The sequence below is a fragment of the Ruditapes philippinarum genome, unplaced genomic scaffold (assembly GCF_026571515.1).
Source record: "Ruditapes philippinarum isolate M1 unplaced genomic scaffold, ASM2657151v2 ctg683_1_1_1_1, whole genome shotgun sequence".
NCBI lineage: Eukaryota > Metazoa > Mollusca > Bivalvia > Venerida > Veneridae > Ruditapes > Ruditapes philippinarum.
This window is the reverse complement of record NW_026861864.1, coordinates 301,569-445,747: the sequence shown is the minus strand read 5'-3', so window position 1 is coordinate 445,747 and position 144,179 is coordinate 301,569. Positions and strand designations below refer to the sequence as shown.

General features: G+C 32.6%; 5 protein-coding genes across 17 annotated transcripts in view; 3 read left to right on the top strand and 2 right to left on the bottom strand.

Moving 5' to 3' along the window:
* The window catches only part of LOC132717150 (L-fucose kinase-like), a 46,186-nt gene extending 15,800 nt beyond the window's left edge, over nucleotides 1-30,386 (top strand). Inside the window, exons 11-30 of the mRNA XM_060700557.1 lie at nucleotides 1,504-1,640; nucleotides 2,586-2,744; nucleotides 3,558-3,734; nucleotides 8,107-8,114; nucleotides 9,334-10,059; nucleotides 10,660-10,997; nucleotides 11,097-11,386; nucleotides 17,199-17,332; nucleotides 18,194-18,271; nucleotides 18,892-19,028; nucleotides 20,607-20,764; nucleotides 20,962-21,108; nucleotides 21,918-22,079; nucleotides 24,054-24,189; nucleotides 24,554-24,691; nucleotides 24,995-25,089; nucleotides 25,401-25,619; nucleotides 26,228-26,327; nucleotides 28,906-29,129; nucleotides 29,843-30,386. Coding sequence (XP_060556540.1) covers nucleotides 1,504-1,640; nucleotides 2,586-2,744; nucleotides 3,558-3,734; nucleotides 8,107-8,114; nucleotides 9,334-10,059; nucleotides 10,660-10,997; nucleotides 11,097-11,386; nucleotides 17,199-17,332; nucleotides 18,194-18,271; nucleotides 18,892-19,028; nucleotides 20,607-20,764; nucleotides 20,962-21,108; nucleotides 21,918-22,079; nucleotides 24,054-24,189; nucleotides 24,554-24,691; nucleotides 24,995-25,089; nucleotides 25,401-25,619; nucleotides 26,228-26,327; nucleotides 28,906-29,129; nucleotides 29,843-30,349 — 4,070 coding nt within the window. The 3' untranslated portion in view covers nucleotides 30,350-30,386. The remainder of the gene's footprint in view (nucleotides 1-1,503; nucleotides 1,641-2,585; nucleotides 2,745-3,557; nucleotides 3,735-8,106; nucleotides 8,115-9,333; nucleotides 10,060-10,659; nucleotides 10,998-11,096; nucleotides 11,387-17,198; nucleotides 17,333-18,193; nucleotides 18,272-18,891; nucleotides 19,029-20,606; nucleotides 20,765-20,961; nucleotides 21,109-21,917; nucleotides 22,080-24,053; nucleotides 24,190-24,553; nucleotides 24,692-24,994; nucleotides 25,090-25,400; nucleotides 25,620-26,227; nucleotides 26,328-28,905; nucleotides 29,130-29,842) is intronic.
* Nucleotides 7,982-12,315, top strand: LOC132717170 (uncharacterized). The gene is made up of 2 exons (XM_060700594.1): nucleotides 7,982-8,725; nucleotides 9,334-12,315. The coding sequence occupies exon 2, from the start codon at nucleotides 9,335-9,337 to the stop codon at nucleotides 11,438-11,440; it is 2,106 nt and encodes a 701-aa protein (XP_060556577.1). The 5' UTR covers nucleotides 7,982-8,725; nucleotide 9,334; the 3' UTR covers nucleotides 11,441-12,315.
* A 10,741-nt stretch (nucleotides 30,387-41,127) lies between the features above and the next one.
* On the bottom strand, nucleotides 41,128-61,050 carry LOC132717169 (palmitoyltransferase ZDHHC1-like). Its single transcript, XM_060700593.1, has 11 exons — nucleotides 60,832-61,050; nucleotides 59,677-59,853; nucleotides 57,196-57,365; nucleotides 56,601-56,702; nucleotides 55,696-55,820; nucleotides 54,357-54,515; nucleotides 53,731-53,846; nucleotides 53,154-53,233; nucleotides 52,086-52,215; nucleotides 50,830-50,947; nucleotides 41,128-50,311 (listed from the first exon to the last, which is right to left on the bottom strand). Exons 2-11 carry the CDS (start codon nucleotides 59,851-59,853, stop codon nucleotides 49,689-49,691), a joined length of 1,800 nt encoding a protein of 599 aa, XP_060556576.1. The 5' UTR covers nucleotides 60,832-61,050; the 3' UTR covers nucleotides 41,128-49,688.
* Nucleotides 61,051-66,299: 5,249 nt separating this feature from the next.
* Nucleotides 66,300-142,943, bottom strand: LOC132717166 (uncharacterized). Of its 13 annotated transcripts, none has more exons than XM_060700586.1 (3): nucleotides 142,845-142,943; nucleotides 120,923-121,061; nucleotides 66,300-76,021 (listed from the first exon to the last, which is right to left on the bottom strand). In XM_060700586.1, exon 3 carries the CDS (start codon nucleotides 75,987-75,989, stop codon nucleotides 67,794-67,796), a length of 8,196 nt encoding a protein of 2,731 aa, XP_060556569.1. In that variant the 5' UTR covers nucleotides 75,990-76,021; nucleotides 120,923-121,061; nucleotides 142,845-142,943; the 3' UTR covers nucleotides 66,300-67,793. The 13 variants fall into 13 exon arrangements, with proteins under 13 accessions (XP_060556569.1, XP_060556563.1, XP_060556560.1 ...); XM_060700580.1 differs by lacking the exon at nucleotides 142,845-142,943 and adding an exon at nucleotides 124,274-124,354; XM_060700577.1 differs by lacking the exons at nucleotides 120,923-121,061; nucleotides 142,845-142,943 and adding an exon at nucleotides 117,245-117,551.
* On the top strand, nucleotides 128,886-132,094 carry LOC132717149 (uncharacterized). Its single transcript, XM_060700556.1, has 2 exons — nucleotides 128,886-130,187; nucleotides 131,957-132,094. Exon 1 carries the CDS (start codon nucleotides 128,886-128,888, stop codon nucleotides 130,176-130,178), a length of 1,293 nt encoding a protein of 430 aa, XP_060556539.1. The 3' UTR covers nucleotides 130,179-130,187; nucleotides 131,957-132,094.
* Nucleotides 142,944-144,179: the final 1,236 nt, after the last annotated feature.

Genomic DNA, 144,179 nt, shown 5'->3' with positions numbered 1-144,179 from the left:
AGTGACTGTCGCAGTACAATATTTTACCACCAGTTACTGTCACAATACAATACTTTTACCACCAGTTACTGCCACAATACAATATTTTACCACCAGTTACTGTCACAATACAATATTTTACCACCAGTGTCTGTCACAATACAATATTTTACCACCAGTGACTGCCACAGTACAATACTTTACCACCAGTGACTGCCACAATAAATACTACTTTACCACCAGTGACTGTCACAATACAATATTTTACCACCAGTGACTGCCACAATACAATACTTTACCACCAGTTACTGTCACAATACAATACTTTACCACCAGTGACTGCCACAATACAATATTTTACCAGAAGTTACTGCCACAATACAATATTTTACCACCAGTGACTGCCACAATACAATACTTTACCACCAGTTACTGTCACAATACAATATTTTACCACCAGTGACTGCCACAATACAATATTTTACCACCAGTGTCTGCCACAATACAATATTTTACCACCAGTGACTGCCACAATACAATATTTTACCACCAGTGACTGCCACAATACAATATTTTACCACCAGTACTGCCACAATACAATATTTTACCACCAGTGACTGCCACAATACAATATTTTACCACCAATGACTGCCACAATACAATATTTTACCACCAGTTACTGTCACAATACAATATTTTACCACCAGTGACTTCCACAATACAATATTTTACCACCAGTTACTGTCACAATACAATATTTTACCACCAGTGTCTGCCACAATACAATATTTTACCACCAGTGACTGCCACAATACAATACTTTACCACCAGTTACTGTCACAATACAATAATTTACCACCAGTGACTGCCACAATACAATACTTTACCACCAGTTACTGTCACAATACAATACTTTACCACCAGTTACTGTCACAACACAATATTTTACCACCAGTGACTGCCACAATACAATACTTTACCACCAGTTACTGCCACAATACAATATTTTACCACCAGTGACTGCCACAATACAATACTTTACCACCAGTGACTGTCACAATACAATATTTTACCACCAGTTACTGTCACAATACAATATTTTACCACCAGTGACTTCCACAATACAATATTTTACCACCAGTTACTGTCACAATACAATATTTTACCACCAGTGTCTGCCACAATACAATATTTTACCACCAGTGACTGCCACAATACAATATTTTACCACCAATGACTGCCACAATACAATACTTTACCACCTACAACATTTTACACTAGTAACTGATACAGTACAAAATTTTAACACCTACCATATTTACCACCAAAGACTGGCACAGTACAACACTTAATCTGCTTCTTTACATATTTACCTCTTCTGTTTAGGAGAAGTTCTTGAATACAATTAAACGATTTATAAAACTTCAGAATTCTCAAAGTTACATATTTAGAATATATTACTACTTCTGTACTATTTTGTATGTACATAGAATATAATTGATTTAAATTATGAGATGATTTTAGGTATGATAGAAGATGGAACCTGTATCTTTCCTCATACAATACAAGAACACAAGAAAAACATTCAGGATAGATTTATGGAGCAGTGTTTTCCTGAGGGAACTTTTAGATGGCAAAACTGGACACATTCTCATATACAGGTAAACTATCTACCAGTAAATTACACAACTGTCGGATACTACTAAATGGCTATACATGTACTGCAGCATTGATTCTATTTGTAAAAGCATTTATGCTAAAAATAGAATTGCAGCATTAGAAATATTGAACTTCTTTTAATGTTATAGCAAATATCAAGTGAATTTATTGTACACTTGTTTAAAGTCAGTCTGTTTTTATGAATTTACTGTATGATAACCATGTAAGGTGCACTCTTAGTTAATTCTATAGCCAATTCCATTCAGTTCATCCGCCGTAAAGGAACTCCCCTGAGGTCCAAAAGCCTTAAAACATGAAATTTGAAAATCTTACATGGATTAATAGGGACACCTAAAAACAGAAAAAAATGCAAAATTTGTCTTTTGAAGAGAAAGTTGAGCTATTACAATTGCTGCGGTATTGTTGTCATCATGCAAAAACTTGAATGTATAGCCAACTATTCAACATTTTAAAAGTTTAATGAATCTTGGAATATGCTAGCTTATTTTGACAAGGTGCAGTTGTAAGACAAGGGGCATAATTCTGAAAGCTATATTTTTGAGTTATGTCCCTTTTTAACTTAGACTTTTTTTAAGATTGGTTGCACTTAATAGACAAGCATTGACTATGCATGTGGCTCTCTGGTTTCCCTTTCCCTTATGCTACTATAAGAATAAGTGCTAAATAAAAATATTAGTTTTTGTAATTTCTTTCCGAAATATCATTGATTTGTTACATGCAAGAAAAAGAATCAAACATCGACTGTCGTCACAGACAGGAATAGCTAGCTCTAGGGGTAACCGTTTAGTAGAAACTTGGCAGAGCCTTGTTTCCGCCATAAACAGTTACCCTCGAGCTAGATATTCTGGTCTGTACTGGCAGCTGGTGTTAGATTTTTAAACTCTCTTTTTTTTTTACCTTACAAATAATATTATGTTTATTTTAAGAATACAGATCAAGTTGATGAATCTACTACAGTGATAAATAGTGTTGTAGGAGAGAATGTTATAGTTGGTCCCAAGTGTATCATTACACACTGTAATTTACAAGGTCATGTAACCATAGGTAAAGATTCCTTCATATCTGGCCTCGTCACAGATCCACAGGTATGTTTTAAAATTATATGTATTGTTAAATAAAATCTTCAAATTATTTTGTTATTTTGAATGATTATATAATTATATAATGTATGAATCAGTGAACAGCTTTTAAAAGATTTGTGGTAACTGTAGTGAGGAAACTACAGGGCAGCAAAATCAATTGTCTATATTGCCCAGGTTGGCAGACACAAGTGGGAATTTTTTAAAGAATTTACTCTATAAATAACATACGGATAAGTTAAGAAATGCTTCAGACAAAAATGAACCAAGAATTCAAAATCAGATTTCGCCAGCCCTGAATAACATGCTGTTTCTATAACAAACAAATGTTAATATATTTAAGCTTATCTATAAAGGAAATGTGGTTGTGAAATAACAGCTGTACAATTTTTAACTCATTAGCATTTTCTGAAGAAAACTAGCATGTAAGGTATTTTGTGAACTTGGCATATGTTTGCTATCCAGCTAGCTTACGGAACGTAGGTGGTTCTACTTAGGTGCCCATTCAAACCTGAAATGATATACTGGTAGACCTTCTCTAGTCTAGCCGCCTTATTGCTTTTACTCTGTTGGTGCGATGTATAACCCAACCAAAGAAAAAAGAAACTGGATGAAAAGGAAGAATACAAAGAAACCACATGTCAACACTGGAAAAATGTGAACAAAATTTTAATACAGATCTACCGGTTTCAAACCTATCTGGTTCTTCATCAGGATGAAAGAAAAAAGAAGTACAGATCAGTCTCTGAAACTATTTTATTTCAAACTGTTGTATGTAGTTATAATATAATTAGTAAAAATAATTTGTTTATATTTTAGTCAACAGAGAGGTTATCATTTGCTGACTCTATTATTGTACAGTGTAATACCATCTTTGTCCCAATGCTGGGAAAATCTATCCACGTTACTACAACACATGGCCGCTTTGACAACATAGAGGTAAGTTTAAGGAGAGATACCTGTCTAATTTTAGTAAAACGTTTAGTTTCAAGTTCTTAAAGCATGACTTATCGAACAAGCATCGGACTATTGTTAATAGGCTTCTGCTATAAAGAAGAGTTCCCTGCCTAATTTTAGTAAAACATTAAGTTTCAAGTACTTAAAGCATGACTTGTTGAACAATAATAGAGCTTATCTACACACTTGGGCTTCTGCGAAACACTTTCATCTTCAAAAATATATGTCATTGATGCATTCCGGTTGATATTTATAGGAAATTTCCGAGGGTCACTTGGATTATTGATTACTTTTGCAAAGTAAAATATAATATTGATATATATATATAATTTGGTGGCTTTATCGTTAAAGCACATGTTTATAGGAAGTTTGCGCATTGTTTTTCTTTTTCCAAAATTGTTAAAGACTTCTAAAAAAGGACAGTCTTTTTCCCTGTGTCTGGAGCATTATAGTAATGAGACGTTATGTGTCATGCACACTTTCACTCACCGTTAGGAGGAGGGGCCATTTCATTGGCATCTTTGGTATTGCATTGAGGTAAATTATCACCACTTTGTGTTTCAAAATTAACTCTTTAAGGGAATGACTGGTGACATGTTCAGGGTCTGTACTCGACAGCGAAAGCAACATTTTGTGTCCTTACAAGTGGATAGTACGCATAGGCTATAGATAGACAGATATTGGTAACAACAGAAAACTGAGATCTGCAGTTAGAACATGAGGTGTAATGTGTTTTTCATAAATGGTTTTAAGGCAATTCAACAAAAAAGTATATTGACCTGCCAATAAATCAATTAACAATAGTTTTTTATGCTCCCCGAAAAATTTCGTCCGTACGACCCAAATTCGTGTCCGGCCGATAACTTTGTTATTTGAAGTCGGATTTTAAAACTATTTCACAGAAATGATCACCATATTGAGACGACGTGTCGCGCGCAACATTTGGGTCGCTACCTTAAAGGTCAAGGTCACAGCATGACCTTGCAGCAAAATTGTGTCTGGCCCATAACTTCGTTACTGGAAGTCGGATTTAACAACTATTTCAATGAGGTGATCACCATATTGAGACGATGTGTTGCATGCAACATTTGGGTCGCTACCTTGAAGGTTAAGGTCACGGCATGACCTTGCAGCAAAATCGTGTCCAGCCCATAACTTCGTTACTGGAAGTCGGATTTAACAACTATTTCACAGAGATGATCACCATATTGAGACGATGTGTGTTGCATGCAACATTTGGGTCGCTACCTTGAAGGTCAAGGTCACAGCATGACCTTGCAGCAAAATCATGTACGGCGCATAACTTCGTTATTTGAAGTCGGACTTTACAACTATTTCACATAAATGATCACCATATTGAGACAATGTGTCGTGCACAACATTTGGGTTGTTTTTACACTTTGAACTTTGTCTGTGACATAACTCTGACACAACAAGAGGTATACCTTCCTGCGTTTCAGAAAATTATTCCCATTTCATTACTCTTCGCTGACTTTGACTTCGAATATTTATGAAAGCTAAATATTTCTTGAAAAAATACATATCTACAAAGCTTATTCAAAATTGAATCAACCTAAGTAAAAATTGATCAGGAAGTTATATCTTCTTTTTTTACCACCAACACTCGACCAACTTATGGTAGTTTATCGATAGTTTTAAACCTCACTAGCTTGAAATATGTACTGCGGAAAATCTGTTGTTAACAGGGTTTGCGATTAATACGTAGGGTTATCTCTGTTGACCATTTCCCTCAAATAGATGAGAACATCAAAGTGTCAGTGCTATAAATGGTGTTATAAATAGCGTGTTTTGGAAGTTTTTGTTGAAAACAAAACAAAACAAAAACAACAACACTTTTTCTGCGGTAATTGTTCAAGTGTTGTAAAATGAATACGAAATTCCACTTGTGCCGCCGATTATTTTTAGAACACAAACATATAAGTTTTTTTATTTTATTGATTCAAATTAACATTAATCACTTCAGCGGGCGCAAATATCGTTTTCAAATTAAAGTTTCATAAAATATGTTGATGAATTCCCGATGCTCGACTGTAAGTCATTCGTATATACATGCGTTTTACTTTTTTTTTTTTTTTAAAAAAGCTTATTATTCTTAAATATTTTTTTTATGTATCTGTATTGAAAATTTGAATTTTATTACACATGGACTATCAAATTATGATGCGTTGTCCTAGAATTGAATAAACTTTCTAATTACACAATACGGGGTCATTCATTTGATTGAAGACTGATATTTGCGTCTTTCTCTGAAATAATTATTTCCTTGTTAAAACATATTTGACCACATATTTCTGTCATTTAACTGTTCACTATACTTCCGATTTTTTTGTTGTACCGAAACACATGTTTTTATTTGTGTTTTCTAATCAATTCGAATCTATAATCAGTTTAATGAGATCACCACCGGGTAAACGACTACTAGGTTCTTTGGTCATGTTTTTTACCCCAAATATTTGAATGTTTCTATTGGGATAAAACTGAGCGTAATTAACTAAACAAGTGGTTGTATAGATCTCTGACCTGTCTAATTCTAATTATGAGATTAGTGGATACATTAAGACTTTAACCTCAACATATTCCTAAACAAAAGAGCACATGTTTAAATTTATTCTTATTCAAATAAAAGGTCAGAATAGGGATCTATCAATTGCCAGACATATTTTTAAAAGATACTTTTATATTAAAAGTTTGATTGATGAATTATGTGAGATGAAAATATAAGTATTGTTTATTATTTATTTTGCCAAATGTAAAATGTATTCTTGTGCTGAAATTTTGTCGGAGGGTCCTTACGGGTTTTGTAGTTAAATAGTGTTTTTTTTTCGGCGATAATGGTTCAAGAATATAATGTTTTCAAACTATATGTTAATCACCATCAGTGAATTCTTAGTTAAATGTATGCAAAATATTTACTAACAGCTATATGATATAGCGGTTTATGAGCGTTTTCCGCGTACAGCCTCCTAGGGTGTACTAATAAGTTAGTTTTCCTTAGTTATCACGCAAGCATGATCCATGTCTCTGATGTAAGTGACAGTTTACCATTATTTGTCTTTTTTAAAAAAATTTAAGGACTATTAATGGTTTATAACAACAAAAGAACATGCATGATATTGAGACTACGGTGTTGCAACGTTCTAGTTAATGACCCGTCATAAACAGTTAGTCGCTGCGTATTAATTGGAAAATTGTTTTCAAAAATAAAAACAATGTTTTGCCAAATAATTCAAACATTTATTCATTACTTTACAATAATGCGTTTTGTTTTTAATATTCCCAATAAAGTAGTTAAAAGTATAAGAGTTTAAATATAAGAACTATTTATGACCGATGTAAATGACCGATTTACCGCCACACCACTCACATTTTTTAAAATTTAGAAAACTTTTAAACAAAGCGCTTCTCTAAGAATTATGAACTTTACAAACAGCAAGTATGATGGTTAAGAACAAAAACATGTTTTAACTGTAAATAACGGTGATAAGTGATGAGTCAGCTTTAAAATATCACGGTGCTAGTTTTTTTGACCTGATTACCGCTGCAGTAAGATTTGATGAACGATCTTAACATTGGGGAGGCATAGCCTCCCCAAAAATTGCAAATTTTTACGAAGTCAGGGGCAATAACTTTGACAAAACAGAATAAATCCACAAGCGAAACCCAAGGTGCTTAACTTCACATGCTGAGCAACATTCCTAGGTCAAATACTTTTTGAGCTATGTGTGACACCAAAAGAGAACAGACTGAGGGATGGACAGACATGCCCCCCCCCATAGTTGGGGCACAATAATCATAAACCCAGGTGCTAACCTTATAAAACTAATCACATAATATGATGTAAGTGTTAATAATGAATATATATTTAATAATTTGAAGTAAATCCATGAAGAAATAATTAAGATTAATTGAATAAAAAAAAGAAAATAAAAGTTAACAGGGAAGATTATTCTGGAAATGTAACCTTGTCATATCATAATGATCTGGGAATTTGAAGTTTGAAGTAAATCCTGTTAGAAATGAGGAAAAAAAATAATTTATAGAAAAAAATCTAAGTTCAAGGGGGATGGGGGGGGGGAGGAGGAGAATAATGCTGGAAATAGTCAAGCTAGATATTGAATCTTCCCACACATGATTTGAGTCATAATAAGGAACATATACATGTACTTGAAGTTTGAAGTAGACATCTTAAGAAAATTTAAATAAAAAAGTTATAGAAAACTACATTTTTTTTCATGGAATTTCCTGAGTTCAAGGATGATTAAGTGATAGAAATATGAACCTATTGCCACATATGATGTGGGTGATGATAAAAAAACATATATTAAAAGTTTGAAGTAGATACATTAAGAAATTAAGAAGTTATACAAATACAACAATTTTTTTTTAAGAGATGGGAAGGTAAATCTAATAATTTTGGTGCTAGAGTTGTGAACCTTGTTGTGCATAATCTCCATATCTATCCATATTTCAAGTTTTTTTAAGATATTTTCAGTATTTGTTGATTTATCACAAATACATGTCTTGTTTTATTTGCCGTATTGTACGACATTTATATCAAAGTTAGCATGATGAAAACTCTGTCAGTTATTTAAATAATGTGCATTTCTTTCTAAATTTATTGTGTTTTCAATAATCTCAAAAACTTGATTGGACATGTCTGTAAAACATTTTTTTATATACCGATAAAAATACAGTTATTTATCTCGTACATGCAATATTCTTGAAATCATTGTTATCTTAATAATTTCTTTATTGCTTAAATAGAAAACACTTTATATTTAAGTACTTATAGTCCTTATAGTTTCATGTATATTGTTGTTGTGTTTTTTTTCAACAGAGGAAACAATCAAATTTTCTTATAAAACAATAGGATGGAAAAATGAGTTATTTTCCTCTTCACATCATCAGAGGAAGTAAAAGTAGCAAAATTTCTTTAAATCTTGCGAAACAGAATCAATACAATTCCTTTGATTTGTTTCTGCGACATAGTACGAAATCATCTTTTCAAAGTAAGTTTATGATTTATTTTGTACACATAATATTTTAACAAAGTATTTCATTGAAAATTTAATTATGTAAGAGTTTAATGCCAGTTAATAATGTTTATATTAAATTCAAGTATCCTTTTCTTAGCTTCTGCTTCAAGTTACAATTTAATATAATGTAATTTTTATACAAAATTTAATCAAATTTATAACTATGTATTAATTAAAAAAATATTATAAATGTAACTCTGGAAATGAAAAATGTTTCGCTACTTTAAAGGACTAGTTCAATTTACTATTGATAAAATATAATTTGTCAGGATTAACTTTAACATTCAGTATTAAGAAATTAGAAATCACACATCCCATCAATTATTAATATACTGACATCAAAATGTTCATGTAATAAAAATAGGAAAATATTGAAACAAATAGATAAAAGGAAAAAAAAATCTATAAAATATTAAATATTAATTGATATCTACCTAAAATTATGTAAACTTTCCAAATTGGCTATCCTGTACTGTTCTGTTCTATGACATCAAGGTCAGTTAATTAACATGAAGAAGTATGTGACAAAATAAACTTGGTTGCTGACTGAAACATTTTTCCTTTTTACTAATATATTACAGAATGTTTCAAGAACCTGACTACAGAGAAAACCTATCATTGGCACTATCAGAGGTTTTAGATGACATTGGTGTCAATGAAAGAATGGTGATGAGAAGGAGAAGACATTTAATGCTGAGAGAAACTATGGGTAATATCATGTTCAGGTTAACTGATATAAACGTGACTAATTATCATCTAGGGAGTCAGAGTGAAGGTACAACTACTAGAGGACTTCATTCAGACATTGATATACTAGTCTGTTTGCATAGGTACAATATAATACAAGACTGGTCACAGTGGGAACATGGCAAGTTTAACTACCTCATGATACAGGATGAGAACACTACTCCCGGGTATTGTTTCTTACAACTGCTCCATCCTTATGCTCCATATCTTCCTGTCACTGTCATTCCTGATGAACACCATATAAATGATAGAAGTGGAAGAATATTATTAAAAAACACAAGGTATAATGGTTTAATTCCGGGTGCTATAGATCATGGACCATCAAATGCTTTACAAGGACAGCATGGATACTATGATATGGACAGTGTGATAGCTTTTCATTGTAAATCATGGCCTCAATCAGCATCAAGTTGGTTAGATAGACAAGGTATTGGTAGATGGCCAACACAAGAGATGAAAAGATATGCAGTCAGAACTGGGTGTTTTGTTGTTGCAACTGGAAGTAAGGTCAGTGAATATCCTGAACTTGAATGGAGAATATCTACATCCCTGACAGAAAGGTGCCTTATGTTAAACCTAAATATAACACAAATAAGGTGCTATGTACTATTGAAAATGATTCTTAAATCCTTCCTTAATCCTCAGGGGACAATTAATATATCAAGTTTCATGTGTAAAACAGTTCTTTTACACTGTATAGAAAACACAGAGTCAAGTATATGGAAAGAGAACAATTTATTTATATGCTTAACATACTGCTTATCAGAACTACATAGCTGTGTACAGAATGACCGTTGTTCACATTTCATTATCCGAGAAAACAATTTGATGGCAGGGCAATTTACAGCTGAAAAAAAACATGAACTTTCAAAAAATATAAGCGATTTTTTACAGAATGACAGACAAATGTTACTTATAATTGATATTGATGATCTTGGCTATAGATTGCAAGTTAAACTGAACATGCTACCACACGGAGCATATTATCATCAATCTTCTCATGCAATACATGAATTTTATATGACCGAAGAATATTTAAACACAGCATTCACTGTAAGGGGGTCTCAACTGAGACTTTTACAACATTTACACACAAAAAACATTAGAACGATGAAGCATTGTATAGGTAAACTAATTACTTTCAATGTTAATGGAAATAGATTAGAACAGGCTGCATTCAAGTTTCTAGCACCTTTTCTTTTTACCACATATGGATCTATCCTGGCATCATCCAGCATTGGTGAAAATAATCAAGTGTCACCTCAAGCATTGGTTTGGTTATTAGATGGATTAAACTCAGATATCTGGAATAGCAGACTTAAATTGGCTTCAGTGTTCTACAGTACAGGAGATATGGAGAAAGCTGAACTAATACTGACACACACTGAACAACAATATTACTCTTATCCTGTTTTTCCTATCTGTAGATGCGAGGATATGCCTCCACCAGCAGTAACAGCAGAATTCAAGAGGGTATGTGGTGAACAAAGTGAGGACTGTATTAAACATATAACAGCATTTTGTGTCACATTCATACAGAAAGAGATCAACTGTGTTCCTCATGAACTACAATATGAAATGTTTAGATCTACACAAGATGACATGATACACAGAGATGAGGATGAAGACTATTGGATGGACTGGGCTGTAGTTGATTCTCTACCTTTCCTATACTTCCTGCAATACAAGATCTACAGTCATCTACAAAGACATGAAGATAAACAACAAGCACTAAGTAAACTTATAAGAACCATAGAAACTGATAAAAACCTCAGACATAGAGAAACAGCTCTCAACATTTTAGGACAATGTATGGAACAAGAAAACAGACCTCAACAGGCATTAAATTACTACCTGCTTTCTCTTCAACAAAGGCAAAGAAACAATGTAGCAATCATCCATATATGTAAGCTCCTTTCTGGCTTATTGGCAGCACAATAATAAGGGTTCAAAATACAGTGACAGTATTACAACTGAAGTTTTCAATGATTATATACTGATTGTGTGTATTAAACTGACTCAGATGTTAAAATATATACATGTATATGCCTTTCATCATTCTTTCTGTTACATTTTAGTCTCAAATAAAACAATCAGAGTGAATTAACAACTACTATGTGATATGATTTTGTATATATAATCTTATACTGTTATAAAATATGAAATAAACAAAATAACTAGAACTCCACGAGTTTGCTCTGTGTCACCTTGTAAACAGTTGAGCTGTCACTTAAATTAGGCATTTTCTTCTTAAATATTGGTTATTTATAAACACTGCTCTTACAATGTACATGTACCTTTAACTTAAGTGGTTTTTGAACTGATTGTAACAATGTAACATCAGGATTAATAAAACTGTAACATTATCAAAAATAAAAATACCATGGAAAAGTTTTACACTGACAGATCAAATTGAGGACTCTGTGATTGATCCTTAAGCATTGCACTTCAGGTCAATGAAAAAAGCTTACAAACCAAATTTGGAGTCAATCAAACTTAAGCCTCGGTCTCACTTACTCCCGGCAGAGCCCAGGACCATCCCAGTAAGTTACTGGATGGTCCGGGATGAAATTATTGTTGCGGTCACACTTACCCCGGCAGCACTACGGTAGTTCCCTACTAACCACCCAGGATGCGCTCTGGATCATCCAGGCAGAGCCCAGGTGAAGCTACAGTTCATGCCGGTGCTTCCCCGGTTGTTCCCGGATGACGCCGGAAGAGCCCCGGTTGACCCAGGCAGAGCCCCGATCGATCCAGGCAGAGCCCCGGCAGAGCCCAGGACAATCCAGGCAGAGCCCCGGTAGAACCCCGGTGGATTGAAAACTCCTGAAAATGATAACATTGATACATAATTTTTATTTACTATTGTTAATATCATGATGATTTTCTGAAAATGCCATACTGGATAGAAGGGAAATGGAAAGGCTTTTAATACAAACAAGTGCAATCATCGCAAATTGTTGTTATTCTTTTGAAATGATCCGGGCTTTGCCGGGGCTCTACCGGGATCAACCATAGCTCTACCTTTATCCTCCGGGGCTCTGCCTGTAGTTACCGGGGCTCTGCCGGCATATACCGGGGCTCTACCGTAACTCTACCGGCTATATCATACCCCGGATCATCCCCGGTTTGTGCCGGCAGAGCTACGGTGCTTTCCCGGTATAACCCTGGTCGTTCCCCGCAGAGCTAAGGATGAAGCCGGCAAAGCTATACCTTCCCGGATCATCCCGGACCACCCCGGTGATATTAAATATTTTATTCCATCCGGGGTCGAATGCCGGATGTTCCCGTATCATCCAGGACGTTGCCGGCAGAATTACGGATGTACCCCAGTTGTTCCCGGTTGTACCCTGGTCGTTCCCGGATCACCCCGGACGTCTACAGGGGCTCTGCCGGGATGTAAGTGAGACTGTAGCTTTATTGTGACCAAGTTATGCTCTGGACAAGCCTACTTACTAAGAAAATAAATAAAGGGCAGTAACTCATAAATCATGCAGTACAGAGTACTAATTCTTGTGCATTGCACTTCTTCTTCATGAGATCTATCATCCTATGAAGTTTCAAATCTATAGCTTTTAAAGTGTAGGAGCATTGGCCCGGACAAAAGTAAAGTATTATAATTTACAAAGGGCAATATCTCTAAAATCATGAAGTACAGAGTACTGGTTCTTGTGCACTGCACTTCTTCTCAATGAGATCTATCAAACTATGAAGATTCAAGTCCATAGCTTTTATAGTTTAGGTGAAATGGCTGGGATAAAAATAATGTAACAAAATAAACAAAGAGAAAAAAATAAAAAATCATGGAGTACCGGTTTTTCATGCACTGCATTTCATCTCAATGAGATCAATCATCCTATGAAGTTTTCAAAGCTTTTATATTTTAGAAGAAATGGCCCAGACAAAAATAAAGTGAGAAAATTAACAAAGCACAAAAACTCAAAAATCATCGAGTGATCACACATTGCAAAATGCAAAGTTATTTTGATTTTTAGCTCGACTATTCGCAGAATAATCAAGCTAATGCAGTTACCCATTTGTCGGCGTCGGCGTCCCTGTGGTTAAGTTTTTGCGTGCAAGCTGGTATCTCCATAACTACTGAAGGGAATGGCTTGAAACTTCACACACTTGTTCTCTGTGATTATCTAACATGATTGGCACAAATCCCATAACTCTGATTTGCTCTTTTGCATAATTATGCCCCTTTTTCGACTTAGAAATTCTTGGTTAAATTTTTGCGTGCAAGCTGGTATCTCCATAACTAGTGAAGGGAATGGCTTGAAATTCACACACCTGTTCTCTGTGATTATCTAACATGATTGGCACAAGTCCCATAACTCTGATTTGCTTTTTTGCATAATTATGCCCCTGTTTCGACATAGAAATTCTTGGTTAAGTTTTTGCGTGCAAGCTGGTATCTCCATAACTACTGAAGGGAATGGCTTGAAACTTCACACACTTGTTTTCTGTGATTATCTAACATGATTGGCACAAGTCCCATAACTCTGATTTGCTCTTTTGCATAATTATGCCCCTTTTTCGACTTAGAAATTCTTGGTTAAATTTTTGCGTGCAAGCTGGTATCTCCATAACTAGTGAAGGGAATGGCTTGAAATTCACACACCTGTTCTCTGTGATTATCTAACATGATTGGCACAAGTCCCATAACTCTGATTTGCTTTTTTGCATAATTATGCCCCTGTTTCGACATAGAAATTCTTGGTTAAGTTTTTGCGTGCAAGCTGGTATCTCCAAAACAACTGAAGGGAATGGCTTGAAACTTCACACACTTGTTTTCTGTGATTATCTAACATGATTGGCACAAGTCCCATAACTCTGATTTGCTCTTTTGCATAATTGTGCCCCTTTTTCGACTTAAAAATTCTTGTTTAAAATTTTGCGTGCAAGCTTGTATCTCCATAACTACTGAAGGGAATGGCTTTAAACTTCACACACTTGTTCTCTGTGATTATCTAACATGATTGGCATAAGTCCAATAACTCTTATGTGCTTTTGTACATAAGTATGCCCCTTTTTGGACTTAAAATTCTTGGTTATGTTTTTGCGTGCAAGCTGGTATTTCCATAACTTTTGAAGAGAATGGCTTGAAACTTCACACACTTGTTCTCTGTGATTATCTAACATGATTGGCACAAGTCCCATAACTCTGATTTGCTTTTTTGCATAATTATGCCCCTTTTTCTTCTTAGAAATTCTTGGTGAAGCAAATATCTCCAAAACTACTGAAGGGTTTGTGCCTTTTTAGCTCACCTGTCACAAAGTGACAGGGTGAGCTTTTGTGATCGCTTTTCGTCCTTCGTCCGTCTGTCCGTCGTCCGTAAACTTTTACTTTAAATGACATCTCCTCATAAACCAATAAGCCAATTTCATTCAAACTTTACATGAATGTTCCTTTGGTGGTCACCTTTGAAAATTGTTCAAAGAATTTAATTCCATGCAGAACTCTGGTTGCCATGGCAACCAAAAGAAAAAACTTAAAAAATCTTCTTCTAAAAAATCCAAAGAGCTAGAGCTTAGATATTTGGCATGAAACATCTTCTAGAGAGTGTCTACCAAGTTTGTTCAAATAAAAGCCCTGGGGTCAAAATTGGCCCCGCCCCAGGGGGTCATTGATTTTTCCTATATGCATATAGTAGGCTAAAACCTTAAAAAATCTTCTTTAAAAGAACCCAAAGACCTATAGCTAAGATATTTAGCATGAAACATCCTCTAATGGGTTTCTACCAAGTTTGTTCAAATAAGAGCCCTGGGGTCAAAATTGGCCCCACCCCAGGGGGTCATTGATTTTCTCTATATGCATATAGTAAAAACTTAAAAAAATCTTCTTGTAAAGAACCCAAAGACCTAGAGCTAAGATATTTAGCATGAAACATGTTCTAATGGATGTCTACAAAGTTTGTTCAAATAAAAGCCCTGGGGTCAAAATTGGTCCCGCCCGGGGGGTCATTCCCTATATGCATATAGTAAAAACTTAAAAAATCTTCTTTTAAAGAACCCAAAGACCTAGAGCTAAGATATTTAGCATGAAACATCCTCCAATGGGAGTCTACCAAGTTTGTTCAAATAAAAGCCCTGGGGTGAAAATTGGCCCCGTCCCAGGGGGTCATTGATTTTCCCTATATGCATATAGTAAAAACTAAAAAAACTTCTTTTAAAGAACCCAAAGAGCTAGAGCTAAGATATTTAACATGAAACATCTTCTAGTGACCGTCTACCAAGTTTGATGTAATAAAAGCCCTGGGGTCGAAATTGACCCGCTCAGGGGGGTCATTCATTTTCCTTATATGTGTATAACAAAAACTTTAAAAATCTTTTTTGAAAAAACTCAAACAGCTAGAGTTTAGATATTAAGCACGAAGCATCTTCTAGCGAGTGTCTACAAAGTTTGTTCAAATAAAAGCCCTGGGGTCAAAATTGGCCCGCCCCGGTGACATTGATTTTCCTTATATGTGTATAGCAAAAACTTAAAAATCTTTTTTGAAAAAACCTAGAGTTTAGATATTAAGCATAAAACATTTTCTAGTAAGTGTCTACAAATATTGTTCAAATAAAAGCCCTTGGGGCAAAACTGGCCCTGCCCCAGGTGTGTCATTGTTTTTAAGTATAGACCTTAGATGTTTAGCATGAAACATCTTCTAATGGGTGTCTACCAAGTTTGTTCAAATAAAAGCCCTGGGGTTTAAACTGGCCCCGCTCCGGGGGCCTATATACAGGTGAGCGACTTCAGGGCCATCATGGCCCTCTTGTTTGAACAATTTATAATAATAAAGCAGTGATTAACTCGATAAAACATCTTAATAACAAGCCTTTGTATCTTTTCGGACAATTTTATTCATATAGGTAAGCATTATTATAAACCAAAGAAACCCTTGTGAAAACTTTTCGAAAGTTTCCCGCTTAATCCCCCGGCATTTTTTGTTACCTATGTAATAACCTTTAAAACTTTTAAAAGGGCTAATTTTGCTATAAAAATTTCCTGCCAAAATATTTTCAGGGTCCCAAAGTGAAGAGTGTGAAGTAGTTTTTGGCCAATTTCCCTGGGGGATAATGATGAACCCGGGTGGATTTTAAAGGAAAAACCTGTGGGGACAGGAAAATGGTATGTTTTAAATAGGGTACTATATTTTACAAAAATAAAGTTTTGTTTCATGATGATTTTTAAATTTAATTTGGGATTTTGCTGGGACAATTTTTCCAGGGGCTTTTTAGTTTCCCAAAACTGACAATGTCATAATTTTATCCCTTTTGTATTTTGAAAACAGTTTTTAAAAAATAAGAAAAAGGAATATGATTATTTTTATATTATAAACATCACATTGCTGATGTTTTTGATATACTGAACTATTTCTCACAGTATTCAAACTTACATCCTATACTTTTTGTAATTAACTATGTGTATTCAATCAATGATTCCACAAATTTATGATTTTATATATATGTTACCCTTATCTGACTAGCCAACAGAAAATGCATGTATCCTGCAATCAAATTTCCTAGCCTTTAGACAGTTTGCAATTATATCTATGTTAAGACTGAAACACATACATTTTACTTCAATTAAAATTTGATAAATATAGATCTATGACCCCATGACTACACCATTTAGTTTATAATTAATATTATTATATGTAAAATAATTTGTTCAGACATATGTTATTATAAAATATTTGTTATGCAGGAAGCAGATGATCAGAACATATTTACAGCTCAATTATTTCCTGTGTTTCATGCCAAGGACACTGTAGGGTTACAGGAGATATTGTGGTTACAGGGAGCTGTCACTGATAATGATGATAGAGATATTCTCCGCAGGTCAGTCTACCAATTATTCATTGATCATTCTTGTACTATTACTCTGTTGTTGTGGTTATGTGGTTTAAAAAAGAATTTGAAGACACATGGCGGATAATGCATTTACACTGCTGTAAAAAACTTGAGCATATTGAAATATCATCATGAGTATTTGGGCCTGTTGAGATGCAAGAATGATGCTTAAATATTTTATTATTTTGTTTTGCAAAAATGAAGATGATTGGTTCTGTTCAGGAATCCAGAGGCATTTTTAATTCAGATGTACCTGTCTAACCTGAGGTTATTGATTATCAAATGTATTTTATTTTAATACAAGGGAGTTAATTTTTTTTCAATTGTAAAGAAATATATATTACCTGCTTAATTAAGATTCCCAAGTGGTTAAGGAAAATCTACACTAAAGGGAGAGAATTATAATAATATTATTCTGTCATACTTTGATTGTGAAAAGGAAAAGGTAAACATTTGTATCATGTATTTTATTAAATTTTATTTATAATATTCATGTAGATCTATGTTGGTTTTGTCAGTGTGTACAGCCTAACCTATTCGTAAGACTACCGCGTAATACAGAAAAACCTGCAAATAACGACCACTTTTTGATAACCTTATATTGATAAAATTGGAACAAAGTAACCTCCAAATAAAGACCACTTGTCTGTTAAGAGTTAAAGACCATGATTTATCTCACTCTTGGTTTGCCTTTGTTCCTGTGTTTGACTGTATATATGATTTCATGCAGTAACATCTAGCTTGAATTATTAAAATGACTATTATCTTTAAAAAAAAAAGTCATTAAAAATGCATTGTTGTCTTTGATAAATAATGTTTTACTGATTTATTCAACCATAAACATTTCAGATGGAGAAGTTCATGGCGTCTGAGTATGAAGGACATTCATTCATTAACAGATCTGAAAGGAGAGCTGGAATCTAGAAAGTAAATCTGTTATTCTTTAACCCTGCTGAATTTCTTAAATGGACTTGCCTAGCCTCATTTTTGGAACCATCCACTCTCAATTTTAGGGATATCAAGATGTTAATTTGAAGTTAGTCAGCTATCAGTATAAAGAAATGGTCAAGTTTCAAGTTTTATTTACAAATTCTCTGTTTGCATATATACAAATACAAGAGTCAATCTGCACAGATGTGTAGGCTGGTCTGGCTCTGTTATTTTGGCAAAGGTTAATTTTTTTTGTTTGGTTAAAAATAGTTTGTATTATTTCCTATATTGTTAGGTTTAACATGCTACTTTTATTGTGTCCTTACCAGTATTAATTTGCATGCACTGTAAATAAAGTATATAGCATGAATTATAGACTTTAGATTGAATTAAATGGATTTGGTAAAGGAGAAACAAATGTGCAAATGAAGGACTGATTTTACCAAATAAGCATGATATCCATTGAAACCCCATTGCTATAAACAAAAATTGGCACATTCGTATCAGGAATTTTCTGTTTTATATACACGGGCATGCCATTCTGTGTTTTTGGAGTCTTAAAAGGCAACTCTCATGTGTGAAATAATGTTATAAAATGTATATATATGTATTTTCAGGTTGTTGTTTTATACAGTAGGTCAGCATGATATTACAAAGGCATTGCTACAACAGGAGAATAAAGGTTTCCGTGTACTATATAACAGTGCTGTCATTGATGGATATACACAGTTACTACTTAATACACTCGACACAGGTATAGATGTATTTTCACATAGCAATTATTCCTCCGCTTGCTACCATTTTGAGGATAATTTCCAATATATCATATGCTTAAGATAAGATAAAAAAATCTCTCATAATTATATCATCTTCTTGAAAACTGATAAAAATCTTTTACATATTGGTGCTAAAATAATATATAAGACTTTGAAAGTTACTATGAGAGTTTACCAGTTTCTGTACGAAAGTGGTAACGCATTACAGTAACCATTTTAGGCTTGACTATTCAAAGAATAGGGAAAGCTATTGTACTCACCCATAATTGAAACTTCAATCATACTCGGAGGTCACTGACCAAGGCCAATAACTCTAACATGGATTTTGACAGAGACATGCCCCTTTTTGAACTTGTTTTACTATTAAACACTGAGAATTGTCAGTATGCTGTCCTACCAACAGCTCATGTTATGTTACTTGGGACCACTGCCATGAAAGAAAAAAATGCAAATAGTGCTGAACATTTTATGTACCATATAAGAGAGGCATACTTATATCCAGCAATAAAATCTTCATCTCTAATTAGTTGTGCAGGTATTTCATAAGAATATAGAACAGTTTCACATAAGCTGTCAAGCTCTGTATAAATATATTTTATATAGCTGTAATTGTATTGATATATATGTGTACTAGTTTGGGCATCTTGCATGAAGAATAGAGGTATATTTTATAAGATACCTGGAATTTGTATTCCATACATCCTGAACCCCAAAATATTAAAATGTGTATTTTTAATACTTTTGTCTACATTCTCCTTCCTTTTCTATATTGATATTTTTTAATACACTCTTCCTTTATTCCTCTTTTTTAACAGATTAATTAATATAAATGTCAAATATGTTTAATGGGATTAGCTGAGATCACATTGTTTTTGGTGTGTGTGTTGTTTTTTTTCACAGTATTTTATTATATAATACAAGTATGATGCCCTGATATTTTATTGACTTGTGTTGATTGAATATAATTAAGTAATGTCTTTGTTGATCATTCTTATATTATAAGGAAAATAATTGTTTTGAATAAATAAAACAACAATCTTTAATCAAAAGATACTATTGATTTAAGCTTATATAGAAAAATCATGTTAGAAGGTCAGTGTTGCAAAAATTCTATTTAGTTTTAACATATTTGTTTGAGCTTGATTGCAATGCTGGCGAACAATAAGTGATCCTAGTGTGACTTAAACCAGCAACCCATAGGTCATAAGGTAGACACTGGAATCAGGAGACCATCCACTTAAAAGATAGTGCTTAACATTGAACTAATCTTCTTAAAACTACTAAAGCTTAGTGTTAGAATAGACTAAATATTACATAGTATTGTAATAGAATTATTTAAAAGGAGATGAATTACTTAAACCTAGTGTTAGAATAGATATTGAACTAACTGCATTATTATGAAATAATATCTATGATAAATACATTGTCTCAGCAAATTAATCATTATAATTAATATTATATATACATGTATACTTTACTGATTTAAGAAGGAATATTTCCAAGTGTATTTGTTTCGAATATAAACAATGCAAATAAAGTACACACTTGTGTTACAGTTGGTGAAGGCAGTGACAGTGAGCTTCAAGCTGGTATGGCTGCCAGGACTCTCGCCAACATTGCTGATGTCCTAGGTTGTATGGCAGGACCCAAAGGTGGACTTAGAAGTGGTCCGGCTGCTAATACAGCTTGGGCAAAAGCCTTTCAGCTGCTTGAGGTAAAGTTGTCAACTCCTAATTTTACTACTGTGCATTAATGAATTGCTTAAGTTAGAAGTTAGATATGAATAATTGATGATAAAAAAAAAAAAAATCATTTATTCATACATGTATATGTATTTTACATCAATTTATTTGGATTTGAGACTTTGTTCTCCTGTTAGTTGTTACATAGGAATAAATTGATAAATTTTAGAAAAGGAATATCAAAGGGGGTATAGAGGCCCTTGCTAAAGAACGGAGTAAGTGGCTGGACAGACCTGACACCCTGATCCGTGCAGCGCGGCACTACGAGGGGGCAGCCCAGATACTTATAAGACATGCAGTGATGACAGCCAAACAGGTGATGAGTTTAATCCTTTCTGTGTAGCTGGTTTCCTGGCTAGAAATGAGGTTTGAGGAGATCATTTAAATAGATATAATACATATTTTGCAAAGGAAAAGACTAAGCATGGAACTCTGTGTTATTGACGTACTTATAGTTTCCTAGTATGTCTGCATTAAATTTCATAATTTATTAATTAGTATTTTGTTGGAAACAGAACAAACTCGACTAATGATTGCATTTTTAATTGAATGAATTCAAAGATTTTTAACTTCACGGTAAATATGACCGCACATGACAAATTACTGAGAGTACGTCAGTTATAGAGTTGCGTCAATAATACAGAGTTTGAGTATAAATATATTATCATCTGTTGTATGCAAAAAATTATTGGTATAAGGTTATTTTTGTTAGAATAATTTAAACAATTGTGCTCTCCTTTCCTTTTTTCACTGATCCTTAGAAGTATTGTTTTGAAACTTAAAATACTTGATTATGAATATCACCTCAATTTGTAGGCATTGGAATATAATTCTGTCATTGACTTTAACAAAATTATGCTCAGATAAGTTATTTATCAGCAAAGATATTCTTGTTATTTTCCAGTATTCATTTAAAAAATTAATTGATAATAAAAAAATCTATTATTAAGATGCAAGAGGAGACCAAAAAAGAACTTTTTACATATCATCTATGAGATATTTAAGATGCAGGTTAAAGTTGAATATTAGTATTAAAATAGCGCTAAAATGTTATGATTATAAATCAAAGCTTATATTTAGTTTAATATTTCATTGTTCTTATTTAAATATGTAAATGTTTTACAGTTTTTCAAGTTACAAGATGAGACCCCTGTAAGTCATGGAAGCTGGGTGCTTGCTGAGTGTCCAGCTAGAATAGATATAGCAGGTGGGTGGTCAGATACCCCACCTATAACATATGAACATGGCGGGGCTGTGACCACTGTCGGGCTTCTTATTGAGGGAAAGGTAAGACTCACTGTCTGTCTTAAACTTGTCAGGTAAAAAAGCTTGTTTGCATGATTGCTATGCTCCCCGAAAAATTTCGGGGGAGCATATAGTCGTCGAGTTGTCCGTCCGTCAGTCTGTCCGTCCGTCTCGAATTCGTGTCCGGCCCATAACTTTGTTATTTGAAGTCAGATTTTAAAACTATTTCACAGAAATGATCACCATATTGAGACGACGTGTCGCGCGCAACATTTGAGTCGCTACCTTGAAGGTCAAGGTCACAGCATGACCTTGCAGCAAAATCGTGTCCGGTCCATAACTTCCTTATTTGAAGTTGGATTTTAAAAATATTTCACAGAAATGATCACCATATTGAGACGACGTGTCGCGCGCAACATTTGGGTCGCTACCTTGAAGGTCAAGGTCACAGCATGACCTTGCAGCAAAATCATGTCCGGCCCATTACTTTGTTATTTGAAGTCGGATTTTAAAACTTTTTCACAGAAATGATCATCATATTGAGACGATGTGTCACGCGTAATATTTGGGTTGCTACATTGAAGGTCAAGGTCACAGCATGACCTTGCAGCAAAATCGTGTCCGGTCCATAACTTTGTTATTTGAAGTCGGATTTTAAAATTATTTCACAGAAATGATCACCATATTGAGACGATGTGTCACGCATAACAAGTCGGTCGCTTCCTTAAAGGTCAAGGTCACAGCATGACCTTGCAGCAAAGTCGTGTCTAGCCCTTAACTTCGCTATTTGAAGTCGGATTTAAAAAGTATTTCACAGAAATGATTATCATATTAAGATGACGTGTCACGTGCAACATTTGGGTCGCTACCTTGAAGGTCAAGGTCACAGTATGACCATTCAGCAAAATCGTGTCCAGCCCATAACTTCCTTATTTGAAGTCGGATTTTTAAACTATTTCACAAAAGTGATCACCATATTGAGATGACGTGTGGCGCGCAACATTTGGGTCACTACCTTGAAGGTCAAGGTCACAGCATGACCTTGCAGCAAAATTGTGTCCGACACATAACTTCATTATTTGAAGTCGGATTTTACATCGCTACCTTGAAGGTCAAGGTCACGGCATGACCTTGCAGCAAAATCGTGTCCGGCCCATAACTTCGTTACTGGAAGTCGGATTTAACAACTATTTCACAGAGATGATCACCATATTGAATCGACGTGTCGCATGCAACATTTGGGTCGCTACCATGAAGGTCAAGGTCACAGCATGACCTTGCAGCAAAATCATGTCCGGCGCATAACTTTGTTATTTGAAGTCGGATTTTACAACTATTTCACAAAAATGATCATCATATTGAGACAATGTGTCGTGCACAACATTTGGGTTGTTTTTACACTTTGAACTTTGTCTGTGACATAACTCTGACACAACAAGAGGTATACCTTCCTGTGTCCAAAACCTATTCGGGGAGCATCACCCGGTTCAACCGGCTCTTGTTTTTTATGCCTCCACTTGTGGGAAAGGGGGATATAGATTTGCCCTTGTCTATCCTGAAGACTGACAGACCAGTTGTATGTGGGGAAATGGGTGTCTTTGGAAACTCTTCTAGTTTTTTTTCTCATGATTATCATATTCACACTTTTATGTAACATTGAAATAAACATATAAGAAGCCATAAGAAAAATTGTGTTTAGTTAGAAATAAAGTCAAATTACTATTGTAGTTCTTTTACAAAATGATTTTAAAATTTGCAGGAAGCAAATTATTTTTGAACATCTACATATGGACCATAATTGTATCGCAGTGATTTTAAAAACTGACTAAAATCTTAAGTTTTTATGTAAAGTATCTTTCGAATTGTTTCTTGTACTTATCTCATCAGTTACTGTATATAATACAACATATTGTCACCTTAGTGCAGTAACAGGTAAATTCCTTATATAACTTAATAGGAGTTAACCTGTTACTGCACTAATGTGCTGATACATTTAATGTTTGTTATTGACTATAGAGACCAATAGGGGCAAAGACGAGAAGAATTGATGAGCCAAATCTGGTGCTAGTTTTACACGGTTCATCTGAACAGAAACAAGTAGTGTGTAAAGAAATATCTGATCTAGCTGATTATTATAACCCACATACACCAGGTAATGTTATCTAACTGTCTCTAGTATATTGTCTTATAGCATAATGATCTTTTCTAAATGATTGATATTATTTTCATATATCAGGTAATATAGTTTGGCTATTTAGTTGTTTGTATTGTAAGGTTGTAAGTTAAACTAACACTGTAAAACTGACAATGGGTCTTTAAGGGAGGGTGCTTAAGGTCACTGATTTAAATTCAACTACTATTAACACATAGAGTTCAAATCCTGTCAGTGACTGAATTCTTTCATTTGAGGAAGCTATTCAGCTAACTAGCAGGTCCTACTTTTATATTAGTTACTTTTTGTAGATATTTAAAAATAGTAATTATTTATACATATATGTATACATATTATACTTCAGGTGCTCTATTGAAAGCAGCATTTGTGTGTGCAGAAATTATTGACCTGAAATCCAGTCAGACATTGAAGGAGCAGTTAGAAACCAAGTATCAGGGTGGCTTTGAGTTACACAGCTGGACAAACCTGCCACATGGCTCAGGTAAAATGATACTGGTAGTCCCATAGTTTTATCAATCTTTTATTTAAAGCATAAGAATTTATCCCAGGGTTTTCGAAAGAGGTGACTTAATGACTTCTAATAACTGGAGTCTATGCATCTCTTAGCTCCAGCAGGTGAACCCTGGTTTTGCTTTTAAGTTTGTAACACTTGAGGTTGGTCAAAATTGTCTTTCCGGTTTTGGCACCTTATGACATATACTGTGTTGGTGTACTGTAAAACCAAACAAACTGTGTGTAATGAATTCATTTTTCTATATAAATATGTATTATTTTGTGTATATAGGTTTAGGTACAAGCAGTATTCTAGCTGGTGTTGTCATGGCATCATTACTGAAGGCTGCTGGGAAATCATGTGACACCACCTCTCTCCTTCATGCTGTAAGTAGTCACTCATTTCATATCAAGGGTACATCTTTCTTGATTTGATCAAGTTTGACTTTTGTAGCCAAGTGGTTCGTGTTACTAAACTAAAGTCTCTTGCTGAAGATAGAAGAATTGGCACTTGTTCTACTATCAAGCAAGGAGAATAGTCAAGCAAGCTGTCCTACCAAGATTTGTAAAATTGTTTCATTTAGTTTAAAACAAGCATCATTAAGTTATTTAAATTTGTATTTTTCATTTATTACTGTTTGATCACTGTTTTGATGATGAATTTATATTCATAAATTACTATATCCTACCACTTGCAGGTTTTATACCTGGAACAGCTGTTGACAACAGGTGGAGGCTGGCAGGACCAGATAGGGGGTCTTACTGGTGGTGTTAAACTAGGACTGTCAGAGGCCAAGCTGCCATTATTTGTGGAAGTTGTAGATCTCAAGATAAAACCTGAGATCATTCAGGCATTTAATGAAAGAATTGTGTTGATTTACACAGGAAAGACAAGGCTGGCGAGGAACTTACTCCAGGTAAAGATTGGTTGAGATCATGTATCCACAACACAACATATGTGCTATAAGATACTGAAGAGATCTGAAACATGTACTTGGAAGTTATAACATAATAGTGTTCTCAAATAACCCAAATGTTTCTTCCTATAAAGCTAGTACTGGTTTATTTTGCAACCATTTAATATTTTTATCACAGTCACCAAATTTTATTATGCAACATTAAAGATAAAGTTTTTACAACCCAACATTCCTGAGTTTACCCAGTAAAATACAGTTAACCCTGCCAAAACCCACTGGATTGGTGTTTTACTCTTTAATACCTTGGTTTTTGTTGTTGTTTTTTTTACCTTGATTAGGGGCATTTGTGGTTGGTTGGTTGAGGTAGTTGACTTTAAACCACTTGCCCTTTCATGGCTGTAGGTTCAAAGCCCACCAGGGAATTTGAATTCTCTCATGTGGGAAAGGTTACAGAATGGTGTTGGTTCTACTCGGGTGCCCACTTGTGCCTGAAATAACGCAAAGAAAGAACCATGATTATGTCTCCTTACTATTAATCTGTATTAATAAACTACATATTATAAAGAATACTTAATGGACATTTTAGTGTACTTGTCTTTGTGTTGTAGGATGTTTTAAGAAATTGGTATGCAAGGAATCCCCAGATTGTTGAAACAGAAGATAAATTGGTTCAACTAGCGAAGGATTGTGCTAAATTTTTTCAAGAAGGTATGACAATAGTTTATGCAGTGTTAACATGATTTTTGATCATTAGCAGTCTGGTTAGGATTAGTTATCTAATATCACAGGGGCAATTGTAGGCGAATGGTAAATGTCTTTAACCTCTCACTGGTGGGTTTAAATCCCACCAGGGACTTTGAATTCCTTTAGGCAGTTAACAGCTAGCTACTAGAATGCTATTGGTTCTACTCGAGTGCCTTGTTGAGCCTGCAATAATACACATAGTGGTACCTGAGGTCTTCATCCATTCATTAGTAAAGCTGGAAAGTGGCCATTACAGTTTTGGTATGATCACAAACAAACCTAAAATCACTTTGTCTCATTAATTTGGTTTTCACATCCTTCAAAAAATGCTGCATTGTTTCATTTGAGGAAGATGTCCAGGTAATTATACCCCCAAAAACGAAGTTTGGGGGGGTATATAGGAGTCACCCGGTGGTCGGTCGGTTGGTCGGTCGGTCCAGACGTCCGTTGCATTTTCCTTGTCCGGAGCATAACTTGATAACTAATGGTTGGAATTCAATATAACTACATACAATGGTCAAGCACATTGAGAGGAAGTGCAGTGCACAAGAACCATAACTCTATCTTGACTAATTACAGAGTTATTGCCCTTTGTTACTTTTCCTTGTCCGGGGCATAACTTGAAAACTACTGTTTGGAATTCAAAACAACTTCATACAATTGTCAAACACAATAAAGGGAAGTGCAGTGCACAAGAACCATAACTCTATCTAAAGTAATTACAGAGTTATTGCCCTTTGTTGCTTTTCCATTGCTTTTTTTTTGTCCGTTGCATTTTCCTTGTCCGGAGCATAACTTGAAGACTAATTGTTGGAATTCAATATAACTACATACAATATTCAAGCACATTGAGAGGAAGTGCAGTGCATAAGAAACATAACTCTATCTTGACTAATTACAGAGTTATTGCCCTTTGTTACTTTTCCTTGTCCGTGGCATAACTTGAAAACTACTGGTTTGAATTCAAAACAACTTCATACAATTGTCAAACACAATAAGGGGAAGTGCAGTGCACAAGAACCATAACTCTATCCAAAGTAATTACAGAGTTATTGCCCTTTGTTGCTTTTCCATTGCCTTCTTTTTTTTGTCCAGACCATAACTTGAAGACTAATGGTTGGAATTCAATATAACTACATACAATGGTCAAGCACATTGAGAGGAAGTGCAGTGCATAAGAACCATAATTCTATCTAAAGTATTTACAGAGTTATTGCCCTTTATTACTTTTCCATTGCTTTCTTTTGTCCGGACCATAACTTTAAGACTAATTGTTGGAATTCATTATAACTTCATACAATGGTCCAGCACATTGAGAGGAAGTGCAGTGCACAAGAACCATAACTCCATCTTGACTTATTACAGAGTTACTGCCCTTTGTTTCTTTTCCATGTCCAGAGCATAACTTTAAAACTACTGGTTGGAATTCAAAACAACTGCATACAATGGTCAAGCACAATAAGGGGAAGTGCAGTGCACAAGAACCATAACTCCATCTTGACTAATTACAGAGTTATTGCCCTTTGTTTCTTTTCCATTGCTTTCTTTTGTCCGGACCATAACTTGAAGACTTATTGTTGGAATTCATTATAACTTCATACAATGGTCAAGCACATTGAGAGGAAGTGCTGTGCATAAGAACCATAACTCCATCTTGACTTATTACAGAGTTACTGCCCTTTGTTACTTTTCCTTGTCCACAGCATGACTTGAAAACTACTGGTTGGAATTCAAAACAACTTCATACAATGGTCAAGCACAATAAGGGAAGTGCAGTGCACAAGAACCATAACTCCATCTTGACTAATTACAGAGTTATTGCCCTTTGTTACTTTTCCTTGTCCAGAGCATAACTTGAAAACTACTGTTTGGAATTCAGTACAACTTCATACAGTTGTCAAGGACATTAAAAGGAAGTGCAGTGCACAAGAGCCATAACTCCATTTTGACAAAATACAGAGTTACTGCCCTTTGATACTTTTCCTTGTCCGGAGCATAACTTAAAACGTACTGGTTGGAATTCAAAAAACTTCATACAATGGTCAAGCACAATAAGAGGAAGTGCAGTGCACAAGAACTATAACTCTATCTTCAGTATTTATAGAGTTATTGCCCTTTGTTCTTTTTCTTTGTCTTTCTGAACTTATTACAGAGTAATTCAATTAAACTTCATCAATGGCCAACCACATTCAAAGGAAATGCAACATACATGAACAACAATTATCTTTAATTGCCCACAACCATAACTCTATGTTTCAATTCTTTTACAAGGTATTCTGTTACTAGTAACATCCTCATTTCCAAAGCAGACTTGTGGGGGTATTAATCACATTTAGTGATAGTTCTAGTTTATGTAAGGTTGGTAACTATATCTAGGATGCATTCTCTTACTAGAAATAATGTACAGAGGACACAAAGCTAGAGTCTTGCAGTGCAACTTAACCTTGGTATAATTCTTGTAATCTAGATTTACTGCATTATTTTAGATTTCTGATAATGCAGAGACATAACATATAATATGGAAGATAAATGTAAATTATAGGTGCTTTGGAGAAAGTGGGTGAATGTATGGACAAGTACTGGCAGATGAAGAAGACAATGGCGCCTGGATGTGAACCAGAATTTGTCTCTAAGATCATGTCAGCTGTACGCCCTCATGCCCTCGGTATGTGTATGGCAGGAGCCGGTGGAGGGGGTTTCATGTACGTGCTCGCACGAGACCATGAGAGTCAGAAGAACATCAGAAATTTAATAGACAGCATGGAGGTATGTACATGTTTTAATGTGTTCCTTTGATAATTCTGTTCTCAATTCTTTTTGTTCAGGGGTCTTGCTGAAATTTGATGTCAACAGTATTTGCTCAAATCTATCAAATATGATGTACATGTATTGTGGTAATATCCATAAGCTAATGTGAAACCTTAACCTCTTATTATGTGTGTAATGGACTACTTAAATTTAGAATTTCCATTGTTCATGGCATTTCTAGTGCAGAATTAGTATTCAGCAGACAATATGGCATGTACTAGTCATAGTCATGATCATGGCAAGTGCTCAGGGTGTTAAATGTGAACAAACAAATAAGATTAAACCCAGCCTTAAAACATTTTCAATTTTATCATTTTGGTTGTTATACAGGTTTCCATTTTTCTGTTTTTGAGAAAAATGTTTATCTTAAACTTTTCTAAATCCTCATGTTGTTTTTTATTGAAATCTGTCAAATAAAGTTGTTTCTTTGTATAACACTAGTGTGACAAATAAATGAAATTTCAATTTTTTCATGCTAAGTTTACATTTACAAACTCCTGACATTTTTTCATAAAATATTAAGCATATAGATTTGAAGTTACGTGTATTTAGTAAATGTTTATAAGAAAATGTAATGGTTTATGATTATGTACTGTATCAAAATTCCCATATTTTGTTTTATTTGTACTACTTGGACAGGACATAATGATACTATTGATATTATATTACAGAGTAGTGATGGAACGAAGGTATATGATACATGTATAGATGAAGAGGGACTCAATATAACTGTGATCGAGGAGGACGACGGCTCACTTACTGTGTCCGAGGTCGACGAGGATATGCATGACTACTATAATCAACCTGAAACTCTGTTAGAAGATATACCGGAAACCACAGAACCTGTGCCGGTTGTGGTCGGCATTCCCCTCATTGACGCTGATGGCATATCCATGGCAACAGGTGGCGCTCCACTTGGAGCAACAGAGGAGATAAGTGATGCTAAAGTGCCGGAGGTATCCGGTATAACTGGATCAGGTGACGGTGATGGTGTAACCATGACAACTGATGATGTGACAGCATCAGGGACAAGCGAATTACCAACTGCGGGACTTTCAGCTAATACTCTAGCTGCATTAGATAAAGCCAAAGATATGCAGAAACAATTAGATGAATTCTTCAAACAAGGTCGAGAGCAAAAATGTCAAGAAGAAACAGTTGAAGATGAAAGTTCATGAGAATTTTTTATGGATGATATTATTAAACACCATATCTTGAATCTACAAAAGGATTTTACAAATTTTCACATTTTCAATTTTGTTATTCAATTTTAACTTTTCATTTCAGAATATGAATAAGGTTTTTATCTAACTGAAATAATCTAAAAAGTACCTGTTTGCCAACTTTTTAGAAACTTTAAAGATTATTTTATCCTTGATAAGGTTGTGTTTAGAAATATTTTGTGCTGTACATTTGATATAAGAGATCTATTTTGTTAGGGGAAAATATTGTAAGGGGTCAAGGGTAAAGGGGTCTAGGGTAGTTGTAAGGGTACTTTTTGATAATTTTTAATGATAATCTTTATGTTGTTTTATAATGATAGAAAGGCAAAAAAATATTTAATTTTGAAAAAATAAATGTTTCTTACAAAATATTAAAAAATGCATTAGCTTTCTTCAAATATTAATAAATTTGTTAATTCTACATGAAAGTGCCAAAAAAAAAAGGAAAAGAAGAGAGAATGTGGTGTTAGTTGTGGTGTTAGTTGGATATTATTTGTTGATTTCCAAACAAGCACTTTTCATTATTCAGTCAAAATGTCTGCAGCGTATTTTTGTGTAACTTGATGCATATTTACAGCATTATAAGTGACTTAAGATTATTTTTTTATTAATGTTTTTAAAAGTTGTTTTTTTTTCATTTAAGATGTACTAACACAAAACCTATGCAAGTTGTGCCTTAAAATATTTGATATAAGATGTGTGTTTTTCCCTTTGTTCATGATTTACAATAAGTTGTTTTTATTATGCAATACGTTTGTAGTTTGTTTACTTGCGTTTGGTATAACTTTATTTGCTCATCTGTTTCAAAGAAAAAATTGAGCTATTATGATTGCATTATTGCAGCAACCTTGTCGTCATCTTTGTTGCCATGCAAAAACTTTATTGTAGCCCTTTATTCAAACATTTTAAAAAATAACTTTAAATTGTTATACAAGGGACATAATTCTGAAAACAATATTTTTGGAGTATTGCCCCTTTTTAACTTAGAATTTTTAACAGTTTAACATATATGCATTGCTCCACTAACATCAAGTATTTATGCATCTGTGGTTTTTACATACAAGTATTTCAGCACTTTTCATATACTGTAACAAATGATTTTGGTTAATCATACTGACACGATTCAAGGATTAACTCCCCTTTCACACTTGTCGGCTAATGTCTAACTATAATAGTTAATGATTTAGTATATTTGATATACATGTATTTTAAAGGGACTCGTCTTTAAATTTTTGACATGACAGGACTGGAAATAATTTTTCGAGGTTAATATTCTAGGTGATGTAGGTCTCGACAAATTACTGTGTGCAAAATTTCAGATCGGTATCTACATGAAACTTGGAAAACTTGCTTATCATGACCATTTCAATGCTTTTCAATTAATTTGGGCTAAAAATAACACAGAAATGACTTTAAGTTAATTTCTGAGTACATTTCTTAGTTTTCTATGGCATATCTTTCTGTTTTAATACCTCAGCTGATCTTTGTAAGAAATTCAAATTTTTGTACTTTTTGAGTTTTGGACTTCAGTGGTGTTCCTTTAATACAAGTTGCTCTTCTAAATTTATCTATGGAAGAAATGTGATGACATGCATGCTATATTTTTGTATCACATGTACTTATACTTTGGAATGTTTGTTGTTTATCACAATCATCATTGTTTATCACAATCATCATTGTTTATCACTGCCTTGCCTGCTTATTTGTCCCCTAACGGTTTAATTGGATGGGACTTTAGGTTTACCCTCCTTCCGTCCGTCAATCTGTTCATTCATGTCTTCCACAATGGCATAATTGAATGGCCACGGCTTTTCAGAATGCTACTTATGTTCTAACCGGTAGTAGTACAGTCCCTGAGGACCTTTTGTGTGCAAAAAAGGTCCATAGATAAATGTTGTACTAATGTAAAGCTATACGTTTGAAGTTTACAAAAAATTTGGGTAGACATGTCAAATCATGGTACGTTTTGAGAAATCCAAGATGGCCGCCAAGATGGCCGCCAAATTATTGAAAAATGGCTAATAAGCAATTTATATGATAAAATTAGTTCTTTTTTGTATTTATTTTGGTACAGGTGATGTTAAAACTTCACATCCTATTGGAACAATATGAAAATGGAGGCATTTCCATTATTTTTTTCATATTCTCTGAATTTCATAGATAAATTTGCTAAAAAATGCATGAAAAAATTATCAAAAATTGATATGGGGCTGACATTTTTTCCTACCAGCTAAGGCATAGCGGTTTAAATGAATTTTTTTACTATATACTACAAAGACTTGAACAAGATCATACTAATATCACCCTTATTTTTTATCTTTATTGTAAAAGAATGTGGATTCTGATATTCTTAAAGTGGGTGGGGTAACGAAAACTAAGTCTCAGTATTTTGTTTACTGGTTTGTTATGATAATTAAAACTATGAATAGTCAACATGTATTGCACTTTGGCATGTACCTAAAGTTATAAATAATTAAAAAACTTAGACTGATATTTTGTTTATCAATATTCAACATGTTCTGTTGCCATGGCAACGGAGAAGTAAAATGAAAGACACACCTGAAACGTGACACTTTCAACTTTTAGCATTTTAAGCATGTTGTTAAGAATTACACAAACTTATAGATAAATAATCTGTGCACAATGCCATGGTAACAAATTGAAAAAAAGTGTAACATTAAAAGAAGTCACATTTATTTCTAGCAAATTATCAACACAGATAACAGCCGATATTTTGAAATTAGATGAATATATTTATTTCAAGAATGTGCATCATGCATTTGCTTTTTTCAAACTGCTATACATAGAAAAAGGTCATGTCAAATGTGAATGTTGTTATGTTTGGAAAGGATAATTAATGGTGATAATAATAAGTAAAAGGCAGTCTTAAGGTAGAAATGTATATAAACATTATCAAAGGGTAAAAATTTAAGACTTTGCAGCTAAAACGAGAAATAAATAGGTCACTGTTTCAAATTCTAGGTCAACCAATATCAAATTTTAATGACAATCGAATTTATAGTTGAGTTCAAACTTTTTGGTTGTAGCTTGTATTATGAAATTCTAACTTGCATTAGATAAAATTCTAGGTCAACTGATCTCAGTGTATAATTCTGCATCTGAAATTTTACAATCAAAATACAAAGAGATCATTAGAACAGATTAAGGTCAGCTAGCATGTCATATTGTATCTGTTATCCAAATATCTTTAGCTTCAAAAACAAGAAAGTAAGTCACGAGGTCTTAAAATATGATAAACGAGATCAACAAGGAAAGGCGGCGTTCAATGAACGCAACCCCCATAAATTCTAGGTCACCTTATACCAGTGGGGCCATGATTTAAACAATCAAAGAGGAACACAAGACAATTCTTCCAACCAAATGGTCTTACATTGTGGTTTCTGACATAAAGAGTTTTTTATGTAAAAATCGACATCTAGGCAGAGCCATTTTTATGCTCCACGAAAAATTATGGGGGAGCATATAGTCGCCGGGCGTGTGTCCAAAACCTAGTCGGGGAGCATCACCTGGTTCAACCGGCTCTTGTTTTAATCCAGACTCATGATCATTGTTTGATGCCTACAAACTTAGCACTTTTCGGAGAGTGTCGGATGTGAAGTCCAGGCATCTCTTGTTCCACAGACAACAATTGATCTCGGACATTGAGTTTTACGGTCATTTGTCTGTCAAAAAAGTTAGTACCGTAGCTAAGTTGAAATTGGTCATTACTCTACTGGTTATTTATCCATGAAAGTCAGATAGTTTAACCAACCTTCAAGCTATCAACAAAGAAGTGTTGAAATTGGCGTATAACCCAGACCCGGCCCTTTCATGATTTGTAGAAACATGGTAAAAGTCTTCTAGAAATTGTTTCACATGCTCTAAACAATGGGGTTAAAGGGGTGATTTTATAAAGGATTTCATATATATGTGTATTATTACTATTATATGATTTATATCGTGACATAAATTGATATGGTAATAGAATGAATGCTTCATACTTAAATATCAAAGCAATTTATTTATGGAGAAGAAAGTTTTCAAAGCCTTTTCTTTATAACAGAAAGTAAAATGACTCCTGGGGTTATGTCAACTTTGATCAGATTGTCAAGATTTGAAAAATAAATTAAGTTTTTTTTGACAATGCTTTTAACCCAAAATCTAAGATCTGGGCATTTGGTTTTGGAAAAAAATATGATTTTAAAAAGTTTTCCAATGTGTCTCCATATGAAATAAGTTGACCCTAGGGGTGGGTTAAATTTTCATTTGAATAAATTTTGTACTGGTCTATACAAGGCTACAACAGAAATAATTAGCTATAGGCATCGGTTTGGGAGAAGTTATTTTTTTAGCTTTTCCTATATGTAAATTGAAGTGACCCCTGGCATAAATGAATTTGACCACAAGGTCGTGATTTAAGCAAATTTAATAGTATTATATCCTGCAGTTATGGAGAAGAAAATTTTCATGTTTTCCTATATTTACACTGTGTAAAGAAAGTTTACTCCGGGGCTTCGCAAGAAACATGAATGTGTACTTCTTGACCTTTTACCAACCAAGACCTTGATGTTGTGTCATGCATATCATAAGCACATAGTCTCACGATGGCGATTATTTGTGCCAAGTTATTTAAAATCTTCCATAAAGTCAAAAGTTATGGATTACATATAACCTTGACCTTGGTTGCAGCGACCTGGATGTTGAGGTCTGTAGATTGTGTCGTGGTGGGGATCATTTGTGCTAAGTATTTTAAGTATTTTTAAAACCTTTAAATTGTCAATAAGTTATAGAGCGGACATGAAAAAAAAGTTTTTACATTGGACCGTTGAGTGTGACCCTGACCTTCAGGGTTGGGACTTGCTTATTGTGCTCTGCCAATGGTGTCATAATGTTGATCACTTCTGCCAGTTTATCTCAAATACATTTCAGAGGTTTAAAAGTTAGAGACAGACGCGAAATGTAGACTTTCTAACATATAAACTGTAAGTGTGACCCTGACCTTTGGGGTAGCAATTCAATTATTGCGATCTGCACATCGTCTCATAATGTTGATCAATTGTGCCATGCTATTTAAACAAAATTTCATAGGTTGAAAAGTTATGGAGGGGACACGAAATGTAGATTTTTATACATTTGACCTTTAAGTGTGACCTTGACCTTGGGGGTAGCAATTCAATTATTGCGAACTGTACATCATCTCATAATGATGATCAATTGTGCCAAGCTATTTAAACACAATTTCATAGGTTTAAAAGTTATGGAGGGGACACGAAATGTAGATTTTTATACATTTGACCTTGACCTTTAGTGTAGCAACCCAATGTTTGCGTTCTGCACATGTTCTTATACTGGTTATCAATTGTGCCAGGATAAATTTTTTTTAAATTTCAGCGGTTAAAATGTTGGAGCGGATACGAAATGTAGACTTTTTAACATTTGACCTTAAAGTGTGACCTTGACCTTTTGTGTAGCAACCCAATTATTGCGCACTGCACGTCGTGTTATAATGGTGATCCGTTGTGCCAAGTTATTTCAAAACTACAGCGTTAAAAAAGTTATGGAGCGGACACGAAATGTAGACTTTTTATTATTAAATGAAGACTCTTAACATTTGACCTTGAAGTGTGACCTTGACCTTGGGAGTAGCGACCAAATTATTGTGCTCTGCATATTGTCTCGTTATTGTGATCACTTGTGCCAAGTTATTTAAAAAAAATCAGGGGTTAAAACGTTATGGAGCGGACTTGAAAGTGTTACGGACGGACAGACTGACAGACGGGGTCCATTCCTATAATCCCCTTTCCGCTACGCGGAAGGCGATTAACAATGTTGGTTTAGTCCCATCTGAAAAAGCCATACATATAAAAGCTCAAGATCTTTTTATTTATTTCTGGGAATATTTGAAAACATTACGCATTGTCAGTTCTATTTTTAACTTCTGTGACTAAGATATACAATAATCCGATTTGTGCAAAAAACAACAACAAAACAAAATTTCTGTCAAATTTTATCAAATATAATAGCCTATTTTTACGTCACATCAACACTTTAAAAGGCTTTGTGGCGATTTTCCTGCTTTACTGAGGAAGACTTTAATATGTTTCCCTCCGTGCATTATTTCATAATATTGACACCTTCTGGTCATCTTTTAAGGCAAATCAGAATTACAAAGTCTATAAGAAAGTGAAATTTGGCTTATTCAAATAAAGAAAACATTAAAATTGTTTGTAAAATAAAGAAATCAAAGTCATATGTTCATCCTGATTCCAAATTCAAAAACCTCCTGAACTTGATCTTAATTTGGAACACACTAGTGTTCATGTGCATTACATGCTACCGGACAATTTGAGAAATGCTGTTTTTCCTCATCTCCAATTACATTCAAACTATGGTTTTAAGACTGCACTTTTATAACGACTTATTTAAAACAGAAAGGTTATATGAATTTTGGATACGTTCAGCCGCGGTTTATTCCACATGATTTATTGATATTTATTGATGATGAGAAAATAACAAAACTGTAACAGTTGATATGATTACCAATCATATGAATGTCTTTGAGATTTTATTTGAATGCTTACCTGTATATCATTATAGCTTATTACTACGTGACGACAATTTACATACTTTTTTTGTGTGAGTGGAACAAAATCGCTCCCAAAGTTTTACAAACACGTATTTTTCTTATATAACTGGTAAAAAACGGTTTAAAACAAAATCAAAATCTATCATTACACCAAATTTATTAAGTGCCTTTCTGATATATATAACATGTTTAAATGCGTTAAAATCAACAAATTTATATCACAGTTATAAATATTAAAAAAGAATACTCGACATTAAATTAAATTTCAACAATTATACAAATCTAGATATGACTATGTAAAACTATTTGCATATAAACATACTCTTAAAGTGACATTATGCCCATCCAAGGGTATCAAAATAAGTTTTCATTTTGCCATAATTCCTTTTAATTTAATAATTTACTTCCCATAAACAATAAATAATGCACAGATCCAAATAAAATTTCTGTAAATATCTATTAGAATTTACCTCTAACGCTCAGTTTATAAAAAGAGTGGGTCAGTCTTTTTATATTATAGGCTGATTTATAATTTTATCCTGAACGTTTTCAAATATCAACTGTTGTTCAAACACCATTTTAACAGTCAATATTTTGAAATATAAAGTCAATTCAGCTCAACTTGACTATGAAAATATGAGCATAATGTCACTTTAAATTCTTTTCAACGTGATTTATAATAATATTATGAAACAGACCGCCATCTTCTTAAATAGTCACATATTTCTAAAGAACGAATTGAGACTGCAGTAACAAAACTCATATTGTTTACATATCGGAATTACTTATATTGTATAATTAATTTGAGACTTTTAAGTTTAAGTTTTGTGTACATGTTTTGTGTACATTCTTCTGTAGCTCGTTCTTAATGTATACTGGAGTTTGTCCCTACTGTATCCGATTTTCAATAGGTAAAACAATGGAAATTCTATACAACGTTTTAGGGATTCTGTTTTTCTCTATTTTAATGTGTTTAAATGGAGGGGTCGTTTTTGGTAATAAGACAAGATGCCATTTGATGAACAGTCCGGAGTTTGTTGATGATCATTTAAGACATACTGACCGTATAACAAAGCATTAGGTGGTCTGACCTGTAGGTCACAAAATAATTTATAAAGAATTTTGAGGCTGGAATATGGCCTGAAATGATAAAACTGACCTGTAGGTCACAAAAAATTTATAAAGAATTTTGAGGCTGTAATATGGCCTGAAATGATAAAACTGAAAGCCTCATATGTTTCCGGGTTTCTATCATTTTACCACTTTGTTGCCATGGCAACTGAACCAATTAATGTTGTTGGTAGAATGAAAATCTACCTTTTAAAAAATTATAGACTTAAGAACATTTTAAAATGTAATCTTGTTGGTTATTCTTAGTCTTAATAATCGTTATATATCAGTTCACTAGAAATTGGGACTCAATTTTCGTGTACCCCACCCACTTTAGGAATTTCAGAATTCACATTCTTACACAATAAAAATAAGAATAAGGGTACAATTAGTAAGTTGTTGATCAGGTCTTCCCCTGTATAATATGGTAAAAATATTAGTTTTCATCACTATGCCTCGACTGATAGGACAAAATGCCAGCCCCATGTCGATTTTTGATACTTTTTCATGCTTTTTTAGCAAAATTTCTCTATGAAAACAAAAGTATATGTATAAGAAAAAGGAAAATGACCCTTTTTCATATTGTTCCAATAGGATGTGAAGTTTTAACATCACCTGTACCAAAATAAATACAAAAAAGAACTAATTTTATCATATAAATTGCTTATTAGCCATTTTTCAATAACTTGGCGGCCATCTTGGATTTCTCAAAACGTACCATGATTTGACATGTCTACCCAAAATTTTTGTTAACTTCAAACATTTAGCTTTACATTAGTATAACATTTATCCATGGACGTTTTTTGCACACAAAAGGTCCCCAGGGACTGTACTATAGGGGACTTTTGTATTGCTTGCAATACCGGTACTTTGATAATTGCTTGTTATTTATATATTTTCTTAGATGTATGTTTTTTAGATTATTATTTTGATATGATTGTTTTATTTTATGCTCAAAAGAGATAAGCATTTAGTGATCACAGTTTTTCTTTTCTGTAAAAATTTATTGCCTTTTATTGCAATGTTTGGGATTTTTTCATTAGAACTTCAGAGAAGAAAGGTTGAATTCTGTCTTGTTGAAACCATGTACAATGTACCTGGTTTACAAATGGGCAATGGTTTTACAAACATGTTTTCTTCACATAGTTTTATATGGGAACTTTATTGATACCTGGTTTATAGAAAGTCAATGGTTTTACGAATGTGTTTTCTTCCCATGGTTTTTATGGGAACTTGGGAACTTCATTAATTGTGTGATACACATTATTATTTATTTTAAGCAGTGTGCCAATTTATTTCTATGTATTTTGCTATTCACTTGTCATCCTTTACCAATTGTTGCACCTGATCAGGTTATGTTCAAGTTTTATATGAATATGCAGATAATAAAAGTATGGAGAGGTACGTAAAGTCTTCCTCCACCAGTTAAAGATTGATATTCACCATATGACCTTACAGTCTCTGTGTTCCAGTAAAAAAAAATATTTCAATAAAAATAAGTTTATTTAAGGGACTGGTAAGTATGTACACTTTAAATGTAATGGTAATGCTTTTAAAGATATATATAATCAGCAAATTATTGAGGGGTATTTTTCTGGGAATTAAATATATACATCATGCATCATGAGAGAGAGTGAATCAGAACATGCTTATCTACATGTTTTGAGCTTAAACTAAATTAACCTGTTTATTTGTCCATGACTATTACCCATTTCTTATTTACTGCAGAAAAAAATAGGATCTCAATCATGTCATAAAATTTAAAAGTATTGTGTATAATTAAATGTGTGATAAAACAATATGGTAATGGTATACAGTCAAACCTGTGTTAAAAACACCTCCAAATATAGACCACCCTGTAAAATAAGGCCTTTTTTGACAACCTTCCCTTGATTAGATAGAACAAGGTAACCTTCAAATATAGACTAATTGTCCATTTAGGTCATGTTCAGCCTCTCCTTTGAATGGCCCTTGTCCACAGGTTTGACTTACATGTAGTTGTCATACTGTTCTTGTGTTAGAAAACCATTTGATATTTGTGTTGCTTTTTATATTTTGTAGAACATGACCAAGATCTTCTAAGTGTACAAACACAGTATTAACTTTGTGGTTCAATTAATACACAGGTGCTCCTTGTCAATGGTTAGTTTATACATTAAGATGAGTTTTGTCACTTGTTTTCGTTTTTGAATACTGCATGTTTTTGTTGTTTTTTTGTTCTTTTTTTTCCATTTCCTAATATATCTGAGTAAATAAACTTAAAAGATGTTATATTCCTATTATTCCTATCCAATCTATGTGTGTGTTGAATTGTGCAATACCATTTTTGTTATAATCATATATATTCTATACCCTTAGTTCATGAGGTGCCATTATTAAAATGAAGAGAAAAGTTATTTGTTTTGTTTATATTTTTTCATTGCCATTTGTCATGCATAAAATATGCATGTACATATTATGTATACCCAAGAAAACTACTCAGCTCACATACATGATTTTGGGGCACAGGAGCAGAAAGGTTTCCATGGCGATTTGGTGTACAGTAATAGTTCTTGATGTCAGTTTTTCCACTCTGGTTTCAAATGATTTCTATTAAAACATTTACTGTAACCTGTTGAACAATTGGTTGCTAGTAGTTCTGGCAGAGAATGCAGGAAAACATGTTCTTTTTATATACAATGTAGTGTGGTTTCACTTAATTTCGTGGGCATGAAATTTTGTAGTTTTGTCATACATTTTCCTGGGTTTTTAAATTTGTGAATTGTCTTATTTCTGCAAAAATTAGAATGCAAAAATGTTATGCAAAATAATCATACAGCAGAAGAAATTAAATTTTGTTGCATCTTCAATCTGTGGATTGACCTATTCACAGAAATCATGAAAATTAGTGGCCCAGCAAATGATTTTGCAGTGTAAGACTGAAACACATTTTGTTTTCTTTGAGCTGGCAGGAAAACAAAGAATTGTTGTTAGGGAAAGTCAGATTATTGCAATATACAACATAAAACATATAAAATAAAATAAAAAGCAACACAAATTAAAGTTTTCAATCCTTTAATGCCATCTACCTGTTTCTCCATTTTGCATAACAGAATAATTATTACATGGTTTTATAAATATGACAAAGATTTTACAACAGTTAATGAAATATTTCAAAGTTTGGTATGTAATTTCCATTATATTCTTTAACACGGCAAAACTGGGAACAAAAGCATTAGAAAAGGTGGGGTTTTAAAAAAGTAAAGAAGTTACTTATAGCAGCAAGGGGGTTTGATTTTTATAGCAGTAAAGGATTTACTTACAGCAGCAGACGGGTGTGCTTTAGAACAGAAAAAAGGTAATTTCTAGAAGTAATGGATGTGGTTTGTAGCAACAAATGAGTAATCTATAAAAAGTGTGGTTTAAATGGCCATCAAGATGGTTTTTTTACAAAAGAATGTTGACATAGGCAGGGACCAGTCTGTGGTACAAAAATTTGGTTCTGGTAAAACCATAACCAAGATGAAAACAAACTTGGCTTTAACATGCAGACAAATACAAAAATATCAATTACAGTTCAATTACAGTTCAATAAAAGATATAAATCATTTGAATATGATATTAAAAAGTTCACTCTTAAAATTATGCAATAAGGTTAAGTTTGGTAATGAAATCGATGATATTAAATGGTAAACAAAATGGGCTATTTTTTTGTTTTTGTTAGTTTTCATGTAATATAAGAAACTTTTAGGAATAGAATGGTACTAAAAATTGTTGGAGTTTTTTTTTATATTAAATTACAGTTAAATTATAATTACCACACCACTTTCTTTTAATTGCTGCCCATGTAATCAACGTAAAACTATTTCAGGTGTTCCCATTCTACTAACTTACAGTATCATAATCTAGAGAATACAAGCTTGAATACAATACTTCATTAATTTCATTTGTACATAAAGAATAATGATAATAGGTTTGGATCAAGGTAATAAAACTTAATAAGGAAACAAATCTAAAAATAATATCCGCAATATGATTGGTCAAATGGTATATAAGATTAACCAATGGGAATTCATTATTTTCAGACTGGTTCCCAGCATCCAGTTTTAATGACCTTTGAGCTCTGTGTATTCTGTGCAAAGAGAAACTATCACAATTTTGTGCAAACTAATAAAGCACTTAACATGTCTGTAAAAAAATATACAAAAAATAATATACAAATAATAATATACAAATAAATATTAAGCAAATAAAAACAAAAAGGAAAAAATCACAGGAGAAAAAAAATGTACAAAATAAATATACAAATATTTATAGACTAGGAATGCATGTATATAACATATGTAAATAAAAATGGACGGAAAACACTAGGTCCTGATTTAGGAATGTTTGATACTTTAATATAAATCTACTGCTTAATCATCGTTGGTGTAAAATGCAAAAAAAAGTTTTTAAAAAATGTTTGACTATTATTTTCATTTTAAACATTGAATTTCCATGTAAAATTGATTTCCATGTAAAAATGCCTGGAAATAAATCAATTATATTATTTTGTCTAATCAATCTGTTGATACTTTGGTGAAAAAAATATTATAATCATCATAGAGATAAATAATAAGCCCTACTCTTAAATCATTAAACAAGAGGGCCATGATGGCCCTGAGGTCGCTCACCTGTATATAGGCCCCCCCCCCCCCCCCCCCCCAACGTTGCAGGGCCAATTTAACCCAAGGGCTTTTATTTGCACAAACTTGGTAGACACCCATAAGAAGATGTTTCATGCTAAATATCTAAGCTCTAGCTCATCAATGGCTTTTTAAAAGAAGATTTTTTTAAAGTTTTTACTATACACATATAGTTAAAAACAATGACACCCCTGGGGCCGGGCCAGTTTTGACCCCAGGGCTTTTATTTGAACAAACTTTGTAGAAACTTACTAGAAGATGTTTCATGCTTAATATCTAAACTCTAGCTATTTGGGTTTTTTCAAAGAAGATTTTAAGTTTTTGCTATACACATATAAAGAAAATCAATGACCCCCGGGGCGGGGCCAATTTTGACCCCAGGTCTTTTATTTGAACAAACTTTGTAGACACTCGCTAAAAGATGTTTCATGCTTAATATCTTAACTCTAGCTATTTGGGTTATTCAAAGAAGATTTTTTTAAGTTTTTGCTATACACATATAAGGAAAATCAATGACCCCCGGGGCGGTGCCAATTTTTACCCCAGGGCTTTTATTTGAACAAACTTGGTAGACACCTATTAGAAAATGTTTGATGCTAAATATCTTAGCCATAGCTCTTTGAGTTCTTTAAAAGAAGATTTTTTAAGTTTTTACTATATGCATATAGGGAAAATCAATGACCCCCCGGGGCGGGGCCAATTTTGACCCCAGGGCTTTTATTTGAACAAACTTGGTAGACACCTATTAGAACATGTTTGATGCTAAATATCTTAGCCATAGCTCTTTGAGTTCTTTAAAAGAAGATTTTTTAAGTTTTTACTATATGCATATAGGGAAAATCAATGACCCCCCGGGGCGGGGGCCAATTTTGACCCCAGGGCTTTTATTTGAACAAACTTGGTAGACACTTATTAGAACATGTTTCATGCTAAATATCTTAGCTCTAACTCTTTTGGTTCCTTAAAAGAAGATAATTTTTAAGTTTTTACTATATGCATATAGGGGAAAATCAATGACCCCCTGGGGCGGGGCCAATTTTGACCCCAGGGCTTTTATTTGAACAAACTTGGTAGACACCTATTAGAACATGTTTGATGCTCAATATCTTAGCCATAGCTCTTTGAGTTCTTTAAAAGAAGATTTTTTAAGTTTTTACTATATGCATATAGGGAAAATCAATGACCCCCGAGGCGGGGCCAATTTTGACCCCAGGGCTTTTAATTGAACAAACTTGGTAGACACCAATTAGAACATGTTTCATGCTAAATATCCTAGCTCTAGCTCTTTGGGTTCTTTAAAAGAAGATTTTTTAAGTTTTTACTATATGCATATAGGGAAAATCAATGACCACCCGGGGCAGGGGCCAATTTTGACCCCAGGGCTTTTATTTGAACAAACTTGGTAGACACTCACTAGACGATGTTTCATGCCAAATATCTAAGCTCCAGCTCTTATGGTTTTTTAAAAGAAGATATTTAAAGTTTTTTCTTTCGGTTGCCATGGCAACCAGAGTTCTGCATGGAATTAAATTCTTTGAAAAATTTTTAAAGGTGACCACCAAAGGAATATTCCTGTGAAGTTTGGATGAAATTGGCTTAGTGGTTTATGAGGAGATGTCATTTAAAGTAAAAGTTTACGGACGGCCGGACGAAAAGCGATCACAAAAGCTCACCCTGTCACTTTGTGACAGGTGAGCTAAAAAAGCTTGCATAACACTTACCTGAAACAAATTTTGCAATGTAAAATAATTTACAAGACTGGCTAAAAGCTCAGCACTTTTTCAAATTGACTTTTCTCACACCTTGTTTAAAGGCCATATTAAAGTCATTTATGATTAATGTGCTGTTTATAATTATCTGTTAATCTGCGCGATTAATATATTGAAATTGTATGTAAATAAGCTTATATCATTGCCTTGTATGAGGCAAATTAATTGTAAATTTTATTCAGAGAGTTTACTAATTGATTTACATGAAAACCTTTGAATCAAGTAGTCAATCATAATTAAATCGAAGGTAAGACATGGTAAAAAAATGATAAAGTAACACAGTTTTTGTTGACAAGTCTAAAATGTGCAGAACTACTGGTACAAACAAAATAAGTAAAGGTAACTGTTAAGAATTCAAATCTTCGATATATTTTGAATGTATGTGTAATTGATTACTAATGTAAAGCTATGTAAAGCTTGTCATGATTACATGTAGCACTTAAATACTTCAAGATATACTATGCTCATCTTTGAGTAAAATATTTTTGTTGCTGAAATTTTTTGAATCTTTTATTGAATTTCTGAATATTTTTTTATGAATATATATTTAAACTGTGTCCACATATTGTGTGTAGAGTTTAAAACAGAACATATCTACTTTGTGTGACCAAAACAATTTATATTTACAAAGAAACTGTGCAACAATTTTCAATATTTTAAAATATCAAATTGGCACATAGTATATCTTTAAAATACTTCAATTATGAACTTATATTCACATACTGATGTATCTTTTATTTCTCCCTTCTATATACATGTAAGTGTTGTTTTTTTCTTGTTTTCTAAAACACCCTTCTCACTTTGTATTATGTTGCTGGTGAAAACCATAATGTAAACAAGTAACAAAAAACATAACAATTTTAACCGCTGTTTGCATTTGTAAAATAAATTCATCATGAAAAATCAGAACATGAATTCTTCCTTATTCTAACTTAGACAATAAAACCTCTGTTTGTTTTATCTTACAATTAATCATGAGCCTACATGCTGTAAACATTAATACTATATCTATCTATATCACAGAATAATTGCTTTGTGTACACACAATCATCTAATAGTATGTAATTAATTTGGGTCCGTGTTTGCATTTTGTACGAGGGAAACTCTAATACAACTCTAGAGACAGGACATATGTGACATAGTGTTTTACCTCACTATGCCATTTTCTGATACTCATTTTACACTTCATAACACACAAACAAATGCAATAAATCTATCATTAAATTCATTACATAAAATCTAATGATAATCTTGTTGATGATTTCATTTCAAAACAAGTCCCACATGTCATCCTATAAGCATTAAGCCCTGTAACCTGTCTTAAGAAGCACCTTCAATTCTTTTTATATATATGAATATTTTTATCTAAAATCTTTGAAAACAATTTTCATGTAAGTAATCTGACAATCTCAATGCCCTTAACTCCTCAGTACAAATTACAAATAAAGACCCCTTAAAGATTTAAGCACAATACAGTCAAACCTGTGATCAAAAGCCACCTGAACGAGAGAGAGACCAAAACATGGCCTTTCTATACAAGTGGTCTTTATTCGGAGGTTAATTTATTCTATTGATGTGTTGTCAAATAAAGGCCTTAAATTACAGGGTGATCTTTATTCACATGTGGTCTTTTACACATGTTTGACTGTATTAATAAAATATACATAACAGTATAACAACAAAGATAAACAATGTCATATTAGCTCAAACCATTAGTCACATTACACAATAATGCTGTTATGAAGTACATTTGTACATGTATATCTGAAAATATCTTTATAAAACAAAAACCCCTATGTCATTAACAAGTCTTTTCTGAAATTCAATCAGTTAACAAATAAAAAATTAACATCACTATGGCATATAAATATAATCTTTTCATCAAATTCAAGTTTTAATTCATGCATTTGTGGTAATGTCATTACCCTAGGCCTGAAATTACTGTTACGTAACATTTTTAGTTTTCAAAACGACAAGAGTCTGCTACAGAAAGAAGTAAATCTTAATGTTTTTATTATAAAGCACCTGTAACACAAACATACATGTATTTATAAAACAATCTTTAAATCAACAAATGAAAGAAATATGGTCATTATACTGCATACACTCTTTTAAAGTATGTAAATATAGTACTTCAAATGTTAAAATTCTTTTTTTTTTTTTTTTGCTTGAATTAATGTTGTTCCAACACCGTATATGTTGTATGGCTACCTTCCAGCTTTACTGGAATAGGAAAACCTCGGGCGTCCCTCCGTGCATTATGAACGGGCAACTGAGTAGGACCAGCGACGTTCCGTAAAGCTGGAAAGCTTTCTCACATGTAGAATCTGAAAGAAGCTGCCGCAGCTCAAACATACAGCGGTAAGAGGCAGGTGGTTTGATGTCAACAACCTTTACCGCTCAGCCATGTTAAAAAACATTTGTTTCGGACCACAATTCTCTCCAATTTTGAAAGACCAGATATCTGCCACAAATTAAATGATACCATACCCCTAAAATGTCTTTATCTTTTGACATCACAAAGAAAAATACATGTATATACAAGTTATATGCCCTCAAAGTGACATTTAATAACAATGTATCAATTAATGAGAACAGCAAGTCTAGTGAAATAATGTTTGGTATTACACATAAAATAAACATTTGCACATATTTTAATGAAAATTACTTCATTTCTACAAAAATGAAAAAGTGAAGAAAAAAAAAACAACATGTTTTTATGTTGAATTTGTATAGTAGATAAAATAAAAAGAAAGATTTCCCTGTAACAAATGACACTGTATGAGTCTTTGTTTTAATATAAAAAAACAACAACAAAAATACCACCCTATTTTGGTCATTTTTTGAGATTCTATATACCTGTACAAAAGTATCAAAATATGATGGAAATATATTGTAAAGAGCATATGGCACAATGTTAAATAGCTGTGTTTTCTTGTTATCCATCAAGATAAATGGCAGCTTAATTTTGATCATCATCTGGATTTTGATATATGAAATATTAAATTAATCTCTTGCATATTTTGCCATTTTTCATTTGATCTAGACAAGAATTTCAAATTTGATGTTTTTATGCTTTTGGAAAACTCAGTGGAGTTGCTTTAACATGAATGCTACAGTGCCAAATGTCAAAATTGGTCCTTATTGTCTAATTACTTGAGGTAGTACTAAGTTAAACATAAAATTGAGAAAATCAGAAAAAAATGGAATAAAATAAGTCATGGAGAGAGTGTGCAGTAGATCTAACAAGAAAATACCTGATGTATTACAAAATATTTTAACATTTTATAGGGTATAAAACTATATGTAATGAGATATTTTTTTAAATATTATTCATTAACTATAAAATCATATTGTTTCAATAATCGTATGGTCGATTCTCAAAACAATTAATAGGTCTCTGGGAACAGAATAAAACGTTCTGGAACAAAATGTCATGTGGCTATTTCAGAGACTTATAATACAGAAGGATAGGAAGCTCTAAAAATAGAACATTTTCCTGTCCATACCCACAATCCCTTTGCGCGAGATTCATTAATTGGCCTTTTAAGTTGTTTGATTGCCGCCATCTTGTTTTATGTAACCAAATGTGTTTACGTTTTCATCCATAATACTTTTGAGTGTATTTCATATATCACAAGGAAGGACATTTGATTGTTTATTTGGTGAATTCATTGTCACCTTTGGTGGGTTTTTTTTTAAACAAATAATACCATTATTTCATTAGTGAGGGTCTCCTACAAAAATGTGTAAGACTCCCAAATAGCTTTTTTTATGAAAAACACAACAAAACAAAAAAAAAACAATATTTTTTCTAATCATATGATCTATTAATAGCATCTAAATCACCGCAGCTTTCTAGGCAAGAAGTTATATAAATATTAACAACTAACATACAATATAGAAAACATTAACAATGCTATACTGAAACGGTTTTCATATTCAACTATATACAACTATTATACAGTTTTTTTTTTCTTTTGTGAAAAAAAAAGATAACATATTCTAAAATATAGACATTAAACAATAAATATCACGGTTTTTGGCCATTAACATGGGTAACTGACAAAATAAAAACCCTATAATAATTTCTGTTTCAAAATGTATAATACAGACGCAAAGTATTCAGGTTCTAATTCCAACAAGATAAAACATCATTTCTGTCTCATATTTATACTGATAATATGACTATAATATTTGCAAGTCTCAAAAATTTTGGTGCCTATGACAATTTAAGCTTGTAATTATAGTTTCTATTCAATTGCCAAATTCTTCCAGAAAATAACCCATTTTTAACAGATAGCAAAAGGTAATAGTAAAATGTTGCCTATTTATTTGTTTCGGTTTCAAGGTATTTCATCAGTATTTCAGTTCTGTCTATATACAGCTTCATACACCTAATCAGGGTTTCTGTACCAGACTGGTCTGTTTCTTCCCACAAAACAATTTTTTTTAAAAAAAGAAACCAGTCAATTAAGAAGTGCACAACAACTGGTGTTCAAAAAATTACTTTTCAACTTATCAATAAAAGTCCTGGAACTACAAACATCCCTGGTCTTGATGTAGTATGCATCACCACCCTGAAACTTACATATTTGTGATATATAACCCTGAAACTTCCATTTCTGTGATATATAACCATGAAACTTTCATGTCTGGGACATATAAACCTAAAACTTTTATATCTGTGACACATAACCCAAAAAACTTCATTTCTGTGACATATAACCCTGAAACTTTCATTTCTGTGACATATAACCCTTAAACTTTCATATCTGTGACATAAAACCCTGATTTTTATATCTGACATATAACCTTTATGCTTTTATATCTGTGACATATAACCCTGAAACTTCATATCTGTGACATATAACCCTAACTATCTCCCCATAGTAACCTTACTATAACTTATTAAGCCTGTTATTACTCATTTGTGTAAAAATAAATCATTCCTTAACATCAGATTTATAATCTAGTACCTGTCTATCTTTTTTCTGTGAGACACTCTACCTGTACAATTATATTTTAATTCCAATTAAGAAAATGTAAGTAAAACATCTAGCCATTAATGTATCACTAAGTGATAGGACGTACAATCTAAACATCTTAATCTAAAATATAAATATCCTACAAACTCTTAGAAAGAGAACACAACATTAAAATAATCACACTTCCGTATCAGCCACAGGTTTCAAGGTACTTTTAATCCTTTCTTCCCGCAGCGTCGGTAAAAGTCTGTCCGTAGCAACTGTATCTGTCGACCGCATCGTGGCCGTGTATGGCTGAAAAGAAACACTTTCGTGACTTCCCCTTAGCCCAGTAAAATCCAGAGGTGGTATATCCTTAATCACAGGTTTGTCTTTCTGAGCGTGAGCTTTTCTCAGGTTAGTTGGTGTTAGCGGAAGATTCTGAAATCCATCTGTGTAATCTAAACTTCCATCTGGATTTAATCTAGCTGAGTCATTCAAAGTAAATATCGTCCTGCTATTTAACTCATCATCACTTTGACTTTCAAACTCTTTTTTCTTCTTTTTTACCTTTGGCTTCTTTTTCGTATGTTTGTGTTCTTTATTTATAGCACTATCACTTCCTTTCATACTGAAGCTTAAAGATTTGTCAGTAGGCACTTCCAGCAGGGAATCAGCTGAATCCGAGTGATATTCCCCCGCTTGACCTATGCCCCGAGGGGTTACTATCGGAGGAGGCATGATCCTCACAGGGTTAGCAATAGGTGGAATATCCACATGAGATATTGTATACCCTTTGTTCTGGTACATCTTTGGATTATCTGAAATATAAAAACCATTGTACAACTATGATCACCAGTAACTACAGAAAAATGCAGTAAGAAATAGAAAAGGAACAGTTTAACATAGGTTAACACTTTTTGCTCATAAACAGGTAACTTTTATGGAAATAAACCTTTTTACTGACATTTCTGTTTTCACTTCTAATGGGTTTTTATAGGTCCTCTGTTTCAAAGAAAAAGTCAAGGTATTATGATTGTTGTGTAGCCCATAACCCAAACAATTTTAAGGGATATCAATATGAAATTTGAAATATTTGCTTGTCCTGACAAGAGGCAGTTGAAAGACTAGGGGCATAATTCTGAAAGCTATTTTTGGAGTTATGCCCCTTTTTAACTAAAATTTTTTAGCAAAAGGGTTAAATACGACTTTTGGTGATCTTGTTATTTTTTTTCTTTTTCAGTTTAAAAGATTGTTTGAAGTAATTTTGACCTTTATTTCATAGACAAAATAACGGGGAAAGAAGAGATTAGTTTTTAACAATTAAAAGATGCCTTACCCACTGTAGAAATTGCACTATTGGTTGTGTCCTCATTTGAGGACTTTTTCTTTTTCTTTCTCCGTAACTTCTTTACAGCTGTAAGTTGTTCCGCATAAAGTTCACCCTGAGTTTCCATCTATAATATCATATAGTGTATGCATTATGTGCTAAGAAAATGGTACATGAAAAATTTACAAAATTCAATCCAAAAACTCATTCTATGTCCAACAGTTGTCAGTTTTGCATCCAATAATAAAATTGTCTATATCAAATACAATAAGTTTGGTGCCATCAACATCTATTTTAGTTTTACCTCCATTTATTTAACATACATTTTTTTAATTACAATATTATTTTTAAGAAATAGAAGTTAATTTTGCGTGCATCATCATATAATATTGCAAGTATCTAGTTCAGATGCCCAGTAAAACACCATAAAGGCCATAGAACTGTAAAATAATTACAACAATAAATTACAGACCATATAAATGATAAAACCTGTAATATTATAATCATGATTAATTACAACAATAAATTACAGACCATATAAATGATAAAACATGTAATATCATAATCATGATTAATTACAACAATAAATTACAGACCATATAAATGATAAAACATGTAATATCATAATCATGATTAATTACAACAATAAATTACAGACCATATAAATGATAAAACATGTAATATCATAATCATGATTAATTACAACAATAAATTACAGACCATATAAATGATAAAACATGTAATATCATAATCATGAATTAATTACAACAATAAATTACAGACCATATAAATGATAAAACATGTAATATCATAATCATGATTAATTACAACAATAAATTACAGACCATATAAATGATAAAACATGTAATATCATAATCATGATTAATTACAACAATAAATTACAGACCATATAAATGATAAAACATGTAATATTATAATCATGATTAATTACAACAATAAATTACAGACCATATAAATGATAAAACATGTAATATTATAATCATGATTAATTACAACAATAAATTACAGACCATATAAATGATAAAACATGTAATATTATAATCATGATTAATTACAACAATAAATTACAGACCATATAAATGATAAAACATATAATATTATAATCATGATTAAAAATCAATGGAAATTTGTTTATTACATTAAGCCATGAAATAATATATGTGATGTCATTTCTGACATAATATTAATTGAAGTGACACAGGGCATATTCCGAAGCAGTAAAAAATAAAGCAGTTAAAGCTTACCAATTTACAATTGTTATTTGTTTCATGCATGGGTATCGGACTGGCAGATGGGGGCGGAGTCTCTCCGGGTGACCGATGATTCTCAGCTTCTGCATCTTCAAGAATACGCTGATAATCCTTTGAACTTGACCTAGATATGAGACAAAGTATTCTAGATTGAAAAGTATCAATAATTACTTTCAATAAACATTGTAAATCGCACAGAGATGAATTTTTTATTGCAGAATTCAAAATTGTTTTAAGACATTTTCGGGAGTTTTCATATAGACATATAGGCAAAATTAAAACTGTTCGACATATAGGCAAAATTAAAACTGTTCAATAGAATTTCTTTAAACTTGGCATGTTGTTAGAATATGATAACAGAAACATTTTAAGCGAAAAAAAAATTGGGGTCATCGTTCTCGTTTTTGAGTTATCTGCCCTTGAATTGGACTTTTTTGTTAAATTCAAGGGCAGATAATTTACAATGAAGGGAACTAATACAATTTTTCTTTCTTTTTTTCATGAAGCTTACCTTCGTTTTAGTTGATATGCAAAATTTCAAGGACAAATTTAGTGTGGGTAGTTTTTATTCCCATTTCTTCTTTTAACCTGTGCATTTTTTCTTTAAAAAATGGCCTATTTTTTATGATTTTAAAGTACCTTTATTTTCATTGAAAAAAAATTAACAGAAACAATGTAAAGAATTGCATATTATTATGTATTGAAATCAACAATAAAAAGAAAAACATAATCCAGAAGTAGAAACAAGAATTCATTTAAGTATGTATAAGTTATCTGCCTTTGAAATGACCTCAAATAAGTAGAAAAGTCTGATTCAGGGGAATAGATAACTCAAAAACGAGAACGGTGACCCCAATTTTTTTTCGCTTAAAATGTTTCTGTTATCATAACCAACAACATGCCAAGTTTAAAGAAATTCTATTGAACAGCTTTAATTTTGCCTATTTGTCGAACAGTTTTAATTTTGCCTATTTGTCTATATGAAAACTCCCGAAAAAGTCCTTAAGTTTAAATTTTTTATTAATGAATACAAATAAAAATTAAACAAAAAATTTATATTACCGTAAGCCAGATTTGACATTATCCCTTGACAGCTTTCTTTTATCACTTGAACTCAAGTCTGTTGAAGGCATGATTCGATTCTGGAAATAAAAAATCATACAAATATGATAATCTTATAGACTTATGAATACTGTTTAGGAAGTCTCTTATATAGTTAATACGTCTGTATCAATTTGCTATTATAATTCGTATCAGATTGTTGACAAATGGCAGTATATAACGGCTGCATGTAACCTCTGCCAGCGACGTTATATAAAAACTTTATGCATTACCTGCCTATGTTTTCTTTTATCTACATTTCAAGAACATCAGCATCACCTGCCTGTACTATGGGACAATGAATACACAAAATTCTTATGCATACCTGATATGTGCTAAAAAATAAATCAGTGGATTTTCAGTCATTTTACAATATAGAAAAATCATTTGTTAGGTCAAAGTATCACTTATCTGACTTTGGATTATATCATTTTTTACTAGTATTAAACATATAATAACAAGTAAAAAATGCTACATAAATGATATGTAATAAGTATTTTTATATAATAATTGGTGATGATAAGAACGTGAGACATACCCTCTTGCTACGTTTCGTGCTACTGGCAATACTTAGTTCATCATCCTCATCATCTACATGTTTTTCTTTGTCCCGTTGCCTTACTATGTAATCATATGTACTCAACTTGTTGTGAACTACAATTACATATATACATATAATATTATATTATATGTTGTCATAAATACTCATCCAGGGATGAACTACAATTATATACATTTAATATTATATGTAATCATATGTACTCAACTTGTTTTGAACTACAATAACATATACATAATATTATATGTAATCATATGTTCTCTAAGAGAGAAGATTTTAAGATAGTTTTCGTTATAAAGAAAGCATATTTTCCAAACAGACTTGAATAATACTATATTTAGCATTTTCATTACAAAACAATTGCAATGGAGTGCTTTCAGTTTTGGAAAAGAATTATAATCATAATCGAAAAATACCATGTAGCATTTACCAGGATTAATTTTCATCCTTTCACCAGAGGCTGTCAGGCTGAAACAAGGACCTATTTCCAATCCAAAATAGCTTCTTTTTTTCCCAACTTTACGTTAGAGGCCTTTTCCCAAAATAGTTGGGAAAGGCCCCAGTAAAATTAATTCCCCCTGCAGGCTAGGGTGAGATATACTTACTGAGATAAAGATGGAATCCAAACAAATGTACCAGCAGTCCTATAGCAATTATACCAAGAATAAAGTAGACACCAAGCATGGCCAGCCATCCATTGTGAGCTACCGGTTGGTAAAATATTGTCAATTCTGCTTCTGTATAATCTAAACTTGAATTCAAATCTGAAAATAATAAATACAACTTTTTATCACATACCAGTGCCTATTTTTCGACTCCATAAAACATAAAAATGGTATTGCACGGTCGTGCATATATTTTGACAAGACATCATCTGCGTTATATAAACATAGTGTAATGTTAGCGTCATTCTATACATGTTTCAATGAAAAATGGTTCTCTTTCACTTCAAACGGTCTTTATAATTGGTAGGTGATAGAATTAAAGAGTGTAAGTTTAATACTAAATATATTGCACTTGTTGAATAAAATAATATTATGCTCGCCAGAGGCTTGCATAATATAATTTTATTCAACTTGTTCTATAACTTCAGTATTAAACTTACACTCATTCAATATCCTCTATTTCTTTATTCAAAGGGGAACAACTTATCTGGGCTTGTCTGTAACATTGAATTGTTTCTCAACATGAACTATGTCTAAAATAATCATCATTTTCAAACAATTTAAAACACAAAAATAAAATGAGATTTAATAAAAAAAAATCAAAAGAAATCAATGTAAGTCATACATTTATTAAAAACATGTCTCCTATGTTACACAAACATGTTTACTGTATTTTATTTGTTTTTATTTTCACTACTTTTCATATTTCTAGCAAATGCAAATAATGAATATTGAAAATAAATCAACATTAAGAATCTTGCTATATTAAGAGATACGCATCTAGAATTCATGACCCTTTTAGCCAAATAAATCATCATCATTAGATATGGACCAATAACTCAGAGCAAAATTTCAAATTAGTTTTGCTTGTGCAAAATGACCCAAAAAAGGAAAGTGTTTAAACACTGCTTACTTTACGCTAGAAATTGTGCAAAATAAGATTATATATTTAATTCAGAGTGTATCTTTTTTTTGTATTCTTATTTCTGTTTTAAATGCCTCAGTTGATCTACATGTATATAAAAACTTAAAGTTTTTTGATTTGAGCCTTCTGGACCTCGGGGTTATTACAATATCTCCTTAAATTAATATAGTCGATATACACCCATAAATAGGAATTTATAATCTTTAAGGTAGTATTAAGCAAGTGTTTGTTTAGAAACAACATCTTCTTTAGTAATCTTAAATGCATAATCTTAAGATTCCTTCCTACTCTAACATTACAGGTATATCAAGATTGTAAGCAAAAACAAAAACATGTGTCTGTAAATAAACATACCCCTGTAAGGTTGAAGAATCGCCCTATTTGTCTGGTCAGTGTAGTAGGCAATGAATTCCACTAAAGCAACAACCACAGTGAAAAATAATGCTATAATTGCTGTAACAAGTGTTGCCAGAAACCATCTGTTAAATAAAACATAAAACAATTAAATATGCTATTCCAGTATTACTCATTTTAGTGATTTTACTAATAGAAAAGGTAAGTATCTCTTTTTCTAAAATGTATAAATCAAAATTAATCTTAACAATAATACTGTTGTCATGAAAACATAAAATCTCCTTTAAAAAATATACTGTTGATTTACAATGAATTATTATCTTAAACTTGAGTTGTCTCCCTTCCACCATGATTTTCAAGCAATTAACTAATACAACTGTGAAATTGTATTTAATAAATGGTTATTTTTAAGTCTATGTCAATTCATATAAAAATAATAATTTTTTTTATAGCAATGAAAAGGAGATTCACTTTGTCAAAATGTAACAGCCCAAAAAATAAAAACTCTTGCAAGAATTTTATCCACTAGAATGCATACTATATTATAAACAAAAATTTCAAATTGATCACAAAAATACAATTCCATCTGGAAAAATAAATAACCAATCAGGAATTCAAACTCATGACCACAGATTTACATGCAAACAAACATCCATACAATAGATCATTGATCTAAACAATCATTGCAATTGTCACAGGTTGTTCTATTTATAGAAATTGTGGTAAATATATAGAACCACTATATTCACATTCAGTAAGCTAGCTGGATAGCTTCCTCACATGAAATAATCCAGAATCCCTGACAGATTTGAACCCACAGCAGTGAGGTGCAAGTGGTTTGAGGTCAAGAACCCTAACCACTCAACCACAGACGCCCCATATAAAAAGGTATATATTTGACTTACCTATAATTCCTACCACCAATACAGTTATTTAACCATTTACAATGATGGTCAAATTCACTCACACACTTGTTACATATACTACAATGCTTGGACTTGGATTCTCTGAAAACAAAAACAAAACACCTCCAATGTCAAGACACCATTACTATACAATTAATCTTAATACTGCATGTTTGTAACATCGCTTTTTTGGATAATCCTGATATTTATATAGTTATATATACATGTATACACGACTGCTATCAATTTATGAAGAAATCTCTTTTCCTTTTTCTCTAAAAAAATCCTTGCTGTATAATCAATTTGTTATAATGTATTCTATAAAACTTAAAATAGCTTTAAATACATGTATGAATATTAAATATAAATGATAAACCTATATAATGAATGCTAAGTCAATCAAATCTTTGTAAACTATGCAATTTCTTTGCAATTTTCAGTTAAAATTTAACCAGTAATAAACTCAACAAAATAAACTGGAACAATAAAAAAACAACATTTTATAAATAAACCGATGCCGTTAAACTAGTTCTATAGATTGTTTATTGCAGTTATTTCTTCTGTAGCGGAAAATGATGATATTTTTCATACTTACACATCAACTTGGCAGATGTAACAATGACAGTTTTCTATGACATGTTTGTGCTGGGATCTATCAAATTTTTTCTTCGGGTATTTTTTCTTCAGAACAGAGGGATCAGCCGGGTCTATTGTACAACCAATTACATGGCATACCAGGTGAGCTAACAGACTTACACCTGCAACCTAGTACACTGTTAAGGCTTAATATAGCATGAATTTGTAAATAAAATGTATTTAGGGTTCACTATTTAATAGAAAAAAAGAAGAAGAAGTAGAAAAAGGAGAAGAAAAAAAAGAAGAAGAAAACAAAGAAGAAAAAATAGGAGAAAAGAAGGAAGAGAAATCGAAGAAGAAAAAAAGGAGAAAAAAGAGAGCAAGAAAAGAAAGCAGGTGATGAAGAAGATAAAGAGGAAGAAAGAGAAGAAAATCGTTTATAATGATTGCAATACATGTATACAGGACAAAGTATTCTTATTTAAAACAAATACAAAACAGTCACCCGCCCAAATGGATCTATAATTCAATTTATCCATAAAATTGTGTTGTAGAATTAATGAGCTTCAACATCAATAATTTACCCCATTTTAATAGCAAAATTCTTACATTGAGCAGACAATAATTTTGAATATTGTCATACTGAATACTGGTGACACAGCCTGTCATTGAAGTTTTATTTATATTCTGTTATAAAGTAAAACACTGGTTTATTTCCAATAATATTGCAGAAATACTATGATCAAGTATATATGTTAAAAGCCTTCAGAGGATGCTAATTTTCTACCTCCGTTTATTTTCAGAAGAGACTTTTCTTCAGATGACGCTAACTTTCTACTTCCATTTACATTCAGGGGGGATTAATAATTTAGTTACACTTTGTCTTTAATCAAATATAAAAGACAGCACTTGTCTTGGGGAGGTTTCTACTTCTGTATCGAACTGCTAGACATTTCCAGAATAAATCAATGCTTTTAGTCTCAAATAAAATAAACTTGAAGAGATAATTCAATGAACTTCAATGAAATTTATCCCTTATGCTTATTTAACAAATGCTGAAATGTATTGCATATATAAGCATGTCAGATAGGAAGTTACATGTCATGTAAATCAGTAGAAAGTATGATAATAATATCATGTTTGCAAGTCTTATTCATGTCTTTTTTCCCTTGTGATTTAAATGAAGACAATATATGAGCCGCGTCAGTACAAAATCAACATAATGGGTTTGCGACCAGCATGGATCCAGACCAGCCAGCGCATCCACGCAGTCTGATCAGGATCCATGCTGTTCGCTTACAAACCCTATAACAAGTAGAGAAACTGATAGCGAACAGCATGGATCCTGATCAGGTGCGTCTCATATGACTAAAAGAAACTGTCCTCCGTTTTGTGTTTTATGAAAAGCAGCTTGACATTTATTTGTGCAGAAAAAAACAACAGGTAAGTAATGTGGTTCAGCCCCAATGTACATTTTTGGGGGAAACAGTCTGCTTTAATATGATTAATATTAAATAAAAAGTATAAACCTATATCTGATTACATATTTTATACAAATCTAAGTAAATCAGAAAATTATTTTGTTTTCTTAATCTTTAGATCATATCTTGAAATTTTTGTAACATAGAATTTATATTTAATCATATATACATGAATATTGTATGTAAACAGAATAAGGTGTTTCAGAACAAATCATTCTGTTGCTACTTTAGTAGGTTTGATGATGATTTCATGCATGCTTCACTCTTTCAATAAAATATACTGACAACTTTCCTTAATTCTAGAAATTCAATAATCATATTAATCATAATAAAAAACAATAATTTTACAATTTACAGACCGCAAATATATAGAGAATATTGAATGAGTGTAGATTTAATGCTTAAATTGAACAAAATAAATAAAATCATATTATGCAAGACTCTAGCCAGCATTATATTGTTCCAATTCAATGAGTTCAATAAATTGGGTATTGAATCTACATGCATATAATATTCTATTTATCACCTATCCAAACAAGAACGGTTTCCAGTTAAAGAAAGAATCTATTTTCATTGACGCGCCTATAGTGTAACGCTAACATTAGCACGCTTTACGTAAAAACTTACGAAATTTGTACTTACGCATTTTTTTAGTGAAACGCCTTTACGTAAAAAAATTGTACGTAAGTAAAAACTTACGCAAATCTTAGGCGTAAGTATGTTAGTAAATTGCTGCCCTGCAACTTGGTTTATATGATAGATTAAGCTTTATACACTTATACACCAACATTCCGTAAGTTATCTGGATAGCTTTCTCATATGAAATAATCCAAAGTCCCTGTCGGGATTCGAACCTACAGCGGTGAGGGACAAGTAGTTTGCAGTCAACGACCTTAACCACTCGGCCACATATGCCCCTGTTTTATATGATAGATTAAGCTTTATACACTTTACATACTATTAAAACTTGGCACCTAAATCTAAAGATGCTATTCCATAATAATAATTATAAAGGATACAATATATCCTGCTGGCTGCCATGATTTGTGGAGTGCCGGAACAAAACACACAAAGTAAAACACAGCAAATACTATGAGGACAATCCAGGCTGCTATCTGTAGAGGGTGTGGGGGTAATGTCCAACCATTGTCACGACTTTTCTCCTCCTTGTACGACTCTACATCTTTTACACCCATCTGAAAAAATAATAAAAATTTGTTCATTCTATAGAGTTCTGAATATTGTTTTATTTGGAACATTATGCTAAAATATTATATATTTCATTATTTGCTATGTTTTAATTATCAACAGTCATTCACTCATGACTACATGTATTTCATGTTCTTGGGATTTTTTTGTCGTTGTTTTTTATAATAGAGCATACACATATTGATAATATTATTATGTCATGGTTCAGAACTGTTCACTATTTAGGGGAGAAAATGTGTAAGCGGCCAGATAGCTCAGTTGGTAGAGCCGCGGTGTGGTATTCCAAGGTCCCAGGTTTGAGCCCTGGTCAGGCTGCACATTATTTTCACCCTGTGACAGTTATAAAAAATTCAATTCAACATTAATGATATGATCAGCCTCATCATGAGTTAGTTATTGCCTGTCCTGTTCCAATTGCATTCTGCCTTGTTTAAAGATATCCTTATATTACAGAATTTGGCTTTATCCTTGGGTTCAAAATAAGGTTCTTTCCATTTCCTCATTTGATATGAATGTTGCGTTAGCTTAATAGGTAGAGCGTTGGACTGTCTTCAAATGGAGCAAACCAGATTTGATTCCGTGACAGACTGTACAGGTTACTTTCATCGTGATTGATCATGAAATCCTTCCTACTGCCATTTGGAGAAGTAAATGGGAAGACACATAATAAGTACTGGTAAACTACTTGGATGGAAAGATATCTAGCTGGTGGCTGTCTTTACTGTGGTAAATTCAAAGTGGCTTACTGTCGAGATCCTGAGGGTAAACTACCACCACCATTACTTCCCGAGTTTATTATATAGCATAAATACTTCTTAAAATATATCCAGGAGATTTCCAAGAATCTAAATTTAAATTCAAGCTCCTGCTGTGATGAACGATCAGACAGACTAAAATTGACGAATAAATATGTTTATAACATGTCACTAGATCTAATACCGTAATATTACACTTGTATTTCTTACTTTTTAGACCGGGGTTTGTACACGAGCTCTTGCAGAAGTATTAATTCTCAACGAAAATGCCGAAAAACATCCATTTTCCTACTATCTGTCAAACACTATGCGCCATTTTGAATCCAAGGTGATTATGTCAATAATCAATATTGTATAAATACGCGTGTTTACATGTACTTTAAACAAAAGTAAAACCGGCAAATAATGTCTTGTAATACAAATATTAATATATTACGGATGTTAATGGTCTATTACATATTTTACTTGACGAGATTAAGTTGCAATAAGCAAGTATATAAGAACTATTTTCATTCTGAACATCAGATAACAATATTAATCTAATACGTGCACCTGCTCTAAAAATCCTGTACCGTACTATATCCAATAAAGGAACATAGCTTAAGCTATTTAACAAGTACTTCAAGTTTAGTCAAATATTTTTAGATAAAATTTTGAGAGAAAATGTACAAATGCTCTAAGAAAAATAAAAGATTTAAGAATCCAGTTATAATTAACATATTGTGTGCAGTGAATGACTGATTTTGCAGAATTTATCACAATATTGCTAATCCATGACTAACGCTGGAAGGGCTATTTTGCCTATTTGACCTGTTTTTGGTAAATTACATAGATTTTAAGTGCCATTTGCAATATGTTAATACTTTATTAAATATTTTGAATTTTTAAGTGGCATACCTCGATCTAGATTAATACTAATTTTCATTAAAAAAAATTAAAAATGTATTTAAAATTTAAATATTGTCAAGTGAACCTGGGACCAAAAATATGCATGTTACAAAAACCATACTGTATATGTTATTTTTTGTCCCAGATTGAAGAAAGAAAGTAATTTACACATTGCAAACAGCAGTGAGCAATTAAATTCCACAAAAATTATTCAAAATTGGACAGATATGCTAAATTAGCCCTAATTGCATTAATGAATTGTGAAAGTTTTTACTTTTCCCTGAGACAAAAAGTATAAAGTATATTTCTGGTTCCAGTTTTTTTTTCTAAAATCTTACTATACTTTTCTCAAAGTAGATTTTCTTGAAATGATTTCGGCTCATCTGGGGCATCCAGCTTTAAGTGCATTTTCAAGATTTTCATGAAAATAAGCATGAATTTGGAGGCTAGCAGCTTTAACATTGCAGATGACAAAATTGAACAAAATCCAAAGTTAAAGATATGTATAAAATATGTGCCGAACACCTCTATATATAATCAGCAAATAAGAACTCCTTACCACTAGGCAGATGTCTAAAGACAGACTATTTCGGTTTCTTTTTAAATAATCCTAAAATATAAGTGCAAATGATGTGCTAGAGACCACAATCCTGTCAACAAAGACCAATTTTACCTACTTTTCAATACTTGTCTATAATAGTTTACAAATGGTGTCTGACTGTCCAAATAAGTATTCAATTGTTCTTAAAAGAAACTTTCAATGGTCAAGTTTTATGCAAAAAAAAAAAGTTTCATGCAGTTATAAAAATTGAGCTCATTAGTCTTTATTTATAACTTAAGTTACCTCCCTTGATACTATATTTTCTGATATAAATATTATTATGTTAATCTAGCTAAGCTAACTGTTGACAAAGTATCATAGATAGGTCAATCTATTGGACTTTATCCAGATCACAAAGAATTATGTCAAGCTGTTTATCAGTAGAGTACACCTAACTGTTGGGCACTGCCATAATATTACTATTTCTAGGTTACTTGTTCTTATATTTAGACAAAATGAATGCAGTTTGCTTCTGAGGGCTTACTTTTTTCCAGATATTTATACATGTACATCACTTCAGCAGGTATCATGCTCGTACTTCACTTCAGTGTCCTTATTTTCTGGTCTTTCTGAATCATTGATTCCAGCACTTTTAAGTGTTGAAAATTGAGTAATGCTCAAGCTGGTGCTAGGGGCCATTTTTCCAGATATTAGTTAATAGTTGTAGTTTTAAAGTAGGTTAATTCATTATCCAGAAACCTAAAATTTAAATAGCATTTCATCCGGCTCCAAATATGACATCATGAGGGGAATGGTGGCCTAGTGGTAAAGGTGTCTTGCCACTCAACCCAGGGATCATGGGTTCGAGCCCAAATTGGGTCACAACCATGTTTCTTAATATGACAGTACTGGTTGGTTCCAGGAAGCAGACTCAAGAGTGATTAATATAAGTTGAAAGAACTTGTTTCGCAATTGAGCTTAAAGAAATATGTTTAAACCAATATGAACAAACTTGATATAAAACTAAATATCTTAGCTACAGGCCATGAGGTGTAGGAACATATTTTGCCCCTGTGACTGGAAAATTCAATAAACCAGAAATATTTGGAAAACTTTCGTAGAGCTTCATGCAAGAAGTATAATAGACAAGTTTTCTTTCAATTTAGCTCAATGTTAGAGGTAAAACTGAATGGGAAGTTGACAACCCTCACTATTTGTCACTATTAGCACTTTGTGCTTGTAGTATGTTTTCCATATCTTAGAACATACTATAGCTAGTCTATAATGTAACCTATCTGGAATTATCTGTCAGTAGTTGACAAGCTACACTTGTTGATCAAATAATTCTATTACTAGCCTTGTAAATAAACTGTATATATATATAATTATGTATATCGAACTTTGCTATTACACTTGACATTATTATATAGTTACAACAATACAACAGTGCTCAGGTGAGTTTAAAATGTCCGGTTTATAGGGCGATCTGGAGTAGATAGGGACTGGTTAGATCTGGAGTAGATAGGGACTGGTTAGATCTGGAGTAGATAGGGACTGGTTAAGGTCTTTACCCATCAAGGGATGTCACTATGGACGCCTATAGAGGCCACAAAGTACTCTTTAAGTGGCGGCATGGCTGAGTGGTTAACATTTTGGACTAGTAATCTAATGATTGCTAGCGGCATGGTTCATGACCCATCAGGGGCAAGTTCTTGTTTCCTTGAGAAAGAAACTTAACACTCATTGCTCAGTACTGGCTGGTTCCAGGAACAGATTGGAAAGTGTGTCTTCTTACGCAATCAAACCAAAATAAATTCTTTATAAACCGAAGTACACATTGCAAAAGAAAAACAAAACAAAAAGTTCATAGATTGAAATAGATTTATTATGGACAAATTTATTGCATAGATATAATTAAGTGATCGCAAATCAATATTGAAAGATTAATTTCAATTTCAGACTTGCATAATATATATAATATATAAAAGAACATAGTTATAGTTAGAACAAAAAAGACAAAAATAAGGGAAAAAAAGACTAGCATAAACTAACTAGAAAATACAAATAAAGTATAATGTGACATTTACTCTAAGCCAGAAATGGGTAAAAGCATTTTCATTTATAGAATAAACTAAAAATAAAAGAAAAACTTAAATGAAAAGCTCTTCGGATTTGTTCATTTTTTTTTTTGCCTTTATTTTGTTCAACTTCCAAAAATCAATTTCTTATTTTCTGCAATGTGCCATATACCAAGATGCTGATTTAATTTTTAAACTGCTATTTTTATTTTTTAAAAAACAACAAAAAAAACCACTCTTAAATAAAAGCAGGAACAAAAACCCAAACAAACTCAGAATAGAAATTAGTTAAACAAAGCAGGATATATTTAAATATTTAAGAAGCAAATTAAGATTAAAATATTACAAGCAACTCAAAATCGTAAACAAAACAAACTTTTTGTCCAATTATTATTAAGTCAAAAATTGGAATGATCATTGTTTAAATTAAGGTTCAAAATAAGATAACAATTGATTGATAAATCTATTTGACAATTCAACAGGCTAGTATTTATCACAAAACTTAGATAATTAAAGGCACTTGGCCAAATTTGTAAAGTTTAATTCAGGTACAATTATATAGATTTGAGTTGTCTCCCTTTAACCAGCATTACACTTATTACACCTAAAAAATGAAAACACAGTAAAGGAAACATTTAACCAACTTGCATCAGGTAAATAGATTTAAACATAATAAAATTTCAACTTCCAGAGCACAAATAACATACAAATAAAATTTGTTCCCACCAATTAAACTGAAAGAGAACTTTTTCTAAGGCACTGCCTTCGTTCACAATCATTATCAACATTGTCATGTGAAAAAGAATGGTTCCTTCTTTTTATTATCTTTTAATAACACGTTGTTTCAATGATATTAACCCTTAGAGAATATCATACTTTACTTCAATAAATTATTTCTTATATACATTGCATTTATATAATGAAGTATTTCCCGTCGTTCTAAACATTTTTAAAACCCTGTATTTACGCAGGAACCATCATATCTTTATATTTACGCTGGAATCATGATATCTTTAAATTTACGCTGGACAAATTTTCTTTAAAAGAGGTTCATTTTCACATGACAAGTTATATTAAACAAATATACATCATATTAATATCAGAACAAAGATTTAACTACCATATATAATTTTTCTACCATGTGGAATGTTCATGTATGCATAAAATGGCAAAAAAGCCATGTAAAGTTTTAAAAAAACACATTATATATGTATTTCTAACTTGCATCATATTTACAATCATATAATATATATATATATATAAATATATAAACAAACATAACTATATATCCATCCCATCTGGCATCAGCACCATTATATTTTTTTCTTTTCCCTAAAGTTACGAAATAGCCAACAAAGTTTTTTTTAATTTTTACAACATTCAATATTTCCCTGCAAAATCCCCTACCGTTAAATTTGCATCTAACAAAATTCCCTTTATATCAAGAAAATACTAAAATTACAAGTCATTAATTTTTGCCAAAAGATTATTTCAAGAGATTGTTTGTTGTTTTTGTTGTTGTTTTACAACTAATTATATAAAAAATATAATTATCGCCAAATAAAAAAAAAAAATAAAAAAAAAATAATACAAAATCAGTAAACCATATTACAAAATGTTACTTCGAATAATTTGACTCCATCTTTTTAATCTTAATTTAAGATCACAAAAATTCTGTTTTCTCATTATTCAAATTTCTGTCAACAAATTAAAAAGATATATCTAGGTACATAAACACAACATTTATGTTTGACTGAGTGACTTATGCCTAGCAACAAATATTACTGCCTACAGCATATTTGCTGTCTATACTTGAATGGTAAATATAAACAATGTTTTTATATCAAATTTGCATAAAAGCCTAAGGCACATGTCGCAGTAGTTAGAAAATCAACAGAAATATTATTATTACATCAATAAGGAAGAGCTTTCTAAATAATCAAAAACTTCAGAAAGAATGATCTTGTCAAATAATGAAAATGTCTTCGATGTGTCATAAAAATATCCATCTAATATAAAAATCTTTCTTGGAAGACAGTATTTTTTCTCTGGCAAAAATTGCACACAACAACATACAACATCTAAACTATACTGCAAATTTCTTTTCAATTCTTAATGGTAGTTTAATATAAACTTTAGAACCATATTAATGACTTTGTTCAAGATTTACATCTTCTTATATTTGGTTATCAACGATTTATATTACAATATATCTTCATCTAAGTGCAGTAACTGGTCAACTCCTTCTATATTTAATAGGAGTTAACCAGTTATTGCACTAAGGTGACAAATTATACATTTCCATACTGATATAGGTCTCTCAAAAAAAAAGACCAGTTTCCGTCGCATTTATCTACTTTACTACCTGATTACTTTATTTACAAAACAGTAACATATAAATCTGTACATTATTGGAAGACAATGATTTGTTTGTTTTTTTCGTGCTACAGATTATAATTTGTATAATCCCTCTATATTACATAATATATTACAGACCCTTCTACATTGATAGTAGCTAATTAAGAAAAAATTAATACACATTTTTGTAATTAACTATTATTTTTATTTACATGAAAATAAGCTATTTAACATAATTCTACAATAATTGCACTTTTCAGAAATGATAATGAAAAGCAATGGTTCAAATGTTAAATTTTTTTTATAATAAATGCAAAAAAAACAAAAACAAAAAATGGCAGAAAATGAAAATGTTACATATACATGAAAAACACCTAATGGCGAAATCCACTTTTTAATGAAATACAATTATAGAACAATGTTAGAAAGTGATACATAACAACAAATGATGAAAGTTCGTGTTTGTTAACAAAGCACCTTATTGTCATTGAAAAATTGCACTTTTATATTATGATATAGTTATACATGTCAACAGTAGTGTGCAAATGCAGCAAAATCTAAAGTTGCAATAAATTTAAACATTATCTTAATTTTATCATCAGTAAAATTCAATTCTGAAAACTTGGTTTAATTTCACGATGATTTAACAATTTAAGCAAAGCCTTATTGGATTACAAAATTTATATATACATAAAATTACAAGTATTACTATGTTTTCAAATAACAGATTATAATGTAAACATTTTTGCACTATTTTCAATTCTTTATACAAAGGCACTAATATTGGCTTGGATTTTTGTCATTTACAAAAATTTTCTAAAAAATATAACAATTTATGTACACGAATATAAAATTTATAGGAAAAAAAATAATTGGGGAAGACCTTCTTGGACCCTGAAATTTACATATCAATTTATAAATCAATTGAATAAATGCTGGAATGATATAACATGTAAAGAAAATAAACATTGATCAACAATGTTGTTCTGGAAGATTTGTTCCCGTCCCATCCTGGAAGACTGGTACCGATAAAACTGGTCCCTTCAATACATCTCACTTGGTCCCGCTTTTTTTCAACTCACAACATTGTAACAACTTTTGGCAGGAAATTTAACAGAAATGTTAATTTGAAAAAAGAAGTCCTTTTCACTATAAAAGAGTTCCTGGCATCTTTTCCTTACACACTTTTTAAAAAAAATGTCTTTGTTCAATATTTAACACATTAAAAATACCTCATTCCAATGATTCACTGAATTAAAAAGTTCATAAATGTCATCACTTGATATGTACCATACAGTTCAATTTTTTTAATATAAATGTTGTTTTTCATGTTGAATCATTGTGGACTTACAGTCAAACTCTCGTTCACAGAACTGGCAAACATACACCTTAGTTTTTTCTGTTTCTTTCACTGCATCTTGTTTTTGAGGATTAGGTTCCTCTGATTCAGAGCTCTCCTTCTTTGGAGTCTCATTCACAGTAGAGTCTGGTTCCCCTGCTGTTTGGTTCTCTGCAGCATCGCCACTATCTTCATTAAATGCTTTAACAATGTTGCGTTTATGAGTATTGCTTTGTCGGCGTAGGGATCTTAACATTTCCCTGTCAACGGGTGTACCAGGAAAATGAACTTGAACATGATTAACAAGATCGTCCTCCTTACTGCAACTGTAGGAACAGTACATGCATCTACTTTTGCCTGGTGTCTCGTGTTGCTGAAGATGATTTCCAAGTTCATCTTTTGAAGGTGTGCTGAACGGGCATTTCTCACATTTATGATCAGTATCATTACCGTCACTGCTGTCACTGTCAAGGTCATTTGTACTTGATGATGTAAGAAATATCTGTGGTCCAATCACATCAGAACTTCTCTTCATTAACATTTCCATCTCTTCTAGTGAATCACTATCAGAGTAACTGTCGTTGTGGACTTTCAAGTGAAGCTGCAGCAATGCTTGACGGTCACTGCTGTAATCACATTTCGTACATGCATACTCACGACCTGATGAGTGCATTGATGTGTGGGCAACGAGTAGATTCTTGTTTGGACTGCTATATGGACATTTAGGACATCTGTGCTTTACTCCGCTGCTACGTTCTGTCAATGATAGTCGGATCATCTCCTTTTCTTTCTTGTGTAGTTTGATATGTTCGTTTAATGAGGTAATATTGTTGATACTGTATGAACATTCAGAGCAGCTGTAACGAGCTTGAATACAATGAAGCTTCTTGTGGTACGAGTATGTGTTCACATTGTCAGACCTGAATGGACACATCTTGCATGAGTATATTTTCTCACCTTTCTTATTTTTCCTCGGTGGTGATGAAGATTTTTGTTCTTCAGAGGCAAGTGGGCTTTCAGGGAAATCAATAGCAGGTACACTATTTACACTGTCAACATTATTCTGTCCATCCAACACATATTCCCTATTGAGGAATACTATATCACCAGGAGTAGGATTGTAATCCTTCTCGTGCACATGGACTCGACGATGCTGGCAAATCAGGTTAAGCCTGTCTGTGCTCCAGTCACAATAATCACATTTGTATTTGCGATTCAGACCATGCATCTGTAAATGACATTTGTAACTTTTCAACGCTTGACATTTGTATGGACACTTGTTGCATGAGTAGCGTACCTTTTCCTCAGAACTTGCAGCCTTCTGTGATATTAGAAGTTCCACATTTTCATCAATGGTTTTAGCTGAACCCTCAGAAGGTGGATATGCAATCTCTTTACCAACTTTCATCAGCATAAGATCGTAATCCTCATGATTCTTATTGAGCAAGTTTGACGTCAATGGGGCAGATTCAAAGTCTTTTTCTTGGAAATGAAGTCTGCGATGCTGGGAGATAAGGTTTACCCTGTCAAGACTGTAGCTACAGAAGTCACATTTAAACTTGTACTCTGAACCATGGAGACGGCAATGCTTCTTAAATTCAGCATGACTGTTACTGCTATAAGGGCAATCCTGGCACTTAAAATTCCTGAACTGAATTTCGCTGTCAAAGGCACCTTCTTCATTCAAATTCCTTTCAGCTATTCTCTCAAGACCTATTTCACCAATAGTATCTCTCAACTCTTCTTCCATCATGGCAGCTTCCTCATCATCTTCAACATCAGGAACATCTTCATCCATTTTTTCATAACCATCATATTCAGTGTCAACTTTGTCTGTATCCATGAAATTCTCTGTTTCCATTGGTTCATTATCATCAGGGAACTTCTCTATTACTCTATACATTTCACTAAATGGATCAAGAGTGATATCAACAACTTGGTCTCTGGCTGGAGGTTTTGACTGATGAAAGTGGACATGTTCTTCTAGTTCACTTGTAGCTTTAGTGCTGAATGTACAAAGCTGGCAAGCGTAAGGACTGCGATTGATATGGTTCAAACGGTGATTCAAAATTCTTGTCTTGCTTGATGTGTAGAATGGACAAACTGAACATCTGAAGCAAATATTATCCTTTGTCAGTTTATGTTGTACTCTGTCTGTCTCATTTGCTCTGTTGGCAAATCTATTGGCATATTCGTGATCTTCAAAAGACTCTTCTGCTGTAGAATCATCTTCAACACCAGATGAAGATCCCATGGGCATGTAGCGTGTGTTGTGTAGTTTAGCATGAAAACGTAGGAAATTGTACTGATCAACACTGTAATCGCATAGCTGACATTCGTATTTCCCATTATAACTATGTTTTTCCACATGAATATTCAATTTTTCTTTCAGCGATGTTTTGTATGGGCATTTTGAACAAGAGAATGTTGGAATATTCTTCATGCTGTTATTACTAGTGTTTCCTGACTCTCTGCTGTTGTTAATCTCTGCTGGAAAGTCATCAATAAGAACAGATGTTCTCGGAGAATTGATGAGGATGAAGTTTGGCTCCTTGGGATGAATGTTTTCTAGATGATTTTGGATATGTTTGAAATTGTCTACACTGTAATCACACTGATGACAATTGTATTTATTGTTCTGTCCATGTTGCAGACTATGGTTTGCTGTATTGGCTGCATGAACACTGATATACAAGCATTTCAAGCACTTATAATGTTTCCTTCCGTCTAGACTGCATACTTGTATAGGTGTACCTTTAAAGATTACCTCTTCTTGTAACATTAATATTGGTTTCTCTCCTCTAGCAGAGAACTCTGACAATGCTCCGGTTTCGAGCAAACTACGGCCCTCAAATTCTTGTTCTACATAATTGCCCTGGATATTATTGTTAACTGAATCACCTGCAACATTATCTTCTCCCATTTCAAAATCATCAATAATGTTGTTATTGTTGTCCTCACTGTGTGAGCTTAGAGTAATCTTCTCTTCAAGAGTACCTTGCCATTTTGTAGGATGTGTTCCCTTCATGTGTTGGTAAAGGAGATTCAGCCTATCAATGCTGTAGTCACAATATCTGCATGTGTGTTTACAATTGCTGCCATGGTGTTCGATATGTCTTAAATACGTCACAGCATTTGGTGCAGTGAATGAACATTTTGTGCATTGAAAAGATCTAGACTTTTTCTGAATTCCTGTACCAGCACTAGCACTCTTTCTTGCCCTCATTACAGCTAGCTGATGAGGAGACAGTTGTCCTTGGTTACTGAAATCCTGACTGTTGCTTGAAATAGACAGTTGACTTGGAGAAGTTTGTGTATGACTTGTCTCAGGTTTTGGTGCTAAAGGGATGTACTTTCTTACCAAACTTTGAGAAGCAGCAGCTTGAGCCTGGAGTTGAGTCTGGATCTGTTGCTGTATCTGTGGCTGCTGGCGAGCCATGAACTGATGATACACTTGGTATTCTCTCTGTCTCTCTCGAACTATTTGTTCAAGCTGGGACCCTTTTGATGGAGCTTGCCTAGCAGCAATATCGCCTGCTTCCTGTGCTTTCAGCTGGTTTGGATGCAGAGACTGAGAATGTTGGTATAGTGCTACAACGTTTGGAAATGTTGCCGAACACCACTCACAAGGAAGGTTCATACCTCCAATATCTGCTGCTTTGTTGTTATTGTTGTTTACAATGTTGTTGTTGTTATTGGATGCAATTTGGCCCTTTCTTTCTAATTGGCTTGTTGGAGTTGATGAGCGCCCATTCATTGAAGCAGGTAACTTTGAAAAGTCCATAGCACTATCTGTATTCTCAAATCCACTTTCGTAACCATCAACATTGTTGTTCTCTTCAGCACCAGACACACTCTTAGAGTCATCTCCATTAATTTCTCTTTCTTCAAGCTCTTCCATTTCCATCAGTTCTGTGGCAGTGACATTGCCGTCTGCTTCCGAGCATTCAGCAGGATTATAATCTGGATGAAGCCTCATATGCTGAAGCAGGAGAGTTTTACTGAACACATTGTAGTCACAGAACATGCACTGGTAGGTATCTGAACCACGTGGTATATGCATTGCAGCATGAACATCAAGGCCATTCTTTGTGAAACATACAAATGGACACCTGTCACAACGGAACTGCTTGACTGGTTTTCTACGATTTTTCAAGTGAACTGTTCTTGTTGACACTTCACCAGGAACTGGTGTAGAGGTACGGGAATTACTCTGCGACTCTTCAGCATTATGCGAACGTTTATGATGCAAGAAGGAAGACAAATCATTTCCATGGTATCTACATTTGGAACACTTGTACTTTGCACTTTCATTCTTTGGTGACGAAATTGCACTATCTTCTGATTCTTCCATCATGCTACCATGAATACGTAGATGAAGGTCAAAGGCATTCTTTTTGTAGGAGTTATAAGGACACTGCGGACACATGTACAGTGTAGACTTATTCTCATCATCACTATCATCTCCAATTTCCATAACTTGATCATTACTATTGTCAGCTTCTTCTCCACTGTCCAAGCTATCTGTGTTGAAATGCCCATAAGTTTTCATATGCTTCTTCAAGTCACACTTCCATCTAGTGCTGTAGCCACACATGGTGCAAGAGAATGGTTTGTTTTCAGAGTGTAGAACAGAATGTCTGCGAAGCTCTGCCTGGTTGCTACCAATAAATGGGCATTCCAAGCAATGATGCATGCCCTGATTAACAAGACTGCGGAAAACTGGTTGTTTTGCTGCATTCAATTGAGCCTGTAACTCGGCTGCTGAGCCCTGGATGAGATCAAGTCCCTCCGGATGATCTTGCCCACCAAAAGCCATGGTAAAATTAGGAGTTGAAGTCTTACTACTGCTACTACTGTTTGAGGAATTTCCAGCATGCATGCTTGGACTTATCATTGCAGGACTAAGGGAGTTAGAACGTTGTTGCCCAGGGAACACAGGTTGGTTTGGACTAGATTTCTGGAGATGAAGAGGTGATTGCTGTTGTTGCTGGCTACCTGGAAGAACTGTTACATTTGGAGGAGCCATTTTCTTCAATTTTGTGGTATCAATGACATCATGGACTGTTCCACCTCCACATCTTCGAAGATGTTTAACAACATCCCATTTCCATTTACTCTTGTAGCTGCATCGTGGGCAATGGAATGGCTTTTCGTTTGAATGGTTTTTCATATGCTGTGATATTTCAGACGGCCATCTTGCACGATACTCGCATACTGAACACTTGTATGGTAACAAAACATCAGACTTTCCACATTTACCATTTGGATCAACTGGTCTTTGTGGAGTGGTTTCTTCCTCTAGTGGTTTGCCATAGTGCAACCTTTGTTTAAGAGCTTCATTTACATTTTTCTTTGGAGTTTGATTTTCAACATTTTCCATATTTGAAAGGTATGATTCCTCCATGGCATTTCTTTCTCTCTTCATCTCACTTACTTTCAATAGAGGCTCTGAAAAGGCAGCTCTATTTTGGACTGGTATCTTCAGATTTGGTGGGGTCTCAAGTTGGCTCATCTCTCGTCTCTGACGCACCTGTCTCTCCAAAAGTTCACGGTAGAAATCTTCTGTTTCTTGTAACTCAGAATCAGAAAGACGCCTCTTCTTCAAAGGTGGTGCTTCTTCATCAAGGATATAATTTGTAACAGACAAACTAGCTTCAAGTAAGGCAGCAGAGTTCTTAAGAGCATCCAATGGTGTGGAAGTCCCAAGTGTGGTAGATGTGGATGGGAGAACACCGCCCCCTTCACGTCGTTTATATGGGTTTGGAAGAGAACTATGACTTTTCTCAAAATGTTTCACAAGGTCCCATTTCCATTTGTAGGTTGATGCACAGACCATGCATACGAATGGTCGCTCCTCTGAATGTGAAACTGCATGCTTCTGAAGTTCTGCAGGCCACTTAGCAACAAAGTTACACATACTGCATTTAAGCTGTTTTGGTTCATTTGATAGCAACTCTTGTGAAGACAGTCCAGATATAGAATCAAGTGGCATTTTAAGCAAGTGGTATGTCTGCTGCAATCCATGTGGAATCTTCTGAATAGCTTCCTTGTGTTCTTGAATCTTCTCTGAATGACAATCAAGAAAATGTTTGTTCAAGTCATCAACACCATTGAAGTGTGCCTGGCATTCTGCACACTTAAAAGCCCTCTTGTTCATGTGAAGGGACATGTGTGCACTGAAGTCCACCAAACTTTTTGCAACAAAACTGCATTTATTACAACGGAGAATTGATGAACCATCCATATCAGCTTGCATTTCTTGGCCCTGTTTCATTGCTGCAGCAATCTGATTATTTGCCTGAGAAACCATCATTGCTAGAGGCATGTCTTGAAGACTGTCACTTTCACTATTTGTATCAGTTTGCCAAGAAGGTTCTGCTTTAATATCAATTTTCTTAGGCATCCAAGATGGAGATGATCTGGACTCCTGTTTCTTGGAGAAATCCAGAGGCTTAGAAAAGTCTAATGGTTCAGACTGCTGGTTTTGCTGGAACAATGCTTTGTCTAACATTCTATTCTTTTCTGCCTTTTGGTTTTGTTTTAAAGAATCAATCATCTGTCTTATTTCGTGGTGGCTTTCTGGTGTACGTGTTCTTTGACCTAGATGATTAGACATGGATGGAGATGGGCTGTCATACATTCCAGAATTTCCATTTGTTCCACCAATAAATGGCCCTATCTGTCTTGGCATTACAACGTTTGAAAGGGATGGTGATGGCGAAGGTGATAATTTTTCAGATGATACTGAATGAACACTTGTTGGTGTGCTTCGATTCTTCAGCTGGTTAGCTGGTGGGGCTTGCGCTGGACCGTAGACAACATTAGGAGCAGCTGGTGGAGGAGGCTGACCACCATATTTAGCCTTGAATCTAGAGAACAGGGTATAATTCTGCAATGTGGCTGGAGGTTTAGTAAGATCAGGTATTTCACCATAATGTTTCTCCTTCCAATGTTTATTGAGAGACTTTCTCCACTTATACACATTACCACATTTCGAACATGCATATTTTACGCCAACATCGTCAACAACTTCATAGTATTTCAATGGGTCAACTTCTTGTCTAATTCTTTTCTTCTTTTCAACTGGTGCTCCTGTAGTATTTACTGTCCCATCAGGAGCAGACGACAGAGTTACCATATCGTCTTCATCTTCTTCATCAACAAAACCGTCATCGTCCACATCATCCTCACCATTTGCATGTTCATTTGTTGAGCTACCCTCCCTATTACTCATGTTATCTCTCATTTCTCTAAGTTCTCTTTCGGTTAAACTACTGTCCAAGTCTGATTCACCTTCTTTACCACTAAAATGAAGTTTGCGGTGGCGAGGAAGCTTCTGTTTATATTTAGTAGCATAATCACAAATGTCACATTCATATATCATCATATCTGGGTGGTGATGATCTTTCTGGTGCTGTAAATACTCCTTTGCATTGCTTGAGCTATAATCACATTCAGCACATACATATGTTCTGTTCTGAATATTTCCACTTCGGCAAAGTGAGGTTACATCCGATCCACTTGTATCAAGTAAATCACTAACTTCATTATCTTCTGCTATGACAAGGCGATTTTCATCGTCTTGTTCATCATCTTTGTTCACAAGAACTATTTCTTCTTTATGCCCATTCACTTTCTCCAGAACTAAATTTTCAGTAGATGGTCTTCTTTTACCCTTACCAGAACTAGTCTGTCCATTATCAGAATCTGTTGATGGCTTTCTAGGAGCTAAAGCCAAACTACTTAATAGCTCGTGTGAAATTTGTTCACCTTCCATATTCTGTCCTTCTGTACTTTCTCTTTCAACACTATTGTTTTGTAAAATATTATCACCTTCACTTTTTTTAATACTCTCTTCTGTTTCACTTGCAGTTTTCAACTCTGTTGAATCTTTATCAGTATTTTCCAAATTCTGATCCTTTGATTTTTGATCTTCTGCTGAATTTCCTGTAGCAGACGACTTCCTGCGTAGGCTATTTTTTCGTGTTACAGCTTTATCTTCACTATTTTCCTCAGCATGAGCATGTAAACGATGGTTCGAGAATTCACGTACATCTGTTGTAGTAAATCGGCACTGTTTACAGATTCTGGCACGACCAGCACGCTTTATGCCACTGTCATTTGGAGACCCATCCTCATCTTGTTTAACACCATCAGACATTGTGTTGCTATACTAACACAGCTAGATATCTCCTGAAAATACACACAAAAAAGAACATTTTGAATAATGTGAAATGAAACTTAAATCACTGAAATTCATAAAAACAGCAAAAGGAATACAATTTCATTAAAGGGAAGTAACTCATTTAAGCTTATCACTGACAGTAAACAATGGTAAATTTCATTACCTCCCTTTAAACATCAACTAATATGTTCCTTCATTAAAGAAAGTTTTATCAATGAAATATTACATAATAAAAAAAAGACAACAAAAAAACATTAGTTGTGAAATGAAGTGTAGCATTGAAATAAGAAAGAATCAGACATAATTATAAACAAATTTACTGAACAAATATTTTAAGAAATAAGATAGCCCACTTCCTGTTTACTTAACATCTTCTACAAATATTTTGTTGTCAAATAGAAGAATTCATTACTAGGAGATATATCTTGATAACTAACTATTCATGCCAGTAGTTTAAAGGAAGTGATCCTCATAATGGCCAATGAAGAAGCAGTCACGAGAACAATATGTCAATTGCTGTTATTTTGTTTGCATTTTCAAACCGATTTCATATACATGTATAAGAATTAAAGAATATTTCATAAACTGCTTATTCATTATTTAAAAAAAAATAAAAAAAAGATAAAAATCTGAAAATTACAAGGCACACAACTATTTCACAATATTTTAATTTTTCATTTCACAATATTTCAATTTTTCATTTAATTCCAATCTTACATAATATTCTTCCACCATTCAAAAGAACAACAAAAAGCCAGAAAAAGAGAACAATTCTGTTTCTAAAAACCTTACCATTCTTTAAAATTTAATCATCCATTTATTTAATATTCAGCTGTAAATTAACTAATTATAAAATTTCCAATATCTCCAATTATTCAATTCAATTGTCATATCATCACATCAATTTGTAAATAATCAAAGTTCAATTAAAACTTTTTTTCAATTAATCATCATCATAATTGCTGAATCAAATTCACTTTATTTTTTTTTTAATTCATAATCTGTGTACAAATTTTATTCCCCAAAAGTATTCCGTCATAAACAATAAACAAACTCAATAAAAGTGATGTTAAAAGTTCTAGAAGTTAAACCAGCCTTTTTCAGCAGACGATTTATTCAAGCTGTTTTCAAGTAGCCAATCAGGTTTAAGGTTTGTGCCACAGAGGCCCTTTTCTAAGTTTGTCAGACGAATCACGTTAATTGATTTCACCTGTTGTCACATCCCATACCTAGGTAACGTAAGCTTTCTGTCAAACGTAAAAAACAGGAGTGTTTATATGTTTTTTATCTTTCTTAGTCACATAGCCGGCAATCACTGCCTGTCATAAATCAACGTCTCTACAAAATTGGTTCTTAATTTTCGTATATGTAAGATCGGTGGACCATAAAAGAATCCTGTGTGCGTATAACAATTTTTGTCAACATTAATTATTCATGCAAAACAGTATGCCAGTATCACAGTAATCTAAAAGGATATCCCTACATGCCCATGCCTAAATTTAGGAATTAATGACATTTTCGTAGAAAGTAATTATTTCAGTTTAAATTTTCCATATGGAGATGACATCTGTAAAAAGAAATGCTCCATTAATTAAAATCATACAAGTGGATAATCCCCAACCAATAAAATCCGAGCCTGATAATGAACAGCCAAAAAAAAAGAGTATAAATCAACAGCAAGCATCTTTTAAGGAAATTGAAAATCGCATAAAAAGTTTAATAAACTTTCAAAACCAACCTTGACACAGCATGAAAGCTGTAAGCTGGAGAGAATCATCTCCTAGCAACTAATCAACTATGTAAGGAATTATCTGATTAAATCTGCACAAAAATCAACAGATTATTTTCCGTGTGACTGTTAAAAACACACCTGAGCTAGACAACAAGAAATCCCATCCTATTTCTCTCACGCCCTATTCCTTCACACTAACAACTGTCACAAAATCTGTCTGTTACTTTCCTAGAGAGTCTATTTGGCAAGAAGAATGTCCCCTGAAGCTATTAGGTACTCTGTTAAAGTCACAATATTTCTTTTATTCGATAGGCAAGTCATGCTTTGTGTACCATGAAATACAATCTTTCAAGCCATATATCTGACACGGCTTTAGAAACCGTGGGATGTTATTCCAAAAGTAAAGATGATAATGTATACAATACATACACAAAAAGAGACAGCCACGATATAGAAATTACTTTTACGCTTATGCTTTTCAGGAAGAATAATTTAACAGATCGTTTGAAAAAAACACATATGCCAATGCCTTTTAAAATTGAAATTGTATTTTTTTTGCAGTATAAGGAAGGAAAATCAGACTTTTAACTAAAGTATTAAGTTTTGATATATCAGGACATCTCCGTCTTTAAAATTCTATGTGAAATGAAAGGAAGCACAAACAACTTAATCCTGTCATCTGTTACAAATGATGCTATTATGTAAAAAGAAACTATATACTGTAAGATGATAAACGATTTTTTTTTTTTACAAAAACATAACTACATTGCTAAAGAAGAAAACATTAAAAATCAAAAGATTGAAGTTTCCTACTCGGTAAGTTATTTTACATTCCTAAGATCAAACCGCGGTAATTGGCGACTGAAAGTCACCTATATTGTAGAATCATAACCATCAATTTAAGAACATTAAGTTGCTATTAGATGAAGGCAACGATTGTAAAACATGACTCGCCTAAGGCCATATCCGTGTTCAGGAATCAGTAAATACACTGCCAAATTGTTCGTTTTATCAACGTCTTGTGAACTCAGGCATGGAAATAACATCAGAATATAAAATATACCTGATCGAGAGGTGACTGTCACAACTTTCCCAAATATGGAAATTTGATACACTCGAGTTTACATAATGTGAAAAAAAAACAATGTTTCATTAAAATATATAAAAAACTCAGTAAAAGTAGAATTATAACGAGACTTCAACTGATTAAAAAAAAAATTCCTTATAAAATATTTTACAATATCATTTACTAAAATAAGCGAACAGGAATTTAAAATCTTTTAACTTTTTAAAAATTCTTTATTACAATGCGGCAGTTGGAGTGGTAGTTTGATACCTGCGTAATAATATATTCTTAATGCCACAGCTTTTATCTGCAGATCAATTCCTTCGCCTTTAAAACTGTTGAGATTTTCTTCTTATCAACACTGCCAAGAGACATTTTCCCACTGATGACTTGTGATTCATTTTGTACTTAAGACAGTATAGCAGGAAGGAAACCCTTTCAGCCCATAAATTCCAATAATGCTTGAGTACCCAGGTAATTCTAAACAAACAAAATAATCTGTGAACAGTTCTTCAACCGCGATATGGCTACATCGCTGTAGAACCAGTCAACCCTTTTGTGTGCAACAAATGAAATATAATCAGGGAACCATTCCAAATTGGGAAATCTTGCTCCTAGTCACGAGAAGCTTTTCATTTTTTTAATAAATACCTCTACTGTGTACCAGTCTGAATTTTGGCACTTTAATCTGTGTCACTAAGCGTCCCCCAGCTATTCATCTCCGAATTAAGTCCTCGCCCTATTGTAAGCATGAATTATTCCACTCGAATTCCGACCGGGCAGAAATACAATACATCTTTTGAAAAATGGAGACCATTTATGTTTGCACTGGTTAGGTTTTCGAGTTTAACATTTCAAGCCTCAAAGACCACAGAGGTATCAAATCTTAAATGTGGAATTTATGATCGGAATTGAAATGAAATATAATGTACAGTCATGAAAGCACGAATTTAATTTCAGCAAAAAAAAAAAATCAGGTAACTGCACCTACTTGTAAAGCTAAATATGGAAAGTGATCTCTTATAAAAACTGGGTACTTCTTAAAATACAGTATTAAATCAAAACAACTTAGGATATAGAAAAGATTAGAACCCTCTGTAATAGAGAACTCCTTAAGCATGCTGATTTTAAATTAGAGGAAGATTTTTAAGACCACCAGATAAACTATCTACTATAATGCAATGACCCTTAATTACCGACATATTTCAATCTGTCAGTCTTTTAAACATCAGGGAAAAAAAACATCAGAGAAAATCTTAAATAAAGAAATAACCACAAAAGGACAGGAGACTATTTTAAGTACAAAGGTCATCCTTGGCGCACCAACATAAAAATGTTATAACAATGAAGAACTAGCATCGCCCTACGGCAAATTTACAATTTTTGCTCCGTCACTTCTTTGAATAACTGAGCACTCGACTTCCAAAAATTCTTAATTACTATGCCTGGTCGCCAAAAAAAGAAGAACTCTTCAAAAATGCTTCATTGTCACTGAAAAATACCTGGTTGCCATGTTTAAAGTGTGACTAGAAGTCATGCAAATTCACTGCGTTCTACAATAGTTATCTGTCACTGTAAATCTAAACGCCCTGACTGAGATTCCATTATACTGTCAAAAGGTGACAACAATAAATAGTACAACGCAGTATCACTGCCAAATACGGAGAGGCCCCGCCATTTGACATCCCAACAAATAATGCTTCCCATTTATGTTGTAAAAGATGTAAAAATAATTTATTTTAATTATAATACAAAATGCGAGCGGAAGTGTAATAACTGAAGTCTCAATATAAGCAAGACATAATTATATATATTTGACATATTAGTTCATTCTCAGACACCATAAAAATAGTTTTTAAATCTTTTTTTTTTTTGCAATTTCTTAGAAATTGGTACAAATAGGTTCAACAAAATCTACATGAATTATGCGGCAGATTTCCTACCATAAAAAAAGTAATTATATTTTACATTAATTAGAACTCAGTGCAGAAAAGTTAACTGTACACCTTATTAGACAAGCATGTGCAATAGAAAAAAAAAATATTGATTTCTAAAGTCAATATATTTAAATCACATACATACATGTTTACAATTAGCTAAAACATGCTTTTTACCCAACTGACAGACATGTATAAATTTAATTCTGCCTTGAATTATTTAACTATTTAACAGACATAAAAAAACCCTCATAATTATATTCACACCAGAGTGACATTTTTTACTTTTATCATTATTCATTATAATTTCGATCATTCCACAATTAACTGACTACAGACGAGACATCATCATAGACCCCCCTTCCAGAACCTAAGACCACAGATGAGAGAACCCAGGACCACAGACAAGACCATCATATTACCCCCCTTCCAGAACCTCAAACTCTTATGTTGATTACTAAGGTGACATGAAGATCTAAAGAGCTTGTACAATGGCCCCCAGGTAGTATCATGTCTCGGACTTTATGGGAAAGGTAAACTTTTGGTAGTACGACTGACAGCGGAAAGATCTAAAAGTATAATAACCTGCAAGAATAATTGGTCATGTCTAACAACAAGTGCCTGCGGGGCATTTAATATGGAGAAATCAACAAGACAACAGTCAGGCACATCTTCATGACAGAAATACACACCTGGGTTTCTTCATAAAATATTCTTAATGACAGTAATTAACATATTCCCAGAAACAATATACTTATAAATTGTAATAGTCTAAATGAGATATTATTCTATATAATAAAGAGAGGAAAATTATGAAGAGAGAAAAAAAAAACAACCAATGAAGAATCTGTCCATCTGTTGCTATGCCGGTGTAACAGATAATCATACTGTCTATTAGAAATTCATTGCAAATTTTCTACAAGTTAAAGATTTTTCAGTTTTTTGCTTATTATTGTAGGCAATTAGAATTCACCTTGATCAGCAAACAGCTGACAGGTTCTATATTAGCATATTTTATACAGTTTTATACAATATTCCTACAATAAAATATGATCTTATATGATCAATAGGTTTCATTATAATGTTGCTATCATAATTTATAAGCTTTTCCTAGAGAATGATAATAACTAATTTATCATCAGAATTTCAAAACTTGGGTTATTTTTGTTGTTGTTTCCATGAACCTGTAGAAGAGTTTACAATAAAAACAATATGTAATCCCTTTTGAGTAAATGCTACTTACGCTTTTTGGTAATTAATGATTTTGTTTGATTTTTTTTTTACCTGATAATTGCAAATATTGAAGAAGTGTTCTTATTTTCCTAACCCTAAACCGACTGGAACCAAAAGTGTTAAGCCTTTGCCGTGCAGTCTGAACATGCTCTACACTGTTGGCAGCGCAATTTTTAAAAAAAAAATTTTTTGATATTGAAATCCCTTGAACTTTGAATGGACTGTTCCAAATTAAAAGCTGGACAGATCCATGATAGAAATATAGCAGGTTAAGTGTTAAAAGAGAGGCAGAGTGATTAAATATTCTTTCTCAGCTAACACAATGCTATGAGATGACAGTCATGTCTTCTCCATCGAAAAAAAAAAAATAGAGACAAAAAAACAAAAGCGACATGAATGTTGGGAAACGTTCCAATACTGTCTATATATAGCCTGGTAGAAAAATGTGGCCATAGACATGCCTTATTTGCCATATCAGGTAAACTGTTTGATACACCTGTAATTAACTTTGCCGTGACAGGCACAGCTATCGCGATGATCAATCAAAAACCTCTATTCCATTCCACATCGCCTATGTCACTGGCTAAGATCTTGCCGTATAAAGTTGCCTGGAGGGAAATTCTATTAATCTTTCGAACATTAAAGTGGCATGACAACTCTTTACCTGTAGAGTTCAGTACTACATTACTCAGGTAAAGGTCACTGTCATTTGACTGGTTTTGGACATTTTTATATTCCCCCACCAACCACATGAACCAGACTGGTCTTTTGATTTTTAGATCTTTTGATTTTTTTTCTCCCCTCAGTTATAAGCAGGGGAAAGAAGAAATCTAGAAATGTTCAGTATGGTATGGAAAAAGTACTATAACTGTTATGCATAACATTTTGACACATTTCACAAGATAAAAATCTTGAAATAGCTACAGGCTATTAGATGTTCCATCTAAATGGGTTTGGGAATGATCTGTCAATATAAAATCAGATGTCATCTGGTAATGGACAAAAACTTCCTATTCAGTTATTATTCATACCAAAAAAAAAAAATGTTCTACCTGTTTCGGCAAAGAAATGTACCTGTCTTGAAATATTAAAGGGCAATACTAGTGTCTATGTTAAAATATCTTCTCCTATTTCTTTTTTACCATGAGTCAGAAAAGTAAAACATATCTGAAGGGCACCAAAATTTTATTTTGTTTGCAAGTTAAATGTTTCATTAGTTAAATATGTAATAACTAGCACTTCAAAAAATGAAAATTATTAATACAATGAAAAAAACCCTCAGCTTTTCAAGATGTGTTAAATAACTCAGACTGTATCACAAATTTCCTTATAACAATAATGGCATAAAAATAAAAATGTCTAGAACCAACCAACCTGTTGAAAAGGCATCCTGTATTTGAATATATGCAAATTACATGGAATTATAAATCTATCCTTCCAAATTTGTGCGTCTGCTCCCATACAAAGCAACACTAATGCATTCAAATGAAGACACTAGAAGAATTAGGCACTCACAAAATATGTGACTTGAATAAATTATTCCTTCATTTAAATAATATTCCACAGTTCCAATGTTTTGAGCAGGAGATTAAAGTGCTACATCTACCTGTCTCAACTTGGTTATGTGACAAACAGGTAGATTTTTGGAGATTTTATACTCTTAAGAAAATAATTACAGGAAATGAAGTGTCTTGAGGAAATGTCAGGCAGTAATTATGAAAACAATTATATCAATATATGAAAATCAGATAATCAAGGTGGTCAATTAAAGTCTTAATTAAGAGAAGTTTGAAATTATCTTATCACCAGGCACCAATCATCAGACCACTGTAGGGGTTTTATGGGAAACAATAAAAAGTTTATCTTGATTTAAAGATTTTATGATGATTCTCTTTTCTTTTATTTATCAGAATCATTATAAATCAGGGGAAATGAGTAATTTATCTAATTTTATCAAAACTATATTTTGAAAGTTTTAATACACTGACTGTAAAATTTCATTAGCCTTAAAATACACCAAAAAGACAACATTTGGTTTTTTTTATATTTGTGATGATAAAAAAGGTACATTGCAAAATTTCATTCATTATTTTGTAAACATTTACTTAAACAAACAAAAAATAAACAATACAGTTTTTTTGTTTATTTTCATTTTGTCATTATTATACTTTAAAGTGATGTTGATAATGACTTATTTATTTCCTCATTATGTTGGAAAATGGAGGGGGAACTAAATGACAGCCTGGTGGGTTTTTTTTAATAATATTTACAACATTTAGTAGTTAGCATTTTTCTTTTCAAAATGATTTATTAGAATCTCATAATTTTGAAATGAAGATTTATATGAATTAATGTAAAACTCCATTAATTTATGATTATAATATAGTAAGAGTAAGTCAGGGTAGAAATATAGTGGTAAAATTATAAACTTATCTATATTCAGCATGAATTATGCTTAGTACGGAAACGTATAGCGACCACCCCTATATGTTAGTTAAAACAGAATTTTTGACAATTTATTTAATACATACTATATACCTAACCAATTTTTATAAACTTACTTGATCTGAAATATTTATCTAGTAATATCTAAGCCCGTGCATGTTGGTAAAAACAGAATTTAAAACAATTTATTTAACACACGATATATACATTGTATTTGACCAATATTTACATTGTTATTTGATCTTGAATATATATCATTTAGTACTCAATCTGCTGTTAATATTGCTGGATTCAAATTTATGTGACATTTTTCTGTTCATTTATATGTATTAGTTATATATATTGAGGTTTTTAATTGGCATACCTCATTATAAAATATAATATAACATATTTTACAATTTATATTTGATAATGAGGACCGAAAAATCTCGCACAATAGAAAGCTTTTTTAAAGATTATATATGAAACATTTGATTGAGGCTTTTTGTATTCCAAAGATTAAGGAATGTTTAAATAATTGTGCTTCAGATAGTGTTACAAGATAAAGATTATATAAAAAGACAAACTCCGTTAGTTGTTAATAAGCATAAAATAAGCTAGTGAAGTAGTACTTGATGTAAATTAGTTATCATAGAAACCATTATATTTTTGTAGGATATATAATACATAGAGCTTAAAACGATAACTTCCGACAAATTTACCATTTCAAATGTATGTACAGAGGATGTTACATAATAAATATTATATAAAAAGGCATATTCGACCAGTTGATGTTATTATAGGAACATAGATCCAAAAGCTTTAGCGATATTTCATCTTATATGATGTGTGACACGAGAAAAAGTCAAGACATTTGTATTTGATAAAGGAAACAATTTAATCAAGTTATATTGTAAATCATATATAATACGTATTGTTTTGTAATCTATCGTACGTTACTTAAGAAATAATATATCTCAAACAGTGATTTTATCGCTCAATAACATCACTGTTTGGAGTTCGGATGCGAGGAATTATATCACGAGGGCGTAGCCCGAGTGATATAATGATGCGCATCCGAACGACAAACAGTGATGTTATCAAGCGATAAAATCACTGATTTGGATATATTATTTCGATTCTAACACGACATCAACAAATAAATGTTTCCGTACTTGATAGTTAAGCAAAATTGCGCCTGATTTGTTTCAGTACTTATTTTCAGCGCGTCGGATTTTTAATGGTTACGTCACGTGTATAATGATTCTGTCACATGTCTAAATATAGAACGTCAAACTGTGCATCTGTTGTATAATAACACACACTTTCTGTTCTTCTATGTTCAATAGGGAAAAATGCGGGTCGTGTTAGAATATCTTATAATGCAAGATAAACTACTTTTAACCTTTTGATAAAACACTTACATCTTTTTAAATATGTAATTCTTTCCTCAAATCATATTTGCATATAACAAACATACTATAAAACTGGAAAAAAAGTCATTTTATATGTATCATTTAGGGATGGTCGCTATACGTTTCCGTAGCTTAGAGTGTCACAATTGGATTGTCAGTACATGTATCTATGCATTTTCTTTATCTTTTAAGTAATTTTTCATCAGTTGGGTTAATATTTAACTTAAAAAAAAAGAAAAGAAGACCTGTTGACTGGTCCACAGTTATGCAGCTTTAAGTGATAAATTATGCCATTGTTATAATTCACACTTATATATGATTTATGATAACTACTGAAAGTGTAAATTCAATTTGGCAATATCTTATATTGCAGAAAGGTATGTGCACACTTGGATATATATCTGACACTTAAGTCACAGTAAATCTAGGCCAAAAAGACTTTTCTTATAATAAAACTGAATCAAACAATTGATAACATTTAATTAAAGGTATTTCCGAAATAAGACATGTGAAAGGAAGTACAACATTGTGACGGTATTTTATGATTCCAGACCACATAAGGAAATAAAGTGATGCTAATATTCATTGATGCCCTGGAGAAGATACTCCCTGACTTTATTACAGTTTAAGTATTCCTCTACAGCCGTTATAAAGCAGATGACATATTGGCGACAATGTTATGGCCGGAGATTTTTATGGCCCTGACACTGAGAGTTTTAGTACTGGACGACTAATGGCATTTTTTGACATGTGCAATGAATAAAAAGCTCTGCAAAAATACTATTTATGACAAATAGTTTCATAATTGCCTATGCAAATGTTGTTATTTTTTTGTAAGCTATATCGAAACAATCTAAAATGGATAAATTTACACTCTTTTTTTTTTGCAATATCCTTTAAATTTGCGAGATCAAAAAGATTTTTTTCCTTCAAATTCATAGTCAACATATTTATTTAAGTGGTAGGAAAAAAGTATATGTACAGAATTTCTACTTGATATAAGCATTTTTCACTACCAAAACTTAGACTTTAAATCAGTAAAATTATTGGAGAAAATTTTTTTTTGTCAGATTAAGTTATACAATGTACTGGCACTGTAAAATGTCATATAGCGACTGGTGGAGAAAAATCTCAGGTAACACTTCCTGTATTATTTCAGGCAGGAGAGAACCCAGAGTAGAACCGCTGACCTTCAGTAAGCTGGGTCAACAGCTTCCTCCAAAGTCCCTGGCTGGATTCCAAGGCGGGATTCCAACCCACAGCAATGACAGGCAAGTAATTTGAAGAGTCAGTGACCATATAAACCTTCAGTCAGAGAGGCATATACAACTATTAAAACCTAATCTAAGTGTACTCTACTCATCAACATAACATATATGAAAATTACAACACAAGCCATTTTAAAATATATACAGTGCAGTGCTATTAATCTGATATCATGAAAATGTCATGAAAATATTGATTATAAATTTCTAAAATTACACAAAATGCATGAATTTACCAATCTGTATACATTGTATATCTAGTTTAGACAAATCATTAACTGGAACATATAAACTTACTGAAGTTTATCCAAAAATGGAAAGAATAAATGCAAAAATGGAAGACAGAGTGAACAAATGCATGAATTTATCAATCTGTATATTTATATTTAAGACAAATAATTAACTGGAACATATAAACTTATTTAAAATAATAAGTTTTCAAAAAATGAAAAGAATGAATGCAACAAAAGACAAGTGTGAACAGAGGAAACTACCCCACCTCCCCCTCCCCCAATAAACAATAAGCAAGAAAAGAAAATATAAAAAAATGATTTAGCACACATCAAAAATCCCTATAAAAACACTATCCAATCAACAATATAATTTTCATTACCTCAAATACAAAAAATAACAACAAAAAAAACATAAAAACCATAATTAAAATCTATTACCTTAATAAATGCCATGATGATCAGATTAAACTTGGGGAGAGAAAATACAAATTGCCTTCAACTATGCAAAGTCTCCTATAATCAGTGATGCATCCTCATTCCTCAAGTGTACAAAAATCTAAAAATTTCATCTATCAACGCAAGTCAATAAATATACCTGTACACGAAATTGTCAAAACTGCTAAAGAAAATTGCCACAAGCAAAATCATCAAAGTACATACCTTCACACAAAAATCTCTAGCTATTCAATGTCAACAGGTAATTTTCTGCAATTCCACAAGCTTTTGCCCATATATTGGCAGTGTTTTCTATAGATCTACCTGTCTGATTATCCCCTCCATTTAACCAATGCAAAAACGTTTTATCTTATGTTAAATCCAAAATCTCACAATACCCTGATTTACCTATTTAGTACACTTTACCTGCAAACCTGAAGTGTCTACAACTTATTTACACAGGTAGAACAAATTTTTGGAACAGCTTAAAGCCTGTAATTGGCATTCTTAGACATGATTACCTAAAAGCTTTATATGGGGTACAATAAATTTGGAACAAGTCTGACAATAAACCTGCAAGTACCCCTACAGTGGTATAGACTGGTTTCTTATAGTGTCATTCATTCCATTGTAAACACCTAAACAAATATGCCAGAGATAAGGTTTTATGAGAAAGTTTGGATTATTTTGGATGACAATTTTTATTGTAGTGAGACGAGAATTTTTGGCATTATAATTTTACCAGGGAAGACTTTCATGTGCAATTTTCCTTATTATCTCCCAAAGTATAGCATTTATTGAAATCTTTAAATTGGTGGTGGACTGAAATATGGTTATATAAATCTCTGCTTAAATAATAATTCTGAACGAAGAAAGGTTATGCTTAACTCGGCCCATTTTCATAATGATCTTTTCTTTTTATATCTCATGATTTTCTTTAAATATCTAGCTTTTTGCTAGAGTCCTCATTTCTGTTACTCATGCACAAAAAGAAACCATGCAAGAAAAACCCATTGGCATGTCTGTTAGAAGCTTGTGAATATCTATTTAAACAAAATCAACATAACTATGTATGCATGAAAAAAAACCCCCAAAAAAACAAGCAGTCAAAAGAAATGAGAGGAGCTGTGTGGCCTATAGTGGTTAAGGTGTCTGCCTTTCAACCAAGGGATTGTGGGTACGAGACCTACTCTGGCAACGACCGTGTTTCTACCCAACTGACACCAGTAATGATTAGTGTGAAAGACATTCATATAAGCTTGAAGCTTTTTAATCACAAATGGGCTAAAATAAATATGTTAAAACTGAATGTAAACCTATGAAATAAAAAAAAATGAACAAAAAAAGCAATTAAATCTCTGACATAATTCAGACATAACCAATAATTATTGAAAAACAACAAGACAAATAAACAATTGCTAGCACTGCCTGATCAAAGAGTTGATAAAGAAATAAGTATTTGATAAAAGAAGAAAATGTCTATAGTTTTTGCCTGAAGCATTTATCATAAGAGATAAATTAATTTCATATTGCCAATTTCAATTTAATATTGCCAATGTTAAATGTTATACATCAAGAGTCCTGCAAATTTTATATGAATTAAAATAAATAAAATAATTTATGTTCCTGATATAGAAATTATGACATATTCGTGACTTCTTGGTTCATATGAATAAAGATACAAAACATCTATTGCCGAAACCACACCCAAGAACGTTTAAACAACCACAAGTTTTAGAGCAATATTTCTGAATAAGGATGTGTAGCATATAATCACTGAAAGTTCTGTTTTTGTTGAAAACAGATACGATAAAAAGAAACAAATTGTTCCAAAAATTGCTGTCATGAACAATGAAGTGGCGTTAATCTTTATTCAAAAAGAAACTTTTATTACACTTTCAGGACAGATCCTGAATGTTCACAAATTTTTCTGTAAAAACAAAACGAAAGAAGGATTTTCCTTTTTACGACACTGAACAAAAACAGAATTGTCATTTCGAAATTCCTGTAAACATGACAAAGTACAGGACAGAGACACTTGAAAGAAGAAATTTCATGGCACTGTAAAGAATAAAAAGGCGAAACCACAAAATGATGTTCAGAACGTTCATAAATGAGTTTCAGGAAGTGCAGATCTTGTATTATGTTACGCATCAGTTTATTACTTATAAAATGCTTAAGCTTATGGTATTTCCTATCTGTATAACACATAACACATATCATAATACTTGGAATTTTGTTCTTTATAATCCAGTTTTATGCCTTTAAGTATTTTTTTTTCCCCTTTCTTTTCTTTAGAAGAAGTGTCAGTAATAATTGACTAAGTGGTCATCCTTTAAATGGAAATATTTTCTGTTACTTATTAAAGGATCAGAGAATATTAATTTACATAACTTCTAAACATAGTAACTCGATATCATTACATTTTGCAAAAGGTCTTGAAGAGTAACAAAACTGTGATGATTTGGATAATTTAAGAAATGTAAGGACATAAACTGTTGTTGACAAAGGGCCGTAACTCTAAAAATTTTTATAATCAAAAAAGCAATCAATGTAATGCATGGTCAAATGTGTAAGTATGAGACCTATAACATGATTTACAAAGATTTCCTACACGATAACAGCATGACCAACCTTTCCAAAGCATACCAGTTAATGGCAGCATTACCGAATGATTAAGGTGTCAAACTAGTATTTTAAGGATTGCAGGCTGTGTAGGTTCAAATCCCATCAGAGGCAAGCCGTTGTTTTGATGAGCAAAGAACTTTACACTTAATGCTTACTACAATTTTGAAACAAGTCTGTTAATAATTTCGGATATTTCAAGATCATATACTGTAACACCGAGAAGTACAAGAGATTACAGGTCTTTAATTCTGTCACATTCCGTCCAGTGCCGGACAACTTAGGAGCCTAACAATTCCAGTGACCCTCACATTTGCAGTTTATAAAGTTAAACTGAACACCAGCAAACTATTGCCAACAGCAGTGTTGGCCTTAATGTGTTGATCTTGGTCTGCACTGGTCAGATGGGTAAAAATCTGTTGCTGCTTGAGCAGTTCTTTAACAGCCGCAGTTGTTGAGGTTCATGTTGTGAATCATGATTTTGGGTATTTTGCTTTTTGGCACAGATTTTATAAGTAATTTCAATGATATGCCAGGATACAGATTATCTTACAGAGTGTAACAGGATTTTATTATCATTACTAACATACATTTCTCCTCATGTACCAGTGATGGAGGGTGGTCAAGGGAATAGAATGTATCAAGACCCAATAAACAAGCCATTCTTAGCACAATTTGTGACCACTCGTTTTACCTATACCACTAGGCACCAGTACCCTGCAGGTATGTCCATGCCATTTGATCATGGTCTGCACTGTTCAGTCAGAACTTTGTACTGAAAATTTCCCTAAATATGATGAATGGTTTCGTCCAGAATGAAAAATGGTCAAGTCCATTTAGGGAAAAGTTTAAAAAAACTTTCAACCTCTTCAAATCTAAAGCTTGCTTTTAACCTGTTTCTGCCATAATAAAATTATGAAACAATGGCCGCATATTTTTTTTATTGTAAATGAACAATTGACATTGTAATATTTATATTTTATCTTTACACTTTCTGTATACATGCTGAAAAAAATTATCAATTAAACTACACACATTATATAACTGTAAAGAGACATCCACTTATCAAAGTACACGCAAGTCAATTTAAACTTCTGTAGGACTAACTATATAATTCAATCAAATGTACACATTGTCAAATATGATGTACTTTCTGCAAACCGCACACACCTATACACCCCCACTTTATTTTATTTAACCAAATTAAATACACCCCTGCCATTACAATGTGTATCAAATAACAATTTCAGTAAACATAGTAAAGTAGAAAATACCTGCACCATAATTCTTCTTTTTTGCCCAAATCCTCTCATCAAAATAAGACATAAACCTATTGAAAAGCTCCAAATAAAGTGAGAACTATAAGGCAGCAGTACATCTATAAATAACTCAAAATCAATCATCCATGAATCATTCAATAGCCATAAAAAAAGTTCTCAAAACTTCTATTAAATCGAATTTTATCAGAAAATCTCCTTACCTGTAATTTTCAGGTTTATATAAACCTCTGTCACATCTCTTCACAGTCTTTGATTTTATGAGAATTACAACAAAACTGTATACCCCACTCAACCCTCTTTATCATAGAGCTGTCCTTCCAAAATCTCTACACACAATTATCTGGAGATTTAATTCTACCCTAAAGAAATTTTTCCGACTAACTCTCCTCGTGAAGTTCCCCATTCAAGTGTTGTCAATTGAAAACCACCTGATAATGCCTGGGGTTCCTTTACACAGGTAACTATCCAAAGACAGATCTATTTATAGAAACCTTAAACCAATTTACCTGTTGAATTCCATCTTTACTATCTACGCCTCAAAGCACACAAACTTGAAAAAAAAAAGTTCCGTGTGACAGGTAAAGAAAATGTAGGCATTCCTTTTTAAACTTGCAAATTCCACTTAAATTAAAGAAAAGAGATGTCTTTAATATATCTTGATAATCAATCTTGTAAAAGTAATAAATTAATTCATCGTGAAGTTCTAGCACACAAAAATATGCATATAGACTTGTCTGCCATTTTAGAAGTTTGTTAATTTGCATATTTTACTGTAAAGGAAGTTAATTCATTTTCTTTCACAGTTTTACATCAATTTCAACTCCAGCGAAAAAAACATAAAAAGAAGAAGAAAAAAACAATATAAAAACTAAAACGAAACCCTTTTATTAATGAATAATTATTGAAGATTCATCAATGTAAAGATGACTTAATAAGTAAACTAAGCAAAGATAGAGTAAAAACAAATTTGTAGAATATATACATCTCATATATTGAAATTAAACTAGGTTACAGCCAAATGCTACATTAACATCTCCCACCCAATATGCTTGATAGATGCTGACTTAAATAGGTGGAAAAGGGGAATAACTTTTGTAGCAAAAAAAAAATGTATTAAGAGAAAATGTCTGTGTCTGAGAAATTGTAAGACCGAAAACTGTGCAATCAATAGAATCAACAGATTTTAAATCAGGTTGCAATAAACTTTTGATTGTCCCAATTACATGGTGTAAACTAAGAAAGGGGCACAACTATCTTAAAATGCAATAAAGAGTTACAAAACTTGTATTGGTCTACTGAACTTGCTTGAAACCCTTCATGTAAAATACGCCATTTCAAGAGAATATCTGTTCTAGTTTCAGAGATGTCAAAGAAAAAGTAAATTTCAGGATATTTTCCTATTTAAAAAGGGACACAACTCTATCAAAAACCAATAAAGATTCATGATTAGCTTGCTAGTAACCCTGTTAGTGAATATCTGATCTGATTTCAGAGACATTCAAGTTATAATTAAAATATCTTGTGTGTTACCTTCATGTATACCTACAGTTTAAAACAAATATTTTAAAATTCAAGATCATTTTCTACCCAAAAATGGGGCATAACTCTGTTTAAATACAAGGAGGAATTGTAGAACTTGGCCTGATGAGCTTGCTTTTCACCTTTCATAAATATATTCTGAAGTTTCAATTCCAGATTCAGAGATAAATGTTAATTTACAGATTTCTTTCAGTACTAAAGGGTCATAACTTTGTTGAAATGCAATAAATATCTATAAAACTATATGTAAACTATGTTTCAAGAGAACGTCTGACATGGTAACTGAAATATTTATGTCAAGACAACTTTCAGGACATTTTCTAAGGAAAAAGGGGCCTAACCTTGCCAAAATGCAATGAAGAGTTTTGAAATTGGCATGACAAATATTATGATAACCCTCTATATATGTTTCAAAACCTAAATTATTTGTTTCAGATATATCAAAATAAGTATAAGTTTGAAAACAGGGGCTTTAACTTTGGCAAAATCCAAAGAAGAGTTATGGCACTTGGCTCATTTCTCTTATGACCCTAAATACCTGAACTGGTTCAAAAGATTTACAATCAGGATGGAACCGAACAAACTGATTCCAGTAATGTAACCCCCCTCGCCCCATGCCCGGCAACAATGTGTGATGGAATCGACAGCCAGGCTGAATTCAGCAATATTTAGACCCTGTTACATTTAAATTTACCTTCTCTATGTCAATATCAAAATTAACCAAAACAACTTGCATGAGTATTAAAGCAAATATTTATGGAATATATAGGGAATAAAACATTAAATCTATTGGTCACAAATTTATAGCAGCCCAGCAGTGATACAGGTGGATTCAGTCTTTTAATCCTTTTTTTGTAGTTTCATACATTAAGTATAAGCATCACCTTTATTGGCAAGTTTCCAAATTTGGAACTAATTACATTTCAGCTGGCAGCTCCATTTACAATGCCGTTCTTATAAAGGTGACCTAGAGGTAAATGTCCCCCATTACCTGCCGAAAATTATTGACAAAACTCCGGTACTCTAGAGGTCGAGAAATTCCTCAAGTGTAAATTTTATGATCCAGCACACCTTATACTGCGGTACCAGCAGTGATTTATCAGAAACTCTCCGTCCTATATAAAATTACCTGAGGGCCTAAGTACATGTTCTACCTGAACGAGTCGTATCAAATTTCGGTCTGACACTAGCAGTATCAGGGAATATCTTAACACATTAAATAATCACGGGAATTCATGCATGATGTACCTATATTTGGAGAAGATGAATTAAATCCGGGAAAAATTCATAGACATGCAGACGAAAGTTGTAAATTGAATTGGTAAGGTCTGAAGCTACAAAATATGCATGGAGATAATTTCCCATACCTTCTTTTCAAATAGATGAAATGTACAAGTCTGTAAAAAAAATTCTAATTTTCTATACTGGTACACACTTGTTGAATATGATGTACTTTAATAACATTTTAATTTTTGCCTTATTCACCTTTGCATAGTAAAATCCGCCCTAATTAAGCTTCAACCGTGATGGAATGCTATACCAGAATGCTAATATTAGACACCCAGTAAATTAATTTTCAGGACAGACTGCCTATATTATTTTGGTTGCAGGCTTGCCTCTATATTATATTGGCGGCATAGGCTATTCATCCTTAAAGCTGCATGCCGTCAGATGAGCCAAAATATTTGAAGAAAATCAACCTTTAGAAAAATGACCTAAGATTTTAAGAAAAGTAAAAATATTCACAATTCTAGAAAAAATTTACAAGTTACATACAATAAATGACTGATTTTGAAGTATTTATCACAATATTAATTTTCTACTGTGTGACTATCTCTGCAATTTGCACTGTGTAAATTACTGTCTTTGTTCACTTGACAATATTTGACTTTTGAATACTTAATCTGAATCTGGAGACATGCTTCTTTAAAGCTATCATTCACACAGATAAAAGCATGCAATATCTAAAAACAGATAAAATTTAAATATTTCACAAGACTTAAGTCCATACCCAATAGGATTGCATCATTCTTTTAAATCATTTTATCATACTCTTTCAAAAAACCCAAAGTACATCTCTGCATTTTGTTTTCATCATCCACTGAAAACCCCTTATAAATTTTTATGAGTATAAGTTTATCATTTAGATAATTTTAACCAAAAAGTGAACAAACAATTCCCCAAGTTCATCAGTAATAATTTTAGGAATCAAGATATTGTTTATTTGTATTGACATTAAAAAAATCTTTTTTTTTTTTACATCTGCACATTGCATACTTCTATTAATGTACATACAAGATAACACTATCAACTGTGCTCCAATTACTTTTGTGGAAAAATTATTTCATTTACTTCTTTAATATTTTGATATCATTATATTGATATACTTGGGAACAGGATATATATCTAAAAATAGTTTCACTAAGTCAGACTTTAATTAAAAACAATCAACTTTGTGTTCAAACTCGTACATTACACAACATTATTAAAATAAATAAAAAAAACAACAACACTGCAACAAACTATCTTTAACTAGAGAAACATTATTCAGTACAATTTACCCTGAGGTTAAGTTCAATATTTTTCAGTGATTTATTATTATACTATAGGTGATTCTATGCTAATTCACCATCAAAGTTTAACAAGTTTAAATTAAACAACTGACTTGTCAACTGCTACAGGGGACAGTTCTGTGTTAGCTGAGAGAAAATCTTAAATTTCTGTTTCCTTAAAGTGACATCATATCATAATCTTTAAGGCTTATATAATTTTGACACATTTCTTTCATCACAAATTTAAATTATTGTTTTTTAACCACCCTCATACCATGGTAGATATTTTGAATGGACTTAATTGTCCATCTTTAATTTGGACGAATTGTTTTGAGGGAAAATTAAAAAAAAATAAATCACACTGACTGAATGGCAAAACAGTGCAGACCATGATCAGACTGCACAGAATGTGCCAGTTGATCTTGGTCTGCACTGGTCACATAATATTATGTAGATTCAGTCCCCCCCCCCCGAACAATTAAAAAAATATATATATATTATATATATAGCCATTTAACATAGTAATTCATTCACAAACCACCTAATTAATTTCTTTTGACAAAATACCTACTTATATTTTAAACCCTTTACCTGTTTCAGCCTTCAACTCAGCCAGGTCAGCTTGCACATCCATGCAGTCTGACCAGGCTCTATATACTGTAAGCACTTTGATACTGAAAATCTCTTAAACTTGTAATGGATTGAGTAAGTGTTTCAAATTTAAAGGAGGACAAATCAATTACAAAAATCCAGCATGTCAATGGTTCACACATTTCTCGCCTCTCTGTTTTTTATCTGTCAATTATTCAATGTACTTGCAATGTTCTTACCACTAAAAAGAAAAACAACTTATTATTAAAATGTAATTTATCATATGAAAACGCTAACCAAATAAAACCTAATACACTACAATTAATACATACAAGCAAATTCAAATTAATAAAAAAATAAAAATAAAATACATATTGTTGAAGTCATACCATTCTAGTTCTTCAAAATGCCAGTTAAAAATTGCTGGTCAGCTGTTCAACACACTGATAGAAAAAAAAACACACACACACTCTTTACAACTGTTTAAAAACACTCCAAAAGAAGAGGAAACAAATAATGAAACTTTCTCACAAAAATTCTGAAAACAATTGCCCCCTAAATGTCACTGAAGAACATTGAATGAAGCTAAGCAGTAGATTCCCAAAGAGTTAAATGACAAAGACTAAATTGGGCATTTCCTGTCACTGATGGCCAGGAATAGGACATCCTTCATGCACTTGAAAACATCTAAATCCTTGTAAATACCATATATGGTCAATCCCAATTTTTATGCGATGATTTTTATTTCGTTTTGTTAGGGACAATCTGACATCCTACTAAAGCAGCTGGGATAAATTATGTAGCGTGCACCACACAAAAAAGACTCTTCTGATATTTGATTTTCTCTGATTCCATTATTTCAGTACGGCAGGAAGCTTTCACCGGAAATGCCAAAGTTAAAGAGGAAGTCAATGCTACTTCTGTTGTATAAAGAATTAACTCTCAGAAAATAATAGCCATATCATTTCATCTGCCTAAATCATACTTTTTGGTATGTCTATATAATTCTGCTGGCAAAAATTTCATCTGCCTAAATTAAAATTTTTGTATGTCTATATAATTATGCTGGCCAAAGGGAAGAATTTACTTTTGGATAGTTATAAAATTAAATTTATTGCTCTTATTTTAAGACAAAAGTTGAAAATAATTCCTCTTTTTTGTATATGATAATATATGAAAGATAAAAACATGGGAAGGACACAGCTTGAAAAACATTTTTTTTTTTTCAGCATACAAATAATACGCCATTGTATGTCAGTTAAAATATTAATTATCAAGGAAATGATTACAGTTTCACAATTCAAATCCATTGCCCAGAATGTATCTGCGTTTATTTAAAACCCTTAAAGTGCTGGAACCAAAAGTGTTAAGCCTTTGCCACCAGTATAGAGCTAGGCCAGCCTGCACATCCGTGCAGTCTGACCAGGCTCTATACTGTTGGCTGACCAACTTTAAATATTCAAATTGATATCGCTAAAATTGATAATGGACAGTCCCAAAATGGAACTGGGACAAGTCCATTTAAAATATTCAGCATGTTCAGGGTTAATATTTCTTCTCATGTGAAGAAGTTGTCCTCCTCCTCCAATAATAATATCATTTACTCTGCATTACTCCAATTACCATTTTAAATACATAAATTTATCAGATACAAATCTGTACAACACAATACACTTTCAAAAGGGAAAAATGTAGAAGGCAGGTCGCTTTCGCCACTTAACTGTCGACTTCATTTGAACTCTGATGCTTCAACTTCAACATAATCTTATATATATATATTGACTTATATGATACAAAATCACTGCTAAGTTTGAATGAAGTTTTTATAACAGTTAAGTAGAGGAAAGAGGGGGTAGAGGCAAGTTCCACAAGGATGGGGGATTATAGTGATTATAGGAAGGTTGAGCATGATATCGACTTTGATTCCATCTACATGTTTAAGTTACAGATTGTAATAGAGTAACAACTGTATCTTTACAAAGTTCAAAATCTTTAGTCAACATTTTTTTTTTAAAAGTATTGTAGTGTTGTAAATCAGAACAAAACCTCAAAGATATCAGATAGTTGAATAACAGAAATTGATTTCAGTAATAAGAATCAATTCTTTGAAGCACTGTTATATAATTAAAACTGTTAAAAAACTTCAGTGAGTTAATGACAGTAGAATTATTTAAACCTTATCATAAAATAATTTCAAACATTCAATCTGTACTGACATTTAATTTTCTCTTAAGAAATTATGCAATGTAATATAATATCAGCTTAGATACCTGCTTATAATCCAAAATCACAAAATGATTCCAGCCAAACAAGGCACATTTATAACTTCCCAGTCATATTTTTCCTTATATCACTCTCGCTCTCTTCCACAAGCTGGTATGTCTTGAAGGCTCTCTACATAAAGCTTCTCCTTGATTCAATTATAGACTGTTATAACAAGACAACTTTGGAATAGGATAATTGTTGGAATTATGTTCCTTGATAACACAGTTATGTTATTAAGTGTCTATTGTTAACAGAGGTCTTGTAAATTTCTGTAACAAAGTGTCATATGTCTGTTAAGAGGTCTATGAGTATTTAAATACAGGAAATTTAGGATTATCTTTAAACAGAAAGCCTGCAGAGCTTGGGGAAAAAAATCCCCTAAGAGTTAGTAATTGTTGAATAACAATGTCTCTTTAGGCAGAATTGTTTGTTTCTTTTTCAAAGTGCAAGAGGTATTTCCTGGCCTTAAGTTGCTAACCTCTTTTAAGTTCCTTTGGAAGCAAATAAAGATTATAAAGATAAAGAAAAGTGGAAAAATCAGAGAAGAAGGAAAGAAAAACACTATCTTTAACAATCATGTCTCTATAAGGAATACCACTGAAGGATTTTTTTTTACATAGCTTGACAGTTGACAATTAAAGATTTTAGATTTTTGTAACAATTTTAGCATTGGACTGGATCACTGTAATTTCAGATAATTTACAAATTATTTTCAAATTAACCCAACAATTGCTAAGAATTTTAACACATTTAACTCAAATCTGGCAAAAAATTAATTTTCAATTTAATTCTCAGCATACTTCTTTCCTTTTTTTTGTATTTTTTTTGGTTTCAGTGTAAGGATTTCACATATTTTATGATTAAGGGGTTTTTGGGGCCTCAATTGCGCTCCTTTAATGCCAAATATTTAAACAACAACAACAACAGCTTTCCTCTTTTAAGTATATAGTTAAGTTGTTTATTAAAGGTTAATATAAAAAACTCTATATAGTGTAAAAGTAAGGCTAAATGTTTTCAAATGCGTCAAGTTACCATGAGTGTAGGCGAGCTAAAAGTTAAAATTTACTTGAAACTTATTTAATAACTGTCTTCAAAGTCACTCTCGATAAACAATGTATACATACAAGACATGAAAGTTTTAAAACAAACAAGACGACTTTTAAAGACATATTTACACAATGGCACCGTACTATAAAAGGATTACAGCCTGTAAGATGATGGATTCCGCAAACTCAAGTGGCGTGTACTTTGATCCAGTCGTGACTCAATTGTGCCATTGTCGATGACAATTGAGAGACAGGATGTACTTAGGAAATAACTGACACTGTGGAAGCCAACAGATAACAAATCAGTTTCATCAAGCTTACGTAGGTACTTAAGGCATTACAGTACCAGTAAAGAGCTCCTTATTATGAACTCTTTATAGTAAAAATCTGTAGCGAAATTGTTCATAAGTGATGATAAATTGTTTTTGACGGAACTGCGACAAAGAGACACTTTAAGAGACAATGTTTTCACGCTTGTTTACAGCAAAAACTCTGTGCACGCTAGTTTGATATTTATGCACTGTGTGACTTTCCATTCTTGACCAAGATCTGTTTTCGCCTATACTAAGGTGCCCCCATTTAAATGTAGTAAACACTTTTCGTCTGTCGGTGCCCCCATTTAAATGAAGTAAACAATAATAGAGTTAATTGCAAAAAGGCTTTATTCGAGCAGTAAAAATATCTTAAAATATTTGAAGAACATTTATAATCTTGCTGCTTTAATAATTAAACTTTAGCTTAATGAAGCAAGGCCTTGGTTTAATATACTGAGAGAAAATCTCTGTTAACAAAGCTATCTATTTTGCAATGACTTTGGCACTCTGTTTAATATATTTCTGCATATTAATACAAAATTGTACATATTAACTTAAAAATTCCTTAAAGCTGCATGCCTCCAGATGAGCCAAAATATTTCAAGAAACTCAGACTTGGGGAAAAATATACTCAGATTGTAAGAAAAGTAAAAATATCCAAGATTTAATAAAAAATTTATATCAGTTCTTATGTGCGATAAATGACTGATTTTGCAGTATTTATTACCATATTTCTACTGCGTTACTAACGCAGTAAAGGCTATTTTTGTATATTTTGACCTTTTTTTTTTTTTTTATAATTTACGTAGATCGTAAGTGCAGTTTGCAATGTGTAAATTACTTTCATTGTTCACTTCACAATATTTTATTTTTAAATACATTTTCAAAACTTTCATGAAAAATTAGCATGAATCTGGAGGTGTTCTGCTTTAAGGCTAAGCCCTTCATCATACCTGAATACAATGTTAGAGTGAAAATCAACTAGCTCAACAGCCAAGAAACTTCTCTCAAATCTTTGCAAGACATTACAAAGTGTCTTTAAACACATCTAATCAAAACCCATTGTAAATGAATTGATACATTTGTCTGTAACAGTGCTATCAAATTGTCTATAATTGGTCCTGAATTAGGAAATGCTACACTTTAATGATTGCAGGGCATTTTACCATTGATTACTTATCTATGTATATTTGCCAATTTACTTATCTTATAATAGGCACTTCAAAAGAATTTTCCTACAGTGCAGCTTCAGGACAAATAATTGCTTAGGGTTTGAAGTTGTATCTGTAATTGAACAATTAGTGGTGTAAAGGGACAGAGGGCCCTTTGTTCTACTTAATCACTTAATCCCTATTATCCATCAGATAACCAAACTTCCTCAAATTTGGAAATGACTCCTTCGAATAATTTATCCTATGAAAATATAGCATATTTCATATTGTTATAGACTTAATTTCCTTTCCCCTTTCTCAAAACATTTCATAATTAAACGTAAGTGCTGCTGGACAAATTATTGAACCATGTAATTTTCATGATCAAATTATATATTATAGACATTAGACATAATTATTTATGTCTGATTACAAGTTATGAGATTGGTAATAATCATGTCTATTCTATTGTAATAATACCAAGGTTTGCACTGGTCTTTTAAAGTGCTTGAAAATAACCTGTGCTTTGAATATTGCTAGAATTGAGGGTGTCTTTGAAAAGGTACTAATAAAGGACTCAATTAAAAAACAAATCGTTTAAAGACAGCCGATTCTTGTAGAAATCACAGCAGTCATTATATTATAGACATAAGACATATTTATTTATGTCTGATTACAAGACAAGTTGTCATAACTTACATTTATATCATGAGCAGAGTCTACTGTATTGAAGTAAAATTTAATTCATGTAAGGCGTCGACAGGCGGTAGGATTTGGTTGTACAGCAACCAATACCGGCGTCATAATTGAGGAAACATGGTTAATAAATCTGGATCGCTTCCTCATATCAAAGAATCTGAAGCCAACAGCGGGATTCGAACCCCAGAGTTGAATGGCTGATTATAAGAATTTCAATCTTGAATTACATGAAATTACCAAATCTTGAATAACATGAAATTAGCAAACGATATTTCAAATTTTCAAAGCAAATGTAAGGATCACAAACAAGAAATATAAAACAAAAATAGAAATAAAACAATAATATAATAGGATGCATTTCTGTCAGCCACTTTAAACCCAAAATGACTCAAATTCCATGAAACAAATGTATTAAGAAGATCTTTTGTTAATTAAAGAGAGGAAGTTTAAACATTATTTGTTTGAAGGAACAGTTTCTATAGAGAAGAATGCAATGTTTCTAAATTTTCTGACTGGTTACTGTTACAAATACCCAATTGCCATGCAAGATCACAATCTATCGACAGAGAACAAGGCATTGTTCTATGTGAATGACTTTGAAATTACAATATTCCTTAACATAAAGGTAAAGAAAGGCAATTTACAAACTAACTTCTCATGTATCCGATTTCAGTTTTGGCATCTAATTTGTAAGTTTCCTTAATAGCTAGTTTTAACTGTACCAGTTAGTTTAAGGCATGTGAAAACCCAGGATTCATTTTTGTTTCAATTAAAAGTCTTGTTGATTATTTGAACTTAAAATATTACTCAGCAAATGAATAACATTTAATGCATAAATTAATGCAAAGTGATTGTTATTTATGGGGCACTCATTTTTGAGGATTTCGTGTAAAGGTCAATCCATGAATATAAGATCCAACGAAATTTCACTTTGGCTGCAGTAAGATTATTTTGCATTTGATCTTTCAGAAAAATAGACAGTCCATGAATATAAAAACCCAAAAAAATGTTCTTATGACAAAACCACAAACTTCCATGCCCACGGAATTAATATCTGTATAAATGAACAATTTGCTGTCCGATAAAGGAATCAAGCCAGCCAATTGTTTTAATAATCTATTTCAAAAGCTTGTACATCTAAAATGCAAACAGAATTTTCCCAAAGAAAAAATAGTCTGTCAAAGAAAAGTGACATGAATTTTTTACTTTATCAGAAAAGCAAATATTTAACAAAGAGACTAAAAATAAAACTCCATTTCAGTTTTGTTCTTCTCTATTTTTTCTTTGTAATTCTTTGAGTAATTCAATCTATAAATTTTTATTATTAAATCAAACTGCTAAAATGTTTGTTTGTCTAGTTTTCATGCTGGCTTCAACACATTTTATATCTTTGTTATTTACTCCACCAAACTTGCCTGATGATTGAACCTTACTGATCCAATGCTCTTATTATTGAGTTAAACATAACATATTAAAACAAAAACCAAAAAAGAGAAAAATTTGTAAAAATTTTGCATTTTTAAACCTTTATAAAAAAAATTATCTATCAATTAAGGGCATTTTATTAATATATTATATACCGTTTTCACCAAGTATGAACCTAAACCTTAAAAGTTTAAAAGAAATCTTCCTGCTTAGCAACAAGTATGCAAATAGGCCTTCATTTTAAAGGAACAAAACTTGTACAATTATCATAAGAAACCATCTTTGTCGTTTTCATATTCCCATCACTCTACAGTGACTGATTGTTTACCTTAAACAAAAGCTTTTATTCTTCTACCATATACAAAGTTGTTTACAATGCAAACAGTTTCTGTAATAAATTTACCAACAGTTCTGATTTTGTCTTTAAAACTAATAGGGGCATTTTTCCACCAATTTCTTTTATCGGATTTTTATAAGACTTAAGAAAACGATGCCTTGTGTGTACTTTAGGACATGGACATTTATAAGAACATATATGGTACTCAAGAGCATTAAATGGTATTGAAAATCTTTTTTAAACCCGGAGATTGGAACAAATTTATCCTCTGTCAATTTACTTAAGTACTATAATGTGTCAGACTGGAACAGCCATTTTCACAAAATTGTTTTGTTAATGACCATCACCTACTGTGTCACATTAAAAGATAGCAGTTAACTAAACGGGGCATGTAGGCATCAACATTTTGGACATTTAATTACCCCACTATTGTCATCCTAGTCTAGTATATCTCAACATGGCATGAACCCTGAAAGTTCATTTTATACATTAATATACTAAAACTATTTCTATCAGCACTGTAAGTGTTATTGTTTGGGATGATAGGACATTCCTTGGCAAAAAAATTTTTTCGTGGTCAATCTCATTTATGCTCATACTTAAGGTATCTAACACCAAGACAGCTTCTATTGCTTTAACAAAATATTGAATTATTGTTAGGAAGTCACATGACAGGCTTAAGAATTTCCTACTCATGAAGAAAGTTACAAGTTTAAAAGAACTTGCAACAATTTCATCAAAGTTTGAGTAAACAATGCAGAAAATAAGATAATGGGTTTTTGGCAAGTTATACATATAATTATTACATAATTTTTTATTATGTAAACATATAATATTTGTGACCAAATGCTACACAACATATGAGTCAAGAGCACACATAGAGCACAATTTTGTTATCAGAATATAAAAATATATAAGTTCCAGGACCTGAGAAAAATGTAATAAATCAATTGCTAAATGTCTGTAGTGACAGCTTTTTGAGGGGAAACTCGGTGACGGATTGGTTTTAGTCTATAACAATGTATTTGTCTACATGTATATTATACAATGTATGTCAAGTTATTGTAACAAATAGATGCATATAAATAGTAGAGGGGAACATTCTTGAAGAGAGGTGAACATACTTAACCAGAGGGGAACATACTTGGTAAGAGGCGACAAATATCTGGCGACAGTAAACTTAAAGTTTTTCAGGTATGCCATAAAAAGCATTGGACTATTGACCGTTCAGACTGAAAAAGCAATTTCAAACAAGCCACACTGCAACATACATGTAATGGTCACCATTTGCCAAGGACCATATTAACTTTGTATTAAGTCTTTATAAAAAAGCTTGCAAATTCCATTTTCAAAAACTGTGATTTAAAATAATGTTACAAGTATTAAAACTTATCTCCTTGTGTAACTTTTCGTTTTAAATATTGACCAAATAAGTGGTCATCTTAAACAGGTTGTACTGTACTTTAAGTGGTCATCTAAAACAGGTTATACAGTATTTCAAACAAGGTAGAAATACATTTTATGCTGACTGTAAAAGGTAATAAGTTATTAATTTACCAGCTGCAATTTAAGCTGCATGTAAAGGTGCTATTAGTTCCCCCTCCTTTATGCTAGAGGTAACATACATTACCTAGTGATTTATCATGTTTCCCTGTCTTAAGGCACACTACAACGTTTATTAGCAGGTCTTATAGGAAAGGTATGTAAGAAAACTGCGACTTAAAATATCAACTTCACTCTCGTTACCATTTTTTTTAGGAGAAATATGTTCCTATGATTAGCATTATGATTCATTTGAAGGACAAAAAATTTAAATGATGACGACTGTTACTATCACAAATCTCATGAAATTGTATGCAGGGATTGAATGTGATAAAAATATAACCTGCAACATTAAATATTTCAAGAGATAATACAAAATTAAAAACATAGATTTATACAAAATTAAATCACAAATTTATACAATTAATCTTCATAATTATAAAGCAGTAAAGTTAAAAATAATGCACTTTAAAACAAACGTTACCATGAAAATAGAATCAAATTATTATGAAAAAAACAAAAAAACAACAACAAAAACAACATAAACAACATACCAACAGAGTTTCCATACTGAATAAAAGCATCCCTTAATGCCATGAATGGTGGAGCAGAAATGACCACGAAGAAATTTTTTTTTAAAGGAACAAACTGGTACAGTGTGGAACTTGTCATCAGATTTAATGATATAGTATAGAGATAATAGAGTCCAATGATTCTATGTAAAGATAAAGGTGTTTGTTTTGTTGGAGATATATCTGACTAACATACCTTATACAAGGTACAAGTAGAATCCACACCACAGCAACCTCAAGACTACAACAAATCTCCCTATCAAACCACCAATATATATATTATGTACTAGTCCAAACTTGTGTTATTTTGTTTTAGATTCCATCTTCTTATTCTAAATCAAAATGACTGATGGTTGTATTTGAGTAATTATGATAAGATTAAATTGTTGTCAGCGCGATTGATTTATTTGAAAACACATAAAAAATATAACTTAATTGAGATATGTATCATTTAAAAAATCATAGACAGTGCTGCTGCTGCTGATGTTTTTGATGATGATATTGATGATGATGTTGATGATAATGACGTTGATGATGATAATGTTGTTGTTGATAATGATATAAGTGATGATTATGTTGGTAATGATGATGTTGATTATGCTGATGATGTTGATGATTGATGTTGGTGATGTTTATGTTGATTATGCTGCTGCTGATGATGATGATGATGAATGATGCTGCTGATGACGATGCTGATGAAGATCATGATGATGCTACTTATACTGTATAAAAATAATTATCATGATTTACACAGTTTATAAATGAACAAATAAAGTTTATGAGGCTGTAACAACCTAATGTATACAGTTATTTAGAAGGATAGGGGTAAAAATACATCAATTCTGTGATGATGATGATGATGATGATGATGGTAGTAGAGACGATGATGGTGGTAATGATGATGTTGATGATAAATGTGAAAATGATGATGATAATGATTATGTATTAATGATGCTAATGATGATGATAATGAAGATGATGATAATTTAGGTGAAAAATATAATGAAAGTTTTAATGATTGTAGTGATGATGATGATAATGATGATGAATATGATAAATATGATATGATGATGATAAAGGTGAAGATGATGAAATTGATAAATGTCTTTGTTGATGTTAATAAAAATGCTAGTATTTTCATTCAACACTATAATTTATCATATGAAAATGTAGCAAATGTTGTAACATGTAAGGAATGTTGAATGTAAAAACTACAATCATGATTATTAAGATGCTGGTGACCAGATTTCTGTAACTTAAATTATTATATTATATTACATTAACTTAGAGATTCCCAATTTTATCATTATTATCTATATATTATATCTTAATATAGATAAATATAAGCTGGGCCATTTAAAATGTTTCACCGCTACAAGGCACCCCTTCTATAATCATTATCTTATCACACAGAAATATTCTACCCATGTTCAACTTCTCATGTGAAACTTGGAGTTTGAACTTCCATAGTTCAATAATCTATGTACATTCAGTGCATTAATCAGGTACAGTATTATTTACATCATATAATTTGACACAGAGCATGTTCCATCTTTCTGGTATAGAAAATCTGCATTTCGAGCTTTACTACTTAATATATAGCCAGAAGACTTAAATTTTAGACTGAATATTGCTAGTGTTAGTGAAACATTTTAAAACTTAAAATAATGAATGACACTGATCAAATTCCATTTGTGGCACATCATTATCTGTGTTACAGCACCATTCGTAGTTAAGCACCCTTTCTGATACAGCACCATTTTGTGGTACAGCACCATTTGTAGTACAGCACCATTTGTAGTACAGCACCATTTGTGGTACAGCACCATTTGTAGTATAGCACCATTTGTGGTACTGCACCATTTGTGTTAAACAACCATTTGTGGTACTGCACCATTTGTGGAACTGCACCATTTGTGGTACTGCACCATTTGTGGTACTGCATCATTTGTGGTACTGCACCATTTGTGGTACAGCACCATTTGTAGTACAGCACCATTTGTGGTATAGCACCATTTGTGGTACAGCACCATTTGTGGTACAGCACCATTTGTGGTACAGCACATTTGTGTACATTTGTAGTACAGCACCATTTGTGGTATAGCACCATTTGTGCACCATTTGCTACAGCACCATTTGTTAAGGTACAGCACCATTTGTAGTACAGGTACAGCACCATTTGTGGTATCAGCACCATTTGTGTACAGCACCATTTGTGGTACAGCACCATTTGTGGTACATACCATTTGTGGTACAGCACCATTTGTAGTACAGCACCATTTGTGGTATCAGCACCATTTGTGGTACAGCACCATTTGTGGTATAGCACCATTTGTGGTACAGCACCATTTGTGGTATAGCACCATTTATGGTACAGCACCATTTGTAGTACAGCACCATTTGTGGTATCAGCACCATTTTGTGGTATCAGCACCATTTTGTGGTATCAGCACCATTTTGTGGTACAGTACCATTTGTAGTACAGCACCATTTGTGGTATAGCACCATTTGTGGTACAGCACCATTTGTGGTATAGCACCATTTGTGGTATCAGCACCATTTTGTGGTATCAGCACCATTTGTGGTATCAGCACCATTTGTAGTACAGCACCATTTGTAGTACAGCACCATTTGTGGTACAGCACCATTTGTGGTACAGCACCATTTGTGGTACAGCACCATTTGTAGTACAGCACCATTTGTGGTATCAGCACCATTTGTGGTATCAGCACCATTTTGTGGTATCAGCACCATTTGTGGTACAGCTTCATCAAAGGTACAGCACCATTTGTGTTACAGCACCATTTGTGGTACTGCATCATTTGTGGTACAGCAACATTTGTGGTACAGCTTCATCAAAGGTACTGCGCCATTTGTGGTACAGCACCATTTGTGGTACAGCACCATTTGTGGTACAGCACCATTTGTGAAACAGCACCATTTGTGGTACTGCACCAGTTGCGGAACAGCAACAAAGGTGATTCAGTACTATCAGTGGTACAGCACTATTGGTGATTAACATCATGCCAGGCATATAGATAATGCTGCTACTCCAAACAATGTACAAACAACACCTGAAGTCAGTTTTAACAGACAGAATATATCTATATTGCTCAAATTTCCCCATGCAAAAACATATTTACAGTTAAAACTTTGGAGAAAAGATTAACACAATAAAATACCTGGAAGTCCTGAAATGCCTCTCTTGTCCTGATAAGCACTTCTAAAACAATATCATGGGTAAAGATAATTTCAGGCAAGTCACAAATTTTCTGTCCTCTAAAGCAATAAGTCATGCAGAGGAATGCAAACAAAAAAAATCTGGGATTGTCAAAGTGGTAAAAAACTCTAAAAGGGAAAACCCATTGAAATTAATAACCCCCCTTTTTTGGATCACTTTTATTTTTTGAGCCTTTTCTTATAATTTAAATAAACGAATTTACAAGATGACCTAAATTAATTCCGATATGAATAACTACTTTCCCCCAGGTAACATTGTCTATTGAAAAATCAACAGCCTGGATTTTAAGGAATATTTGTCACAACAAGATCCCAAATCCAGTGATTATTAAGCCCTTGTCTTAGGTAACGCAGTAAAACAGGTTTTCAAAATTTCTAAAGGTGAAAAACTTTTTGGAGAACGCCCCAGCTCTTATCTGTATTGTTTTAAATACAGGCAGTTTGCATGACAAAATTTTAATGTATTGCCCAGGAAGCCATTTAAAATTTTTATTATAACACAAAAGAATAAAATATTTTAACATTTAAATTTTCCTTTAAATAGGGAAAGATAGGTGCAAATAATAAACAACTTTTCACCAAAACAAAATATAGTCTAAAAATAAAAGGAAAACATTTTTTTACCAAAATTTTCATGTAAATCGGATCTGAACTTGGTCTATAAGGATCATTATCCGAAATCAGTCCATATATGTATTTATAGGTTACAGGAAATGTATTTTACTAATGATAAAATTTCTCATGAATACCAGTATGTTCTATTAATTTTCTCTAAGATGGAAGTTTTCTTCCTTTTTTTTTTAAATATTTCAAAAAAGTATCAATGTATCAATCATTTGATGCACAACCACCTGAAAGCATTCACATGTGCTTATACTATCGTTCAATTTCTTTTACATAGCTATAATTGTTTATTGGAAATAAAATGACATCTGTTTCACATCCTCTACTTCAAAATGAAAGTTATAATTTATCGAAAATCATATCAATTTAAAAGAGTATGATTGTGCGTCTAAATGATAGTTCCAATGAAATTTTAAATTGAAAGTTAAATATTAAGGTTTTAAAGATGATGCCTCAAGATGAGCCCCCCACCCCCCCCCCCCCCAAAAAAAACCCCAAAAAACTTTGAGAAAAATGTACTAATACTAAAAAAAAATTAAAAATATTAACAAATCAATTAATGATTTACAATATAATTATGATATTATGCACTGAAAGACTGATTTTACAGTATTTACCACTATATTTCTACTTTGTGACATAACACAGTAACAGCTTTTTTTGCATATCTTTTTACTTTTAAAAATATTTGTTCATTAAAGTGGATTTAAAGTGCGGTTTAATTGCAATGTGTAAATTGCTTCTTTGTTCTCTTGATAATATACTTTTTAATACAATTTCAAAATTTTCATGAAAATTAGCATGAATATGGAGGCATGCTGCTTTAAAGATACAGGATTTTAAAAGACATTATTATAAAGTAACTATGACACAAAGTTTAAAAAGACAAGGTTTAAAGATGAAGGGGGACAAGGTATGTACTGTTAAACCTGTACATAAAGACCAGTTTGGAAAAAATAGAATAAGTCTGTACGTTCTTGACAGACTGTCTGTAAAAATAAGTAATTCTGCACCATAACTATTGTCAATACAAAATGAAAGGATAACTTCTGGCATTTAATACATTGGTCTTCCTTTATCTATGAACTTATGGTAAATAATTTTTTATTTACGGGGAATTTAGAAACGAAATGAACAATCAATATATCGTCAATGAAATGACTTGCAATTTACAGGTTATAAAATATGAAAAATTAATCTTGATACTATTCTAAAATCATATAATTTGACATCAGAAAATCATCACTGAAAAGTAATTAAAAGTAAAAAAAAGATAATAACATTGGGTACAATGTCGGGGCCCCCAAAATTTCTTTTTTGTGAAAATTTTATCTTTTAACAGAGTTTAAGGGCACGTCAGGGGACAAAAAAATTAGCTCGGGGAAAAAACAGTTAGAAAGCATCACTGCCGTACTTTATATCTACCCCATATAAAATCCCCCTTACTTGTCATTTAAAACCTTTTGGCCAAAAAATATTAGATAAACTAATTTATTTCCCAAAATATGCAGACTTTTAAACAATACCCCCTTTCCCAAAATTGATTTTGGGTCAGGGGGGTTTTTCGGAAAGTTTTTTCCCCTGAAATCATGGCAGTGAGTCACATTGAATTTACCAGAGCACAGTCCGGCCACTGCATCGTTCATGCAGCAGGCTGTCAAGCATAGTTGCCTTCACTTTTGCAAGGAATTTAAAATTTTCTGAAACGTGAAAAGGGCAGGGGTACGGGCCCGAATGACGGGAAAAAAAGTCTACATGATAAATTTAAATTTCACAATAAAGGGCCTAGTGCGGGCAGGGCAAGAGTCCAAACCCCGTTTTTGCCCTCCCCGATTCCCCAGCCCCTTTTTCCTTCCCTATACAGGAACCCGGGATGGTTTTTTCAAAATTATGAAGCGCAGTCAGTCAAATCCCTTATGTTTTGGGTTTTATGACACAATAAATTTTAACTTAAAAGTTTTCATATGCTTACAGGAACAAAATTCCTAACATTTGCAACTGGAAAAAGGTCCAGGGACTTGAATATGCACCCCTAGGAGCGAAGTGGTATCTTAAAGGAACTAAAATCTAAACAATTACAAGTTCGAGAAATCAAGGAACATGTGAAAGCTAGATTTAAAATACCACCCTGGAAGCCAAGTACTATCTTAACTTTTGAGCCCCTTATCAGGGAAGTACCAGTGTAACCACAGTTAAAGTCTCGGAGTTTGGACCGTCGGTTATCTATGACTGATGTACAATTTAATTTTCATAACTGTATCAAGATTCAAACAAGGGAAGGGCTTCTCTATTCAAAAACCTAGAGAATTTGATAAGATAAATATACCTCATTCCTGTGACAGACATACCTTAAACACCCATCAAACCTTTCTATATTACAGGCATGCCAGGTTAAACACCATTAAACTCTTCTATATGACAGACATGCCTTAAACACCATAAAACCCTTCTATATACTTCATTTCTGGTACAGAATACATAAAATTCACAAAAATGAACTTTATTCCTGTGACAGACATATCTTAAACACCATTGAACCATTATATATTCCTCATTCCTGTGACAGACATACCTTAAACTCTATAAAACCCTTCTATATACTTCATTTCTGGTACAGAATACCTTAAACACCATTAAACTCTTATATATACCTCATTCATTTGACAGGCATACCTTGAACACCATCAAACCCTTATATATACCTCATTCCTGTGACAGACAATTACCTTAAACACCATTAAACCCTTATATATACCTCATTCCTGTGACAGACATACCTTAAACACCATTAAACCCTTATATATACCTCATTCCTGTGACAGACATACCTTGAACACCATCAAACCCTTATATATACCTCATTCCTGTGACAGACATACCTTGAACACCATTAAACCCTTATATATACCTCATTCCTGTGACAGACATACCTTAAACACCATTAAACCCTTATATATACCTCATTCCTGTGACAGGCATACCTTGAACACCATTTAACCCTTATATACCTCATTCCTGTGACAGGTACTTAAATATAATTATATACCTCATTCCTGTGACAGGAATACCTTAAACACCATTAAACTCTTATAATAAAACACCAATCAAACCCTTTTATATGTATCTCATGCCAGGTACTTATATTATACATGTCACTTTATTCATTAACTTAAAGTTGCCAACAGCAGGTTGAAGGTAATTATAGTAAAAAATTAAGAAAATTTAGGCTTTCTTCATTTAATTATCTAATTTTCTTTATAATTATTAAAAATTTAAAACATTGTACTTTTCTGTTAATAATTCAGAATTATGCTAACTGTATGAAAAATCAAGTCACCTGTCTTAAACATGTACTGTTTTGCTTTAATTAAGTATGATTTATGAGTGAATAAAAAAACAAAAACCTGAACAATTTAAAACATTAAAAACATTCATTTTCAGATCTTTTTTTTTCATATCTTTTCTTTAAAAAACTTAAAAAGGAACTAATTTAATTAAAAAATCGAGCACAAAAATGGCTTACAGATCTATGTATTGGATTGTATGAAAATTCATTAACTTGTATAAAGACACCTAATTTAGCTCAATTTTGATGTGAATCATGATAAAACTGCATGGTGCTTCCACATCAGATCTACACGCTTTCAAGTGTGTGGGAAAACCTTCAAATTTCTCTCAATTTTCACATATCCTAGATCCTTTTAAAAGACCGAATATAGAATCGCTGTAAAATTACCTAAACTTCTCATCCATGAAAATGCCATAAACGTACAAGGTACATTGATAATTCGAAGCTGCTTTCGTTAACAATTGCCCCCTTTATGAAACCCGATTTGGGAAAGGAAATTTTGGAATTTTTGGCATTTTGGTTGAAGTTTTGCGGCCCGGGCCAGGTAAACAAATAAAAAACAAAGAAAGGGGAAAAAACCCATCAAAAAAATTCAAAATTTAAAAACCCTTTTTAGTCCATATAAAAGGGGAGAATATTAAACCCAAAAAAGGGGTTTTTCTTTGTAGTTTTTTTTTCTGAAACTTTCTCGGGGTGAAATTTGTAAATTTTGCAAAAACCTAAAGGGGTTTTCGGGTTTTTGGAATTTGAAAAAAATTTTAGCGCATCAAACAAAAGGAAATGACTTAAAGGGGAAAGGGTTTTCCTCCTTTTTAGATGGTTTAACACAATAGCGTATTTTTTTTCAAAACTTTTGATTTTGGGGTTTAAAGATTTTTGAGGGGTAAACCATATACGGAATTTTTTATTTTATTGAAGGAAAAACAAATTGGGAATGGTTTTAAGTATCTCATGTTTTTCTCTGATTTTCAGAGATCAGGGTGATATTAAGAAAAGTTTAAACTATGTGCAGCCCAAAATATATCAATTTATCATTGCGCAGTAGTAATATATACTTGGGGAAAAAAATTTACTACTTGGAAAGATAAAGCTATCATTTCATCTATTGTTTATTAAATTGAATGATTTTTACAAGATATTAAATACCAATGGAATGTTGACATATAACCAGTAACTTCTCCATAAGTACCAGCTTTTTAACATTAATTAAAATATTTAAAGCTGCATACCTCCAGGTTAGCAAAAATATTTAAACTTGAGAAAAATGTTCTAAGATTTTAAGAAAAGTAAAAAGATTCAAATTTTCAAGTAATAATTTATAGTTTTTGAGCCATGAGAGACTAATTGTGACATTTATTACCATAGTATTTATCACCATAATTCTACTGCCAGACTAAATGCAATAATGGATATTTTTGCATATTTTGACCTCTTTTTGGTAATTTAAGTGGATTGTAAGTGCCATTTGCAATGTGTAAATTACTCTCTTAGTTCACTTCACAATATTTCACTTTTAAATACATTTTAAAATTTTCATGAAATTAGCATGAATCTGGAGGCATGCTGCTTTCATATCTTCAGTACTAAAAAAATGCTGTGCTCATTATCTACCTCTAGAAAGAGGAACTGTGAGTTCAAGCCTTACTATAACAATAGTCATCATATACATTTGCTGACATCAGCAAGGCAAAGTCTAATACTAAAAACAATCTAAAATGATTTACATAACTAAACATAACACTTGCTTTATATTTATTGTTAACCCTTTATACCTAAATATCTTAGACTAATAAATCATTCATTCTGGACAATATGAGGGACATATTCAAAATCAGTACTGACTGCACAGTGCAGACCATGGTTTTGGTCTGCACTGGTTGCATGGGTCGATAAAGCTGCCAATAGCAGGGATAAGGTGAATAAAATAGGTAAACATACATGTGTCACCAGGTGAGAAAAATGTGCAGCCTGACCAAGACTCTGTACTGGGGCCCTCGAAGTACTGTTCCACAGCTATAGCAGCATTAACCTGGCTGCTAACACATTAGCTCCCCAAAATACTTTGACAATCATATTTCCCCACTATTTTGAAATTTGTCACCAAATTTCTAATGGGTGCTTATATTAACATCATGGTTAAACGATAAGCACTAAATGTCACATGGGGGGAAAGGGGGGGGGGGAGTATGCAGCATGAACAGGACCCAGACCTGGTGGGGGACCCTTGGAATACAGTTCCACAACTCTACCAACTCAGTAACCTGGGCGCTTACACATTTTACGCCTAATTAGTGAACTGTGACACAGATAAAGCTATCCTTCTCATATATGGATTTGATCTATAAATTACAAATACAATTTGATGGCTCAGCATAAAACTGTTCTAGCATATATTAGTATATTCAATATTATCTTTATACATACATTTCTTCAGTTCCATTAATTTCAATATTTAGTTTGCTTTTTCAGCTTTTTTAGTCCCTAATTCATTCAAATTCCTTGTTATTTCTTTTAAGCAAAATCCCTTGTAACAATCTTTATTTGTAACTGAAATACATTTAAAAATTTCGCTAACTCATTGTGACATTTTTCTGGTTTATCTTTTCTTTTTTTGTCTGTAGAACAAAAGTACAAAAGTAATTCTAACAAAAAATATAATGAACAAAATATAAAACAGAAATTTACTCACATAATTTGCAGAAAGCAATTTGCACCAATTGTTCCATTATAAAAGTGACAATGGCATTATCAGGTCTGATATTTACCATGTTTTGGAATAATAATTTGTTACACTGTCTGCCAGTTTGGAATTTTTGTTGTTGGCATCATTATAGATGACAAGACAGCTGTGGAAATGAGGCACCATATAGGGCGCTCTATTATATACTTGGTATGATATTAAGCTTTGACAGAGGTAATGTCACCAGGATGGAGGTAATGTCATGTATTTCAGGATACTTTAGTTCTAATATATTGAATAAAAATTATTTATGTTCACAGTTGTTAAAGTAACTGATGTGGGCAATTCTTTCACTAGAATGCTTATAATAAGTTATATAACATTTCAGGAAGAATATAGTAAAATAACCAACAAGATACAGATAAATCAATCTTCATTCTTAGTTCTAAAGCGCAAAAAAATGCATAGTGCAAAAATGCATACAAAAATTACATTTAAAGCTGCATGCCTCCAGATTAGCCAAAACAATTCAAGAAAATCAACTTTGAGAAAAACGATTTAAGATTTTGATAAAATGTAAATATATTCGACATTCAAGTAAAGATTAATATGTTATATGCAATTAATGACTGATTTTGCATTATTTATCACCAAATTTCTACTGTGCGACTATACAAAGTAGTAAGGGCTATTTTTGCATACAATGACCTTTATTTTGGTAATTTACTTGGACTGAACATGCCATTTACAATACATTAATCACTTTCTTTGTTCACTTGACAACATTTTATTTATTACTTCACATTTTCAACAAAATTTTTATGAAAATTAGCATGAATCTGCAGGCCTGCTCCTTTAACCTATCATCTGTAGCATGCCTAAACGAGATCAGAAGGTGTAGTATCAAAGTATCAAACTCAATACCTCTGGTATAAAGTCCTCTGTTATAATACATATTATAATCTTTTTCATCTTTTTTAATCTATTTTATGTTTTCTTTTAGTTTCTTTTTTTTTAAATCACCATATGTATATTCTGTATAAAGGTAGGTAACTTTGCTAGCATTTATTCATGCCTTTTCTATCTTAATAGATAAAAGAGTAAATTGTTGTAACATAATTAATTACAACAAATTACAAAAGGCGAATATTGATAACTTTAGCATGTTTGTTTTATCAAACAGGGGAGTAAGAGTCAGTACATTTCAGGTTTATTCAGTATTCGTATTCAGAAGTATAACCGTAATACTAGAACTATTAATTACATTTTATTATCAATCTTGAAAAATCTGCATAACCTTGCAAAATAATATAAAAATCTCATTAGTTCCTAATAATGATCCTAGAAATTCCCTACACTTTATATAAAATAACATTAAAATGTGCATATTTGGTTTTAATAAAAAATAGGATTTTTTTTTAAATTGAGATTTTCTAATAACAGTAGATACAGAATACAATGCAAGATAGCTGCTAAGTCAAAATCAGCAAAAAAAATTCCGAACAAAAAAAAATTCATTTTACTCATGTCCAAATAAAATGTAGTTCAAGAGACCTAATCATTTAAATTTTCCTGGACCTCGTCAGTATAATGATATAAAAGACAACTCCAGTAACATACATGTATTTGCAATCTTTGTAACAATATATCTTTTATATACCTGTGATTTATGGTCTGTCATCTTTCTTCCGTAACAAAAGAAATAAGTCAAAATCAATCTTCCCCGTCTATCGTCGCTGTCGTTCCTTCACCAATAATATCACTTCCAAGATTCACATACAAAATTTGTCAACTGGTCAAAATTTCAAGAATCGTTCTTTCAGATTTTATTTAATTTTTTTCATACTAATCAAGTTCACCATTCAAATATTATGACAAAAGTAATTCAAACAAATGACTGCATTGTTAACAGCTTATAGATAACTGTTGATAAATACATACTAGTGATAAAATCTCAGCTACTGGCTGTTACAATACATTATATCTAACAATTTACCAATAAAATCTCAATTGATCATCCCGACAAAAGCTTAATATATTTTAACTGTTACTTTTCGTTTCAAACACAGTAATCTTCTCCGTGATTCTATGAAAAATTAGCACTAAATATTAATACTTCTTTCTCAGCATTTATTGAGTATAAACATCATTTGTTTTTGTTTTTTTGTGCTAAATGGTGTTTTAAGTCACCAACGCTTTGGATAAGCACTAAAAATTAATACTATTTATTGAGTATAAACAATTCACTTGTGTTTTTTTTGTGTTTGAGGTTGCGTTTTAAGTCACTTATGCTTTTGATGACAACTAAGCAAAATTTTCTAGCTTATACTTGGTGGAGAAGATCTTAGATATAAACCCTCCATGCAAAGTGGGATATCTGCATGGGCCTCACAAAACCTGACTGCTGTATATTGTAAGTCAAATTAGTTTAGACCTTTGAAAAAAAGAAAGTATACATAACTTCCTTCAGCTCATCAAAAATCTGTTACAAATGAAGCAACTTCCCCACTTGACACAACCTGTATTTTCATCCCCACAGAAATTGAGAATGGACAATTTAATCATATTTACCATTTCTCATGTATGTTAAAGAGAAAATTAAGAATTTCAACACCGAAAGACCGACCCATATGTGAACATATATTCTCCAACCTCAACAGGTCAAGTTTAATGGAAAGTAAACAATTATATGCATGTGGCAAATACTTCATAAATTTTTTTCGGATGTTTAAATTTCATTCAAACAGAGTTTAACCAAAGACCATTATTTTTTCTCATTCAGCTGTGTGTAGAACAGGAAAAAAAAGAATATTTTGTCAAAAGCCTTTTTATACGATGTTTACAAAATTCTTTCAGATCCGTTCGCTTAACCTTCCCTGGTGCCAAAGCATTACATGGTTCATATTATCAAAATGTGCCAATTAAATTTCCTTTCTTGAAATTTTCCATTGTGCTAAACAGACCCGTGTTCTCATTATATTGCTCTAGGTCGGACTACAAGTCTTTTAAGAATTGTAAAATCTTGCTAGACTGTTGAATGTCTTTTGACAAGTCTCATTGTGGACCCTGGTATTATTCTGGATTAGTTACGGAACTTCTATTGTCAAGGTGTTTTAACAGGCAAACCTTGAACTCATGCTCTAACAAACCGTCTGTGGTTAATTTTTCGGGATTTTTGGGATGAAAATGTTAAAATGGCATGCAAAAAAAATAGTTTTCTTTTCTTTTTTGATATTGAAAGGTGCTTTAAGCAAATGTTGGTTGCTAGTTACATAAATATTAAACCCATAACCCAAGTTAATTAAATGGACTTGTCTATCTTTCAGTTTGGACAAAACCATTCATCATTTTTGGGGTTAAAACTTCAAAATATGACTGTACTGACTGTACTGCAAACAGTGCAGACCATGATCAGACGGCATGGATCTTAGTCTGTACTCAGGTCACATGGGTATATTCAGTTGCAGCCATGAGGTTTAACATTAAGGATAATTATATGAAAATTGTTGCAGCAGTATGAAATAGTAGCCATATCAATAAAACTGAAAGTAACCTGACTGACAGTAAAAACTGAATACATACCTTACGAACATTTTTGATGACTAATATTCAAAGATGCATAAAAATCAGCCTGTATTTTGATTGGTATTATTTTGTTTTATTTACAAACGTACAATAAAAACAAACAATAGCATGAAAACACTTTAAAAAAAAATCTATTTTAACATTTCCTTAAACTGTAGAATAATAACCAACAATAGAGTACATATTAAATAAATAGTGACATTTCATATCAAAGAAATGAAATGTCTATTAAATGGGAGGGTTAAAGCGTGATATAAAAATCTGGAATATCTGAATATCATAGATTCTGTATAGGTAATATCAAAACAACAATTACAAAAAGAATCCTATCTGAATGGTAACATGTCATACTTCTTTATTTCTATCTGTGGCGATGACATTTACGCATGTATTTATCATCTATTCCTTATGTCATATAGTGGTTTACTAAACGACCAACCACGCGCTCTTTCCAAACAGAAGCACGTGGGAATGGCCGCAAGTTTAACAGAAAATGTATATACCTTTTACAGGCTAATTTTTTCTTTACCAAAAACCATATTAGGTTGTTGCTTGCATTTATCTTTTTATATCTTTTCCACCTGTCTGACTCATTGAGATAATGTTATGCTCCAGAGGTCGGTTATTTCCCCCGCTGATGCCTATAAGGCGTTTTACATATAGACATGTCTTTTTTTTGTCCTAACATTAAAGTCAAATTAATTTCTTGTTTCTTTGTTTTCGAGTTAAAAGGATCACAGACGTACTTTCTCTCTTGATCGTCTGCTTGGCTATCGAATGCCCCAGTGAACACATAGGTTTTGTATCTTTAATGAGGAATAGATATATCATCAATCTAATAGAGGAAGGTAAAATGCTAGGTAAAACTGTTCGTAAAACTATTTCTAGTTTTTATAGATAATTTCAATATTAATCCATCTTCACGCATTCTAAGAATGATATTTGGAAAATGTAACTGCACCTTTTTTCCTTTAATACAATATGGCTGGAAAAAAACTGAAAGGTGAATTTACTAAAATTCTTTATAAATGCTTGCAGAAGATCAGTAGTATGAAAATTGAACAACAAATTTTTAACATTACATAACTATAGACATACTCCGGGATTAAGAATATTTTGGGTTTTTTTTTCCATCTTATCCCTTTTACAGTTACAGCTTTGAAAATAAGCCCAACATGTTGACTAATCTATTGTGACCAGCAGTGCACCATGAAGCTATAAATGGTAAAAGTTTGTTTGTACCTGGGGGATTAGCTTGGAAAAACCCACAGTTGCTGAGTTCCGGATAACATCTATTAGATGCAAAAGTGTGAAGATTATCTTTATACAAAACTCACTTTTTTAAGAGCTGAAAACATACGTTCAGAATGAAGATTATATTCAAATACTTTTTTTGTACTTTTACAGATATAACTGAGGACATTTGCAGAAAAACTTTGCTTTGGAATCACATTCTTGTAACAATGGCAAGATTAATTTGCCTTCAAAAATATGAAAGAATTCTAATGATCAATCTAATTCAAGTAATTTTTACTTTTCAGTTCAGCTGTTTATCTTAAGTTCCGATTTTTATTGAGTGAAATTACAAAGTCAGGAGAAAAATTCATTGAAAAATAATTCCCCACAAACAGTTCTGATTTCACGGTAAACAACTGTGCATTATTGTCTTGCCAGCCCAGCTATCATAATGATAATTAATTAACATTCAAAAGGTAAAAAAAAACAACACAAGGTAAATAAAAATTCAACTTACAAGACAATATTTCCCTTGTATGAATCGGAAGCATGTTGTCACAGCATTCCTGAACGGCTGTGGCAGCGGAAATGCGACATCAAATGGAAAATATCCCAATACAGGTTTATGCCAATCAATGCACCATATATTCCTAGATCTGCAATATAAAACCAGGTATTGTTCTAAAACACTCTTAACGAATACTTTATTCACTATATAGCCTCAATAACTTGAAGTAAATTCAAAACATTACTATGACAATTTTTCTTTTTTTTTAACCCAATAATTATTAATAGCCTTATTTGTCACTATAACTAACAACAAATCACCTTTTTTCTGTTCTGTACCATCAACTTAATGTTTAAGAAAGAAAGTAAAAAGTGATAATAAAAAAATTAAAACAACATAATTACAGTTAGTTCATTAAGTATAATTATCTTAGCCATAATTATGTGGCCTGACAGTCAAGGTGTGTAAATCTCTCCAGGGACTTGGGTTCGAGCACTATTTGTGTTATGAATGACACCAGTAGTGGTAAGTACAAAATGTTTATTAGATAATGTTTATGCTGCTCAACATTCAGTGCCTAAGAATTAAAATTTAGCTAGCCTTTACCCTGCAGGCACCAACTAAAAACCCTTCCTATTACCAGTGCAGACCATGATCATACTTGGTCTGCACTGTAAACTACACAGTCAGTATTATTGTTCAAATTTTCCCCAAAATTGATGAGTAGTATTACCCTGACTAAAAGATGGCCGCTTATTGGTCCAAGCTCTGGCTAGCAATTGACTTTTGCATCATATCACTGGGCACTTATTGGTTCAAGCTCTGGCCATATAACTGGGCACTTATTGGTCCAAGCTCTGGCTAGTAATTGACTATTGCATCATATCACTGGGCACTTATTGGTCCAAGCTCTGGCTAGCAAGTGACTATTGCATCATATCACTGGGCATTTATCGGTCCAAGCTCTGGCCATATCACTGGGCACTTATAACTTTAAGCTCTGGCCATATCTCTGGGCACTAACTGGTCCGAGCTCTGGCTATATCACTAGCAAGCTCTGGCCATATCACTGGGCACTTATTGGTCAAGCTCTGGCTAGCAATTGATTATCATATCACTGGACACTTATTGGTTCAAGCTCTGACTAGCAATTGACTATCATATCACTGGGCACTTTTTGGTCCAAGCTCTGGCTAGCAATTTACTATCACATCACTGAGCACTTCTTGGTCCAAGCTCTGGCTAGCAATTTACTATCACATCACTGAGCACTTATTGGTCAAACTCTGGCAAGCAATTGACTAACATATCACTGGGCACTTCTTGGTCCAACTCTGGCTAGCAATAGACTATCCTATCACTGGGCACATATTGGTCCAAGCTCTAGCTAGCAATTTACTATCACATCACTGAGCACTTATTGGTCCAAACTCTGGCAAGCAATAGACTATCCTATCATTGGGAACATATTGGTCCAAGCTCTAGCTAGCAATTTACTATCACATCACTGAGCACTTCTTGGTCCAAGCTCTGGCTAGCAATTGACTATTCTATCACTGGGCACTTACTGGTCCAAGCTCTAGCTAGTGATTTACTATCACATCACTGAGCACTTATTGATCCAAGCTCTGGCTAGCAATTGACTATCCTATCACTGGTCACTTATTGGGCCAAGCTCTAGCTAGCAATTTACTATCATATCGCTGAGCTCTTATTGGTTTAAGCTCTGGCTAGCAAACAACTTTTGTATCACTTTGCACTTATTGGTTCAAGCTCTGGCAAGCAATTGACTATCATATCACTTGGCACTGACTGGTCCAAGGTCTGGCTAGCAATTGACTATCACATCACTGAGCACTTATTGCTTCAAGCTCTGACTAGCAATTAGCTATAATATCACTGGGCACTTATTTGTTCAAGCTTTGGCTTGCAACTGACAATCATATAACTGGACACTTATTGGTTCAAGCTCTAACTAGCGATTGACTATCATATCACTGAGCACTTTTTGGTCCAAGCTCTGGCTAGCAATTGACTATCATATCACTGAGCACTTATTGGTCCACATTCTGGCTAGCATTTGACTATCGTATCACTGGGCACTTATTGGTTCAGGCCCTGGCTAGCAATTGACTATCCTATCACTGGGCACATATTAGTCCAAGCTCTGGCTAGCAATTGACTATTATATCACTGGGCACTTATTGGTCCAAGCACTGGCTAGCAATTGTATATATCACTGCGCACTTATTGGTCAAAGCTCTGGCTAGCAATTGACTATCATATCACTGGGCATTTATTGGCTAAAGCTCTGGCTAGCAATTGACTATCATATCACTGGGCATTTATTGGTTAAAGCTCAGGCTAGCAATAGACTATCATATCACTGGGCATTTATTGGCTAAAGCTCTGGCTAGCAATTGTATATCATATCACTGGGCATTTATTGGTCAAAGCTCTGGCTAGCAATTGACTATCATATCACTGGGCATTTATTGGCTAAAGCTCTGGCTAGCAATTGTATATCATATCACTGCACACTTATTGGTCAAAGCTCTGGCTAGCAATTGACTATCATTTCATTGGGCACTTATTGGTCAAAGCTCTGGCTAGCAATTGTATATCATATCACTCTGCATTTATTGGCTAAAGCTCTGGCTAGCAATTGACTATCATATCACTAAGGACTTATTGGTCAAAGCTCCGGCTAGCAATTGACTATCATTTCATTGGGCATTTATTGGTTAAAGCTCAGGCTAGCAATTGACTATCATATCACTGGGCATTTATTGGCTAAAGCTCTGGCTAGCAATTGACTATCATATTACTGGACACTTATTGGTTAGAGCTCTGTCTAACAAGTGACTATCATACCACTGGACACTTATTGGTTCAAGCTCTGACTAGAAATTGACTATCATATTCCTGGACACTTATTGGTTCAAGCTCTGGCTAACAAGTGACTATGATATCACTTGGCACTTATTGGTTCAAGCTCTGTCTAGCAATTGACTATCATATTACTGGACACTTATTGGTTCAAGCTCTGACTAGCAATTGACTATCATATCACAGGGCACTTATTGGTTTAACTCTTGCTAGCAACTGACTAACTAAGTTCAAGTCCTGGCTGGCAACTGACTATCAATTTACTAAGCACTTATTGGTTTAAGCTCTTTTCACTAGGTACATAAGTGCCAGTACTAGCCCAAACAAGTTCTTAAATGATGGTAGCTTAATACTGAAGTCCTTTAAGCTAATGGACTGCTCAAAATTCATGACAGAACAGGCCATTTACAAGAATACAGCAAAAAAGTAAGGGTTCAGATGAAAATAAACCAAACTGATATGTTATCATACCATCAAAGTTTCCACCCTGTAATTCTGTCTCAATATGGAGATGTGAAAATGCTGGAGGGAGGTAAAACACTGCCTTATACACTAAAAGAAAAAAAAGATCTAACATTTAGATATGAAAATACTGAAATTGCTTCACTAAACTTGCCTTAAGAATTGTTTAAAAGTGATGGGAGATCAAAAACAGATTACAAAATTTGAATTTCAAATACAGGAAATAACCCAGAGGAGTTTTCTACAGAACTGAATATGTATATCTACAAAAATCAAAACAGCATTTCCTTTATAGTAACAAAGATCAAAATGGAAGTGATTTTGAAAAAGTTAAGGCATTTTGTGAGATGCAATTAGATTGCAAAATTCAACAGTGTTAAAATTGAGATTTGGGTTAAACAATATTCTATTAAATACTTTATTTACATAAAAGATTAAAAAGGTAGAATTGGAAGCTTCAAAATAAATAAACAATAACAAATAAATAAATAGTACCTACAGCCTTTTCATCTACAATGTATTTTTTGAAAAAGGGTCCTGGCATTAATTGGGAAAATTATGAGACAATTTGGTAAATACAGAAATTTCAAGAACCATATAGATCTACATGACATTTTAGGTTTTCTTAGCATGTGTATGATCATATAACCTGACACATCTTTCAAGAAACAAGTCAACAAAGTTCAATTTTTCTCAAAAGTTGTGACAGTTTGATCTAAAATATTGTCAGTCATATAATGGCAAGCAGCTCACATCCTGTCCAGTGAACCTGTAGCCTGGGACAGTGAAAAAAAGAACTTGGCACTGAAGTGTCAATATTGTACTTTTTTCTACAGCACCAAAATAGAAGTAGGTCTGTTCAAAGTATTGTGAGATTTTATTTTTATGATGGCCCAAGTAAAGCCAAGCTCTGTTGACCTTGACCTTGAAGTTACATATTGAATGGTAAATATTTTTTAGTTTCAGACTTTAATTAGTGTATTTTACATTATGCCCCTCATCTCTTGGAATGATTGCAAACATTATATTACATACAGATTCATTTGAATCCTGTCTTATCTGGTTATAAATGCCATGACACCCAAAATCAGAATTATACCAACAAAGTCAGTCCTGAAATTCTTATCTTCATAAAAAGTTTTGTTACTGCTACATCTCATAGTTTTATGGAATTCAAAATAACTTCATTTAATTTATAATTATCTCCTTCATGTGAACAATTTGTTATTTCTTATCTATAATTACATCCTATGTTTGGAATAGATTGTTATAATTTTTTTCTCTAGAACCAATAAAGCTGTTATTGACATGAGCAAATTAAAGTCACAGATGTGAGTTCTCTATTCTACTGATATATGCAAGACATGATATTCAAATAAAATACTTAAAATTTCTCTCCTGGTATCATGCAAAAGACTTGTTATTCTTTACTTTTTGGACTGGTCCTTTATATAATAAATCAGGATTAAAAGATTACTATAATATTATACCAAAGTGCCACAATAATGTCAAGTTAACAGAGACATAAAAATATATGACTTCCATGCCCATTACATAAAAGTTTTATGTCAACAGACTTAATGAATGATAATGCAGGCAAACAGTATGAGACATTTTTGACATTTGACCTTGTCTGACCTTGAGCTGCACTCAAGTTCTTAAACTGTTTCATTATAATGAAGATTTAAGCAAAATTGAAAATCTCTGAAAAATTCTAAGAAAAACATTTGAATTATTCTATATATAACAAACTGTTATATTTAACAAATTCAATGACCTCTAATTGTGACCTTGACCTTAGTAACTAGACAGTAATAAAATATACAACTGGGACTATGGTAGATATGCCATGAGGAACAGCATTTGGTCCAAGTTCGTAGCCAGGGTGTTCAGTTGAGCTTCTTTGCTAGACAATCAAACTTTTGTTTCATGGGATATTCTTAAAAGTACTCGGATATTAAGCAACCTCTTAAGCCATTTCTCTAAGAGGCAGTCTTGAAGTCAATTCCTCCATTGCTTTATCAAGAGTTTTCATTGCACCTGTAGCTAAGTTTTGTACCTAGTCAAGCTCGATCTTCTTAATAAGTTTCTGCAGTTGTCTTAATTGTCAATAATATGATTGGGTATTTATTGAGTGCTACACTTAAGATAGGAGATGCTGTGTTTGAATTTCTATAAGTTATCACTGTTACATAATTAATTCTATTTCTGCCTATAACAGTTTCGTATATATTTCCCTATCAACACTAAAGTACTGTTTGTTCCCATGTTAACAAGACTAGTAAACTTTCATGTCTGCTGAAATCTCATCTCCTACAATAGGTGTTCTAACCTTTATATCTGAACTTAGAATTAAATTTCTCTTCCATGTTCAGGAAATCCCCTACAGGTGAAAGAAACTATTCTTTTCTGTTATTTAAACGGCAATTTAATTTTGTTAGAAGAAAAGAATCTTCTTGATGAATGGTATATTTGAAACTCATTTACTGGCATAAGATGAAATTGATCCATACTTTGGTCTGTCAGTGATGACAATGATATTCTGGGGGTATCATTTTACACATAGCCTACTTGAAATTCTGCTGCATCATGTTAGAGATAGAAGTTTCCTGAATTATGGTAGAAACTTAAAACCTACCTGCAAGTAAATATTTGCATTTAAGATTTGTATACTAAATTAGGCAATAATAACTTTTTTATTTGACTGTTTTTTTCCCTTCAAACAGACAAATTTAACTTTTTGAGCTGCAAAGTTACAGTAACACACGCAAGCTTTCATTCATATATGTTTGAAGTCTTTAACTTTTAAATCCTTCCATTTTCAGATGAAAACTTTCTAATTAATGTGGAAATTGAGCATTTGTCAATTACTTAAAACAAATCATATATTGAACAAAATTTTCAAGGGTTGATTGCAACACTGTTGTAAGTCCTTTATTTCATATAAGTTACTGCAGTATTGCGGTCGTTACCCTCGAAATGACCACATTTAGTAGAAACATTTTTCCAAAGCAAATTAAAATGTGGATAAATATATGAACATTTTTATTTTTCAAGTCAATACCTCAAATACTCTGTGAGTTATGCCTGGGATAATAATTATGAAAAAACGCTATGGGTAAGGGCAACAACTCAAAAATTATGTAAAAAAATGAGCAAGGAAATTTTTAAATAAGAGCTGTCGGTAGGACAGCAACGCTCGACTATTCTTAGTGCTTGATAGTAAAAAAAATGCTTGATACAGTTACCTCCTCCTGTTTACAGGTTGGGGTCATGATGGTGAACAAGTGTGCAAAGTTTCAAAGCCATATGTCAATGGACTTTGAAAATATTTGAACTATTACAAAAACTTTAACGTAAATTCTAAGTCGAAAAAGGGGCATAATTCTGTCAAAATGCTTGATAGAGTTACCTCCTCCTGTTTACAGGTTGGGGTCATGATGTTGAACAAGTGTGCAAAGTTTCAAAGCCATATGTCAATGGACTTTGAAAATATTTGAACTATTACAAAAACTTTAACGTAAATTCTAAGTCGAAAAAGGGGCATAATTCTGTCAAAATGCTTGATAGAGTTACCTCCTCCTGTCTACAGGTTGGGGTCATGATGGTGAACAAGTGTGCAAAGTTTCAAAGCCATATGTCTAAGGACTTCGAAAATATTTAAACTATTACAAAAACTTTAACGTAAATTGTAAGTCGAAAAAGGGGCATAATTCTGTCAAAATGCTTGATAGAGTTACCTCCTTCTGTTTTACAGATTGGGGTCATGATGTTGAACAAGTGTGCAAAGTTTCAAAGCCATATGTCAATGGACTTTGAAAATATTTGAACTATTACAAAAACTTTAACATAAGTGGTTACGCCGATGCCGACGCTCGGGTGACTGCAATAGCTCTACTTATTCTTATCGAATAGTCGAGCTAAAAAGGACAATAACTCAAACATTTTGCCAAAGTGAGTAATGGTTCTTGAACTTCTTTTCAATGAGATCTATGTACAAATGAAGTTTCAAATTTTCATATAATGTTTTTGATTTTTTTTTCAAAGAGGTTCGCTTCTTTGCGCATTCAGGGTGCAGGACGGTGGAAAAACTTAGGTTCTCTGAAAGGCCTTTAAATGCCGTCAATACTAGAAAGAAACAAATTAAAACCTTGGGTTACAGCCCCCAAAGTCTTGTAAAATAATAAAAAGTATGTGATTATCATTTCTTTTTTTTTAGTACTTGATTCACTGAAGTCAGGACCATTTCCACAATGTTATATTTATGTCAGTATTTTCATAAAGCCTCAGCTTTCACATGTATAAATAGCATGTTATCCTAACGCATCGAGTCCACAACGCCGCTTCAACGAACCGTAAAAAACATGACCAAACCATGCGCGCGACCATGTCAACCCCAGAAATCATAGTTTTCCTGGCGTCGTTGAATAGTCCACACGTGTTACGCTTACTTTCGTTTTCTTATGCAGTTTTTGAGGGTTTGTTTTGTATTTACAGCTCTCGGCTTTTTGTTTGTCGGTAAGTTTGTGAATTGACGTGAAATTATTTTGTTATTTTTATTTCTTATACAGTATTTTTGGCTCTGTCTAGGACGTTGTCCAGACTTTGTTGTTTTTTCAATATGAGCCAGTCCGAAGACGATGTCTCGGTAAATAGGAATTTATCTGTTCAGAATGAAGATGTGTTACATCTTTCTGACGAGAGTCCAGAGTTTTCTGGATTTTCGGAGGACGATGTCCCCGTTAAGAATAAGAGCCGTGGTAAAGGGCCTGGCAGAATTAAAAGTTCAGTGTCAAAAGTTGGTCAAGAGGTCGCGAAAACTGGTAAAAAATCGACCAATGTGGATAAATCTAAGACAACAAAGACCTCTGTTAGTGATAAAAAGGGGACAAAATCAAGGAACGCTAACAAAAGTTTGATTGATTTAAATAAATTATCCTCTGATGATTTAGAGTTGTTACGTAGTAAATTGGGGCTTCCTGCTCCACAGGTTTCTAACACTTTTTCTATGGAACAAAGTGATATGGAAAATGAGTATGTTGATTTGGCCCGAGCACCTAATATGCAAATTGAAGTTGAAAATGATTTTTTAGATAGCGATGACAGTATTGGCCACAGACCTGCAAGGCATGCTAGAAGTCGAGATATGACTAAAAGGCTGATTGATTCAATGTTTGGAGAGGACGATGTGTCCCATGTTAGTGATGATGAAGATTGGGGCTTGCCTAAAATTAAGCAGAGAAATAAAGGTGAGGCAATTTCTTCCTCCTTAGCTAAACTCATTAATACTGCCTGCACCGCACTTTGTGACAGTGATGAACTTTGTGATAAATATCCTGTACCAGCTAACTGTGAGAAGTTGAATCCTCCAATGGTGAACATGGAAATTTGGAAGGTTATGGATAAACGTTCTCGGTCTCATGACCGTCTATTTCAGGATATTCAGTCGTTGTTAGCAGCTGGTATGGTGCCCATTATTAAGCTGGCTAAGATTTTGAAGACCTCTATTTCTGCTAAACCACAGGCTAAACAGTTACTATCTGATTCTTTGTCAATTCTTGGACAAGCACAGTATAACATAAGTATCAGACGTAGATATTTGATTCGTCCATCATTGAACAAGAGGTATAAAAATTTGTGTAACATGTCTGTCCCTATTTCAACCTCTCTTTTTGGTGACGATATTTCTAAAGAGATTAAGCATTGTGAAGTAGGGGTTAATCTGGGAAAGGATTATAACGCACAGTATAATAGGAATTCTTTCAGAGGTCGTTTTTCTAGAGCAAGGCATTTTAACAGAGGAAGAATGACACCTTATCCACAGGTGCGGGGTGGTTATTCCCAGAGAGCTCCCATGAGGAAGGGAACATTTAAGTCTGCCACTGTGACGGCACCCCCAAACGGGGAGAAATAAGTTCGGTAGGTAAAATAAGATACTTTATTCATGCATGGGAAAAGTTTTCTAATGACCCTTGGGTTTTGAGTACTGTTCAGGGTTATTCATTAGAATTTGATGTTTATCCTGTGCAATATTCTTTACCAAAGGAAATCAATTTTAATACAGAAGAAATGAGTATTATAGATTCTGAAGTTGAAGATTTGCTTAAAAAAGGGGCTATTGCACCTTCTGTGGAGGAAAGTGATCAATTTATTTCTAATATTTTTGTAGTGAAAAAGCCAAATGGTAAATATAGACCAATCATTAATCTCAAAGAGTTAAATAATTTTGTTCATTATGAACATTTCAAACAGGAGCATTTCAAAGTAATTTTGGACTTAGTTCAAGAAAATGATTATTTTTGTTCAGTTGATTTACAAGATGCTTACTTTTCCATTCCCATTCATTCAGAGTTCCAAAAATTTCTGAAATTTTATTGGAGAGATTCATTATATGCCTTTGTTTGTTTACCATTTGGTTATAGTGCTGCACCTAGAGTCTTTACCAAATTATTAAAACCTATTTATGCCTGGTTTCGTTCTCAAGCCATCAGATGTGCCTATTATATAGATGATTCTTTAAATATGAACTGTGATAGAGATTTGTGTCTAGAAAATGCAAAGATTATTTGTGACACATTACAGTCTTTAGGCTATGTTATTAATGAGAAAAAATCAAGTTTGGTACCCAGTCATAAAATTGTCTTTTTTGGGTATCTTTTGGATTCAGTTCTTTTTATGGTGTTTTTTGACAGAGGAAAAGATTGAGAAAATACTCTCAAAGGCTAATAATCTCATTCACAGTGAGTTAGTGATTGTTAGAGAGCTTGCTTCATTTATAGGGTCTGTTATAAATGCCTTCCATGCAGTTTTAGAAGCTCCTCTTCATTATAGACAAATGGAAAGATGTAAAATTAATGGATTAGGTAAAAATATGAATTTTGACAATAAAGTGTTTTTGTCCGAAGGTGCAAAATCTGAAATTCGTTGGTGGCTTGAAAATATACGTCTCAAGAATGGTAAGCGAATACGACCTCAAAATATTTCCTTTACGTGTCAAACAGATGCTAGTAAACTTGGCTGGGCTTGTGTTGATGTTTCATCAGGTTCAGTTGCTAATGGTCGTTGGTTAATTTGTGAACAAAGTTTTGCCATAAATTATTTAGAACTTTTAGCTGTTTTTAATGGAATTAAAGCCTTGTATGATAGTTTTAAAAGTTGTCATCTTCAGGTTTTTTCAGACAATGTGACAGCTGTAGCATACATAAATGACATGGGTGGAATGTCTTCCCCCAGTCTTGATAGTTTAGCTATTGATATCTGGAATTGGTGCTTAGAGAGATCTATATTTTTATCAGCTAATTATCTTAAAGGTTCAGAGAATGTACAAGCTGATTATTTTTCTCGACATTTTCGTTCAGAGTCTGCTGAATGGATGTTAAAAAAGGAGATTTTTGATAGAATCTGTTCACAGATGTTCTTTCCAGACATCGATTTATTTGCGTCTAGGTTAAACTGTCAATTGTCAAGGTTTGTGTCATGGTTTCCCCAGCCTGGGGCATTTAGAAATGATGCTTTTTCGTTTCCTTGGTCAAACCTTAAGCCCTATTTGTTTCCACCATTCTCGTTGGTTGGGAGAGTTATCAATAAATTAAAAGATGATAAGGTTAAAAAAGCTATATTGATTATCCCTTTGTGGAGAACACAATTTTGGTTTCCACTTATTATGGATCTTCTAATTTCTGATCCTGTTAGGTTGCCGCGTCACAAGGATCTGATGATTATGCCTCAAGATTCCAGTACAGTGTGTCCAATGGTCCATTCTACAACTTTTGTCGCTCTTCAACTATCAGCAGATATCTCCAGGGTAGAGGATTACTTCCAGAAATTGTTGCCATCATCCTTGGTTCCTGGAAACAAGGAACTCGTAAACAGTATTCCATGGCATGGAAAAGATGGCTGTTTTGGTGTTCACAGAAATGTAAGAATCCCCTTAAAGCAACTGAAATGGAGGTAATATCGTTTTTATATTTTTTGCATCTAGACAAGAAGTCATATTCGGTGCTGAATTCTCACAAGGCTATGTTATTGCAGACTTTGTCATTGTTAGGAAATGATTGGTGTGATTCACCTAATTTGATTAAACGTTTTATGAGAGGGATTTTTATTTTAAAACCGGCGTTACCGAGATACAAGTTCACATGGGATGTGACAATAGTTTTGAAATTGCTTAGTACTTGGTATCCTTTAGAAACTTTAAATTTAAAGTTTTTAACATTAAAAGTTACGGCACTTATAGCGTTGGCATGTGCTCCTAGAGCTCAGACAATTATGTCACTTGATTTGAATTATATGAAGGTACATAATTCTTATTGTGTGTTTTATTTCCCGAATCTATTGAAGACTTCAGTCGTGGGAAAAGAAAATAATTTTTGTGTTAAATTTGAGCATTTTAGGAAAGAAAGTTTGTGTGTATATCATACATTATTATATTATATCAAAGTAACGGAACAGTTGAGACTATCTGATCAATTATTAATTTCATATGTAACATTTAATGCAGTTACATCAAGCACTATTGCTAGATGGCTAAAGACAGTGTTACAATTGTCAGGCATTGATGTTGCCATTTTTAAGGCCCATTCTTTTCGTGGGGCCTCGGTATCGGCAGCAGCAAGAAGTCAGAGATGTTCAATTAAAAATATCTTGAATACAGCTGGTTGGAAATCGGACAATAACTTTTACAAGTTTTATTATAGACCTATTATTGAAAATGAGGATCTGTCTTTTTCTACAGCTGTTTTTTCCTCAAAGTGACAATCTGGATTTATTATTTTTGATGAAATATGAATTTTATATTTTGTTTGATATAAAATATTATGGATTTGTCAGATATTACATTTGTGTTTCTTGATTGGCGTTATGTGTCTTTTCATTTTTCTAATGACATGGAAATATTTGTTGCCGATCTTTAAAGATGCTATTTATACATGTGAAAGCTGAGGCTTTATGAAAATACTGTCCCCCCTCATCCAAGCTTTAGTGATGGATGAGGGGCAGTATTGGAATAAAGCCGGAGGCTGAGCATGTATAAACCCCCCCATTTTTGGGTGCTACAAGTTTTTTCTTTTTCCCTCCCAGTTTATTTTTTATGTACGTCAACAAATTTTTTGGGCTTTGAATTATGATTTCTGGGGTTGACATGGTCGCGCGCATGGTTTGGTCATGTTTTTTACGGTTCGTTGAAGCGGCGTTGTGGACTCGATGCGTTAGGATAACATGCTATTTATACATGCTCAGCCTCCGGCTTTATTCCAATACTGCCCCTCATCCATCACTAAAGCTTGGATGAGGGGGGACATTTTTCCCCATTCACTGGTTAGTAATAAAAAGGAAGAAATGCCATTGAATGACCTTCCAGTACCAATCTTTTACAGAGGTCACCATTTGCTTTTAAGGGGCAAATATAAAAGAATGCTTGTTACATTAGAATGGCATATAAAATAGCTGACTGCAATATGGATCAAAGAGGACAAATAGAGACCAAGTTAGAAGCATTAAAATAATTTACAAAGATGTATAAATAAAACAGAATGAAATTCCCATCTCCAGGAGCAAAATTACTAGAAAAGGTATCAGTTTGACATTTTGCTGCAATTCTATAACGTTTAATTCACTTTTGTTTTATTTGATCTGGAATGACAAATGCTTCCCTTTAAAATTTCACCTGCAAACATTACAGTATTATACTAGTCCCTTTCATTTTTAAGTCCAAACAGATTCCCTATTTACATCTAAAACTAATTCACAGGTATAGCAATATGTTTGAAGGCAAAACTCCAAAGTGGAAAGTGGCTGAATTAATTAGTGTGATTGAGAGAGATTTCTGGAAGTTCCAATAAATATTCTATATTACAAGAGACAATCATTAATTCAACAGTTTATCTATATTTACCATCATTTTATATCACAATAGTTAATGAACTGGTGGGGTACATGGCATTGCTCTATAATTCTTATCATTTAGTCTTGTAAGAGAAATAAATACCAGGTGACACATACAGAATGCTCTCTTACTATATTGCTTTTGTTAACTTAAAAACAAGTGGTCCTACTGACTACATAAATAGTACTCAGGTACAGATGAAACCAAAGGTAAAATAAAACTGCTGTCTTCAGAAAAAATAAATTGTGCCTGTTGTGGCACTTTTTGTAAGTTCGACCAATATATTACACACTTCAAAAGAGAAATTGAGATATTCTGATGACATGCTAGTTCTGTACGAGTTTGGTTACAATTAATTCAAATATGAAATGGCAATCATGCAGATAAGAAATGATGTACAGTTGTAAGAATGAGTGATGGACATAAGGTGGTCATAGCAAACACACCATGTGACCATAACAGTAATCAGGTGAACTTAAAAATTTTCATCCAATTGATTTGTTTATTTAACCAAACCTAAACCCCACGTCCCCAACCCCTGTTTCAGTTGATGGTAGTCCTGTGATTTTTGGGACTGTACTCAGTGAGTATTACCTTTCCTTGTTGACTTTTGTTCTTTTTGATCTTTACTCTTGTTATTTAATAATTTATACATTTTAGTACCATCAGAAAGGAATTAACTTCGTTATAGGGAAAAGCATAAGGTACGAAAGATAAGCGTGGGATTTTATCAGAATTATTCATAGGCAGGTTGTACATCAATTCATGCTTGGCATGTATAAATGAATCCCGATACTTATACAGAATATATCCGTTTGAAATATCGTTTCCAATATTGTTAATCTTCATTCAATCGGAGATCATCTGTGACAAAATGGAATCACTAATTGTTGTTTCAACGGCATATGTATTGATTTCATCAAAATATTCATGAGCTCGAAAAAATAGTTCCGTAGAAAGACTGCAACAGCTGCAGAACTAATATCATCCATGTAGAAATCTATACCATACTGTATACATGGAACAATTATTATATTTCCTTTAAATATCACAGACTTCCTGTCTGTAGTATATGTATGTATTCATTATTACTACTTCATGTCAATTGTTTTAAAGAAGGATCATACATAAAAGCTTTTAGTAAATTTGATGTATTTATCCCCAAGTTTAAAAGTTTGAAAACAATTTTATTTTCGTTAACTGATGCTTATTTAATTCAACACGCACATTTCCTAAAGAAATGTAGAAGTTGCACAAAGATGACTATTTCTTATATATTAAATATAAAGGGCCATAATTCTGCCAAATGATCAAATTACAAAACCCTGACAATATGCATGACGATTGTGCACTTGGTGACAATAGTTCTCTGAAAGATTGTTGAAATCCAATGAGAAATGTAGGAGTTTCACCCGGGATAGTATTTCATTATACATATACATACTTAAAAGAATAAAATTAGTCATAATTCTGTAAAATTATCAAATCACAAAAATTTTATAAACCAGTAATGCTTTTTAGAAAACCTGGTTAAATTTTCTACACCACAAAGTATTCCAAAAAATACTGTATAAGTAAATCAGACAGTTTCCATCAAAATTTATTGTGCGCCGACACATTTTAAGAAACAATAAATAATGTGGAAAAACAGGGGTGTTTGACCATTAGTTGGTGTCTATAGCCTTTTGATGGCATTTCTTTTTACTGTCCTTAAGTAATTGCCATCATTTATATGACGATGTTAACAAGTCAAATATCACAATCCCAGCAAAACTACCCTATCTCCATATACATAGAAACACAATATTGCCTTGTTTGCATATAACCCTATTAATATGACAGACTTGTATACATATTTATGGCTAATACGGTTTTTTTTATGCCTCTACGTTTTCCCCCCATTGTGAGTGATGTTCTTTGTTGGGACTTATAGAAATGAATCAAAAACTTATTTTTATGACCATAACTAGGAATAAATATGGCATTTACGACCTGTCCTACCATAGATTCCTTTGACATTGATGTACAACCGCATATAGAAGGATTCTCTCTCTTTTTTTCACCTGAAGATGTACACCTGTAGAAAAAACCCAGCTGCCAAGGTCATTTAGATATGATTTAAATCATATCACATAAATCAGATAGAAAAAAATATGGCTATAAATATACAGTAAATAGAGAAGTTGAAACAAGTATTTCTAAAATGCTGATGGAAACACTGAACCCCAGAAACACTTATTCAATTTTTATTTGAGCCTTTTTTTTCAAGCAATTGAGGAGCGCATTCATGATGTGAAATAAGAGATATACCCTATCAAATAAAATTACCCAGGGTTCATCTGATTAAGCCTTCATTTTCTAATGGCATTTTTATGACACTATGAATCAAATTTTGTTTATTTTAAAAAAAATAAATAGAAAAAGTCTTTGGACCAATCAGAAAAGAACACTTGATTCAAAATAGTGAAACACTGTGTAATAATTTATGTAATAATTAAGATAATGATAAAATCAGAATTTTTTTTTTCAATTTCTCCAAATTTTACATAATTTATATTATAATTTATTATATATAAATGATGGTCTTGTGTGTAATGTTCCAACTTTCATCATAAAGTACATGTACTTTCTTCTATAAATAGCCCCTGACTTTATTAAGTATTTACTTAAGTATTGTAATTTACATAATTTATTTACAACACCCTAATAACAAGGAAGAAGATTTTGAATTCTGAATAGATATCAAAATCATGATATTACTTGTCTCTACAGATAATCGACAACTTCTCTGCAAATATAAATTTTAATGAATTTACTAATACTTGTCATCAAAAAAGTTAGTAACACCTTTAAAATAAATACCTTCATAAAATAAGTTTTTTTTTTTAATGCATTAACATTTCAGACTTATGATGAAAGTTAACATAAGAGGACTAATCAATTAACATAAGCAGCAGAACAAGGACACAAAGAAAGTGAGGGACTTAAGTTCTAGGGCTTCTGCAGATATTAATGCACAAAAAAGGTGCAAAATCACTATTCTTGCATAAAAGTTTATGTCTGTTTATAATTTTGCATTTCATTATCTATTTTTTGTACATCATGCTTTTCACGTGCAAGTGCTATGTCATTTGACAGTTCTGTTTTGTTAATAAAAAACTTCTGGAGACGTCGCTGATGTAAGCTATTTCTAAATGGCACCCTCAATCAGGCATATTAAAAAATATGCAACAATGACGTGTGCTCATCTCTGCTAATGCATATGTTTGTGTGCAGTTTTAATGCAAGAAAGTGCCATGAATATAAGGTAAATATATGTATCTAAGAAATGTTGAGTATAAAAGTAGTTAACCCTAAACTGCTTTTGCCTTCTTCAACAGTTTTTGTAATAACCGGTTCCATAATTTGAAAAAGTACCTGTTTGCTCTCCCCTGTATACACCCTGACCACACTAGATATATTTATATATATTAAATGGACTTGTCTAACATTACCATTCATCATTTTTGGGCAACATTTCAAATCATTACCAACAGAAACATGCTGAAAACCTGTCACCTGAAAGGCAACATGATACTTTTTCAAATCTTATAATTAAAATGAACTAGACCAGCTATAATAATTTATGAGTATTTAAAATTTTGGTCAAGAACTCATCAAGAAAAACACTTTCCATTTTCACAGCAATATAAGCTACATTAAAGTTTAATACTTATGATTTAAGACTGAATCTTCTTAATATTAAATACATTCCAAAGGAAGAAGAAGAAAAAACAGGAAGATAATCAAATGTGTTCAGTCAAATGTTTTTTGTTGTCTACAAGGAAACAGCAATTTCCAAAAAGTGCAATATTCAAGTTAATATCTTCCTCAACTAAAGTGGGACAGAATGGACCCTTATTAAGCATAGATCTCATCAACAAAAAAGGGAAACATCATAGATCTCATCAACTAAAAGGGAAACATTAAGTCTACACGTTCATAAACTTGAGGAAGCTATCCAACTAGCATATGGAACGTTGGTGGTTCTACTCAGGTGTCCAATCATGCCTGAACTAATGCACGACAGACCTTATCTAAGGTCTTCCTCCATCAGTAAAGCTGGAAAGTACGTGGCCATATGACCTTTACTGTGTTGGTGCCAGGTAAATCCCAACCAAACAAAACTGTCATAAACTTGAGAAGTAAGAAATTTTCTACTTTGGTTTGAACATATTTATTTAAGCTCGATTGCGAAACAAGTTCTTGAACTTATATTAATCACTTTCGAGTCTTCTTCCTGGAACAAACCAGTACTGGTGTCACATGAAGAAACATGGACGTGACCCGATAAGGGCTTGAACCTAAGATCCTTGGGTTGAGAGGCAGACACCTTAACCACTAGGCCACTGCTCCCCCTAAATTTTTCTACTTTAAATCAAGTATTCAAACAATAAGTGAGAATAATAAACTTTGCAGTAGAGGTATTGTTTGTCTGTTACTCTGTAACAGCTGGACTCTTAATTTACTAAGATCTTTTTTTTCTAGACAAGGTAGTTTTCTGTTGGAATATTAAATTGATCTTGGTGCCATATAGAACAGTCGACAGCTGTCGCTTTATCGTCATCATCTTTTTATCAATATTTCCCTGTAAGTCCTGCTTTTAAACCCCCCTTCTTTTCTGGGACAGGTAACATATTGTTAAGTTCTATGATTCCATCCATTTATAATTGTACTATAAGAATGAAACTGATCAATTTTTAGTACAAATGGAACCAGCAGACTGGGTGGGGAACAATTCTTGGTCAACTGATTCCTGTTAATTAATGTCACAGATTGTCCTAGTATTAATTTACATCTTCCAAGATTAAATTCTGGTCACAGAAGGCACATTCCAGGTACCAGCAGTGGAAGGAAAATTTATTCCAATAATCATACTGTTAGTTATGGAAAATATATAAACTATTCACAATCAAGGCATTTTCTCCCATTTTTTTTAAAATAATTTAAGGTTTTGTCTTCATTTGTCTTCATGGCACTATGATTTGAAAATGTGACTTATTGTAGTTTCATTATACAAGGGGTAAGGAAGAACAACTTTTATCAATAGTAAGTGCAGAATGTATGACCTTTTCCAGATTAATTAACAACATTCTGAAAATACTTGTTTCAAACAAAAATATGAAGCAAACATTTAGAGTCAAATCTGTGTTAAGGATCACCTCTAATTATAGATAACCCTGGAAATAAAGACCACTTTTTCATAACCTTTCATTGATTAAATGACAAACGGTTGCCTCTAAATAAAAACCACTTGTGAACAAAGACCACTATTAGTCTCTCACCATTGAGTGGCCTTTGTTCACAAGTTTGACTGTACATATAAACTTGTCTATAAACACACTGGTCCTTAGGACAGGACGAATAAAATGCATGGTCTTTGCTGACAGACAGTCAGTAAAAAAGAATCATTAAGCAGTGTATAAATTATATTGGGAAAATAAAATGCTGATTTCTTAAATGAATTAAAATATTTCTGTGGTTTTATTTGAAGATTGTCTTTCCCAATCTATGTTCACTATTAAGGGGCCAAGATGTGTAGGGAAACTGACAGCTCAGTTGGTAGAGCAGGGTAATGGTATTTTAAGGGTCCTGGGTTCAAGTCCAGGTCAGGCTGCCCATTTTTCTCACCCTGTGTCATTTGTACCATTATTCCAGTCATAGTATTATGAAAAATGAAACTAACTACAAAACATTGTCACATAGTACAACAGTTACTGTTTCTTTTTTCTAATTTTAAACAAATTCTAATGTTTTAGCTGAAAAAAAAATAACAAAAGCATACAAAACAGTGTCATGTAGTGCATTTTTTTCTTTCATTTTCAATAAATTCTGAATTTTTGAACCAAATATCATTAATCAAAAATATATAAATTTAACACACTTCATGAAATGTAATCTCTAGATAAATTAGGTGTAGCCTTAAAAACTTATAGACAATCGTCATATTGCTAAATTTCACAGATTGTCATCATGAAAGTAAAGAAATGATCATCAATTATAGCCGAAGATTGTGGTTTTGTACTTTCTCAACCAAGCCTTACAATGAAAGCAACCTATCAGGAGCATAGGCGGATATGACAGCATATATACCTCTAAGGCATTTTTCGTCACAGCAGACATTAACTGATTTCATTTTCTTAATTTCATACCTTTAATGTAATGCGTGTTTTAGATTTGAAACAAAAATATAGCCGGATTTAGAATCTAACGTACAAGCATGTACCATCACCTATTAAAAAACATACGTAGTAGATAAAAAAGATTAATCGTAATTAAATTTCGAGTTCCTTTTTCTTTTACAGAATTTTGTTTACTTTTCTCTTTGAATAAGCAATTAAGGCAGATTTACCATCATTAAACTTAATAACTTCCCTTGTTAAATATATAGTTTTCTTTCAACTGTTTTTTTTTTAAGTATTAAGTTAATTTAAAAGTACATCTTAGGTAAAGTGTATTTCAAGCGGAACTATTGTCTCTGATTTTGTCCCCTAAAACTGAAGAAATTTATGTTGAATCGTCAGTATTGGTTTTCTCTAGTTAAATATAAAGCATATAAAATTCAAGTTAATTTACAGGATTCAAAAGTTTTGATAAACACTGAACATAAACTATAAAAAAAAAACAACTTTTCTAATAGTTTCTATTTGCCAGCTCTTTACCGATCATCAAAGAAAATTATAAGCCCCTTAAGGAAAGAGAAAGAGCAACGCTAAACTGGTCATAAAACAGTTCATTTACAACATTATCATAAATAAATGTTTCTCTACATCTATAGCATCTTTAACAACATAAATTTTCGATGTTTTCCATCTTCGGGTTAAGGCATGCGGAACAATTCCGCCTAAAGATTCTCTTACAAGGGTGGTACTCTATATATACTAAGTGATGACACTTGTCATATTGCCGAAATAACCTGCAGACCATAAAATACCACGTTTATGGTAAATTACATTTTTTTGTAGATTTCGTAGAGGAACGTATGTGCGATAAAAAGGCATTGAAAAGTATCGAGTTTGGCCAGAAGGCAAATTATTTAGAGAGTAACTTCCTACCACGATTCGGCGCACCTCACATGCGATAAAAAGAAATTATTTTGATGTGAATTTATTAAACATCATAAGATAGTGCTCCAATCATCTTGTCACAAACAAAAGATCAAAGTTGCGGCTACAAGCCACGTGTAAGAGAAATAAATAATTTTCTGCAGCTAGTAATATATTAAAACAGTTACTATAGTCTTTTGTCTATTCTTTTGTTGTTGTTGTTGAGTTTTTTAGTCACATGTAAACACTGTTATGGTTAATATGGTAACTTTACTCATGGATTATTTCTGACACCAGCCAGCACTTGAGTTGAACCACCAAAGTAGATTTGAACCCTCAGCATCAAGGGACAAGTTATTTGAAGTTAACAACCTTAATCACTTGGCCACAGATGCCCTGTGTTTATTCTATAAAAATTCCGTAATACGTTTGTTACAGTGTCCAAATTATCATTAAATTAGAATTATTCAGTATAACCATGGTCCATGTTTGTCCAAATTTAAAATTTCAGTAGCAAGTAAGTTGAAGAGAGAAAAGAATTAATATCAATATAATTGTTAATATTTAAAAAGTTAAAATTTACTATTTCAAAATTGGTCTCTTTCAATTTAAATTATGCAAAGAACTCAAAATGACTCCTATCTTTCATAACTAAATTAACATAGTGCTAATATTTTACAACAGGTTGTATTTCTGTAAACTTTTCAATGACATGATCAAATTCAGTTAGTAAACTGACACCCATATGATAATTCACATAATCATTTTTGAAAGCTCCAAGTATTTCACAGGTTTACTTTTTTTTCATATCATTTCAGCTAAGCCTGATAATAAAAACAACAAAAAAACAAAACAACAACAACCCTAAAACAACACAGCATCTGCATTTTTTGCATGAATTACAGACTTTCTTGTACACAGTCTTACCTTCTCACTGTGACAGACATTGATGTTTTCTTTTACTTAAAGCACTCTGGCACTGGTTGCATGGGAAGTATCTGTTGCCACTAACAGACTAAGGGTTAAAAATGGTGAATTCCAAATCCAAAGCTGGATAAATTCAATGTGTATCAAACAAATATGGTAAGTGCTTAAAACAAGGTGTCTTGGGCTATTTACTGTTAAGGATAACTATAACAACAGTGTGTAGAAGTTGATTGTTATTTGTGGAGAATCTTCAAATAGTGAAATACTGTTATGAAATTGGTGCTTACTCTACAAGTTAAATAAAATAATATATACATTCCATCTAGCAGCCCCAATTATTTATTTATTTTTTGCTGTGATTTTATGTCGCACCAACATATTATATAGGTCATATGGTGACTTTCCAAATTTACTTGTGGAGGTAGACCCTTACGTGCATTATTTCTGGCTCAAATAGGTACCCGAGTAGAACCACCAACATTCTGTAAACTAGCTGTATAGCTGCCCCATATGAAAGAATCCAAAGTCACTGTCGGGATTTGCCACACCTGTAAAGTCAGTACTATGGGGAGTATGGGTTAAAAAAAAAGCTTTTTCCTTTTAAAAACTTCAGATTATTTTAATTATACCTGATTATATTATATATCATTATTATATGATTGATCATTATATATTTTAAATATACCTCATTGTGGACTTCAATCTCCTCATCACCATCAACAGAATATATTTTGTTCCTATCAATCTAGCAGTAAGGATGATTTCCAATATTCATTTACATATTTTAAGTCTGAAACAAACAAAAAATCTGATCATAAATTATAACATTTTATTTTCTAGCCCTATATTAAAGGGGTGAAGCACTTAAAATGGAAAAAATTGCAAAGGATAATAGAGAAATAAGCTAAGAATTGAATTAAAAATCGTTTTTGTTTTTGTACTTTTTGTCTAATTCTTTCCTAGATTTGGGAAGTTTTGGGTCATTATTGCAAATTCCAACATTATTGCAAATTCCAACCTCAGTGGAGTCCCTTTAAAGTATGCAAAAGCTTAACTAATGCATATTGTTATCTTACGTTAAATTTTTCCCAGTTGAGTTTTACTCAATTATGGTGCACTGTATTTACATTTTCAGGTAATTGACAGCAGGTTTTTCATTACATGTATTTTGTTTAATTTCATCAAAGTGAAATTACACTTGATGTAGCAGTGTCTTTTTTTATTAAAAAACATTTAAGTCAGTAGTGACCCCATGGACTTTTCAAATAAAAATCATATTGATAAATGTATGACTACGCTTTCACTCAGAGTCCCTAAAGATGCCACCCATACATATATAATCATATAATGATGATGATAATTTTCTCATAAAAGTCAAAGTGAAGTCCAGTGGAAGATCAGTTTTGATTACTGACAGGGCATTAACTCTTATTTTGAACGATGTAGAACATAATGTATGCAGATTTATGATAAAAGTGATAAAATAGTAACATACTTGGTATTCAATCAACCAAAAACAGATAAATGACCTTAAATAGCCACTAAAAACAATTATTGACTTAATATCACCATAAATAGTCAATTAAAGGGAGCTAACCCTTTATCATGAACAAATAAGGGCATACAGGTTATGTTCTCTTTGTTGTACATAAACTACAGTTATGTAGTGTTAAAAAAATTTTTTTTTAATACATTAAATCTTTTGGTCATTTTATTAAATTTTCAAGTATAAATTTTAAAACTTCACCAAAATAAAGAAGAAAAATTTGAATAAAATATAAAAATAAACCCAGTTGTAAGTCTCAAAATTGCGAAGCAAAATGAGAAAGTAAGAAAAAAAAGTGATGAAATCTGTATAAAATATAGTTAACAGGCACTCTTACACAATTCCAGTCATAATAAACCAGACGTCTGAAAATTTGAGGAATTATTAAAGACAAAGGAAATGCATGATTAGACCAAATAATGGAATGGCTCCATCCTAAAACAAAACAAAGTACCATAAACATTCTGTTAAATA

What these genes read in the sequence shown, in the direction of transcription:
- LOC132717169 (XM_060700593.1), bottom strand. Translation starts at nt 59,853, where the DNA reads ATGGGTGTAAAAGATGTAGAGTCGTACAAGGAGGAGAAAAGTCGTGAC. An exon ending in TACATCTGCCAAGTTGATGT is followed by an intron (nt 56,703 to 57,195) that starts GTAAGTATGAAA and finishes TTTTGTTTTCAG; the next exon opens with AGAATCCAAGTCCAAGCATT. An exon ending in GATTCTTCAACCTTACAGGG is followed by an intron (nt 54,516 to 55,695) that starts GTATGTTTATTT and finishes TATTATTTTCAG; the next exon opens with ATTTGAATTCAAGTTTAGAT.
- LOC132717149 (XM_060700556.1), top strand. Translation starts at nt 128,886, where the DNA reads ATGAGCCAGTCCGAAGACGATGTCTCGGTAAATAGGAATTTATCTGTT.
- LOC132717170 (XM_060700594.1), top strand. Translation starts at nt 9,335, where the DNA reads ATGTTTCAAGAACCTGACTACAGAGAAAACCTATCATTGGCACTATCA.
- LOC132717166 (XM_060700586.1), bottom strand. Translation starts at nt 75,989, where the DNA reads ATGTCTGATGGTGTTAAACAAGATGAGGATGGGTCTCCAAATGACAGT.